Genomic DNA, 144,179 nt, shown 5'->3' on the forward strand with positions numbered 1-144,179 from the left:
AGAGTACAGGTAGAGAAGAGATGCAAGAACTAAGAACTGTGACACCCAACATTCACAGGTAAAGAAGAGGGGAGGGACAGGCAAAGAGAACTAAATGCAGTCCATCTCCAAAGGCTCCCTAATCTGCCTTTGTTTCTCCTTCCCATTGCCATTATTTCAGTTCTGGCCACCTGTGAGTGAGTTCAGTAGAACTCAGTTCACTAGAGTTCTACTGAATCAAAAAGGTGTGATTTTTCAAGGTGTGAGAAGTATCTTGAAGCTTCATTTTCTCACTTCTTCCTATTTATGTAGTTTACACAGCCTGTGAAACAATCTGAGATCGGAACTAAAAAACAGATTCCAATGTTTTGCATCAAAACAACCACTCTCTAGATGATGCACTTCTGTTACTATGTGAGTTTATTTACAAAGGTCTTGATGACTTTTTTGAAGGAATGATATCTGTTTGGTGAGTCTTTACTCAAGGTATGGCTCCACATGCAGAATAAAAGATTTAACAAACACATTAAGTGTATATGCTCCTTTTGCTGATGACATCTGTGAGGTTTTGACAGATTACAGAGCATTCCCCATTTGGACACATTTGCCAACCTGAGAAAATTACAAATTGCAGCTGACTTTCAAAATAAGTGACAAGGAAAAACTGTGGTAAACTCTTCCATCATTCTTGTTTTATGGCCTCTGCCATTTCTCTAGAAGTTAAAGAATTATAAGGGTAGGACTGAGTGGTTTTCGTTATTCTTGAGTTTAGGTTTCTCAGGAATTGGAATAGATCAGAGTGACAGGAGATTAACGTGCCAATCCAACCACCAGTGTCTGGATTTCCATTCACTCAAATACCTAAGGATATTAACACATATTTGTTTTACAGGTTGGGAATTATCTCCAGAATTATCCCATCATTTGAGATGTGCCATTAAAAATGAGCCTTTTTTCCTTTTCTTTCAGAGAAAGCAAGAAATATTTCATTCAAGGGGAATTACAACAGTGGGGTTTTGTAGTAGAGGGAAGAGATTGGATTCACATCCCTAGTCTTTTTTCTTAACATTGGGATTTAAAAGTAGGTCTGAAAAAGGTGCTCTTTTAACTTCTGCCATACTATTAATTTATGTTGAAAAAATATCTTTTACATAATACTTTCTTCATGAGGTAAATACATTGCAAAGAATTTTACTGATTTCCAAGACAAATAATTGTTGCTAGCCAAGCCAGTAATGGGATAAATTCCCCCCAATACACACAAACTCAGTTACCTGCCTTTGATTTTGCTCATTACCAGTAAACAAGGTAGGAGGATATATAAACTTGAAAAACTGAGACCCAGTTTCACCATTTGTGAATCTTTAACCAAAATTCACTAAATCTTCTCTGATAGTGTCTATTAATGTTTGAGACAGAATTTTCTAATCACCTAAAAAATGTCTGGTTGCAAAATTTTCCGAGTGTCTATCCCTTCTTAAAAACATAAAATAATTATTTTAAAAATGTGTACATGTTTGTTTATATCTTTATATCTTAACTACAGATTAAACTTCAGGTAGTGGCCACAATAACAAGAGTCAATAATATTGAGATCTGGTTTTCTTTTTAGAGGAGGCAGAGAAAGAAAAAGAATTTGTATATTCCTGGTGCCTAGCATGGTACAGATGCATTGTCAGTGCTCAATACATGATTGTATAAGGAAATGATACTAGTTGTTTTATTTGGATCTTACTTTTGTTTTGTACTGAGACAGAGTTTCACTCTTGTTGCCTAGGCTGGGGCGCAATGGCACAATCTTGGCTCACCACAACCTCCGCCTCCCCAGTTCAAGTGATTCTCCAGCCTCAGCCTCCCGAGTAGCTGGGATCACAGGCACATGCCACTAAGCCTGGCTAATTTTGTATTTTTTAGTAGAGACAGGGTTTCTCTATGTTGGTCAGGCTGGTCTCGAACTCCCGACCTCAGGTGATCCGCCCGCCTCGGCCTCCCAAAGTGCTGGGATTACAGGCGTGAGCCACCACGCCCAGCCTTACTTTTGATTTTAACTATAAGCAAGTGAAGGGACTTGCTGAGCAAATTATCCTACCTACCTGCACCTCCTCCAACATATCTGTTTTACACAGGTTGTTTTCACATTATGAAATGGATATTTTTAAAAGTATAAATTGATTTCCCAGGTCATATTCATTACTGAAAAAAAAAATTAGGGTTTGAATTATAGTAACAGATGTATTTGGTTCTTGATGCCACCTAATTTAAATTTTACTGAAATTCTGACCCCAAAAATGCTCTATCCCCTGTTCCTACCTTTTATCTCCCTCTGAAAAAAGGAATTGGTCAGAAAGGAAACAGTCCTCTGTTTTCCTATAGGTACTTCATGATCAGAGTATGGCCACTTCTCTCTGCTGCTGCTGTAGCATTGGTTGTGTTATATAGCTGCTTCAGAGTCAACCACCAACCTCCAACTGCTTAAACAAGATTCACAGTGATTTCTGTGCTGGACAGAAAAGACCTTTCCAGTCAAGAGACAACCTGGCTTCTAAAAGCTCACAAATATTTGGTACCTCTTTCAGGTTTACAGCACCCTCTGTTGGGAAAAGTTTGCCAAATCCAGAAATTGTGCAATAGCTTTAACGTTGCTCAACCAATCCTGAAATTGTGCCACATGGAAGTTCTACTGCTTTTTAATACAAACGATTCTCAGAATTTCCAAGACCCATGCCCATAGAGCTCTGGCCTGAATCAAAGTTGACAGTTCAACATCTGCAGCTCCTAAAGAACAGGGCAATTTCCCAGTCCCTGAATGAGCCTGTATGAGAGGCTTTGGAGACACTTGGCCAAAATGGTGGGAAATGTGAGTTGTTGGACAAGTTATAATGACAAAGACAGATTGAATATTTAAATATTATATACATTCCTATTAAATATGAATGGCATATAGTATATCAGGGAAATATTCTCAAAGGTTCAATTTCGGTTTACCATCTTCAACATATGTAAGTTCTCTTAAAAGTGCTAAATCACTTTCTGCCACATTTTGAAGAGCACGTCCATGCCAAGAAAGGGCGTAACTCAGATTGCATTTTAGCCTTATTTCTGAGACACTGGGCTTTTAAAATAGAACCCAGTAGGTATTCATTAATGTGCTACGTCTGCCATCCTTTAAAATAGAAAATGTAGCTCATTTCTTTCACTGTTTACTTGCATCACATTGATGTTTTTGTTAGTTCCACGATACTTAACAGTTTTAGATTAAATCATCTTGATGCATTCCCATCCTGTATGTGTCATACATGTCCTCTGTTCACAGAGTAAAATGTGTAGTTACTGTGAATTCCATGAAACACAAACTACTATGCAAAATGATATTTTCCCTAAAACAAAATCTAATTTATATCTCGAGGCTCCATTTTCTGTTGTTGAACACTTCATCTTAGGTGATTCAAGCTTAACTCAATGAATATAAGCTTTTCTCAGTCAAGTTGTGTTTCTTCCTCATACCCTGCATTTTTCCCAGCATATGAAAGCTCCAAGGGTCTAATACCACGGCATTGCTGGGAAGGGGTGTCTATTTCTTGGTCCTTGGCCAATATTCCTGTTAGCATCTGCCGAAATCCATATAATATCCCACCAAAGGTCCATCTGAGACACTCTGTATCCTCTTAATTCTGTTATCTTTTGGTCTGTCACTCTTTTCTTAGTTACCACGTTCTCTACTAATAGCAGATAGAAAATATTTAGATACCCTCCCCTCCCTGTCTTGGGCCTCAGAAAACTACTGGAACTGTATCAGGCCCTCTATCATAGACCCACCACACAACCATTTCCATGGTACTGCTGCTGAACTATGGTGGCACCAGAGACCTTTCAAGGTCTATGACCACCGTGGACTTCACCTGAAGTATAAAGCATGGGTGCTTCTCTCTTTCAGATCCCCAAACCTATTTTCAGTTTCTATTTCCCCCACCCCAACTCAGGGACACAGCTTGTGAAGAGGAATTCTCAGAATCACTTCTGAGAAGTACTAACCAGAGCTTCCTCTCTTGCTTCTTAAATATTCTCTGTTTTCCTCCAGTTCAGAGGATCTCTTATTTCCTCTGGTGTGGGAAAATTTGCTTATACATCATTATGCATTCTTCCAAATCAATTTTTTATAACTTTGGGTTCTGACTCTCAATGCCTAGGCTTCTGAAAGTTTTATCTCTAAATTGTTTCTTTACCACTAGTTCCAAAATAGACTTTAAATTGATTTTTTCTCTGCATTTCTTCCATAACCTTTATGTCCTGAGGCAGTGAATGTCAAGGTCTAGTTTGAAATGGAGAGAGCTTCGAGGTAAAAGGACATTCAAGAAAATTGGAAAACATATTGGTTAATACTTCTAAATGTTATATTGTAACAATAAAATTTCCAAATAACACTGTTATGAAAGTTTGGGGATATGCCCTGGGATTGCCAACTGGAGCATATAAGAATTAAAACATTTCTTTTCAGCATCAACAACTATTACAATTACACACATTTTCTTAAGCCATTTACCTGTCAACAACATTGTTCTTCTCTGTGCATTGAAAGTGGAAGAGACCCACTCCATAAAGAATGATGCCAAACGTTGTGAAAACCTGCCCTTCTCTACGAGTCAACAGGTTGCTTCTAGTTAATGAATGAGGAGAAAAATAGAACAAGTTTGCTCCACTCTAATCTTAGAAACTCAAACCCTTGAGCAGGGGAAGTCTTTTTCAAGCTGCTAATTTTCTGTTCTGGTTCCAATTTGTTGGTTGAGAGATAGAGGATATAGAAATCTCCTTCAGATATACAATATTTCTTTTAAAACTTCAGATTTACTGCCTTTTTTATTTCTCCTTTTCACCTGAAATCTTTTCTGTTATTTGATGTTGCCTCCACCTGCTATGTGTACTCAGATAAACATGCCTCGTCAGGATAGTATACAAGGATGTCACCAGCACCAAAATGAATCTTTCTGGTAACAAGTATCACAACAACCCATCCCCCACTTAATTAAATGTTGCTCCTCTGATGGCTATGTTGTTTCATCATGGTGATGTATCAGCTCCCAAAAGCTTTACTACCTTATTCTGGGACTCTTTGACTAATATCACTGTTGCCTCTTATGCTCATACTAGGTTGGTGCAAAAGTCATTGTAGTTTTTGCCATTCCTTTCAATAGATAAAGAATAGAGACTTTCTAGTAGAAAAAGAAATTCTGTCATTACCTACATCTTAATAGGTACACTATATTGTCTAGTATTAACTCTGTGTCAACCACCCTCATAGTCTCCTATGCAATACAGTGAAGCAGCTGAGAACCACATTTCCCAGAGTATCCTTCCTCATGTTAAAATTTGCCAATGAAAGACATACAGAATATGGGAAACAGAAGAGAAGGAGGGGTCATTACTCTCTGGAAACAACTGCAGTCAGACAAGTGGGCAGACATGAAGTTTGAAGGAACTTCTTAAGAATCACCGACATCCCTGTTTTGTATATCATACTTGTATAGTTATAGTTGGTTAGAGTCCTCCAAACATTTCTGGCATTCACAGCAGCTTCAAGGGACATTCTTGAGACCCGCTCACTTCACTGCTGCAGATTGAAATAGTTAGGGAATCTTCTAAATGTTCCTGGGATTTGCTGTGGCTTTGGGATGACCTTAGGAGAACTACCTGCTTCAATGCTGAAGGCTGAATTCACTGGCTGTGGCTTCCTTGACCTTTGCTCCACCTGTTTTTTCCTTTCAAATGTTGAATAACTTTCAATTCCCCCAACTAAAACTTTTATACTTTCCATATATAGAGTGGCTCTGATTTCTTGATCTAGCCCTAATTAATACATTAAACTTTATCCCTCTCCACTTTGTGAATTTAGTGAAACCCTTAATAAGATTTCTAAATTCCAATCTCTCCCTATTTGGGACAAATAGAAGCATCCTCTAAAGTGTTCACTCTGGTTTGAATTAGTCCAAGTAGAGGTTGTAAGTATCTTTCTTTTTCTGTAGTAACTTCATCATTTCACAAGGTAAGATGAGATCAAGGTGTTAAAACATTTACATTGAGATGATTGTTGCATCCACAGAACCTCATACTTCCTAAATTTCTGGCACATGTAGCACTAAAGTTCCCATTGTCTTTTTTATGGGTAGATCCTCTTTGAGCCTTGAAGACTAGGTTCAATGGCCTATAAGTTATTCATTTGCTTCTTACTAGTTTTAGCATTTGTGATTTCAAAGAATAATTCATTAGTTGCATAATAACTACCAAAAATAAATTATTCAATATATATACCTAGAGAAATTTTCTTCATAAAAGGTTAATTCTGTGTATCTGTTAATTCATGCCCATCTCAGAAAGTATACTCTGTCTGTTTGAAAGGACCATTTTGAAGATTTAATGAATCTTAAAATCTTCTTAAGTTCCTGAATACATTATTGACCAATCAAAACTTTGCTGAAATGTCCACTTACCCTCTGATACACTTAGGTACTTATCATACTTCAACAGATCTGATTGATCACGATTATAGCTGAGACTTGGCTAAAATATTGGCAGATGTTTCCTTATAAAAGTTCACTTCTGAAGACATTACCAGTCTTAAAAAGCTGTCATTGATATTTGAAAGACTACCTTATATAAGTGATGTGCTATTCTGATTTAATTATGAAAGCAAATGGAAAGCTAAGGGGTTTATACTCTGGAATGTGAAATAATGGTGTTAAGCCATCATGTCTCAGTTTTTTGGATATAAAGGAGTAAAAGTTTGTCTTGTTAAGCATTAAATGAATGTCAAAAATATGGAAATAGAAATTGGAATTTGGGGTTTGTTTGCTGCACCAGGTGGACTCCAGCTATCAGAACCAATAAAACACCTGTTGAATCCTTTAGAATAGGCATGTTATACATTTGTTTTGACCATTGGGACATAAGAGGCAAATACGACAATCAGCAACTTCACTGAAGGCATCACCAAGTTACACACTCCTATGAATTCTTCATGTAAATCTAGAATAAAAATGAACAAATTCATAACTTTTCAAGGTATGCAGAATTTCCAGACTTCCACATTGTCTCTTATTTGGCCTATAATCATCTTAGAAATACTCATAAAGCTCTGAACAAGTACTACAGTATAAGCTTTGGGAAGAAAGTTGAAGGTTAAAGAGTGTGTGTCAAGCGAACGTGCAAAATAGGTATTGTACAATAGACACTCTTTTTCTCCTGCTAAAAACATCCTTCTTCTCTCTAGCCATTCAGTATCCTCATGTTCCCTCAGCTACATCTGTGATAATAAATAGTCTAATAAACTCATCCATTCTAAAAAATCACTGATGTGCTGTTCAAAGGAAATTTTTAGCTAAAGAGAATTACTGGACAAGTAATGATAAAACCTAATCATTGCTAATAAATATTATTGGAGCAACTAAAATGGTACAAAAAGACATTTGAAGTCAGGGACACATTCCGAGTATCCTTTAAATCACAGCATATTTTACTTCTATGTAACACTGAGCTTGTTTATTTTTCTATTTCTTTTTATTTATTAATGTCTATGTTCTATTTATCTGAACTCAGATTTGGTATCAGCAGCCGACCTAGGCTTTCCTTACCAAAATAAGTTAACACAGGTGAGTGTCCAGATACTCAAGATTTACATACCAGGTTCACACATTGCTAAATCTAAACTAATTTTCTTTTTATTCTATTTCAAACTCCACTACTGAGCCACCCAGTGAACTCCATGTTTCCATTACAAAGCCAGTACTAGTAGAAAAGCCGTGACCTGTAAGAAGAGCTCAAAATAATGGTGGAATAAAAGGGAAAAAATGTCAAAAGAATTCATTAGGTTATAATAAATTTGTGTAATAAGGACATCACTAAAATTACACAAGAAATTCTTACATAAGAACATTCAAGGAAACACCTGTACACTACCTTCCTATACTTGTTCTTATGAGGGAAATAGTGATCCATGATTTTTAAATCCAATAGTACTTAATACAGTCAGAAAGTTGTATTTATCCCATTATTCCCTTTGTAACTTTTTAATTCTCTCACTGCCTCTATCAGCCCACAGGGGATACCAGCTGTGTTTCAGGACCCATAAAGAACCTGATTAGAGAAACAGGATATGAGAAAGCTAATTATAGATGAAGGCAATTCAAACTACAAAATAGCTACAGGAAAGAAAACATTTGGCCAAGATGAATTTGGCAAAATGAAAAAGTGCACAGCCATCTTCTGCTAGGCCTATCCCTAGGTAAGAAGAAACTAGAACCCACCCCCGACTACCTGCAAAAGGAAAATTCTTTGGGAAAATATTTTTAAATGTGTTTTCTAAGTCACACACAGAGAGATATTGTAATTACCCAGAGGAAATCTGGTCACTCAACTTCCTGTTTCTTTCTTATCTTTCACTCACAAAGTTACATAAAGGTAGGTGGAACTATCCAACAATAAACCAGACTGATAATTATTACAGTGTGCTTAATGACAAGTAAAAAGTGCACTTGCTCTAAGACAGAGCTGCCAACTTGAGAATAAAGAACAGATCTGAAGACAAACATAATAACTCAGTGATTAGACTGAGGGCAATGATGCTATTGCCATGGAAACCATTGAAAAGTACCCAAAATGTATTGTAAATACCATCTCTTTGTTGTATTCCTTATTTATTTGTCAAAAAGCTCTCTAATGTGTTCAATAATATTAATTGAGAAGAACAAATATTTTAAAGGTTATCTCTCAAAATATCTTGTAGCCAATATTCTATGAACAAAATAACATGAAAATTTGGCAACAGGATGGCAGTAAATTCCGAAGTTTGGAGGTATGCTTAATTGATTTTGGTTTTGCCTGGAATTTCTTGACAGAGATATTGTGCCCTGGCAATACAAACATGCCTTATATATAACATGAAATAGTCTCTATGATTTGCATGTGCCAACATAGTATTTTCTAATGTCATTTAATTGCTTTTTTTTTTTTGAGACGGAGTCTCTCTCTGTCCCCAGGATGGAGTGCGGTGGCACTATCTCGGCTCACTGCAAGCTTCACCTCCTGGGTTCACACCATTCTCCTGCCTCAGCCTCCTGAGTAGCTGGGACTACAGGTGCCCGCCACCACGCCTGGCTAATTTTTTGTATTTTTAGTAGAGATGGGGTTTCCCCGTGTTAGCCAGGATGGTCTCCATCTCCTGACCTCGTGATCCGCCCACCTCGGCCTCCCAAAGTGCTGGGATTACAGGCGTGAGCCACCGTGCCTGGCATTTAATTGCATTTTTAACATTTCATACCATCGGCCTCCTTTCTTCTGTTTCTAAACAGAATGAACGTCCTAAAACAAGAAAATCAAGCAAGATATCTTCTGTTGCACAACCTGTTTTTGTTCATTACCAATTTAAATTAACTTGACAATCATTGAATAATCCCAACAAAGTGGTATTAGGTGCTGAAATAGCAATGGTGCTATTCAAAATTCATAGATGATGACACACAGTAAGTACTAAATAAATATTTTGGAATGACTGAATCTATTATTAAAAGTCCCACAATTAAAACATCTTTTCACAAATTCCAAATCTGCTCTTCTAGATCCATGAACCAACCAAGATTTTTTTTTTCTTTTGGTCTATTTCACTACTCCAATTTATAAACAGACATGAAAACCCCAAACAGCTTTCCTCTCTTTCCCTAGGAGGGCACCTATCACAAATATCAAGGATTTTATTTGATTTTCACATTATGCCAAAGTAACACCAATAGCTTAGACTCAGAATTTCTACCTAACTTTAGTTGCACATAATGTCTCTTCCTGTCTTAGAGAAAAAAGATCGATGTCAGTATTGATTCACTTAACACTAAGGCCTGACAACATAACGTAATTGTAAAATAGCCTCTCCATCATTTCAACAAACTGGAGAGAAACATCTTTAAAAACACAGTTCATGAACACATTTAGGAACTCTATAAAAGAGGCACATATGTGTGGAGACAATTTTTGGAACTACAATTTTGTGATTCCATGGAAAAAACAGCTAAACTACGTTTCAACATTTGCAATTTTTAAATAATTACAGTTCCCACCTGTGTGCTAAGATTTCTGGTTGTAAAAATGTGGATGCTGGCTTATTCTGCAACAAAACTGAAACATAATAATGAGGACAATGGATTCTACTTCTAGGATTCCCCTCCCTTAGGGATTACAACTTCTTTTCAATGGTTCACTCCATTAATCCTAATACCATCCATCCAAGTTAGGCAGGAGGTAACCATATCATCCTTGTTCTATACACAGAGGAATTGATCTGCTGAAAGATTAAGTGATTTGCTTGCAATCAGACAATGAGCCAGAAATGGAGTGGGGCAAAAGAACATGGTGTGACAAAAAAGACTAAGGATAAAAAGCAATAAGGAAAGTAGGGAACCTGGTGTACTAGTCAACCCATTGCACTCAATTGGAGTTCTAAATGAATAACCAAACCACAGAAAAAAGAAAAAAAAAGTAATATTTGATGGAGAAGCAGTGCAAGAAGGTCTCATGATTATGAATTTTCAAAACTAAAGACAGCAATTTTAAACCACAATAAACATGTGGCAAGATAAGCTACCTGGCTGACACTGATCTGCAAATTCAGACTCCCAATGCTTTATGTTTATGTCTCTTGTAAAGTTACTTACTACATATTCTGGAGGACTTTATAATTCCATCATCATGTCAACAAGTGCTTTCATTTGTGAACCAAGGCACATAAGACCCCTTAATCCCCAAACTGAATGTTTCCCTGTCTCTTCCATTTTATACCTACTTAATTGTTTCACCTCTTTCTTAGTCACCTTGGCTAGGCACTATAGATCTCAAAGCATTTTGGAGTTAGATAGAATAGCTTAAAAAATCACTTAGTCCTACGTTCTGCAAAGGATTAAGTAAATCAAATATTCCTCAAAAAAAAGTGTGTGGTCAAATAAGTATGTAAAACACTTCGTTTTCAACTCCTTTTTAGAGTTTTACAGTACATGTAAATACATTAAGTGTTCTGACATGTTAACCTGTAACTAAACTGTTTCATTTGTTAAAGTCAAATTTTCAAAAATATTTACCCATCAAACCATTATTGTGCAAGTGTATCACATCTGTATAACACCTGTGGAACGTATTTGGGAACACATATAAAGTCTAACTCATTTATTTCACATTTTACAGAACACAGAGGGAGAAATAAATCATGCGCCCAAGGTCACAACAGCTAACAGGAACAGAGGCAGGATGTGCAGTGAGGTCTCCAGAATCCTAAACCTGTTTTCTTTCCATTAAGTCATTCTGTCTTTGACTCTTTCCTCACTTTTAACATATAAATCTGGCATTGTATTTTATCTATTATATCATGAATAGGTTTTCTGAAGAAAATATCCTCTTTCCATTCTCAATATCAATTAATTCTTTCTGTAGTTCTTAAACTTGGAAAATTATCAGAATCAACAGAGGAGCTTTTTATTTTTATTTTTGCCCCAGAACTGAGCAGATGGAGGAGCTTTTCAGAAGTAAAGATTCCTGGGCTTCAGATATATAGAATCAGAATCCCAAGGGTGGGAGCCAATATCACCTAGCTATGCATAAGTGATATTAGTGAGCCCTAAAGTATGAGAATTTATTCCTTTAGAGCAGAATTTAGTGGGTCTAACATCTTCCTTGGGGTATTTTTGAAAAAGTAGATTAAGCCTTGTGCCTAGAAATTCTAATTTTGTAGATCTGGGATGGACCCTGATAATTGGAAGTTAACAATAATTTTCCCCTTTCCCCCAGGTAATTCTGATATAAATGGACCTTAGATGATGACTGCATTTGCCTGGAGTTCTACATTGTTATCTTCTACATTCCATCCCATTCTACATACCATCTGGGAGTTATTTTTATCAAATATGAACATGGTGTCATGTCTCTGCTTAAAATCATTGGCGAGGCCGGGCACGGTGGCTCACACCTGTAATCCCAGCACTTTGGGAGGCCAAGGCTGGTAGATCACCTGAGGTCAGGAGTTCGAGACCAGCCTGACCAACACGGTGAAACCCTGTCTCTGTCTCTACTACAAATAAAAAATTAGTCAGGCGTGGTGGCACATGCCTGTAATCTCAACTACTCGGGAGGCTGAGGCAGGAGAATTGCTTGAACCCGTATGGCGGAGGTTGCAGTGAGCCGAGATTGCACCACTGTACTCCAGCCTGGGCAACAAGAGTGAAACTCTGTCTCAGAAAAAAAGAAAAAATCACTGGATAAATGCTGACCTACTTAATAAGGCATTCAAGTCTTATCTCTGCAGACTGATTGCAACCTCCCAAAGAGACATCTTACACTCTAACCCTAAAAAGTTTTGTGCTGTTCCTATACATGCCTTGCTTAATCAGGCATCATTTTTACTTTCTAAAGGGTTACCAGTTACTGTGTGATTATGTTCACTACCTGATACTTGAAAGTCCCTTGACTACCATTACACTGGATCCTCGGACACTCCTCCCAATGACATGAATGACGTGCTTCTAAAGATATTCCTACAGTACCTTCCTCCCTCCAGTTCTCTAAAGCTCACAGACAATCCATGGAATACTATGCAGCCATAAAAAATGATGAGTTCATGTCCTTTGTAGGGACATGGATGAAATTGGAAATCATCATTCTCAGTAAACTATCGCAAGAACAAAAAACCAAACACCGCATATTCTCACTCATAGGTGGGAATTGAACAATAAGAGCACATGGACACAGGAAGGGGAACATCACACTCTGGGGACTGTTGTGGGGTGGGGGGAGGGGGGAGGGATAGCATTGGGAGATATACCTAATGCTAGATGATGAGTTAGTGGGTGCAGCGCACCAGCATGGCACATGTATACATATGTAACTAACCTGCACAATGTGCACATGTACCCTAAAACTTAAAGTATAATAATAATAATAATAAAAGAATCTAACAATGGCAAGCATCCATTATGTTCTCAAACTTTTAAAAGTATATATTTAATATGACCTTTCTCAACCAGGTAAAGCTTTCAGATTAATTTTGAGGTAGCCAACTTATTCCCTATAGCATCAGCCTTCTCTTTTATTTTATTTTATTTTATTTCATTTTATTTTATTTGAGATGGAGTCTCACTCTGTTGCCCAGGCTGGAGTGCAGTGGGGCAATTTCAGCTCACTGCAACCTCTGCTTCCTGGGTTCAAGCAATTCTCCTGCCTTAGCCTCCCAAGTAGCTGGGATTACAGGCGCCCGCCACCATGCCTAGCTAATTTTTGTATTTTTAGTAGAGATGGAGTTTCACTATGTTGGCCAGGCTGGTCTCAAACTCCTGTCCTCAAGCAATCCACCTGCCTCAGCCTCCCAAAGTGCTGGGATTACAGGCATGAGCCATCGCACCCGACCAAGCTTTCTCTCTTCATGCTTTCCCTCTATAAACTGACACTGTCTTCTCCACAAGTATTGATTCCTTTCTCTTTTTCATTGATATGAGCTCATTCATGTAAACATGTTGCTTCTCCTGGGAGAATTTGCCTTGCACTTGGCACACATATGCCTAACAAATGCATACATAGAATCTGCAGTCAGGTTGCAGGGTCCTACTGGAATTTAAGTAGAATTTTAGGCTTCAACAGGTGGCAATGTTCTGGTGTGGGTGGTCTTTTTGGCAAACAAATTCATAGTAAAGAGGGCAGCCACTCTCTTCATCTATGCACAATGATCATTATTCCCTGATCCTCTTCTATCAAATTGAAAAATATGTGATATCATACTAGCTAATTTAACTTCAACGACAAAGTTTAAAGAGCAGAATAGAGCATTCCAGAGTTTTAGAGTTTGCTTTTACCAATATTAGGAGAAGAAAAATGCTGAGATATTTTTACATTTATTTTTTCACTCTAAGTTTTGGCTTCATACTTTGTAATAAGTGAGTTTTAATCAATTTTTCTTGATGCAACCGAAACCCTTGTTAACTGAAAGGCAACTGATCTCTCTATAGCTAAAATCTTTGATATAAGTAGAATTAGATTTGCTATAATTTGAATGTGTCTTCCAAAGTTAACGTGTTGAAAACTTAACCCCAGTGCAACAGTATTGAGAGATGGGATCTTTAAGAGGTGATTAGATCATAACGGCTCTGCCTTCATGAATGGATTAATGCAGTTATTGCAGCAGTGGGTTTGTTACCATGGGAGTGAAGTCTTTACTCACCAAAGATGAGTTTGGCCCCTTTTCTTGTTCTCTCTTGCTCATGTGATGCCTTCTGCCATGTTATGATGCAGCAAGAAGGTTCTCTCCAGATGTGTTCTCTCAATCTTAAACTTCCTAGCCTCTACAAGTGTGAGCCAAATACACTTCTGTTCATTATAAATTAATCAGTCTGTGGTATCTGTAATACCAGCATAAAGCAGACTGAGACAGGATTATTTTCTATGTGTTGTGTGAAGGAAGGGGAATTAGACTAGATGTAGCAAACTTGGGAAGCTAATTTACCCAGTTTACTTACTGTCCTCTTCCTCCATCTAGAAAGAAACCTTCCCTACATTGAGAAATGGGTTATTCTCACAGAATATATACCACATATCAAACTGTATTTACACAATAACTTTAAAACTCATTCACTGACCAATCCACAAAAGTAGTAGCCTCAACCTGCAGCTTGGTACCAGCGACTATAGCTGTAAGCAAAGCTTTGCTCATGGTTGGAAAAGGCTTCACATAGAAAATGACACTTGTTAGTGTGTTCCATGTAGTTCAGCCGATACTTGTTGTGTGCCTCTATGTGAAAGGAACCATGGTGGACATAAAGAATACAAAGATAAATAACACTTAATTCTTGACTTTGAGAATGAAGTGGAAGACAAAGTTCAATAAATAAATGAGCTCACCATATAAGAGATCTGAAAAAGGTGCTATGAGAAAATTAACAATGTATACTTAGCCTTAGCTGAGGATTTGGAGATGAGCTAAATCATGAAGGATGAGCTGGATATAATCAAGTAAAGAAAGGTGGTAATGGAATTCCAGGAAGAGAGTGGGCAAAATGTGAGCAACAGGTTAGTAGCTTGGTACAGTACCTTAAAATGTACAGAAACCTAAAAAAAAGATTCCCACTATTACTGATTATAAGGTATGAGTGAACGATAAATGAAGCAGAAGCTCATGTCAGAAGTCAAATTCTATATCATGGGAGAATGTGCCCATATGAATAAACTCACACTTATCCAACCTTATCTTCTGCTTTTCCTTGATCCAGAACCTCATGATCCAGTACCATACAGAGGTTAAGTACCCCTTACCCAAAATTTTGGGACCAGAAGTGTTTTGGATTTTACAATTTTTTGGATTTTGAAATACTTGCACTACTGGCTTAGCATCCCTAATCCAAAACTCTAAAAATCTAAAATGCTCCAGTGAGAATTTCCTTTGAGTATCATGTTGGCACTCAAAAAGTTTCATATTTTGGAGCATTTCAGAGTTTACATTTTTATATTAGGATAGTCAACATGTATATTTTCCCAGCTTCTGCTAGTAGGTATTGGCTGGGTCCCTCAGCTCCTTTTGAAATTCAGTCCCTTTTCTCCCTTAAATGGCCGGCCCAGGGACCAGGAGGGGAGGTGAGAGCATATCCTGATACAGATGCAAGTTGATTTGCAAGGCAGAAGCTTTTGCATAGTCTTCAAGCAATACTGGAGAGGCAGCCTGTAACAGGGAGAAATGAGCTACTTCAGGGGAATCTAGGCTTTCAAGGTTTTTGATGAATCAGTACAAATGTTTCCATCCCCCAGTATCAGGGTCCCACCCTTCCTAATAACCAGGCCTTGATCTTGGCAGGCAGATATTTTAGAACTGAGCATTCCTCTTTCTCAGCTCTTCGGTTACTCTTATGATAAGGTCCTGGACAAAATCCTTAGCTTTTCCTGCCCTATCACTACAGGAGATAACATTCTGTTTACATGATCCCAAACAGCTCCTATGGCTTTCACATTTGAACTTCCATTTCTGATTAATTACCCTTAGCCTTTCCTTCTTTTTCTCCAGTGAATTGATGGCATTTAACAAAAAACATTTGATTCCATTGCCCTTATTAGTAATATTCCACCCAAATATTTCAAAGGCCTATTTTACAACCTGTGAAAATGTTAATAAGTTTTTGTATGTCAGGGATTATCAGTGCTTTACCTACCCCTAGCAATGAAGACCCTAATTGCCAACTAATTAGCAGCAGAACTAGCTGCAAAATCCCATTTTAGAGCCTGCTTCTTTCTATTATTTCTGAAACCATCCCTCCTAGATTGGGTTACCTGGGAAACAGACCCTAAGGTCAAGATTTACATTCAGGAAGTTTATTAGGAAGTGACCTTGGCATCAAAACCTGCAGGGAAGTGAAAGAAGTAGGATTATAAAAGGGAAATAGTGATCTGTGAGGCAGTCTCAGCCAAGGCCTTTGCTAATCCCCCTGAGAAGATTGGAACCGGCTTGGAGATAGATCTATCTTAATGGGAATAGACTTTTCCAAAGTCAGTCATTTGGGGGAAGAAGCAAATCGTCACATAGAAAACTAAAATTTAAAAGGTAAGACTTCAAGGAAAAAAAAAATAAAGTCTTGCATCTTTCAAAAATATTTGGAAGCAAGTTTCTACCCATCTCCTCTTGCCACTCATTCAATCTTATGCATGGGAGGAGGAATAACTTGATGAGATTCAGAAAAGGGTTATAATGGATAGACAGCCTAGGCCCCTCTTGGCTCTTCAGCTTATTCCACACAGCAGGGTGTGGAAAAGACTGCAGTCCTTCACTACCTGGCCTGCCAAACATATGCTATGTAGACTCAACTCTCTCCCCTCGGAGTGTGGGATCTGAAAGTCCTTAGATTTGTGGTAGAAGTTCATTTCAGCTTCAGGTCCAAGCCACATTCCCCAATTCAGCTTATTAGCTATAAAGCTGGTATTTATTTGTATTCTTTTTAAAAATTGTAATATATAAATTGTTTTTTTAAAAATAACATATGCCCATGGTAAAAAGTCAAACAATACAAAAAGGTATACAGTAAAAAGTTTATTTTCCTCTTTCCCACTCTTGGCCTCAATCCTCCCGTCAAATTTTCCAAAAGTAGCCACTGTTACCAGTTACTTATGTATCCTTCCAGAGATACTCCATGTATTTACAAGCATATTGTATGTAGGTATGTGGGAGTATCCCATTTTTTTGCACAAATGATGGCCTACTATACATGCTGTTTCAAATATTGCTATCTTCACTGAACAATATATTAAAGTTGATATTTTAATTCCCCTCCAAGATAAAAGGTGAGTCGTAAGCAACAACAGCAAGGAAAATAGAGTCCCTCTTTAGCACCTCATTCTAGGAACCCTTACATAATTGCAAACGTTTCTAGTACTGGTTACAATGGCCACATGGAGATATTCTGGGAGCATGGTCTGAATGTATCTTTTGGGAAATGACAAGCTGAGGATGAGTATCTTGGATTTTAGAAACAAGATTATCTAGTTACATGTTTTTGAGTTTGTTTCCCTACTACTGTCTCTAAACATTTATTCATCTTGTAAAAAATAAGAGCCTGATTTCAGCTGTGCTACAGAAAATGATGATGAATACCTCATTATCTGTAATTTGTCCATGCACGGGGACAAAGGGGAAACAGCCTCTCCCCCGCTAACCATCACTACCTTGTAGCCAGCATGGAGATGGCAACATGGAATAGCAACACTCTCAAGAGGAAGGCGAGTCTAGGGGAAAAAAAAGCCAGGTCCCGGGGTTCTAGCTATCTTTTCTATATGCAGATGCTGTTTTCATTATTATCTTGGAGACTTCGATTTTTAATTTATTAAAAGACACTGCCTAATTTCCTACCCCTTCCTTGGCAGCTGAAGTACCAGTTTCTTATTATGACCACTGATAAAGGCATTGCTGTCATGAGCTTCATCATCCTCAGCATTCCTTGCAGAGCTTGAAGGAGTCATATAACAAATACCAATCATAACATTTTGCACTTGCACCTTTCCAGGTGCTTTCAGAATCTTAACAGAAAGTACTATTAGAATATAAAAGTGAAACACAGGCACGGATTTCCTATTGTGTGACTTTGGGTAATTATGAATATCAGTGATTCTCTAAAATATCGGGCTGCTTTAGATGTCTAAGTTCTCTTTGTTCAGTGACACCATTTGATGTTCTTCACTAATTTGGTAACTGCTACAAACAAGTGAAACAGGTAAGTGAGGCCTAATGAAACTGATTTGACAGTTGAGAATACTGAGGCACAAATAGGCTAAGTAATTTTCTTAAGGTTGCAAAACCAATTTGGAATAGGGTTGGAACTGGAAATTGGGATCTTTCTGCTATTTTAAGATCTCCCTTAAAAATATGGCGAAGGTGACTTTGGCCAGTAGCGGAAATGAGGGGTATAAATTTTCCTTAGAGCTCAGGAGATTAAGCCTGCCTTAATGGATGCTGCTGGCATTCTTGTAGAGTATTGGGAATTGGTAAGAAAGAGCTAGGCCATATATCCTCAAGTGCTAAAGTCAGGAAGCCTGGGAAATTTTATATGAACAAACAACTAATTGTGTGTATATCTGTGTGTGCTTCTGTGGCATTGAATAAAAAAAACAACAAACATCTATTTTATATCTTCACCTCTGATGTGAAAGCTCTGCAGAGTATACAAAAATATGACCCTTGTTTTCAAGAATCTTGAAACTTACAGAGAAATCAAATGCACAAATGTAAAAAGTTGACAACCCAGCATGGGAGCCAGAAGCTTGGCTTGGAAGGAAATATAAGAGGCAGTGTCTTTCTTCAATCCTCCACCCCATTCTAAGAGAGGAGGGCTGCAATCCAAATTGAGATCTCTCAGGACAGTGTATGTTGACATTCCCACCTTCATCCTTAAAATATTTTTATCTCTTTTTCTCTCTTTCTTTCTCTCTCCCCTCTCCTCACACAGAGAAAGAATGGGGACTTGGGGGTTCTATCCTTTAGCAAAGACATAAATACAGCCTACCTTCAAGGGAAGGAAATAACTTTTCCCTCGGCCCCAAACTAAGCCCCACTGAAATGTAGTGTTCTAGGAATTTATTCCTATGATCTACAAGATTTAGAATATTTGTGAGATTACAAGATCCTGGAGAGCACTTCCAAAGTATGAAGTGTAAGCAAATGAAAGGGATTTCAAAAATACTAATTATTATCATTATTTAAACAAATCTTTGTTGATCTGAATATAATACACTCTGCATAATGATTATCCCTGCACAAGGGCTCTCTCTGGTTTCCATCCTTGTAACAATTGTGCTCTCTATAATGAATGAACTAGACTATATTGTGCACTGAAAGGAAAGCTGAGTTAAACTAAATTATTAGCAGTTCTTTTGTTCTGCATTCAAGAAGCAATTACTCTTGAATTATGACAGCCAGCCTCCTTTCCCATCCCCTACATTTCAAAAAGCAAGCAACATCCCACCCAAAGTCCCTAGATTCAAAATACCAGTGCACAATCCCCAAAACCAACGGGACCTCAAAACATTAAATAACTAAATATAATGTACAAAATATGTATATTTTTACAAATATACATAATATATAAATTCTGTACATTATATAAAATTCAAATGTGTGTGTATTTTACAACTTTAATTCTTTACTGTCAGCCTAGCAGTTTTCTCTTTCAGACCTGCAAACTTTGATTTCTGACACGAGACTGGATCTGGTGCTGTGCACATAGTAGGAAGTCAAAATCAAATTTCTAGATGAATGAAGCAATTCATGTTAATTGAGTATTCAGAGAAACCTGAGCAAAGCCAATTGACTGAGTTAATAAATTGGTTGCTATGGCAACATTTTCCTGATTGGAAAGAAATTATAGCAGGGTCAAGAGCAGATTTTACACAACTGACAATAATGGGAGAGGAGAGAACAGCATGATCTTTTCTTCATTTTTTCCTGTTTTGGAAATGAATTAATAGATGTATAGAAAAGATAATTTGTGGTTTTCTCTGGGAGCTCTCTTTCAGGAGAGAGGCCAACTATTTTAATAACAAGCTGTTTTCTTGACTGAGTTCTGCCATTAGTAACTCTCAAAAATGCAGGTGGAAAAAAAAAGTACTATAATGAATTTTGGTAGTAAGGTTGTAAGGGGCTTGCTGAAGGCTGTGAACAGGCAAAGGACTAAAGATTTCCATTGCCTGGAACTACTCTTGGTGAGAAACAGTAATGTTGTTTTAGTTGGTTTGCTCGTTTTGCCTTTAGTTTCATTTAATTTTGCTTTGTTTGTTTCTCAGTTGGAAAAAGAACACTCAGGTCTTAGGTTAACCATATTAAAAGATAAACTTGGGCACATTAAAATTTTAAAGAGTTTATTTGAGCAGACAGCAATTCATAAATCGGGCAGCTCCACACCACAGGCACTTTGGGGCTCCACCCCAACAGATGCAAAAGGAAAACTTATAAGGTAGTCATGGAAGCATAATTTAAAAATATATATTTGATTGGTTAAAGTGAAAAGTCTCCAATTATAGGTTAGTGGGCAATTTCTGATTGGTTAAATTACTCTGAGATGAGTTTCAGTTTGGTTATTTTGGAACCCAGAATGCTGGAGCCATCTCAGCCTAATGGCCTCTCATTTAACTTTTACCTACTTACTTATTTATTTAGAGATGGGGTCTCACAATGTTGCCCAGGCTGGTCTTGAACTCCTAGGCTCAAGTAATCCTCTTCCCTGAGCCTCCCGATTAGATGGGATTACAGGCCCATTTAATTTTTTTTTTTTTAACAATACTGATTGAATAACCATTGAGTTACTGACAGAATTTCAAAGGGATACCAATTTGTGGTCATTTTTGCATGCTTATTATTTGTGTAATTGCATACTAACAAAGTGTATCTAATTAACAGGTAGTTACACTTGTGTGATGCTGTTTTCATAAAGAAGCAATGTAGTATAGTAGAAGGAGCAATGGAAGAGATGTTGGAAGGCCAGAGTTAGAACTCCATCACTGTGATGGTTAACACTGAGTATCAACTTGATTGGATTGAAGGATGCAAAGTATTTATCCTGGGTGTGTCTGTGAGGGTGTTGCCAAAGGAGATTAACATTTGAGTCAGTGGGCTGGGGAAGGCAGACCCACCCTTAATCTGGGTGGGCACCATCTAATCAGCTGCCAGTGCAGCTAGAATATAAAGCAGGCAGAAAAACGTGAAAACACTAGACTGACCTAGCCTTCCAGCCTACATCTTCTCTCATACTGGATGCTTCCTGCATCAGACTCCAAGTTCTTCAATTTTGGGACTTGGACTGGCTCTCCTTACTCCTCAACTTGCAGAAGGCCTATTGTGAGACCTTGTGATCATGTGAGTTAATACTTAATAAACTACCCTTTATCTATCTCCTATTAGTTCTCTCCTTCTAGAGAACCCTGTCTAATACAGATTTTGGTGCCAGGAGTGGTTCTAGAGGAACAGAATACTAAGGATGGAGTTCTTTAGTTTGTTTTGGGGTTTCTGGAGTTGGCTGCTTAATAAAATTAGACCCCCAAATCCTAAGGATTCTACTTCAAATAGTATGGAGAACACTGATAGTCCTTGGCATGAACTGCTTAGAGAGTTATGCAAAATAAATGCATTTGACACTCCTGATTCACCACTCATGAGAGGCAAGGAGTTTAGTGACTCTATACATAATACCTTTGACCATATGTGGAGAACCAAGGAACATAAGGAAGCTGGTTGGTTGCTTCTAAGTTCAGTGGACCAAGTGATGAAAGAAAAGGAAAACTCAGGGATTCTAACTCCCAGCTTTAGAAGCAGATACTGAGCCTCAAATCTATTAAGATTGCCCTGAGTGAGAGTCTTATCTCCTGTAGAGAAAGAACTGAAATTGTGGAAAAACAGACACAAGCTCTTATCATACAAGTGGCTGACCTGCAATGAAAGGTGCATGCACAGCCCCACCAGGTGTCTACTGTTAAAGTGAGGGAATTGATTGGAAAAGAACAGGGCCCTGAAACTTGTAATAGGGATGTGTGGGAGGACCCTGTTGAAGCTGGGGACACTGAGTTTGTAAACTCTGATGAATCTTGTTTGCCAGAAGAAACAGCTTACCCATCCCCAGTAGTGGCGACATCCCCCCAACCCCCAACCCATGCTGCCATCAGCCTTTCCACCTTTGTCTGAGGAGATAAACCCTGTGCTGCCTGAGGCAACAGTAATGGCCTCCCCTGAGGCAGTTGGCAGACAAGATAGTATTGATTATCCTCAGGAGCCACCCCCAACACCCCTGTTTGCTTTCAGACCTATAACTAGACTAAAGTCCCAGTAGACCCCTAGAGGTGAAGTTGAGAGTGTGAACCATGAGGAGGTGAGCTACACTTGAAAAGAACTGCCTGAGTTTTCTAATTTATATAAGAAGAAATCTGGAGAACAGGCATAGGAATGGATATTAAGGGTGTGGAATAATGGTGGAAGGAGCATAGAGTTGGATCAGACTGAATTTATTGATTTCGGCCCACTAAGTAGGGACTCTTCATTTAATGTTGCAGCTCGGGGAGTTAAAAAAGTTCTTGTAGTTTATTTGCTTGGTTAGCTAAAATATGGATGACCTACTGTGAGTGAGCTGCAAATGCCTGATCTCCCTTGGTTTAATGTAGAGGAAGGGATCCATAGGCTTAGAGAGATTGGGATGGTGGAGTGGATTAGTCACTTCAGACCTATTCATCCCAGCCGGGAGGGTCCAGAAGATATACCCTTGACCAATGTCTTGCGAAATAGATTTGTGGGGGTAGCACCTGCATTTTTGAAGAGTGCTGTAAGTGCTCTTCTTTGTATGTCAGATCTAACAGTGGGAACTGCAGTCATTCAACTACAATATTTAAATACAATGGGAATAATTGGATCCCAAGGTGGCAGGGGCCAAGTAGTGGCACTCAACAATCAAAGGCAAGGTAGGCAATAGCTACCATAATGGACAGCAGAGGCAAAGCAGCAATCAGAATATTCTGACTCATGTAGAGCTCTGGCATTGGCTAATTAATCACGGTGTTCCTAGGAGTGAAATTGATAGGAAGCCTACTGCATTCCTACTTAATTTATACAAGCAGAAAACTTCTAGGTTGAATAGAAAAAAGATTAATTTGAATTATAAAAACAGAGATTCACGGCCCCTCAATGAATTTCCAGACTTCAGCCAGTTTACAGACCCAGAACCTCTTGAATGAAGGGGAGGCCAGGTCCACTAGAGGAAGGACCCCACTATACTACTGACAATTTATGCTGTTAATCTTTCTCCCATCATTCTCCAAACAGACCTCTGGCCTTTGACCAGGGTAACTGTGCATTGGGGAAAAGGAAATGATCAGACATTTTGGGGACTACTGGACACTGGCTCTGAGCTGATGTTTAATCCAGTGAACCCAAAACGTCACTGTGGCCCTCCAGTTAAAGTATGGGATTATGGAGGTCAGGTAATTAATGGACTTTTAGCTCAGGTCTGACTTACAGTGGGTCCAGTGGGTCTCCGGACTCATCCTGTGGTTATTTCTCTAGTGCCAGAAGGCATAATTGGGATAGGCATACTTAGCAGCTGATAGAACCCCCACATTGGCTCCCTGACTGGTAGAATAAGGGCTATTATGGTAGGAAAGGCCAAATGGGAGCCATCAGAGCTGCCTCTACCTAGAAAAATAGTAAATCAAAAACAATATCACATCCTTGGAGGGATTGCTGAAATTAGTGCCACCATCAAGGACATGAAAGACGCAGGGGTGGTAACTCTCACCACATCCCCATTCAACTCTTCCATTTGGCTTGTGCAGAGGACAGATGGATCTTGAATGACAGTGGATTATCGTAAGCCTAACCAAGTGGTGACTCTAACTGCAGCTGCTGTACCAGATGTGGTTTTATTGCTTGAGCAAATTAACACATCTCCTGGTATCTGGTATTCTGCCATTGACTTGGCAAATGCCTTTTTCTTCATTCCTGTCCATAAGGCCCACCAGAAGCAATTTGCCTTCAGCTGGCAAGGCCAGCAATATACCTTTACTGTCCTTCTTCAGGAGTATATCAACTCTTTCGCTTCGTGTCATAATCTTATTCGGAGAGAGCTTGATCACTTTCTACTTCCACAAGATATCACACTGCTCCATTATATTGATGACATTATGTTGATTGGATCCAGTGAGCAAGAAGTAGCAAACACACTAGACTTATTGGTGAGACATCTGCCCACCAGATGATGGGAAATAAATCCAACTAGAATTCAGGGACATTCTACATCAGTAAAACTTCTAGGGATCCAGTGTTGTGGAGCCTGTCAAGATACTCCTTCTAAGGTGAAGGATAAGTTGCTGCATTTGGTCCCTCCTACAACCAAGAGGCACAACACCTAATGGGCCTATTTGGATTTCGGAGGCAACACATTTCTCATTTGGGTGTGTTACTCCAGCCCATTTATCGAGTGACCCAAAAGGCTGCCAGTTTTGAGTGGGGTCCAGAACAGGAGAAGGCTCTGCAACAGGTCCACGCTGCTCATGCTCATGGAATTCACTGCTCTTTCCATGTTCCCCACCATCCTGAAGCAGCTGGATTGACAGAACGGTGGAATGGCCTTTTGAAGTCACGATTACCATGCCAAATATGTGACAATACTTTGCAAGGCTGGGGCAAAGTTCCCCAGAAGGCCATGTATGCTCGGAATCAGCTTCCAATACATGGCACTGTTTCTCCTATAGCCAGATTCACGGGTCCAGGAATCAAGGGGTGGAAGTGGTACAACTCATCATCACCCCTAGTGATCCACTAGCAAAATTTTTGCTTCCTGTTCCCAGGACATTATGTTCTGCTGGCCTAGAGGTCTTAGTTCCAGAGGGAGGAACACTGCCACCACGAGACACAATGATTCCATTAAACTGGAAGATTGCCAGTGGACACTTTGGGCTCCTCCTACCTTTAAGTCAACAGGCTAAGAAGGGAGTCACAGTGTTGGCTGGGGTGACTGACCCAGACTATCAAGATGAAATAAGTCTATGGCTCCACAACAGAGGCAAGGAAGAATATGCATGGAATACAGGATATCCATTAGGGTGTCTCTTAGTATTACCATGCCCTGTGATTAAGGTCAATGGGAAACTACAACAGCCCAATGCAGGAGGACCTAGACCCTTCAGGAATGAAGGTTTGGGTCACTCTTCCAGGAAAAAAACCACAACCTGCTGAGGTGCTTGCTGAAGGCAAAGGGAATACAGAATGGGTAGTGGAAGAAGGTAGTCATCAATATCAGCTACAGCCATGTGGCCAGCTGTATAAATGAGGACTGTAATTGTCATGAGTATTTCATCCTTTTGTTAAAAATGTATTTGTGCATGTATACACTTGCACTAAGAAAATATCTTCATTTAATTTCCTTTCTCCTTTATCATGTAACATAAGATTTATTGACTTCATATCAATATTTAAGAATTGTTAACTTTATGTAATAGTATTTGGGTTGGGGATTGGTGCATTTTCAGTTATATGAAGGATAGATGTATTACGTTAGGCATAATTATGACCTTATTATTGTCTTTATTTGAAGATTATGTATAATCTCAGGAGATGTATATGTGTTCAAGTTGACAAGAGGTGGACTTGTGATGGTTAATACTGAGTGTCAACTTGATGATATTGAAAGATGTAAAGTATTGATCCTGGGTGTGTCTGTGAGGGTGTTGCCAAAGGAGATTAACATTTCAGTCAGTGGGCTGGGAAAGGCAGACGCACCCTTAATCTGGATGGGCACCATCTAATCAGCTGCCAGTGTGGCTACAAGCAGGCAGAAAGACATGAAAAGACAAAACTGGCCTATCCTCCCAGCCTACATCTTTCTCCCATGCTGGATGCTTCTTGCCCTCGAACATTGGACTCCAAGTTCTTCAGTTTTGGGACTTGGACTGGCTCTCCTTGCTCCTCAGCTTGCAGACGACCTATTGTGGGACCTTGTGATCATGTGAGTTAATACTTAATAAACTCTCCTTTATATATATCCTATTAGTTCTGTCCCTCTAGAAAACCTTGGCTAATACAATCACTTACAAGTTGGGTGGTCATACATGTTGTTTGAATATCAGATTCTGTACATGTCAAGAAAAAAAATAAGACTGCTGTTAGTTTCTCTGCCTACCTCACAAGTGGTTATGAGAATCAAATAAATTAGTTTATGTGTATTAACTATGAAATTAACGTATAAACATAAGTGAGGTCAGCTTCATGGGCATGCAAGCTGTGCAGCTGTACAGTGCCCTATGCTTAGAAGGGCCCCACACTTGGTTAATTGCATTGTTGTCACCATCTTGAAATTCTTAATAATTTTTTAACAAGGGGCTCACATTTTTATTTTGCACATAACTCCACAAATTTCATAGCTATTTCTGAATGCAAGATATTATTAGAAAGACATGTCTTCTTATAGAAGAAGCAATATTTGTGAGTTGCAGTTAACCCAGACTGTTTTTTGAATTGCAAATAGGACAGAATGCAAGAGATTTTTTTGTAATTCACTTTTAAGTGATATTAAGAAAACTACATAGGTCAAGGTTAAATAACAAGGTTGAGTTTAAGAATAATTAAAATCTAAATGAGAGACATAATTGCATATTTCAATCTGCATCCGTTTAAATTTGACCTTGTTTAGAGCATTTCAAAGGGAATAGTGTTATGTACATTTGTGTAAGGGTCAGGGGAAGGGAGGGTTGTCAAATTTCTTACTATGGCTAGACTCATTGGCAGCAGGTACCTGGGTGGGAATGACAATTCCTTGTCTAGTTGTTTTTATGACCCTAATCCCATGGTAAAAAATCTTTTCATTGTAATAGTTAAACGGATTGGACCACAGTATACCATGGCTTTCTTCTGTAACCCTTTAATGGCATTTATTCTTCATGGTACCACCTAAGATAGCTAAAGTCTGTGAAGAGAAAAATCTTGAAAATGCAAATAAATTAGGGTCTGAAATGTAGCTTTAATGTGTGGCATCTTCATGTGGGAACTTGAGGAAAGCCTAGGGCCTTGAATCCAACAGCTAAACTAAGAAAAGAAAGAAAAACTTTAAATTTCTGCTAGAAAATATGTGACTTGTAAAATTCACCTTATTTTCAAATGCTTTGCACATTTTCTCTAACAGACACTAATGACTTTTCTGCACTAAAATTCAGTTGCTGATAGGATTGCAAATAAGACTCTGGTGAATTAGTCTATGTATCTCCTTGGATTGCCCCAAGCTCTTCTTCAGACAAATGTAAAGAAAGGCTCGCCTCTGAATAAAGCAGGCATATTTAATTTAAAAGATAGAAAGTAATTAAACAGGGAAAACATTCTAAACCTATGGAAATTGGAATTTCTGAGATAAAATTTTGGGTAGGAATTACTAATTAATACTAAAACTCTAAAATGTTACCTGATTTCTTGGTGAGAAATGAGAGGGTGCTGAGTGCCAATTTCTGTGTGTGCATCTTCCCTGCTCCCTCTCCCTATGAAAAAATTTCTAGTTGGTATTTCAGCTAAAAACAGCCCCTCTGTGACTGTCAGATATGTGAAATCAGCCATCTGGAATTCTTTTACTTTTTTTTTTTTTTTTTTGAGATGGAGTTTTGCTCTTGTTGTTCAGGCTGGAGTGCACTGGTGCGATCTCGGCTCACCGCAACCTCTGCCTCCCGGGTTCAAGTCATTCTCCTGCCTCAGCCTTCCGAGTAGCTGTGATTACAGGCATGCGCCACCATGCCTGGCTAATTTTGTATTTTTAGTAGAGATGGGGTTTCTCCATGTTGGTCAGGCTGGTCTCGAACCCCCGACCTCAGGTGATCCACCCTCCTCGGCCTCCCAAAGTGCTGGGATTACTGGCGTGAGCCACTGCACTCGGCCGGAATTCTTTCCTTTTTACTGCATCACTGTAGCCTCACTCTAAATCATCAAGGGGGAAATGCATTTGCTATACAGGTAGTTTTTGTGGATTACACATGTGGCAAAATAAATAATAGATAAAAATAAATACAATCTAGAATGCCCAGGTAGCATATGTCATTCACCCTCAATGCCTGAACAATTTTTTTCTTCCCTGAATAATGAGCAAATTTTAAACATAAATGGATTCATTTCACACAGGACATGGTACACACCAGCCACACAAAATAAACTTCTCAAACAAAAAGTTGGGTCAAAAATTAAAACTAGTCCAGGTGTGGTGGCTCATGCCTGTAACCCCAGCACTTTGGGAGGCTGAGGCAGGAGAATCGCTTGAGCCCAGGAGTTCAAGGCTGCCGTGAGCTCTGATGGCACCACTGCACTCCAGCCTGGGCAACAGAGCGAGACCTAATCTCTTATTTAAAAAAAAAAAAAAAAAAAAAGGCATGGAAGGAAGATACTCTTGGATACTCTTGTCTCTTCAGCTACTTGTCTGTTTAAATGCTGAATGCTGACTAATTATTATTGACATTATTAATAATATCCTTCAGGGCACTTTGAAATAAACTATTTCAAATGTAATTCTAATGTAATACAGTAATTACAGAATTTACAGTTATGAACAAGGTTCAGATCTTTCATTAGGTAAAATATTAAAGGAATGTAAATTAGTTCTTGGGGGGCCCTGCTTTTGCCTTGGGTCCTCTTCCTTTTGATCCCTCTGATCCTGGCTTCAAGAACCTCTCTGCAGAAATATTCTACCTAGGTATGAACACCCTAAGCAACAATGCAGTTTCCATTTTGGTCTCTTTCTTATTTCTCATCAGATTTTGGATTTGGGTGGGTTATCTAACACCTGTGGCAGAATCTTGCTGTTTTGGGAATTTACATAAAAAGTTAAATTAAATTTGCCCACTGGATGGCTTTCTGGGATAATAAAGCTAACGTGCTACCACTCTTAAGACGTGACATGGTCCTTAAGATTGGAAATCATCCATTCTTTCCAAAGTGTTTTTTCGGATGGGAGAACATGTTTCTGAAGCTGGTTTATGGTTTAGCTCAGAACAAGAAACTCAATAGTTTATTCTCCCGAAAATGCTTCTTAAACACCAGCATGTAAGGAATTCTTTGTTGTTTTCATTTAGTTTCTGCCTAAGTTCAATCCTGCTTAGTTTTTGAGAACTAGCAAGATTACAGCCCAAAGGTGTTAGGAAATTTAATATTTCATAACAGCTGCTCAAGAGTTTTAAAGAGAAGTTATAAAATTGGATAACTAGTATTTTCTGCTTCCCACTAATTATTCTGGAACAGTTACAATGGCTATTTATGACTACCTCAAAAGTTGTTCCTAACTTTGTATCTTAGACTTGCAGAATTCTAAAAATACTGAGAGAATCTTCTTTCTGAGATCCGCTCTGTTTGTCAGTAACTTATTTGTGCCATGCTTTCCCACTTTAGGGGCTGGCCTTTCTGCTAGACTGTGAAATAGACAATGTATTTCTAATGTTCTGCCCAGGGTTCAGTGCCACTGTGACATCCTCCTTGGGCCTCTCTCTTCCCACTGGATGGGGATTAAGGCCCTAGTGGAGACCTTTGCTTTCCTGTTTCCTCGTCTTGTCAAAATATGAAACTCCCTGTTATCATCTTCATTTAGAGCAGTGTTACTCAACATATAGTCTGCAGACTAGTGTTGCTCCAGGACTGGATTAGATATGTACAGAAATTGAGAGTGTGCATTTAGAAAACTTTGTAGCGATGGATGAGATGAGCTGCAATCTTGTTCTTTTTTGAAAATAGTTTTAAAATATTGTTTTGGAGTCTACTCTGACAAACTGGATTTTGATCCCATGTGCTACAATGTACTGAGATGCATATGTTACTCCCTCAGGGTAACATATTCATTTCTGAATAGGCATGTCCGGGACGCCCAAAAGGAATAGTGATCAGAAGTGCTGATTCCAAGATTGTAATTAACTCAGAATATGGTGCAAAAGGGAGATTTGATTTTCTAAAATACAAGACAAAATATAGCATATTACCTGAGAAACTCCGCTGAGGAAGTTCCTAGGCTAAATGATATATTAGGCATTCCTAGATGACTTTTTTTCCTATTACAAACTTCATACTATGTATATGTATATCACATGTGTAATTTTTACAAAATCAAATTATACCTGAATTCCTCCCAAGATAAAAGTTATGAGTCCAGTGTTATTCAGTGGTAAAAGAGTAAAATACTCTTTCTCATCAGCGCCGAGAGCTCATCTGACTGATGTATATTGGTTCCCCGGAAAAAGAAATGCCATCTCAGGAGGAATTATATTTCACTTTGTTTACTTTAAGGCAGGATCAGGCCCACCAGTCTCTGATGTTGGTGATGAGAATAGATTGCTCCCATAAGTAGCTCTACCTCCTTTTCCTTGGCAAACTCGCCAAGAATGTATATCAAGTAACACTTCTTTCTAGTCCCACGAAGATGCCAAGGACTTGAACAATTCTCACTCTGCCTCATTGGAGTGGCAGTAAATCCCTTGATCAAATCTGACTCCAATCCTCAAGTGAAATGGAGAGAATAAGTAGCTAGAACTGAAGTGCATTTATATTAGTCAAACCATTTTAGCTCTGTGCTTGCTAAAACAGTAGCAGGGAGGAAGGAAAAGTAACTTGTTACTTAGTTAACTTGCTAGAATCATTTTAATTGGGGTTCTTCTCGTTTGGGGAAAGTAAATATTTCTTCTGTTGTTGTAAGCTTCTAAAAGGAAGGGGGTAGGGGAGTATTTTTTTTATATCATTCTCTGTTTTGTGCTTTGTTTTCTTTTGCTTCTTTGTGCCTGAAAAAAGTACAGACAGAATACACTAAAGATAAGTGAAGGCTCCCAGATGCTGGCACGGTCTTTAAGAAAAGTTCACATTATCTTCCAACGAGTCCAATTCATCTGCTCTCTTTTGAAATTATTCCTAGAAATGTTGTCTTCATGAAGGAACGAAGTCACTACAGCAACAAAACCATCTGATGTGTTATGAACATTTCAGGGCTGTGTCTCAGTGGGAATATTTCTAAATACGACAATAGCAGCATGACAATCAATGAGGTGATTAATTAACTAAATCATGTTTCAGCTGAATTCAGAAAGAAATAATCTCCAAAGCATTTGCCTAAACCACAAGCAGATTCCTTTGTCCAAACTAAAAGTTTGAAAGCATTTTGGTACCCAGGGTTATTCTGCTTTACAAATATAAAAGACATTTAAAATCCTTGTAGCTGTCTCTGGGTTTTACCCACCTTACCAAAAGTATCTTTGCATGAACCTTAAATAAGAATCAAAGTTTCTAGGTTAGAACAAAGCAAGTTAGAACAAAGGTGACCTTAAAGACTTTCTCCATTATTTTAGGTTAATTCAGTAGCAAATTAACTTTTTTAAAATAATGAATTGAGGGTTCTGAAGCCCCTAAATCATGCATCATTTTAGCAATTCTCCCTTGGAGGAATGAGATATAGGATCTTCCAGATATAGAAAGTTTTAGGACTGCAGCAGCCTTTCAGGATTCATGCCTAGGACTAGCCAGGCCTAGAAAGTCAGCCAACTAACCTTTCTTTCAGAAATCTGGCTTTCTTTTTTTCCGGATGCACTATTTCTGAATGCTCTCAATCTTCTGTTGTTCTTACTGCATTCTTGGCTTTGGACCATTGCACTGCCTTAATACCTTATTTCTATGTGATCTCTGGCCGTTGGCTACTTGTTTGGATTTTCTTACATCACTTTCCTGTCTTCTAGCTTTTAGATATAATCTATGGCTAGACTACTCTTTTTATTTATTCTTCCCATTTTCTCCTGTACCTTCTATTGTCAGTACTGGTACTGATTCATAGGTCTTCTCTTAATCATTGTTGTTCATGACCTTGCATTACAGCTGAAGAACAGGGTGTGTTGGTACCATATAGATATACTATATTCCATTTGGCAGTAGCAAGGTAGAGGAAAGCCTGTCTGTGAAAATGGCTACAATTTTCATTTGACTTTCTTTTGTTTTGGATGTTTTTGGCTTGTGTCACATTGTATCTTAACATGTATAAAGTCTTTTTATAATATCAGAGCCTTAAAACTATGAATTATTACTTTCACAGGGCTTACCACCTGCTGTATATAAAACCAGTTTTTATTTAGCTTTTGTTAACTACCTATTTTTTAAAGAAACACACTTACCTTTCCTTATTATGTGATCATGAAGGCATCTAGAAGACAAGTTGGGTAAGAATTAAATTACATGCAATATACTCAACTACAAAGACTGACCCATTTTCATCCTGATACCATTAATAGGCAGAAACATTCACCTCATCTAGAGCACTCATTGTTTATACCACTTAGTTTATGTGTTCTGGATTTAACTGTCATTTATATGGATGACTTTTCTTCCCATACACAATCTAAGATCCATACTACGTCTGTATCCCCAATATGTAGTGTATTACTTTGCATATGATAGTTTATCATCAGTCAATAAACTGACAGACAATATACAATGAACCCTGGAGGTAAAATGAAGGTTTTGGTGTGTCCCTTTCAGCAGTCATTCTGAGAATCTCTAAGAAGATACATTTATCAAGGAAACACTCTAGAGAAGTTAATAGATCAATATAAACCCTCCAGCTGGCTTTTCTTCTAACTGTAAAATGAGTTGGTTCAGCAAAGAATAACAGTTGTGATAAAAAATCCTTTTTTTCCAGAAATATAAAACCTGAAGCCTTTCTGAATAAACTAGGACAAACGTTATGACACACTTGTGCTAATTCATGGGCTTGCAAATTATTTCACATGTGCTAAACTCTCACACTTTAGCAACCAATATATCTCAGATTCAATACAAAAGCATTATGTTTATGCTTTTCAAATTTTCTCCTTTCATGTCAATAATTAGTGCAGAATATACTTTGTTGATTTAATACAAACATTATCTTGCACTCCTACTACGGAATAGATTATCAAGGGGATGCATTGACTTGTTGAAAACCTACTCATTGTACCTATTTTATTTCTACTTTATCTTTTTGGTTCATGGTAAACCAACAGAGAGTTCACATGTATAATGACATGTGTGTTTGATATAAGGTATATTCAAAAACTGCAATGTAAGTTACATTATGCAGTTTAGTTGGTACCTAAATTTTCCATATATTATAAGATAGTGCAGAAAGTATTCTGAATGTATTTTGAATTGTGATGTCAAGCTGAGGGAAATTCGGTAGTTCCTAGAGAAAAAGAGCCAGTCTTAAGACATGCACAAGAGCCGTTTGCGCACATAGTATGTGTATTAGCTCGTTTTCACACTGCTATGAAGATACTACCTGGGACTGGTTAATTTATAAAGGAAAGACGTTTAATTGGCTACCAGTTCCACATGGCTGGGGAGGCCTCAGGAAACTTACAATCATAGTGGAAGGTGAAGGGGAAGCAGGCACCTTCTTCACAAGGCGGCAGGGGAGAGCCAGAGTGCAAAAGGAACTGCCACTTTTAAACCATTAAACCTCATGAGAACTCCCTCATTATCACGAGAACAGCATGGGGGAAATCGCCCCCATGAACCAATCACCTCTCACCAAGTCCCTCCCTCAACAAGTGGGGATTACAATTGGAGATGATATTTGGGTGGGGACACAGTGCAAAACCATATTAGTATGATTTGAGGAGCACTGATTAAAGAACTCTTTATAAAAAAATACTGAGAATGGACTTTGGAGCCAAATAGGCCAGAATTTTCAAACTGCTTCTTCAACTTATTAGTTGTATGATTTTAACTATATCATCTCCTCTCTCTGAGCCTTAGTCTCCTTATCTCTGAAATGGAAGAGAATAATAAATTCCATGCTTGAGAACTAACTGAGATGTCATAACAAATATTCAAAAGTCATTGATTCCCTTTCCCCTTACTGTTGTCCTATCACAATATCTAAAATTCTGTAAGTGGATATTAATCTTATTGTTGAGGTGACAACACTACAGACAATCTTGATTAAAAGTATAATATCCTTTGAAAGGGCAACATACTGAACAAATATGCCTTAACATTTTAGATATTACTTCATGGAACCCTGAGGGAGTGGAATCAGGAAGTTCTAGTAAAGAAGAAATGGTTGGCAATTGTTTCTTCACTTTGCTTTGTTTTGTTTTTTTAGAGATGGGGTCTCGTTATGTTGCCTAGGCTGAAGTGCAGTGGCTATTCACAGGTGTGATTATAGTGCACTGAAGCCATGATCTCCTTAGCTCAAGAGATTCTCCTGTCTAAGTCTACTGATAGCTGGGATTTCAGCTGTGTACCACCACACTTGGATTTAGGTTGGCAAATTTGAACACAATTGCTTCCAGAGGTGGACAGAACCAAACAGGACATTGCAATTATGGGATATAGACAATATAGTCAGAATACTAGGTGCCCAAGGGATGCTCAGCAAGGAAGAATGAATACAGAAAAGATAAACACAGCTGCTTCCAAATTTTGCTAAGATTAGGCACTGGTAGAAGGCAATGCCCCCAACATGGGAAGATGTTCAAATTGCTGATTTAGATGATCAAAATAATATGAAAACACATGTTTCAGGCACATTTTTATGTATTTCATACTCATTAACTCATTTATTGCTCACAACAACTCCAAGAGGGAGGAGATACTATTATTTTCATTTTCCAGATGAGGAAACAAGGCACAGGGCAATTTGTTACTTGTCCAAACACAGAACTAGTAAGTGTATATGCCAGAATTTAAATCTAAGCAGTGTGGCTTCAGAGTTCATGTATTTAAACTTGGAGTAACAGTCACCCTTGTATTTCTTATACTCAAAACATGAATTAACATCCTTAATTCTGTATTCTTGAGGCACAAATAATTGGAATATTGGAAACATCAACAAACTGGGAAGCAAAAAGCCTGTATTCTAGTTTGAGATGTATTAGCCACAGGGACCATGGACAGGTAATTTCCTGTCCTTTGGACCTCATTTTCCTGATCTGTCCACTGATGGGTTTGAGCTAAATAAGATTCCTTTTAATCCTGGTTCTAGGAAACATTGTAACAAGTAATTGGTTTTAAAGGTATTCAGATTTTTATTATGTATTTATTCTGAAAACACTTCTTGTGATTTGGATAACAATCACCTTAATTCTCTCTTTTTAGCAGCTATAGAATTTCTGTGGGATTTATAACTGTATCTGAGCTTTGGAATGTATAATTATGATAGGCGTATGCTGATGATCTTGATTACCATAGAAATCATTACCACTGAAGTTTCTTTCAGAACCCTCTTAACTTTTGAATTTTTTTTCTTGCTGTTTTTCAATGATGAAAAGCAGGATGGTCTTTTAAATTTATTTTCATTTTTAAATTGTTCATTCACCAAGAGGAACTATTGCCAATAATGATGGGTAGTGTAGAGTAAACGCCTCTCTAACCCACAAAGAAAATTATGAATGGTCCACCACACATTTAATTAATTTTTTTTGTCCCAGCAGCGGCTCAACTTAAATGGTATTTTTGGCATCATAAATTTCATGAAATGGCTGTCATTTCAGCTTCATTTCCGTCCTCTTGGCAGGTTTTTTGTACACTTGGCCTGGAAAAGTTATAGCTAGGTTCTATTTAGATTGATGTAGGATTAGGTACATTTGATTGAACTGCTGAACTAATTCAGCAGCATTTTCATTTGACACAGATGTATTACTCTGCATTCATCAGCTGCAGTACTCAGCTTTAACCTTCTGGTCTCAAGGATCAGTTCTCAAAATGTGGCTGCAAAGTTTTCCCAAGTTCACCTTCTAGAATTTTAAGTAAAAGCAAAAGACCAAAAACTGATGTTAATATATATTCCTAAGAAGAAATCCAGACATGATTAATCTCTCTCTCCTCTGGGCCCCATAGCACTTTGTTTTGATCTCTATTAAAGCATTTATTGAATGATGCTTTGAATTCATGTTAGCTGTGTACATGTTTATCTTTTCCGCTAACCTAAGTTCTTTGTGAATAGGAACTACATCCCTTAGTGAATATCCTCATAGGGCCTAGCATAACACAGAACACAAAATAAGTGCCCAATGCATAATAGCTGAATAAATTAACTTGTCAAATTCAGGAAGCTGCTCAGGAAAATTCCTTCTTTGAACTCAATGTAACTCCTAAGTGAAAAACAGTATTACAAGATATTTATTTCCTGCCAAATTAGAGGGTGCTGTATACTCTGGGAAACCAAACCTAACATCAGGTCCTTTTGCATTTCTCACAGAATCTACCATTTTGCTGTGATATAGGTGTTTTCTGCTTTATGAAAATATATGGCATATAGAAGAAATGCTAACCTGGTTGTATGAAGTATACCGGCAACTTCCCAGGGTATAGTCTCCCTGTCTCTAATTCTTCACATTGTGAATGGGGAGAAACATAGATGCTTCCAATTTCAAGACTGTTAAATATATCTGGGACCTCAGTAAATGCCAAAATTGAGGGGAGAGAACTAAAAAAAAGATGGGAAAAACTTTTATGTAAAGATGAAGCATCCTTAATTGCAACAGATTACATTATTCCATCTCAGAAGCCTAGATGACTGGTGAAATGAGACTGAAGATGGAGTTGAGATTCCCCAGCAACAAGAAAATGTGCCATAATTCTATGTGTCACAATCTGTTTCATTAGACAATACTATTTAGCTGCAGCGTGATTATGTGTATGTGAGACTGCTTGTTCCGAGTTGAATTGCGTCCCTCCAAAAACGATGGGTCGGAGTCCGTACCCCCAGTACTTCAAAATGTGATCTTTTCTGGAGATAGGATCTTTATACAGGAAATCAAGTTAAAATGAAATCCTCAGGGTGGGCCCTAATCCATATGACAAGTGCATAAAAATGGCAAATTGGACACAGAGGCAGACATGCATAGAGGGAAGATGATATGAAGGGACTTAGAGAGAAAATGGACATCCTCAAGCTAAGCAGAGTGGCCTAGAACAGAACCAACCCCGCTGACACCTTGATTTCAGACTCCTAGCCTCCATACCTAGGAGCCGATACATTTCTCTGCTTTAAGCTACCCAGTCTGTTGTACTTTTTTCAGTTAGTCCTAACAAACTAATCAGCTGCTACACTACAGAAATTTAGAATTCTAGATTGGAAGAGGCTTTAAGAAATCATTGATTCTGGTTCCTTCTTTGCACCCTTGGCCAATGTCTAAGACATTCACATCAAAGAGAGGTTCGTTTGCTCAAGAAGGAAAAAAAACAATAATGTGCATTGTCTTAAGTGAATAGTCGAGAGGTTTTTCAACCTCTTAAGAAATTATTTCTTATGATTAACCATAGCCAAATATTTACTATAAATATCAGCCCATTTGTTTTTGCTTTTTTCTCTATGAGAGACGGATAACTGGTCACCAGTAGTATCACAAAATCATTCATATGTCAGAAGGCATACTGCAGTCTTCTTTAATGGAATAAAAACGAATTCCTGCATATTAATCCTCAAAAGGTCCACTTTCCATTTCTTTAACGGTTTAGTTTAGTCACTCTTATCTGAATTATCTCCATTAATTTTCTCACATAATTTTAAAAAACTATAGCGGCCAATCAAAATCTAGGTATGTGTGCCATTTACACTGTAACATATCCCAGAAACACAGTCTTTCCCTCTCCCCACAATGCTGCTACAGTATCTTATTATCTTGTAATCTTTCTTTTTCTTGTTTGAATATCCAGCTGTGTATTCTCCATCTTACATAGACATTCTTGCCCTTCGTTGTTTATCCCTATTTTTCAGGATCTTTTTTTCCTGCTTAGTAAAGATTATTTCAGATGTTACAACAGTTCTTCAAAAAATGGCATTGGCGGAATTTAATATATATAAATCTCACTGTATTCTTGTTTGTTATATCCAGTAAATCACTCATTCATTAAATATTTATTGATTGCCTATAACTCGCAAGCATATTTCCAGATACCGTTTATAAAAAAAAGCACTCTTCTTGTATTCAAGAAACCAATCATCACATATAGAACAGACACACACATACATAGTAAAAAAAAAAAAAAGTGTGATGTAAATAATAAAGTTCAGCTCTCTGCCTGAAAGTAATATGGCTAAGATTATGTAGGCAATACCTAACTTATAATTGAACTGCATTTCAGAGGTTCACTTAAAATTAAGTTAATTTGAAATCAAAGTGAATTTTCTGATAGAAACACCATCATAAATGATGATCAGGTCCCAAGTCAGACCACAGGCTCTTTAATCCACAATGTAACTACCTTATGTTATTAATTGTACTTTATTTATTTATTTTGAGACAGTCTTGCTCTGCTGCCCAGGCTGGAGTGCAGTGGAGTGATCTCAGCTCACCACAACCTCCACCTCCTGGTTCAAGTGATTCTTGTGCCTCAGCCACCTGAGTAGCTGGGATTATAGAGATGCACCAGCATGCCTGGCTAATTTTTGTATTTTTAGTAGAGATGGGTTTTCACCATATTGGCCAGGCTGGTCTCTAATTCCTGGCCTCTAGTAATCCTCCCGCCTTGGCTTCCCAAAGTGCTGGTATTACAGGCTTGAACCACTGCAATCAGCCTGTGTTACTAATTGTAGTTTAGACGTGAATCATCTTGTTAACAAAGTATATATTAGGAAAATACAGTTTGAGTTCTAAAGACACTCAGGGCACATTTCTTTTCCCATTCTACTTTAATCAATTCTAGAAGTCACTGGGAACTTGGCTTCTGCTCCTTTAAAGATGGAGGCAGCCAATCTCATTTCCCAACATGGCCTCAGCAGTGCAAGAAAAGAACCTCTCACACTTAACTGTTAGGAGGATAGGGGTAGAAGCTCTGTGGCGGGAGTTGTGGCAGCACAATAAAGATTTGATGGCATGGATTCTTACAACAGCAGCAAAAAGGATCCTGGAGGTGATCACATTGATGGCAATATTGGTAGCAGAGAGGAGATGGCAAGGTGTCTAGTCAGCATGGGAAAACTTCCGTGTGTGACTAATTCATAAAGGGTAGAAGGGAAAAGCCAAATACATAGAATCTGAAGCCAATTTCTTTAATATTTGTATGAATTTGAATGAACTACTTAAACTTTTTATGCATTTCTATATATTTGTTAGTTGTGGATAATATTTCTTTCAGAGGATTGTGTTGACATAGTTATATAATAGTACCTAGCTCATGTCTAGCACATGGGAGTTGTCCAATTAATGCCATCAAACTCAAGTCTGTGCTTTGTATCCTAATTTGAGAATGTCATGTGGGAAAGAATCAATGGCCTTGCATGAATTGAATTGATTAAATATGTTTTTCCCTTTTTCAATGAAACCCATTAAGCCATTAAGCTGACGCTGAATGAAATTAAGTTACACTGGCATGATATGCTGTTTTCTTTTCTTTTCTTTTTTTTTTTTTAAGAGACAGATGTCACCTAGGCTGGAGTGCAATGGCAGGATCTCGGCTCACTGCAACCTCCGCTTCCCGGGTTCAAGCAATTCTCCTGCCTCAGCCTCCCGAGCAGCTGGGATTACAGGCACATGTCACTGAGCCTGGCTAATGATATGCTGTTTTCAAATCCACATTAATTTATATTCATGATTCTATGCATCTATATGTTTTATAACGGCTGTTAGATCATTTTTTTCCTAGTATATATTTTAAATGACAATGCTAAAATGACCAATCTACTATTTGAAGGGACATCTTTTTTACCTTTTAAATACGTGCATATTTGTTCTTTTCCAGTCCTTAGGAATATCAACTGATCCATAATTTCTCAAATTAGAAACAGTGGATCTCTAATATTTGCCAGTGCTTTATATAACCAAGTGGCTGGCTGCAGGCTCTGCAAATTTGTTTCTATTTTCTTTTCTAAAGTCATCTCTCCCTTTATTTTCTTAAGTCATCCCTCTCTGCATTTGAAGCTTTATCTGCTTAACAAACACAATAGGCAAAGAAGAGGACTCAAGAAAATGTTAGACAATAAAGGGAAGCTCACATCAAAGGATTTGTGGGACTTTGTTATATTTTATTTTCCCTTTGTTGAAACTCATTGTCAAAAGTTTTCCAATGAAGGCCAAGTGGGAGGACTGCTTGAAGCCAGGAGTTCAAGACCAGCCTAGACAACATAGCAAGTCCCCTGTCTCTACAAAAAAAAATTTTAAATAGCCAGGCTTGGTGGTATGTACCTGTAGTCCCAGCTACTCAGGAGACTGTGGCCAGAGGATTGCTTGAGCCCAGGACTTTGAGGCTAAAGTAAGCTATGCTGGCACCATTGTACTCCAGCCTGGCAGACTGGGTGACAAAGTGAGACCCTGTCTCAAAAAAAAAAAGTTTCCAATGAACAGTATCTTCTTGTTGTTGTTGTTTTAATATGCTAAGGTGCTTTATTGCTATGATGCCGGAATTGAGAACGCCAGGCAGCAGACTTGACTTAATCACATTATTCTTCCTAAAAAAATTGGTCCAGAGAGATAAAAACAGAATAAACAAACCTTAATATCTTAATGTCTGATTCATATATAAAGCCCATCTACTTTAGCTAGTTAATTTGTTTTCAGTGTAAACTATATTACCTCTGTATTTGAAATCAAATAAGTACTAAAACCAAATTTGGGGAGAGGAACATTTTAATTTTATTTTCAATTCTTATTATAGTTTGGGGGACTTTATTTGATAAGTATTCAAGTTGCAGTAATTGTTTTAGCTGCATATTTTACCGTGATCCTTTTTGTTTCTAAGTAGTGTCTTCCATAGCTAATCATTATGACCTCGATATTATTCCAGTTTATTTTCTGCTTAACTTTCTGCTCACAATTTGTTTTAAGCTATGCTGTAAAGAATAAATTCAAGTTGGAATTGTTTGATAAAATAAAGCAAGTTTCTCACTAAAGGAAAACAATAAGTATATTTAATTTGTGTAACAGGATGCTATATATTATGTGGCCTTGGTGGACTGAATTATCTATAGGGAAAAGAGAGGAAGCCATGGAGAGACAGGACTGGGGATAGGGCCACTCGCCTGGCTGAAGGGCTGGGTTACTCTAAGTTACAGTACCTAAGGAAGGTGCCATCCTGGTTGGGTTCACCATACAAGAGTTCCAATGAAGTTGGTGGGATGAGGCAGTAGGAGCATTGAGCCCAGTGGTTCTCAACACTTGGCTACACATGAATATCATTTGCAGCCAACAGACACATGAAAAAATGCTCATCATCACTGATCATCAAAGAAATGCAAATCAAAACCACAATGACATACCATCTCATGCCAGTTAGAATGGCAATCATTAAAAAGTCAGGAAACAACAGATGCTGGAGAAGATGTAGAGAAATAGGAATGCTTTTACACTGTTGGTAGGAGTGTAAATTAGTTCAACCTCACATCCAGAGACTGTCATTCAATTCATCTGGGGAGTAGTTTTGGTGTCCAAAGCACTCCCCCAAGGAGATTCTTAACCGACAGCCATAATTGAAAACCATTAATTTTATCAGGTGTTGTGATAGAGCAAAGACATTAGACACGCTGAGTTGTATGAAAGATGACATGGGCCAGCTGCTTGGATTATGATGGTGGAAAGATACCTAGAGCTAAGGATGCTGGGTTGAGCAGTAAAGTTTTTGTTCTAGTGAAACAATCAAGAAACCAAGTGAGCAAAGTAGTTACACTGACTGAATAAATAAAACAGGAGGTGAGATAAATTATGTAATTTATAATAAGTGAGTGGTTACACACTAGACAGCTACAAAGCTCAGGGGAGTAAAAATCGTTGAGCAAGTGAAGAGGCTTTTGGACAAATTTAGCTACCATCAGAGTGCTTATTAAACTTCATTAGTCAGTGAAAACTATTCCCCGAAGATATTTTGAACTTATTCCATTGCTACTGCCCCTTAGGAAAAAATGATTATATAATTAATAAAAACAAAAGCTGGACTGTGAGAGAATAAGTGTATGTGTAAGAGAGTGTATAAATCATGATGTTGGTTTTCTTAGGATGGAGTTTAGTTTTGATTTCACAATACAAACTAATGGAAAGAAGAGCAAACAGGCAAAAATAGCCTATTTTTAGTACCTTCATTGTTTGGAGAAATCTGTTTCCTTGAGTCAGTAAATGTCAAGTGTCTACTATGTCCCAGGTATTGTTTTAGCCACTGGAGATAAAGCCGTGAGCAAAATATAAATGAGCCCTATCATCACAAAACATATATTATTATATTTTTGACATACTTTACAAAAATCAATAAAATAATTACGTTTAAACAAATAGAGAATCCGCTTCTGAACAAGACTAGGTTGGTAGGAAATGATATGTAACATACAGGTCAAGCAATATTCTTCTCTTAATGTAATCCTTTAGCTAGAGTTGGGACTGTTTTATGTGTCATTATTTGGTAGATTGCATCCCTACCCTTTCACCCAGTCATACTTATTCACCCCAACCTTCTCAGCACACACACCTTGATTTTTCTAAAATGAATAATCTTGGTCCCAATCTGGGTTTGCATACACTTTTTTTTCAGTTTTTATTATCTTGATATTTGTCATTGGATTTATTTATTCACTTATAGGAATAAATGTAATTTGAACCACTATATTATCTTCTTTATACATTGACTGATATGAGACCACTGGCCTTGACATCAAACCAACTTGGCAGATAGCAAAAATAATGTAACATGGACAAAGTTATGTCTTTCATAGTTTGCTTTAAACTAGAGTCTTGGCAACCAAATTGAAAATACTTGAATAGTTTCAGGGTATGAGATTAAAATACAGATTGCTCAAAATTGATATTATTGAAATAATACAAATATATCCCATAGCAATATTTGTAAATATTCATGATGTGTCAAAATAAAAGCAGCTACCATTCCCATAGGGACAAATTTGTTACCAAAAAGGACAGTATTTCCCTTAGAAAATGGGAAAATGGAACCACTAAATACAATTAAGCACACCTATTCTAGAAAGTTTATATTTGCTACAGTGTATTATCACATTTTTAATGCTGATTAAGTACACAAATACTAAATACTGTATTGTTTAATTGTGGTTTCCCACCAAGAACTCTAAGTCAAAATGCTAATGGTTCCAGTCTTCTAGGATCTCTGAAAAACCGGACAGCTAAGGGTACTCCCCTTTAGAAATGATTAACTATCTCTTAAGACGTTCATTTCATTAATTAAAGAGCTTCTGCATGGCAAAAGAAACTACCATCAGAGTGAACAGGCAACCTACAGAATGGGAGAAAATTTTTGCAATCTACCCATCTGACAAAGAGCTAATATCCAGAATCTACAAAGAACTGAAACAAATTTACAAGAAAAACACAAACAACCCCATCAACAAGTGGGCAAAGGATATGAACAGACACTTCTCAAAAGAAGACAACTATGCAGCCAATAGACACATGAAAAAAGGCTCATCATCACTGGTCATCAGAGAAATGCAAATCAAAACCACAATGAGATATCATCTCACACCAGTTAAAATGGCAATCATTAAAAAGTCAGGAAACAACAGGTGCTGGAGAGGATGTGGAGAAATAGGAACACTTTTACACTGTTGGTGGGAGTGTAAATTAGTTCAACCATTGTGGAAGACAGTGTGGCAATTCCTCAAGGATCTAGAAATAGAAATACCATTTGACCCAGCCATCACATTACTACTTTATGTAATTATATAAATCATGCTGCTATAAAGACACATGCACACGTATGTTTATTGTGGCACTATTCACAATAGCAAAGACTTGGAACCAACCCAAATGTCCAACAATGATAGACTGGATTAAGAAAATGTGGCACATATACACCATGGAATACTATGCAGCCATAAAAAAGGATGAGTTCATGTCCCTTGCAGAGACATGGATGAAGCTGGCAACCATCATTCTCGGTAAACTATCACAAGGACAGAAAACCAAACACCACATGTTCTCACTCATAGGTGGGAATTGAACAATGAGATCACTTGGACACAGAGCGGGGAACATCACACACTGGGGCCTGTTGGGCGGTGGAGGCCTGGGGGAGGGATAGCATTAGGAGATATACCTAATGTAAATGATGAGTTAATGGGTGCAGCAAACCAACATGACACATGTATACCTATGTAATAAACATGCACGTTGTGCACATGTACCCTAGAACTTAAAGTATAATAGTAAAAAAAATGTTCATTTTATCATATGAATTTTCTCTTTAAATTGAATCTTTAAAACCCATAATAATCAACAAATCTAAAAATAGCTCAAATAATATTTAGAAATTTATGGTAGCAAAATGTATTTATTCTTATTTATAAATGTACCATGAGTCATTTTTTAAAAGTCCACAAGAAATTTAAATATTTGACACTGAAATATTTCTTTATAATGTAACACCTGTGCATCATATAGTAAATTAGCTTCCAGATTGGTAATACTAATATTTTCACTTGTAAACCAATTTTAATTTATATTACAGATGTTTCTCCAAAGTACCACATACTCAACCACTGCCAAGACCCTCATACACTGTAACAAACAGAATCATTCTAATAATATTAGATAACGCACTCTACAAATCATGAGTTAGACTAATTCCATGGGGATATAGAGGCTGTAAATTAGAATATTTGCTTTGCATACCACACAATACATTATTATACTATGCATTATCGTACTGGATTAACTTTTAGTGAAAAACAAACAATGGTGCTTTACAAGCAAATTAATCAATTAAACACATGTTTTAACTGAGAACAGCCTTGTCTGTTCTGAAAAAGTGTTGGAAACAGATTCAAGTAAGTAAGCATAATATTTTAACGAAAGATTCAAAAGCCATGCCATTTACAGGACTAACTGCAAAACCTTAGTCAAATCACTGCATTCTTCCTTCATTCACCCATTCATAAGCCACTGATTATATACTGTGCCAGGAACTGTGCTAGTTTCTGGGAACACAAGAATGAGTGAGACAGAATTCCTTACCTTGCAGAGTTCACTGTCAAGTGGGAAAGCAGACCAGTTAAATAAAATATTTACAATATAGATATCACTCAATATTTGAAGTCCTACCCTCTAAATATTTGGTATAGTTAATTGCAAAAAAAATTGTTTACTCAAAATTCACTATGTGAATTGTAAATTTACTATAAGGACCTCAAAGGCACTCCAACTAAAATAATTACCTTGCACTAGCATCCTTTCCAGAAGCTGTAGAATATACAACAGTATCTCCACTGTTCTCCTGATAGGATTGTATCTGTGTTCCAGTTGTTTTAACCTGTTGTACATTATCAGTATCATTTTTCCCACCCTTTCTTGGAGATTTTAACAATTTGGAAAATGCAAGCAGTGGCACCGACATTCTTCATTTATATCACAGCACTTGTTTTTTTACATTGTAGAAAGAAACATAATTGGAAAAACGTGCTGTATTAGTCCGTTCTCACCCTGCTAATCAAGACATACCTGGGACTGGGTAATTTATAAAGGAAAGAAGTTTAATTGACTCACAGTTCCACATGGCTGGGGAGGCCTCACAATCATGGCAGAAGGTGAAAGAGGAACAAAGTCACGTCTCAACCGGCATCACGCAAGAGAGCTTGTGTAGGGGAACTCCTATTTATAAAATCATCAGATCTCGTGAGACTTACTCACTACCATGAGAACAGTATGGGGAAACTGCCCTCATGATTCAATAATCTCCACCTGCCCCTGCCCTTGACACGTGGGGATTATTACAATCCAAGGTGAGCTTTGGATGCGGACACAGCCAAACCATATCACCTGCTATTCAATATCATGGGATATTGCCCCACAACACACCTGAGTTAATCTAGTATTGAATTATTATGTGTTATGCTTCTGGTGTTTTAACTGCTTTATGTTATGCAGACATCTTGGTAGATTGTAATTTAGGCATTTAAACAGGTTTGTATGATATCTAGGGAAACTAGAATTTTGGATAGTAGCTAGAAGTGCATTATTATCTTTCCTACTGAAAATAATGAAATATAGACTTCTATTGTTTGTGAACTTAGACACTTACAATATATTTTGATAAAAAATTAGAATCAGATTGAGAGGCCTGAATTTGAGCCTCTATCTCTGATATTAATACTACCAGTCTTATTCTTTTATTGTTTGCATTTGCCTAGTATCTCTTTACTTATTTCTTTATTTGTCACTTTATTTTTGGAGAGTGTCTTATAAAAAGTACCTTTTACACAAACTGAGGATCTTTCTTCTTTTGCTATGGCAATTTAGTACATCAGCATCCAAGTTAACAGGTAAGATATTTCTTATACATTAATTTTATTTTTAGAATTTCTTATATTTCACAGATTCTTTTTCCTTCTCTTTCAGATTCTTTACTTTGGCTGGATTGACAAAAGTTCCTTTCAATGCAGCCCCCCACACACCAACTGCTGCAATAATTTGGAATTTCAGGGACTCTTACATGTTCACCTTTCAACTCTGAGGGCATCTATGCCTGCTTATTGAATGCTTGTAAACCCTGATATGTAAGAGAAGTTGGCTGATGTCCAAATTGCTGGATCTTTAACTGTCCATGTAGTTAAAAAGAACAATGTCCCAAATGTACACATTCTTCCTGAAGACTCACAATCTCAGCTGTATCTGAGCTCATCTGCCAGCCCCAACAATCAGGGTTATTTTAGTGGTTAGTTGTCTAAAATGTAGTAAGCAATGAGATGGGAGGAAGAGAGTACCAGAAACATATACTCAGGCTACAATTTTCTTTATTAGTTTTAGTTTGTATTGGATTGTCATGTTCTTAGCCCTCTGGCACTAAAGTTGTACATTTCAACTTTCTCAGGTCTCAGTATCACAGAAAACAAATAGCAAATTCTTCTCAATTCTAAGTGCTGTAAGGAGACAGAATGTTGAGTTAAATTTTTATTAGTTTTTGCTATTTCAAAATAAAACAAGAATAATACAGTCACTCCTATTGAGAATACATTTTTATTCAGAATGCCAAAATAATTTTAAGTCCTTATATTTATTCTTTATAGCAACATTTATATGCATTCATTATTCCAAGTATATTCCCATAGTAACTCTGTGAGAAAAGAAATAGTCATTAAGTCTACCTTACAGGTAAAGAAACTGAGGCTGAGTGATTTTAAATGACTTGTCCAGCTCATATAACCAGAAAAAGGCAGGCACTGTTTAGGTATTGTCATGCTAAATTTATAATCTTTTCCCTATATACATTGTATCCTAATACATAAAGCCACTCACATCAGATACAACTTGATCACTTTTCCCTCCGCATTTTTGGGGATCTAGAAAGAAAAATAGAATAAAGATACAGAAAAAAAAAAAGCCTAATACCTGATTGGGACCACTAAAAAGGAGCAATCAAACTTGCAATCTCCCCCAAATATGAGTGCTTCAAACAAGTCTTTTGACGTAACTTTCTGCAGGACACACATAACTTTCATACTATGAAACTAACACCCCTGTGTATTCTACTTCACTCATTTCCCAGTCATTTGTTTTATTCATGTAGACACAGTCTGAATGTCAAGCGATTATTAAAAATGCTCCAAACCCCTGAAGGCTTCCTAGACCCTTTGTTTTCAGTTGATAAAAGTGTTTCTGCACAATCTGTTGCCCCCAAGCTTATTACACGTAGAGAAAGAGCAAAGATAGGTTCACTGAAGTGAAAAAGCTAATAAAGTAGAGGATTTCAGAGCAAAAGAAAACTTCCAGAGAGGGTGTCATAGTCAAAACTGAGCATAGGTAGGCTGGGAGAAATGACCAGTTGACAGGCATTTGCTATGGTAACTCTTATCGTATATTTTTAAGTCAGGCCCAAGTCAGCTACCGCCGCCATTTACCCACAAGGTAGAACTAATGCCTCACATTTATATGGTAATAAGACTCTTCACAGCAATCCCCATGTCGTAACTAATTTGATACTCACAGCAACCCTATGAGGTAGGCTAAGTAATAATTATGCTAATTTTGAAAGGGCTCAAAGAGGTAAAGTGATTCTTTCTAAAGTTACATAGTTCCTTAATGCCAAAATTAAATGTCCAACGATTTTCCCACTATGCCACATTCTGTGATTATGAAAACTTTTTATTCAAGTACAGTTGTCACTTGATATCTGTTGGGGATTTGTTCCTGGAACCCTCTGGGATACCAAAATTTATGAATGCTCAAGTCCCTGATATAAAATGTCATACTATTTGCATAAAATCTAACCACATCTTCCTGTATACTTCAAATCATCTCTAGACTACTTATAATACCTAATACAAGTCCTACACATCTCTTCATTCATGTGGATTCAGCGTAGTACTCATCACATGGCAAATTCAAGTCTTGCTTTTTGGAACTTTGTGGATTTTTTTTTTTTTTTACTGAATATTTTTGATCCATGCTTGGTTGAATACATGGATGTGAAACCCACAGATATGGAGGGCTGTCTGTACAACCTTTTAATGTACAGTAAAGTTTTCAATATGTATGAAAATAACTAACATGAAATTTATATTGGTTTGTAGCTATTTTTGTTGCTGGAGGAGGTGGTGTCTGAAATATTCTTTTAGAATATTTGACCCTCTCAAATATACATCATTTCTATAATAATCTCAATAAGTTGAATATAAAACTTTGAATCCTACAAATAGAGAATACAAATAACCATAAAACATTTAAATAAACGCTTTTGTTCACAAAGTTGTTAATAATAATGGTAATAATAATAAATAAAAATAATAAATTACTTCAATTATTCCAAGCTATTAGAGATTATATTAGCTCATTCTCCTAAACTACAATTTAATAAATTTAAAAGTCAACAATAAGAAGACAAACCGTCAGACCTAAACACATAAAAACATTTTATTAAATAAGCACTAAATCAAAGTAAAAATAAAACATAAATGATTAATTATTTACAAAATGATAAAAATAGAGATGGCATATAGAGTCAGCTGAAGTAAGAGAGAAATATTTAGTATTACTACTTTATTGCTTAAATAAAGACTAAACACAATTAGCTAAACATTAAACTTCAGAAACTAGTGAAAGAATAACAAAATGAGCCAAACGAAAGTAGAAGGAAAAAAAATTAAAAATATAAACTTGGAAATCAAATATAAAACACAATTAAATAGTGAAAAACTGTGTAAGTAATGCCAAACTATACTCATATGAAGAGTGAATATGATGACAGGAGGAAATGACCACTTAATAAAAATACTTTCCAGTTCAAAGTAACCAAAATTTATAATGGATACAGTATTTTAAAGCTGTGAAATTTATAAATTCTTTAAGTCAGAGTACATGTACCATTTCACTTAAAACATATTTTCTTTCATTCCTATCACTAGTCAATCTGATATCCTGACCCCAGGTAGTCATTTTCCTCTTTAGGTACAGTCAAACTGGGACACAATTTTCATATCAGAAACACAAATTCAATTTCTGACAGAGCACACTATTGCAAATAGCAGCCCTCATATTACCTCAATAGCTTAAGTTTCAATGAAATAAGTTTGTTTCAGCAGCTGTTAAACTTTGACCTACTGCATCCTTCATTTTGACCTCTGCTAAGAAAAAAAAAACTGGACGAAATTAATAAGCTGAAACCTCTAAGACATGTGACACTGATAAGGTAAACTATAGAAATAAGACTATGGCTGGGCATGGTAGCTCACTCTTGTAATCCCAGCACTTTGGGAGGCTGAGGCAGGAGGATCCCTTGAGCCTAGATCAATCTGGGCACCATGGTGAGACCCTGTTTAAAAAAAAAAATTAATTAGCTGAGCATGGGGTGACTGCCTGTAGTCTCAGCTACTCCGAAGACTGAGAAAGGAGAATTGCTTCAGCCCAGGAGTTAGAAGTTATAGTGAGCTATGATCACACCACTGCACTCCAGCCTGGGATACAGAGTGAGATCCTGTCTCAAAAAAAAAAAAAAAAAAAAAAAAAAGAGAGAGAGAGAAGAAGAAGAAGTGAAAAAAAAAGATTATGTAAAAATAATTTTTAAATGCCTCATTTAGGTTTTACTCTTTCTGACTTCTTTCATGAGGAGTGCGAGGTGGGATTCTCACTCAGAATGCAACTGGGTTCAATGCACAGGAGATTTATTTCATTCTCAACAAATATTAATTCTCCATTCCCACCTAGAGGATCAAACAAATGGGAATACACTTCTTCATAATGCTATAAAACATCATTTTCCTAGAACTTGATATTCAGTTGATAATACTAATTGGCGATTATTTCATATTTTAATCTCTATATTTGAACCTCTAACACCTCCTCCACCATCTTCAAAGCTTCCCATGAAGAAGAATTTTAGTTGCTAGAACCTGCTTCATGAGACAAATGGGAGGAGAAGAAAGGAGGGCAGAAGTTCAGGGGGAACTTCTTGCTTCTAAGGAACTTTCAATCTCCTTCAGTTCAATGTATTCAGCATGTCAAAGTACCATAATTTTGGGTATTGTGTTCTGAGGCCAACATTAGAGAGGTTTAAATTCTTTAAAGAAGTTTGCTGCCTTTTAACCACAGACTCTGCCTTCTTGTTGAAACTGCTAATAAATCTACTTAAGAAAAATAATGTAATCGAGTTTTTCCTATATCTTTATGTTGCTTTCAACCCTTCCTCCAATTTCCAACTTCTGAGAGGAACATGCTAGCAACAGCATTCACATCCCATGATGCAAGCAATTTTATTCTCAGCCGTAGGTGTTTCCCACCCCTAACTCTGGTCATACATGCTTAATAACTTGGTTATCTCAAAGTTTTCAGGAAAAGCAATTCCTACCACAACTCATAAAACGTAGGGGACCACTGCCTTTTAATATTAGGTATGACTTCCTTGAAGTAAAACAGTTTCATACTCCAAAACTGATCAATCTTAGCACAGAGAAGACATGAAATGAGCCAGAAGCTTTGAGTTCTTATCTTCCCCTTCAGTATTTTGAATTATGTATTTTTCTCTCCATAAGTATCCTCCATCCACTCCCATTATGTGGGTATTTTCTCTACATTCTTTCCCATTTTAACCCGATACCAGGTTACTTAGCTTGATGACAGGAGTGGGCCTTGCCATCCTCTTGACTTGGAGAAGTTAAAGGGGAGTGAAAAATCTTATTTGCTAAAAATATAAGTCGGAATGCTTAGAGATCAATTCACAGTAGTTAAGTGTACCAAAGAAGCATCTTCCTCCTCCAGGGGGAGAAAAAACTATAGAATTAATCTCCATTGTTAATTGTGTAAGTCTTCCCACTGCTTCCACTTTAAAAGAAAAATATTGAGTCAAAAGAATGAGATATCATCTGCTCAAACTAGTGGGTCACTTGTCTTACCTAATCTGAGTTTTTATGAACATAAATATGGAAAAGATAGTTATTGAATGTATTTTTAACAGTGCCACCCAAATGTTGGGTATTCATATAATTCTAACATTGTGCCTATTGGTCCAACTGTTCAGTGGACCCTTGCCACTGCAAAAAGACATGAGAATAAATTTGCCCTTCTGATGAATCTAACCAATTACTACTATGCTTCTCTCTGGCTTGATACTACAAGAGCCCTGGAGAGATATATGATTATTGTTACAAACCTAATGCTTTCCATTTTCTGAATTGAAGCAAAACCCATTGAATTTGCAGAGAATGTCCCCAAAGCAAAAAAGTAACAGCTGGGCCCTCTTTGGTAATGGGCCTGCAGCACTGAAAACAAAATCCAGCATTTAAATGGCATAAATGAGTGACTAATAGGGCTTGATGTCTCACAGAGTACAGGAGTCATCCATCAGTAGTGATTTCTTTTTTATCATGATGAGAGTAGTATGTGAGAGGAATTCTAGGGCTCTGCTTCAGAAAATGTGCCTCTTGTGTTCATTCATATCTCTTCAAGAATCAAAGAAATAAGAATAAGAAATGAGTCAAACATCCATATTATCTACCAGAAAGAATGTCTATAATCACATTATTTAAAATGACTTCAAGGCATTTAGGCATTATTTTTAGGCGTGGGTAACCACAACTGCTGTTGCATACAAATTTTTTCCCAGTTCTTGGCAAAAAAAAAAAAAAAGCATTTTTTTTCAAACTAATATCTTTTAAATAGTTATTAAGTTCTCAAACTTGAAAATACATCAGAACTACCTGGAGGGATTATTAAAACACAAATTGCTGGGCCTAAGACTGAAAGTTTCTGATTTGATGGGTCTAAAGTGGGAACCAAGAATTTGCATTTCTAACAAGGTCTCAAGTAATACTGCTACTACTGGACCAAAGCCTTTCAAGGACCACACTTGGAAAACCACTGGATTAAAAGACGTCATTGATATTGCTGGGGTCCAGAAAACAATCCCTTAAAGTATCGTGCTTCGGCATGCTGAGTGCTTTGAACTAAAGGAGATTGGAAGGCCTCAGAAACAGCCTCAGAAACAAAATATCTCTCTGACCTTCTCTCGCCCTTCCATTTCTTCCTTTTTTTTGCCCCCCTGAAGCAAGTCATAGTAACCAGAACTCCTCCTTCCCAAGGCAGAGCATGGAAACTGCAACACCTTGTCCCCAAAAGCAAGCCAGAAAACCTAGAAAAGTGATTCTATTCTTTTTTTCTTGAAGGCTTTCATTCTAGAGAGGTCCTGCCACATATCTCGGAGGAAGAAATGCTACACAGAGAAACCAAGAAGAATGTGAACAGACAGGTCTTGCTGAATCTGCCTCCCCCTCAGTCTATTACCCTTAGAGCATACCCCCTTGTCCAGTCACATTTCTACATGGCTATCTGTACTTCATTAAATTATCAAATCAGAAACTTTAGCATAAAAAGTTTTCCCTGGGTTTTGTGGTTTTCATTTCTGAAGTCTCAGGTGTCACATAAAACTTGAATTAAATAAATTTGTATGCTTTCTTTTGTTAATCTGCCTTTTAATATAGGCGTGTCAGCTGTGCCACTTATGACACCCACTTATGGTGGGTGAAGAAAGGGATCGCACCTTTCGTCCCCTACAATATTAATGGGAATAATAATAACAACTTGTAATGATCTCACACAGCACCATACTCAAAATAACTCATAGCAAAATATGTCTTCTCGTGTGTCACCCTGAATACAGACCGTCCCTGACTTACATGGCCAGCTTTTGATTTTTTGACTTTACAATGGTACAGACTTTACAATGGTACAGAAGTGATATGCATTCAGTAAGCTCCTTGATTCACAATGGGCTTTTTGGGATGAAACTCCCATCATAAATTGAGAAACACGGGTATGTTTTTCTGGTGGAAAAAGGAAGAACTCACTATTCCCACTTTAGACATGAGAAAATTGACGCCTCGCTCATGTAATTATTTGTGGGGAAATTCTAGAATATGATAGCGTCTGCTGTCTAAGTTCTGCGCCCCCCACCCCCTACCGTAAAAACAGACATGGAAGTCTTGAAGTTAGTAAGAAAACACTTCATTAAGGGGGACTATTGTAATAGAGGCAGAGGGACTTTTGCAGTAGGGAAACACTCAAAGACCAAGCTGAGCCAAGCATATAAGCAGAAATTGCTGGATAGATAGCTGGGAAAAGGAGAAGGGGGAGCAAGGTGAGGTTCAAAATGACTAGGAGGGTATTGAAGCTTAAACTACATCAAATATTTCAATAACAGGAAGTTTGAGGCAGGAGATATTTGCACACGGGGTGGAGGTCTGGGCCAGAGATGGAGCAAACAAGTAGCAGTATGGGAGATTCATAAGTTTAGGGCCTAGACGTCCTGATCAAAACAGCCTAAACTTACATCCAGCATAAAGTTTGATCAACCTTGTCACTCTGTAGCTGACTGGGCTATCTGTGGAAGTAGAAGTCGCAATCTTCTATTTTATAAGAAGAATTACTGTTGTCTCTACTTAAGGGTAAGAACTTTATTGAATCATGGAACTTGGAGAAACCAATCTTGTACTTGGCATTCTTTTTATTTTGTCTCCTGTTGTGTAAACATAGTTTTGAGGAGAAAATAATATATCGATTGGCTATCAGCAAGTCAAGTTCCCACCTGGATTTTTCTTTAAGAACAATTTAACAAAAAACAAGAGGAGAAGTAGTAGAATAAAATAGTTTTGGTCAAACAATATATTTGAGAAAATTTTCCTATAGACCTAGATTTAACTAATTGATGATCAACAGTCACTTATGATAAAAGCTTTCAGGAAAAGCAACTCCTACATATTTGCATATAACCCTTTACAAATGTGATTCTATGGGTATTTACATGAAGTTTTGCAATCTAGAGAAGTCTCAAGTTGGAAACAATTAGAATGGTAGCTTTAAAAGTAGAGCAAAATTCTCTAAAACTACTGAAAAATGTAAACATTCATGACCTCTAAATGCCCCAAATCCTGATGATTATTTCAGCTTGGCAGTTTTCCCAACGGGTTTTACTATGGTCATCAGCATCTATCATGTCAGCAATCTAAATGAGCATGCGAGCAATGTTGCAGTCTGGTTCATATACTATCTATACACAGTCTGAATACAGACAATACAGACACACAGCATCTGCCACATTTGTTCCTCAGCCCCTTTGTGATGTTGTCAAAAAGGATAAAAAAAAAAAAAAAAAAAAACCACGGAGAAACTGGAAAGAGCCAGTACATTCTCTTAAGGTAATCATTTGATGCATTTTTGATACCTCAAGCTGTTTTCTTGTGCTTAATTATACTTTACTCATTAATCGTGTATGGCATATCATTTTCTAGAACTCTGTATACAAAGAAATAAATACTAGAACAAAAAAATTGTGTTCTCAGATGAGTTAGTTCCTGGTTCTAAAAAAGTTAAGGCCATAAGTTGGATGTTCCTGTGGCTCAATTAAATATCCTTTGATTGCCATAATCATGAGCAAACATACTGAATGTTTACTCCTGTAAATCGCTGGACTAGACATACAGAACAGAGTGTCTTATAAGGCACACAGATATAACACAAATTATACATATAACAATAAAAATGTTTTAAAACTGTGCAAATAATCTGATAAATATCTGTTCACATAATGAGTGCCAATTTAGCAGTACAGACAATAAATGCTCCCAGAATTTCAAAGGTGAAAGGCATTATTGAATCGACCTAATGCTTCTGGGAAGAGGTTGGGCACATTTAAAGAACATTTGTAACTTAAATAAATTCATTTTAGATCAGAGGCATAACAGATCAGGTCAATAAAGGGAATAAAGACTACACTAGGCAGCTTTTGAACCAGTTTGATTCAAGGGGAGCATTAACATAAAAATGCACGGAAGAAGAGCTGAAAATGCTAGCTTCTATGGCGCCAGGCTATTGTCTACACCCTGATCCTGGCCAACTTTTGGTCTTATTAGAGATTAATGGCATGATATGTCAGTGTCGGGGCTCAGGACACACCATGACAGTAGGGTCTGGCATGGTGGCTTATGCCTGTAATCCCAGCATTTTGGGAGGCCAAGGTGGTGTATCTGCTGAGCCCAGGAGTTCAAGACCAGCCTGAACAACATGGTGAAACCCCATCTCTACTAAAAATACAAAAAATTAGCCGGATGTGGTGGCATGCTCCTGTAGTCCCAGCTACTTGGAGGCTAAGGTGAAAGAATCACCTGATCCTGGGAGGTCAAGGCTGTAGTGAACTGCAATCGTGTCACTGCACTCCAGCTCGGGTGACAGAGCGAGACCTGTCTCAAAAAAAAAAAACAACAGGAGACTAAAGTATGCCACCCAAAATATATTTTGTATATTTCTAGCTGTTTATTTTGAGAAACTGCAGACGCAAGAGTAGCTCTGAAAAACTGCTCTTTTGTAAAAGAAATTTATATTTATTAAAGAAATCTGCATTTGTAAATGTATCTGTATCAGAAAGAGGGCTGCTCCCATGGCAATTTTTTTTAACCTGAAAGATTTTTTATCTGCATAACAAGGCAAACTTTATCCAGCATACATTTTCTCCCTTCACCCTCCCATAACTTCTCTTCACCCCTACCACCATAATCCCCAATCCCCTATTCCTTTCCATTGCATAGGGGGCTATATAAGCTTCAATCATCCGGCCCTTCATTAGGTCTCCTATTTTTGTAAAACCCCTGTACATATGTACATAATTAAATGTTTTTTCTCCTATTAATCTGTCTTATGTCAATTTAATTTGGAGCCCAGCTAAATAACCTATGAGAGTGGAGGGAGGCTGATATGGTTTGGCTCTGTGTCCCCACCCAAATCTCATCTTGAATTATACTCCCATAATTCCCACATGTTGTGAGAGGTACCCAGTGGGAGATGAATGAATCATGAGGGCTGTTTCCCCCATACTGTTCTCATGGTAGTGAAAAAGTCTCACGAGATCTGATGGTTTTATTAGGGGTTTCCACTTTTCCATCTTCCTTATTCTCTCTTTGCCTGCTGCCATCCGTGTAAGACAGCACTTGCTCCTCCTTGCCTTCCACCATGATTGTGAGGCTTCCCCAGCCATGTGGAACTATTAAGTCCAACTAAACCTCTTTTTTTTTTTTTTTTTTTTTTGAAATTGCCCAGTCTCAGGTATGTCTTTATCAGAAGTGTGAAAATGGACTAATACAATAAATTGGTATCAGTAGAGTGAGGTATTGCTGAAAAGATACCCAAAAATGTGGAAGCAACTTTAGAACTGGGTAACAGGCAGAGGTTGGAACAGTTTGAGGGTTCAGAAGAAGACAGAAAAATGTGGGAAAATTTGGTACGCTAGGCCTAGAGACTTGTTGAATGGCTTTGAGAAAAATGCTGATAGTGATATGAACAATAAGGTCCAGGCTGAGGTGGTTTCAGATGGAGATGAGGAAGTTGTTGGAAACTGGAGCAAAGGTGACTCTTTTTATGTTTCAGCAAACAAACTCGCAGCATTTTACCCCTGCCCTAGAGATCTGTGGAACTTTGAACTTAAGAGCAATGATTTAGGGTATCTGGTGGAAGAAATTTCTAAGCAGCAAAGCATTCAAGAGGTGACTTGCGTGCTGTTAAAGGCATTCAGTTTAATAAGGGAAGCAAAGCATAAATCTTTGGAAAACTTGCAGCCTGACAATGTGATAGAAAGGAAGATCCCATTTTCTGAGGAGAAATTCAAGCTGGCTGCAGAAATTTGCATAACTAATGAGGAGCCAAATGTTAATCCCCAAGACAATGGGAAAAATGTGTCCAGGGCAGGTCAGAGGTCTTCATGGCAGCCCCTCCCATCACAGGCCTGGGGGCCTAGGACAAAATGGTTTCCTGGGCCAGGCCCGGGGTCCCTGTGTTCTGTGCAGTCTAGGGACTTGGTGCCCTGCGTCCCAGCCACTCCAGCTGTGATTAAAAGGGGCCAAGGTACTGCTTGGGCTGTTGCTTCAGAGGGTGGAAGCCCCAGGCCTTGGCAGCGGCCACGTGGTGTTGCGTCTGTGGGTGCACAGAAGTCAAGAATTGAGGTTTGGGAACCTCCACCTAGATTTCATAATATGTATAGAAATGCCTGGATGCACAGGCAAAAGTTTGCTGCAGGGGTGGGGTCCTCATGGATAACCTATGCTAGGGCAATGTGGAAGAGAAATGTTAGGTTGGAGCCCCCACACAGAGTCCATACTGGGGCACCGCCTAGTGGAGCTGTGAGAAGAGGGCCACTGTCTTCCACACCCCAGAAAGGTAGATCCACTGACAGATTGCACCATGCACCTGGAAAAGCTGAAGACACTCAATGCCAGCCCATGAAAGCAGCAAGGAAGGAGGCTGTACCCTGCAAAGCCACACAGTACAGCCTCAGCGTGACCTGGATGTGAGACATGGAGTCAAAGGAGATCATTGTGAAGCTTTAAGATTTAACCGCCCCACCAGATTTTGGACTTGCATGGGCCCTGTAGCCCCTTTGTTTTGGCCAATTTCTCCCATTTGGAATGATTGTATTTACCCAATGTCTGTATCCCCATTGTATCTAGGAAATAACTAGCTTGCTTTTGATTTTACAGGCTCATAGACAGAATGGACTTGCCTTGTCTCAGATGACACGTTAGACTGTGGAGTTTTGAGTTAATGCTGAAATGAGTTAAGACTTTGTGGAACTGTTTAGAAGGCATGATTGGTTTTGAAATGTGATGACATGAGATTTGGCAGGGGCCAGGATGGAATAATATGGTTGGGCTCGGTGACCCCACACAAATCTCAACTCGAATTGTACTCCCATAATTCCCACGTGTTGTGGGAGTGACCCAGTGGGAGATAATTGAATCAAGAGGGCAGTTTGCCCCATACTGTTTTTGTGGTAGTGACTAAGTCTCACAAGATCTGATGGTTTTATCAGGGGTTTCCGCTTTTGCATCTTCTTCATTCTCACTTTGCCTGCTGCCATCCATGTAAGATGGGACTTGCTCCTCCTTGCCTTCCACCATGACTATGAGGCTTTCCCAGCTACGTGGAACTGTAAGTCCAATTAAACCTCTTTCTTTTGTAAATTGCCCAGTCTCAGGTATGTCTTTATCAGCAATGTGAAAACGGACAAATACAGAAGCCATCTCTCCACTTCCCCACCACTTCAATTACTAGGTAAGTGACTGAACCTCTTTCTGCCTCCATTTCCTAAAATAAAACCCACATACAACACTAATAGCAACAAGCAAATAATAGCACCAATTTCCTAAGCCTATTGTGAAGGTTGAATAAAAAGAAAGCAAACAAATAAATAGCCTAGCCTACTATATATTAAACTTAATTTATATTTTCTTATAACTATTTGTCATTGGCAACAAATGGTAGAGATAATAAATCAGTCGCATATATCTCACCAGAAGAAAAACATTTCAAAATACCTGACTTGGTTAACAGTGATACAGTAGTCATTATCTTCACTTCCAAAACATAGTCTTATTTCACTGGAGAAAGGGAAATACCAGTTTCAGTTTCAATTATGACTTAAGTTTTGCAATATAATTTTTTTTTTTTTTTTTTTTTTTGAGACGGAGTCTCGCTCAGTCACCCAGGCTGGAGTGCAGTGGCACAATCTTGGCTCACTGCAAGTTCCACCTCCCAGGTTCACACCATTCTCCTGCCTCAGCCTCCCGAGTAGCTGGGACTACAGGCGCCCGCCACTACGCCCAGCTAATTTTTTTGTATATTTTTAGTAGAGACGGGGTTTCTACTAAAACAGGATGGTCTCGATCTCCTGTACTCATGATCTACCCGTCTTGGCCTCCCAACGTGCTGGGATTACAAGTGTGAATATATATATTTTTTATATTGCTTGACCATGATTTTTTATTTTGGTTTAAATGTATGAAATTCCATTTCATAGATTCTCAGGACTGAAAGAGAACTTAAGTGTTATTTATATGCAACTCATCTTTGTATTTTTCATAAAACTAGGGAAATTCAGACCATTCTTTAATACAAATCTTGAACAGTTTTATTGACCTGAATGCATTTTGACAGATATGGCAATGCCAGTGCACCTCTGGAAAGTAAGCTTCGGTGGCCTCAGTTCTCTTAGTTCTGCAATTCATTAAAATTCCTCTTTATCCGCAGCTGGATTTCATGTGGAATGAACCTAATTTTATAAAACTAACAACCATGCCACAGTCACTCTGCATGGCTGACAATATATACATATTTGTAATTTGGCTTATCCGGTGAGAACATAAACTATATAATGCTATGGGAATAGCAAACTAGATGCAGTTTTATGAACACACCTTCCCTTGAGCCTCCCTGGTCCTACACATTTTGTTTTATCTCTGCTAAAATGATCTACAGCCCTACCCCGTCCCAACTATTCCCCTGACAATTCTCTAAAGTCTTTCAAGCCCCACCAGACTCTCTCAGGCCAAGTGAAGTGTGCTCCTTCTGAACATTCATTGTACTTTCTATATCTTTAGATATACTGCTAGTGGTGTATAGACTAAATAGACTGTGTCGTTAACTGATTACATGTCTATATCCTCCTTAAGAAGTGATCTCTTGGGGTATCAAGTTATCTTTGTGTCTTAACACCTAGTACAATGTGAAGGAAACCAGTGTATGCCACCCCAAAATATACTTCTTTGGCATATTTCAAGATGGCTGTTTAGAGGGGCTGCAGACAGGAAATAGTTTTGAAGAGCTATCCTTTGTGGAGGAAATTTGCATCTGCAGAACCATTTCTACATTATCAAAGTGGATGCAAACAGGCTTTCTCTGAGATTCCCTTATTTGCTGATATAGATTGGATACTTGTCCCCCACCCAAAATCTCATGTTGATTGGATACTTGTCCCCCACCTCAAATCTCATGTTGAAATGTAATACCTAATGTTGGAGGTGGGGCCTGGTGGGAGGTGTTGGGGTCACGGGGGCAGATCCCTCATGACTTGGTGCTGTCCTCGTGGTAGTGAATTCTTGAGAGATCTGGTTGTTTAAAGTGTATGGCACCTCCCCTACCCACTCTCTCTTGCTCCTGCTCCCACCGTGTGATATGCAAGCTCCCTCTTTGCCTTCAGCCATGAGTAAAAGCTCACTGCGGACTCCCCAGAAGCTGAGCAGATGTCAGCACCATGCTTCCTGTACAGCCTGAGGAACCATAAGCCAATCAAACCTCTTTTCTTTATAAATTACCCAGTCTTGGGTATTTCTTTACAGCAAAGCAAGAACAGCCTAATACATTTGCCTTTTCCAGATCTAGGAAACATTTACTCACAGGAAAATGACATTAAAAGCCTGACACTTTTAAAGTTCTGACAGAGAAACTTTTACTACAGGCTACCATCTATTCTTTCTAAGGGCTGTTTCCTGTGAAGTTTCATTTGGATAATATGACATCTTTTGCTCACCACGCCTTTCCTCCCTTCTCCCTCCCATATCCTGTCGCTATACTTCAAGCCTGTATTCCTTTCTATATAGTATAAAAACCTCACTCATCTGGCTCTTCCTTGAGTCTCATATTTGCAGAACTCTCATGTCCATATACATGTTAATGAATTTGTATGCCTTTTCTCCTGTCCATCTACTGTCAGCTTATTTCTCAGACTCAAACGTCAAACCTCAGCAGGGAGGGAAAATGCCTTTTGCCCCTACAAATGCATGGCATATTGTAAGTGCTTAATGTAGGTTTTATGAGTGAGGGAAAGAATGAATGAATTGATAGAATCAAAGTCACTTTCCATTTCAGTTGTTGTCACTTTGTTCTCTGCCATTGCCTTCACCCAAAATTCTGGGCTCTGACAGTAAGGAAACTGGGAATAGGGAAGGTGTATGTCTAAAAAACTACCCAATGCTACAAGTAAACATAGAGCTCAGGCCGGCAAGGTGGCTCACACCTGTAATCCCAGCTATTTGGGTGGCTGAGGCACGAGAATCGCTTGAAACTGGAAGGCAGAGGTTGCAGTGAGCTGAGGTCATACCACTGTACTCCAGCCTGGGCAACAAAGCCAGACCCTGACTCAAAATAAATACATAAATAAATAAAAAAAGAAAATAGAGCTCAAACTGCACACCCTGCTGTCACTAAGTGAGTAAGAGCGTCTCCACATACAGCCCTAATATTTAAAGTGTGTGAAGAGATCCCCTGGCACTTTCCATGACAGATCTCTTTAGAAATAAAGATGTTTATCATTGACATGGGAATTATTTATATTTGCATACTCCATCAGAATAGGAACCAAAAATTCACTGTCCCCTTGCTGTAGTCGTGTCACAACATATGCAGGAAAACAAAAAGGACAAAGAAATAACTACTGTTTTCTTCTTGGTTAAATATATTTTCACTCTTGGTTTATCTTACCAAAATCAGAATTCTCTCTGTGTAATGACGAACATGCCATTAAGTTCCTGTAAAGCTGAGGAAGGGTTTCATGCTACAATGACTTCTTCAGTCATCACTAGCTGCTGACAGTGAATACCAACAGATTCAGAGGCACAATGGAAGGGACATTGATGTAGCAAGCGAGAAAGATAACTTTAATTGCTGTGAGGTTTCCTACTGATTGTCAGAAAAATCAAGATTCCCAGCTGATCGAAGAGCAGATTCTTCAATTTCAATAATAAAACTTCTCTACCACTGGAAGTTATTCACAGTGTCACCTTTATTAACTTTTTGATAAAAATAAAATCATCACGGCTGCTTTGTAAGGTAGGAAGGATAGGTAGCATTATCCCTTGGGAGAACATACTCCTCTTCCCCAAGAAACTGATGTTCGATCTTTGTAGAGGAGTTCTGGAATGTTTGTTTCAAATGTTAAAATACTCCCAAGGATTTGAAGAGGGAAATAGAAATCCACAGGACTGCTTTTAAAAATGTGATTATGTATTAAAGTCCTGGATAGTCTAGGACTGCAGGTGAAAGTGGTCTAGAGGAGGCTCATGGTAAGGCTTAAAACGTATTTAAGAGGAACTTGAGATGGAAGACAAGGCCCTAGAGGAATCAAGAGAAATAGAAGATCTAAGGGCCTGAAAATAAGACAGAGAAATGGAAGTAGCACTTGAGAAGGGCCTATCAAGTACCCTGGCCTGTGCTAGGTACTTTCCATACCTGTGAAAGTCTTATATACATATAAGCACTCATATATATAAAGACGCCAGTCTTTATATACAAGCACTCATGTGTATACAGACACCCGTCCATATACCCTCCTAAACTTCTCTTTCTCAGGTTAATCTCTCACAGTCCACAGTTCTTTCTCAAGTGATATGATTTCTTTATCATTCTCGGTTCTGTTTATCCTTCAATAAATACAGCTCTATTAAGCCAAGAGTTTTGTTAAAATACATAGCTCAGAACTACCAACAATGTTTCTGACCCATTCTCATCAGTTAAAGGAGGCTCATCCCCTCATCTTACAGAGAAGAAAACTGAGTGCCAGAGAAACAAAACAACTTATCAAAGCTTACACAGCTAATAGGTGATTGATCCAGGACCCAAGATCTGAATGAAATTAAGAAGGTCTTATAATGAGCCAATGAGAATCCCTAGGACTCCAGGAAAGTGAGCCAAAGGATTTAATAATGATTATTCTTATTGATGAGTATGTTTTATTGCTGAAGAGCACATGGTTAGAGCAAGGATTTAGACCTCCATGATTAAATAGTTTGGTTGCCAGTGTTCCTTAGCTTTTAATTGAGTTTAATTATTTGCCCAGTTGGTGTACAGTGGAATATAATACAGCATGGTGTCTTATAGTGAACAAGAACAGAGAAACAGAATACGGATTTAAAAAAAAAAGAGTGGGTGGGTGCCTAGTAGTGGCACCAGGGTTTCTCTCTTTTTACGGGGAAACCTTCTCTTTTTATATTTAACGGCTCATGGCAGCGAGGAATCTACCAGTGTGTGAGATCAGGCGTCAGAGGGCCATTAGGTAAGAAATGAAGAAACAGGCACAAAGAGTTGATTTGCCTGAGATTACACCTTTAGTTTAAAATCTTTGCTGAGATTAAATTCAGAGTCTCTTGATTCCCAGTCCTGTGTTTATTTCAGGATTTGGTTTCCTACCCTCTCATTCACCTCTATGTATAGAGGTATTAAAGAGAAATATATTTTTCACTCATAGGCAGGGACCTAGCTTTGCATCTGAGCCTGTCTAACATAAGTTTGATCATTGTATTATTTTCCATTAAAGTTTTTGAAAAGGGCAGTTCCCGACCTCCTGCTCCTGCCAGAGGAATGTCTGATGATATATTATGAAAACAACATTCCATTGATTGGGAAACAGGCTCTCGGTGAATTTCTTTGGAGAAGAAGCCAGAATGATAAGAAATCCTCAAGGAATGTAGGATAGAAGTAATCCAGTTTTTGAAAAGAACAGATATCACTATTTGCTGTTCACTGGCATTTTATATATTTGTTTGACAGAGTAGAGAGGAAAGAGAGGGCATACAAACGAAAGGTCATTTTAAAACAATGAATAGTTTTGCAAGAATTACATTCAGAATTTGGATACTTTTAAAAACACAGTAAAGGCCAAGTTATTGCCCTCAAGGAGATAAGCATCTAGGAGGAGAGAAAAATGCTTCCAAGAGTAATATTTACTTAAATCAGAAATTCAGGGCTAGAAGGAAATTTCAGTTACAAATATCCTAGATTGATCTTTATGCAGCCCCTCTTGGGATTTGTGACTTGGGCTTGTTCTTACGTCACAAGTTATCACAGTCCCATTTTTGAGCAGTTCTTGTTATTAAGTATTCATTCTACTGATGTGAAATCTATACATAATTTGGATCTATAACTGACTTCTTTTCTCTGGATGTATGCGAAATATTTTATCCTCATTTGCATTTACAGCACTCATATATATAAACACACCAGTCCATATACTCTCCTAAATTTCTCTTTCTCAGGCTAATCTCTCTTAGTTCTACAGTTCTTTCTCGAGTGATATGATTTCTTTATCATTCTTGGTTCTGTTTATCCTTCAATAAATAACAGCTCTATTAAGCCAAGAGTTTTGTTAAAAATATATAACTCAGAACTACAAACAATGTTTCTGACCCATTCTGACCCGTTACAGGAGGCTCATCACCTCCATGGGTTTAATAGCTTTTTCTTTCTTTTTTCTTTCTTTCTTTTTTTTTTGAGAGTCTTGCTCCGTCGCCCAGGCTGGAGTGCAATGGTGCAATCTCGGCTCACTGCAACCTCTGCCTCCCAGGTTCAAGTGATTCTCCTGCCTCAGCCTCCCAAGTAGCTGGGATTACAGGTGCCCTCCACCACGCCTGGTTAATTTTTGCATTTTTAGTAGAGATGGGGTTTCACCATGTTGGCCAGGCTGGTCTTGAACTCCTGACCTCAAGTAATCTGCCCACCTCAGCCTCCCAAAATGCTGAGAATACAGGCGTGAGCTACCGTGCCTGGCCAGCTTTTTCTTCTTTTGCATGCCACTTCCCACTGCTACTTTAAATGAGCTTAGAGTAATTCTAATATTCAATTTTTTCCACATATACTGGTAAAAGAATATGTACATTTCATTATTTAAACCTAAGGGCAGGACTTTATATTTATCTCTATAGCATTTAATTTTCTTGATCTCACAAAGTGTTAGTTAAGCTTAAGGGAAATCAAAATATTTTACCCCAAAATATACTTCTTTGACATATTTTGAGATGGCTGTTCAGAGAGCACCAAAAAAAAATACCCCTGCAAAGCTGCAAAGCTGTCTTTTGTTGAGATTTGTATCTGTATAGAATCTGCATTGAGGCAGCCAGGGTTTCTCTGAGGCCTTCCCTTGTCCAGATCTAGGAAAGATGAGAGTCTGATACTTTTAAAGGCTTGAAAGAAAAACTTACCTCCTATTCTCTCTGAGGGCTGCTACCTGTGAGGTTTCATCTACATAACAAGACCACCTTTGCTAGCCTGGCCTCCTCTTCTTTCCTTCTCATAACCTGTCTTGACGCTATAACCTGTTTTGGGCCATGCTCTGGGCCTCTATTCTTTCCGTAACCTCAAGATGGTAAGTATATAAGCTTCTGCACCCCATTGAGGGGTTAGGGTAAAAAACTCTGGTTCTCTTCCACATGTATGGTAGTAATTTTGTATGCCATTTCTCCTATGAATCTTTTGTGAGTCGATTTTTCAGTAAACCTTCAGAGGGTGAAGGGGATGCATTCCCTTGGCCCTTACAGCTCTTTATGGATGCAAAGAGATGGCCAAACTAAAATAATAGAGACAGATGTAGGTTACCTTAATAATTGGTGGTATTTTATAAAGGCGCGTGAGCAAGTAAGGGAGAAAAGAAACTGGCTAGTTGCTGCAGTGGCATTAGTGACTGAAGTCCAGTGAACATCTCACGAGTGAATGTCTACTGTTCTCTATAATAGTGCTTCAATGTAATAGTGACTCAGCTCTTCTCTGCCTCTGCTTCCACTGCTCCTGAGGCTCCTGCTTTCCCTCTACTCCCACATTTAGACTAGTTACAAACAATGGAGAATCCTATTGGTTCAGCAAATCAAATACTTTAGAGAATCTTTATTAGTTCATATTATGATCCAGCCTCCCTCACAGATTGCTGTCCAATTTTTAGATTGCTGCCTTTGTTTCAGATGTCAGTATCAGGTCAAACCTGCTGCGGTTTAGTGTAGCAAGCCCATGAGTTACAAATTATGGCAATGTAATTTCACAGGGAAAGGCTCAGAAAGAAGCTACTGGCCTGGCAGGCTTCAATACTTTGACTCATTTTTGTCTAATTAAACAACCCAGCACACATAAAAGCTGAAATCTCTGTTAATTTTAATGGTTCTCTATTTTGCTTTTCTGTCATTCAAAATCATCTTTTTTTGTTATTTTAGTCAGGGATCATTTGGTAACAAGGAACAAAAACACAACCAAACTAATTTAAGTGAGTTTAATCAAAAGGGAAAATTTATGGAAAGGATATAGGATTATCTCACAGAGAATTAAGAATAGAAAGTGAACCTATACTTTATGACTTTCCCAAACTGGAAAGCTACCAGAAACCATCTCTCATCTGTTTTTATTTTCTCTCTCTCTCTTTTCAGACTGACTCCATTTATACATGGACCCTAATAACAGACCAAAAATAATGTGTTCAGTACCATTCCAAATTAATATCTATAGCTAAATGATGCAGCTGCTTCAGACTTCTGATTTATCCAGCCCAGTCATTGGATTGATTTCTCCTGAATCAGGTCCAGTTATCTGTGGTAGGAAAGTGGTGAGGTCTCAGAATATAAACATGGCGGCCAGGAGCCATCCTTGGGGGGAGAGTAGTTCTCAGAGAACAGGGAGAATTCCAAGATCCACCAAATACATCTTGCCCTTTTCAGCTTAAAGAATATTTTTCTTGACATTTCACCACTGCAGATTTACAAATGGTAATTAAGCACATGAAAAGATGATAAACATCATTAGTGATTCAGGAAATGCAAATTAAAACCCACAAACTCACACCTATCAGAATAAGGGACGTCTTGGTGAGTATGTAGAGCAAAATAATACAGCTGCTTTAGAAAACAGTTTAATAGTTTCTGATAAAGTTAAATATACGCTTCATAAATACATATGAAGACATGTCCTCAGGAAAAAACCTATACATGAATATATATAGCACCTTAATTCATAATCACCAAAGTAGAAATAACCCCAAATATACACTAATTGGTGACTGGCTGAGCAACATGTGGCATGTTTAAAAAATGGAATGCTATTCAGCAATAAAAAGGAAGAACCTACTGTAATAAGAAAACCATGGATCAATCTCAAAAGCATTACACTAAGTGCAACAAGCCAGATTAAAAAGGCTACATGTTATAATTCATTTTTACAATGATCTGAAGAAAGCAAAACCATAGGGATAGAGAACAGATCACTGTTTGCTAAGAGCTTGGGATAGTGGATGGAACTGACTACAAACACGCAAAAGAAAATCTTTTGAAGTGATAGAAATATCCTATATCTTGATTGTAGTGATGGTCATTTAACTTTACCCATTTTTCACAGTTCACAGAACTGTACACCGAAAAAGTTTGAATCTTATTCCATGTAAATTTTGCCTTGATAAACCTGATATAAGAAAAATATGATTTTCCTTGACAAGGAAGTCAGAAAGAAAGAAAAATACAGTGTTTATTCTTGCAGATTAATAGAATGTCAGTTCGTTTAATATCATTATGCAAAGGGGATTGTAATCAGGCTTCACAGTTTCAGCTGCGATCTCTCTGCTGGCCTCAAACATGTAAACAACCCACTAGATACCCAAACTTTCAGATTTCTACCACAACTATTTCTTTGTTCATTCAACACTTAAGCACATACTAGAAATATCATGAGTATTAGATTGTTCACTAGCTCTAACTTGGACAAGGGCTGTACCTGTGTCTTCTGTTTCTTCTTTTTTTTTTAAGAGATGAGGGTCTCGTTGCAGTGGCGTGCATGATCATAGCTCACTGCAGCCTTGAATTCCTGGGTGATCAACAGTATTCCTGCTTCAGTCTCCCAAGTAGCTGGGACTGCAGGCACACCCCACCACACCCAGGTAACTTTGTTTTGGTTTGTAGAGACGGGGGTCTCACTTTGTTGCCCAGGCTGGTCTTTCCTGGCTTCAAACAATTCACTCACTTTGGCCTCCCAAACTGCTGGGATTACAGGAATGAGCCACTGTGCCTGGCTCTTCTGTTTCTTCTAATGCTGACCTTCTACTTACCTACTCTCATATCCAATCTCAGCAACTCATTCTTCCTTTAGCCATTTTATCTCCCATGAACAGGATATAGAAAGAACCCTACTTTAAGATTAGAGCAAAAGTGCAAAGTAAATATAAGGGTTAGAGAAATAATAAATAAAGGTTTTTCCCAGCACCTCATTTACCTAATAAAATAAGGGTAATTGATGGTGATTTTTTTGGTAAAATATGTTTTCATATCTAATTATATCATATTCACTTCTGAAGGAGATTTTTTAATTTTACTGTCTATGGAATCCAATACAAACAATATTGCCCTGAGTTCTAGAACCAAGCACTACTAATGCATTTGCTGTTTTTAATGTTTGCTTTCTTTTTAGTCCTTATTCTTGTGGGAGGCAGTATGTACTAAAATGTATTTACTTTTTTTGAATAACTGCTTCTACTCTCTTGAAATTTTCAATTTCACAATTTACAATAAATGTAAGCAGCTCCTTGTAACAAATTCCTTCTTTTGGAAAACAAACCCATATGTGCAAAAGCTATTTTAAAAAGACATTAAAATGTTATTAGGTGAACATTTTATGTTTATGAACTGAAATGATAATTATCTATACTCTATTTCCTGCACTGACATTTAGCATTGTTGAGCTTGATGGTATTGAGTTTATTTACTTTCAAAACTCTATAACAGAGAAGGCTTTAGCAACATTTTAAAAAAGAAGAAAATGAAATAGCAAATATAATGTAATTTATAGGTACTATTCTATTGGCAATAACCTGTTTGTCTTTTGATATATTTTCTCATACAAAAGCAAACATCTGGATATTCAGCTAAGCAGAAGATAATAACTAGTTAAATAATGAATTAGAATCTATTTATACTTCAAATAAATAACTTGATTATTTAGCTAGCAGATTATGCCTTTACTAGCTCTATTAGGAGCCATTGATAATGATTTTTTAAGTGCATTTTCACAAATGAGATGTAATTTCGTTCATAAGAAAAGTGCACACTTTAAAAGGAACCCGTTTGCAAAAGTTGAGTGCCAAACCTGCTATCACTTACTTAGAGAATAGGAATTTGCTAAATATGATATTATGATGGTGATGAATAAAGTATGACAACTAGATCATGGCCTTGGAAAATGAAAAATAAATCAAAAGTTAATTTGTGAATTAACTAGTTGTTCTCTGCATGTTGCAGATATTCCTATTTCTCCCATTAAAATAAGATCATCTGTAGTTTCAGCATACCCCATAGCAATGCCTACTAGCTGGAGGCTGAACACAGAATGTGTGCTTAGTTCATTCATTCATTCTCTCAAAATATTTATTGAACACTCACTATGTGCTAGATGCTAGAGATAAAGCACTGAAGAAACAGTCCATGTTTTGATGCGGCTTACATTTAGCAAATGCACTTAACTGAACCACTGTTTTTCTCCTTAATTATTATAAAGTGAACACGAGTAACCAGCACTCAAATCAAAAATAAAATATTGCCAGAACTCTGAACATCTTCTCAGTCACAAACCCTTCTATGTCCAGCTCCAAAGATAGCCACAAAGTTGACTTTTATAGAAGTCATGATCTTGCCTTTCTTTATACCTTGATTATAAAGTTATATACAGTTAAGCATCATGGTTTATGTTTGCTTACTTGTGAAATTTATATAAATTGAATCATTCACTATTAGATTTTGTGCCTGGCCTCCTTCATTCAATTTTATGTTTGTTACGTGTGTGAATATAGATTATTTTTGTTGCTATTGAGTATGATTCAGTATTTTTAAATGACTATGCCTTTCTTGGCTTAACTTTTGTCAATATAAAATTAATCCATGTATATTTCTTATTTTTTCCATGATAGGTGCATTTTACCTACTCTAGAACTTCACATAAATATAATCATAGAGCTATATTCTGGCTAATTTCTAGAATAGGTAAAATGCACCCTTTCGTATCCGGTTTTTCCCCTCAAAATAATTCTTTTTGAAATTTATTCATGATCTGGTATGTGTTAGTAGTTCACACTTTTTAGAAAAAACTTGATTTCTGAAAGTACCTAATAGTAGCTCATAGGCCACTGGGGCTCTGTTCATTATTTTTCAATTTTTATTTTCCCTCTGTACTTCGGATTGGATAATTTTTATTGATGCATCTTCAGTTTGAACAACATTCTTATCTGTTTGACTAACTTAATAATTCAAATTAGAAACATTAGAAGTGAATTTACACACATTGGTTTAATATGAGAAAATTTACATGTTTTAGAAGGTAATCATTTTGATATTGTAGGAAAGTTTAAACTTTCCCTCTAAAGATTTGATCATTCAGTCTGCTAAAATAAACTGACAATAAACAGATTAACAGGATAAAAACCATTTTAATTATGTGCATGCAGAAATGAACCTAATAAAAAGATATGAGTCTTAAAGAAGGGGCAGATGGTGAAGTTTTTATAACATAAAAGAATAAAGTCTTGAAGCTTTGTGGGAAAGTGATCACAAATAATGGAAGGGAAAGGAGAGAAATTGCATGGTGAATGAAGGTTGTCTTATTTTGCAGATAAAATCTCTCAGGTAACAAGAGTTGTTCCAGAGAAGCCTCCAGAAGAATAGGCAATAGCCTGTCTGGATGTGGTAATGACTTTTAATCTCCTCTTTGGTAATTAATACCCCTGGTTGTTTGAGATTCCTAGGGAGGGAGTTCAAGACAATTGCATTCCTTTTGAATAAGGGAAGAGAAGACAATTTCAGAGAGATCCCCTCCCTGCACTTGCGGGCAGAAACAAAAGAAGATAAGAGAGACCTTGAGGCCGGGCCCGGTGGCTCACGCCTGTAATCCCAGCACTTTGGGAGGCCGAGGTGGGTCGATCACCAGGTCAAGAGATGGAGACCATCCTGGCCAACATGACGAAACCCCGTCTCTACTAAAAATGCAAAAAATTAGCAGGGCGTGATGGCGGACGCCTGTACTCCCAGCTACTCGGGAGGCTGAGGCAGGAGAATGGCGTGAACTCGGGAGGTGGAGCTTGCAGTGAGCCGTGTAAGTGAGCTTGGAGTAAGAATGGAAGCCAGGTAAATGATCAGGATTAGGTTCCAATGAAAGATGATATTGGCCTAAGTTAAGTTCGTTTCAATGGAAATTGAAAAAAGTTCACAGTTTATGAGTGATTAAGGAGATAAAATGAAATGATTTGGCAATGACTAGATGCTGGTAATCAAGGATGAAACCCAGGTTTCTTTTTCTGTGTTAGTCTCTGTCCTTTAAGAGGCAAGTTGCCAGACTAAGAAAGGATGCTCGGTTTTTATCTAGATTTTAAGTAAAGAGATCTGGCCTGGAGTTACAGATGTCAAAGTCATCAACATATGAATAATAAATGAAGTCAGAGAATTATATAAAAGAATCCAAGAAGAGTGTGTGAAGTCGGAAGCAGGGCTAACACAAGATTCCTAATATAAAAGACTGAACGAAGGAAAAAGCTTATACTGAGAAGATTGAAAACAAGTTGCTAGAGACGTAGAAATTATTTAAATCGGAAACAAAGGTGTATTAAATGCTATCAACAGTGTTAAAAATGGCATGAGGTCAAACAAGACAGTAAGTAAAAAAATGTCATTGTATAATGGGAAAATAGTAGTATTCTGCTGGGCATGGTGTTAGAAATTGCAATGAAGAGATATGGGAATCTCAGCAGATGTTAGGAAGGTAAAATAGATTAGAATTTATTGAGAGATGAATATGAGAAGATGTGCAAACAAAACTTCAATTTTTAAGAAAACTTTGATGAAGAGGAGGAAACAAGTAGCTGCAAGGACTTTTTTATTCTTATTTTTTACTTCTATTCTTAAAATGGGAAAGGTATCATATCATAATAAAATTAATAAGTGAATTTAGCAGTATCTTCCAAATTAGATATATGTATTTTAATATTTTAAAGTCCACTGTATTCGTATATGCTAGCAGTAAAATATCTATTTATGGTAACAAAATATAAAATATTTAGAAATTAACCTAACAAATGATGTCCAAGATTTCTACCCTACAAACTACAAAATATTGCTAAAGAAATTTGAAAAGGCTTAAGTAAATGGAGAAATATAATATGTCCATGAATAAAAAGATATTATTTTAAGATGGGAATTTTTCCTTGATTAATCTATACATTAAATGCAATCACAATCAAACTTCCAGAAGGCTTAAAAGAAAAAAAAAACTATAAATTGTCAAGCTGATTCTAAAATTTATATGGAAATGCAAAGTACCTAGTGTGAGAGAAGAGAATATATCACCCGAAAATATGAAGGATTGTTGAGCTGAAGACAATCAAGAAGAAACAGATGCAGGAAAGCTCATGGCCCGGTGCAGTGGCTCACTCTTGCTATCCCAGCACTTTGGGAGGCCGAGGCGGGCGCATCACGAGGTCAGGAGATCGAGATCACGGTGAAACCCGGTCTCTACTAAAAATACAAAAAAATTAGCCGGGCGTGGTGGAGGGCGCCTGTAGTCCCAGCAACTGGGAGAGGCTGAGGCAGGAGAACGGTGTGAACCCAGGAGGCGGAGTTTGCAGTGAGCCGAGATCGCGCCACTGCACTCCAGCCTGGGCGACAGAGCAAGACTCTGTCAAAAAAAAAAAAGAAAAGAAAGCTCCCTTTCCTCCCTCTGTTTGCCTAAAAGCAGGACATAGATTTACAAAGACAAATGGCCACCCCCAAACAGGGAGAACAAAGGTTAACCACCAAAAACAAACTTTAGACCCTTATCATCTAGAGATAGTACTGAGACTGTCCCTATAAACTGTATAGAATGAATCAGAGAAGGGAGGGGGAGAAAAAAAATTAACCAAGCTTGCAGCACATTTAACATTAGTCCTGAGGTCAGCTTGCTCCCCAGCCTGCTTCCTCCTAGTCCTTTGCTGTCTATTGCCTCAGAATCACTGAGACCCTGTTATAAGATTATAGTTCCTCTTAAATACCCTAGATAATAACTTGAACATTATGAGGCATTGTTTCTGCTTTCAAATAATTTTTTAGGTTCTGCATACCAGTGACACTACTGATGTCAGCTGGTCTGAGGGACCCCAGGAGAGGCTGACTCACAAAAGAATGCAGTTTCCACATCCTCTTTAACCCAACCAATCAATAGCCCCGATTTTCCAGCCCCTTGCCCTCCATGATCCCTTTAAAAATCTCAGCCCAGAACTCCTTGGAGAGATGAATTTCATGGCCTTGCTTGATGCCCTACAATCGTCAAACTTCCTCTGCTGCAAACCCTACTGTTTTGATGTAATTGGTCTGTTACTCTGCAGTGGGCATATAAACTTGTTGGTCCTGTAACAGTAACAGAGGAATCTACATTAACAAGCTTTACTAACTAGCCTTTATCTGCCATTTATTTGGTTTCCCGCAAGTTATTACCCCTAGAGAATCACACTCCTTTTCCTTTGTCTTGTCACTTCTCTAAAAACTTACTGTTTTTTTTTGTTGAAGATGATATATGTGCTGAAATTCAAAGCTACTTCTTTGAGAACAACCGCATTCCCTGGTGTTGCCATGTATATACAAAATATACCTGCTAATAAACATCTGTTTTTCTCTTGTTAATTTGTTTTTTGTTACAATGGCATGTTCCATCTAGGAACCTATGGAGATTATTCTTCCTCTACACTAGAAAAATAAAAAATTTTTGAAAAACAGAAGTTGGAGAACTTACACTACCTTATTATAAGACTTATTGTAAACTTATATTAATTCAGATTAGCATTGTTGAAATGATACACATATAGGTAAACGGTACAGGATGGAAGTACAGAAATAAATCCCACCCACACCCACACATACTATCAATTTTCATAAAGGTGCCAAAGACATTAAGTGATGAAAGAGAAGTTCTTCACAAGTGGTTCTGATTCAACTGGACATCATGTAGAATAAATAAACATGGCCATTTACCTTATACCACATGCAACAATAAAATCTAAATGAATCATGTAACACCTAAAACTACAAAATGTCTAGAGAAAAACATAGGAGAAAATCTCTGTGACCTTGTTGTAGGCAAAGGTTCCTGTGCCAGAACACAAAAAACACAAAGCACAAAGAAAAAGATAAAACACATATTTTAAAAATATTGCTATACAAGAGAAACCCTTAAGAAAAGCAAAAAGCCCCGTCTTCCACAATGGTTGAACTAGTTTACAGTCCCACCAACAGTGTAAAAGTGTTCCTATTTCTCCACATCCTCTCCAGCACCTGTTGTTTCCTGACTTTTTAATGATCGCCATTCTAACTGGTGTGAGATGGTATCTCATTGTGGTTTTGATTTGCATTTCTCTGATGGCCAGTGATGATGAGCATTTTTTCATGTGTCTTTTGGCTGCATAAATGTCTTCTTTTTGAAAAGTGTCTGTTCATGTCCTTCGCCCACTTTTTGATGGGGTTGTTTGTTTTTTTCTTGTAAATTTGTTTGAGTTCTTTGTAGATTCTGGATATTAGCCCTTTGTCAGATGAGTAGATTGCAAAAAGACACTGTGGTGATTCCTCAGGGATCTAGAACTAGAAATACCATATGACCCAGCCATCCCATTACTGGGTATATACCCAAAGGATTAAAAATAATGCTGCTATACAGACATGTGCACACGTATGTTTATTGCGGCACTATTCACAATACCAAAGACTTGGAACCAACCCAAATGTCCAACAATGATAGACTGGATTAAGAAAAAGTGGCACATATACACCATGGAGTACTATGCAGCCATAAAAAATGATGAGTTCATGTCCTTTGTAGGGACATGGATGAAGCTGGAAACCATCATTCTCAGCAAACTATTGCAAGGAGAAAAAAACAAACACCACATATTCCCACGCATAGTTGGGAATTGAACAATGAGAACACTTGGACACAGGAAGGGGAACATCACACACCGGGGCCTGTTGTGTGGTGGGGGGAGTGGGGAGGGATAGCATTAGGAGATATACCTAATGCTAAAGGACGAGTTAATGGGTGCAGCACACCAACATGGCACATGTATACATATGTAACAAACCTGCATGTTGTGCACATGTACCCTAGAACTGAAATTATAATAAATATATATATATATATAAAGAAAAGCAAAAAGCAAACCACAGAGTGGAAGAAAAATTTTGTGACACATATAACAAAAAAAGAACTTATATCCAGAATATTTAAAGAACTCTTACAACTCAATCCAGAATATTTAAAGAAGTCTTATAACTCATTAGCAAAGAAAAATAACCCAATAAAAATGGATAAAAGGTATGAACAGACACTTCACAAAAGAAGATCTATGAACATCTAACATCTAATAAGTAGGTTAAAAATGTCCAACATCAAAGCTGGGAGCGGTTGCTCATGCCTGTAATCCCAGCACTTAGGAAGGCCGAGGCAGGCAGATAACAAGGTCAGGAGTTTGAGACCAGCCTGACCAACATGGTGAAACCCCATCTCTACTAAAAGATACAAAAATTAGCCGAATGTGATGGTGGGTGCCTGTAATCCCAGCTACTCAACAGGCTGAGGCAGGAGAATCGCTTCAACCTGGGAGATGGAGGTTGCAGTGAGCTGAGATCTCACCACTGCACTCCAGCCTGACTGACAGAGTGAGCTGTCTCAAAAAAAAAAAAAAGTTCAACATCATTAGTTACCAGAGAAATTTAAGTTAAAACTACAAAATTATCCCAAAATAAACAAACAAACAAACAAAAACCCACCAACTGGAATGGCTAAATTGAAAACACTGTACAAACTGTTGGTAAGGATGAGGAGCAACTGAAATCTTTTACATTAGTGGTGTTAATATAAAATAGTACAACCGCTTTTAAAAAGAGTCTTGGAGTTTCCTAAATAGTTAATTATACACCAACTATTTCCTCCAAAACATTTATCTAAGATATACACACAAAGACTTGCATCCAAATGTCCATAGTTGTTTTTATTTGTAAATAGCCTCAAACTGGAAACAATCTAAATATTCATCAATAGATCATGGATGGTGGTATGTTCATATGACCAAATACACCTTGGCAATCAAATGGAATGAACTACTGACACAAGAAACAACTTGGATAAATCTCAAATTATAATGTTTTTCTAAGAAGCCAGGCCCTCACCCCCTACTTTAAAAAAGTGTGTAATTGTGATCTCATTTATATAAACTTTCAGGAAATGCTAACTAATCTACACTGAAAGAAAGAAGCTCAGTGGTTTCCTGAGGACACTGGTAAAGGGAGGCGATAATGCAGGAAGTGATAGATTTTTTTAAAAGCAAGCGGAAATTTTAGGAGTTGTTTAAAATGTTATCTTGATTGTGGTGATGATTTCACAGGTGTATACATATCTTAAAACTAATCAAATTGTGTCTTTTAAATATATGAAGTTAATTGATGTTAATTATATTTCAATAAAATTGTTTAAAGAAATATAGATATGCCTATATAAACATTGGAAAAGACTGGTACTTCTAAGAAGGGGGTAAAAACATTTTTATATGTAGCCGTTGATCATAAAAAGCAATTTCTACAAAGCGTGATCCAAAGATGATTTTCATTTTAATTTTCTGAATCCCTCCATGGTCAGTATTATGTCTCACTAGAATAAAACACATAATACCAGAAACAAATACTGGAATATAATATTGTTAAGAGCTTTATCTCAGTCCGGGTGCGGTGGCTCACACCTGTAATCCCAGGACTTTGGAAGGCTGAGGTGGGCGGATCACTTGATGTCAGGAGTTCGAGACCAACCTGGCCAACATGGTGAAATCCCATCTCTACTAAAAACACAAAAATTAGCCAGGTGTGGTGGTGCGCACCTGTAATCCCAGCTACTCAGGAGGCTGAGGCATGAGAATCGCTTGAGCCCAGAAGGCGGAGGTTGCAGTGACCCAAGGTTGTGCCACTGCACTCCAGCCTTCCAGCCTGGGCGACAGAGCAAGAACCTGTTCCCCTCCACCCAAATAAACAGCCTAATCTCTGTTGTCACAGACCATTGTCTATATGCACCATTTACTAGCTACACGATATTAGGCAAGTTACTTCATCACCCTAAACTCTCAAGTCTGAAAAATGGGACACATTAACAGTACCTACCTCACAGGATTGTTAGAAGGAGTAAATTAGGAAATATAGAATACTTTATGCAGGATAAATTGCAGTCTGTCTACATAAAGTGCTCAATAAATGCTAGTATTTAAAAAAAAAAAAAGCAGTCATGTGGTTGATACTTTCATTCCATGTGCTTATGGCATATTTCCTCAAAGGCAAACAAGGTACACTATTTAGTTGTTAGTAGGCAACAGTCTTTGTGTTTTTCTGAGTGGAAGTAGTCTTATTTGGAATCCAGTTATCTCCCCTTCCCCTCTACAAAATAGCAGCATTGTTGTAAAGGTCTTTGTCTAATGGCAAAATTTTCCTACTGAAACTTTTCTGTAAAACCCCATTTTGAAGTGTTCAACAGTGCCTTTTTTACAATATTTTCAACTATTTGTAGCTACTGATGGATAGAGATTACCCTTTAACTATCAGGACCCTCTACAGGTGTTTTCTCTAGTAGTAATGTAAAAAGACAACAAATATCACTATAGACTTATAACATTTTGAGATATATATAATATTAATTATATTATAAATAATATGATTATAAATAACATATAATTATATGATTATGTGATATATTAATTATAATTATGTTATAATTATAATATATAATTTTATATATATATATTTTTAGAGACAGCATCTCTCTCTGTCACCTAGACTAGAGTGCAGTGGCATGATCATGGCTCACTGCAGCCTCAAAGTTCTAGGCTCCAGTGATCCTCCTACCTCAGCCTCCTCAGCCTCTCAAGTAGTTAGGACTACAGGCCTGTGCCACCATGCCTGACTAATTTTAAAACTTTTTTTAGAGATGGGGTCTTACTATGTTGCCCAGGCTCAAGTGATCCTCCTGCCTCAGCCTCCGGAATAGGTGGGATTACAGGTGCAAGCCACAGCTCCTGGCTCAATTTTGGTAATATTTTATATCTGTTTCTTAAGATCTAATACACCCAGAGGCTGAGATTCCTAGTGTTGTTAGGCAACATTTAATATAGCTTACAGCCCCAGGCATTGCCTCCAATTTTTATTTACGTTCCAACCCTTAAGTTTGCCACTTACTGTGAAAAACAGTGTTCACATCAGTGAACCAAGTTTTCATACTTCATTTTAATTCGCACCTTTCACTTGCAATTTTATTTTGAATCACATTACCTTCAGGTCATGTAATGTATTATCCAATATGTTTCACTTAAGTAACCCAAAGTTCAACATATATTCCTGTTATAGGCCATGAAGTTAAAATAAAAAGAATTGCTGACTGAATGAGACCCACAAAACTTCTTGTTACCTGAGATTATGTCAAGTTTAATGGACAAAGCTGGCTGTCTTTCTCTAAGCTGGTTAAGATCAATCAAGCAAAAGGTGTATTTGACTTCAATTTAATTCCAATTAGCCTTGTAATCACATTTTCGAGTTATAGTGCATAAATGAGCAGGGTAGGTTGGCATAACATTAAAAGCCTCTGTTTTGTATAATTCATTTTTAAGTATTAAATATGCACTTATTCTGCAGGAATTCTGCTTGTGTTTTCAAGATCCTATTTAAAAAATATAGATTTTTTTTGGGAAATAGGAAAATAAGAGGGGAAAGCCCATATTTCATAGTTTTCTGTATATTTATATGGCTATAATAAATATGTATTAAATGTTTCCTAATGTGAGCATTTCCTAGCCCCATCCCAGAACCTCTGGAATCTCTCACTCACCTTATCTATGGCAGATGGATCCTCACTCTTCATAGGTCTGTGATGACCCGTAGGAAATAGAGGAGGAAGGGATTGTATATACTAAGAACTCTCCATCCCCGCATTTGGCCCATACTCAATCATGCTACCAATTCTGTCAAGCTTTTACAGATATGAATAAGAGCCAAGGTTACTTTCCTGATATAAAGGGAAAAAGAAAATAGCCATTGTATAAATTTTAAAAATGAATCTTTTCTTAAAGACAGGCCAGAAGCCAAAGAAAATCACTGGTAGTTGATTTGGACTTGGCATGATCTCTACTGCTCATCTAAATACCCAGTAGAGAGACTCAACTTTATAAGAAATAATAAATATTTACATATGTCTAGATAAGATTTACAGTTTATAAGGCCCTGGCAATTAGGCAAGAAAAATAAAAGGCATTGAGATTGGAAAAGAAGTAAAACTATCTCTATTTACAGATGATGCCATCTTATATAGAAAATCCTACAGAATCCACTAAAAAACTATCAGTACTAATAAACAAGGACCAAGCACAGTGGCTCATGGCTATAACCCCAGCAACTTGGGAGGCCAAGGCAGGAGGATCGCTTGAGCCCAGGAGTTCAAGACCACCCTGGGCCACATAGGGACACCCTGTCTCTACAGAAAAATAAAAGAAAATTAGCTGGGTATAGTGGTTCATACCTGTAGTCCCTGTTACTCAGGAGGCTGAGGTGGGAGAATCCCTTGAGACCAGGAGTTCAAGGTGACAGTGAGCTATGATCATGCCACTGTACTCCAGCCTAGCTGACAGAGACCTTATCTCTTATAAATAAATAAATAAGTTCAGCGAGGTCAGAAGGTAAAAGCCAACATACAAAAATCAAAGGTATTATTATTACTGAGACACAGTCTCTCTTTGTTGCCCAGGCTGGTGTACAACGACACAAGCTCTGCTCACTGCAACCTCTGCCTCCTGGGTTCAAGTGATTCTCCTGCCTCAGCCTCCTGAGGAGCTGGGATTACAGGTGCCTGGCACCACACCCAACTAATTTTTATATATTTTTTTGGCTTATTATTTTTTTATTTTTATTATACTTTAAGTTCAGGGATACATGTGCAGAACGTGCAGGTTTGTTACATAGGTATACACACGCCATGGTGGCTTGCTGCATCCACCAACCCATATTTCTCCTAATGCTATCCCTCCCCTAGCCCCCAACCCCCTGACAGGCCCCGGTGTGTGATGTTTCCCTCCCTGTGTCAATGTGTTCTCATTGTTCAACTCCCACTTATGAGTGAGAACATGTGGTGTTCGGTTTTCTGTTCCTGTGTTAGTTTGCTGAGAATGATGGTTTCCAGCTTCATCCATGTCCCTGCAAAGAACATAAACTCATCCGTTTTTATGGCTGCATAGTATTCCATGGTGTATGTGTGCCACATTTTCTTTATCTAGTCTATACTTGATAGACATTTGAGTTGGTTCCAAGTCTTTGCTCTTGTGAATAGTGCTTGAATAAACATGTGTGTGCATGTGTCTTTATAGCAGAATGATTTATAATCCTTTAGGTATATACTCAGTAATAGGGATTACTGGGTCAAATGGTACTTCTGTTTCTAGATCCCTGAAAAATTGCCACACTGTCTTCCACAATAGTTTAACTAACTTACACTCCCACCAACACTGTAAAAGTGTTCCTATTTCTCCACATCCTCTCCAGCATCTGTTCCTTCCTGACTTTTTAATGATCGCCACTCTAACTGGCATGAGATGGTATCTCATGGTTGTTTTGATTTGCATTTCTCTAATGACCAGTGAGGATGAGCTTTTTTTCATATGTTTGTTGGCCACATAAATGTCTTCTTCTGAGAAATGTCTGTTCATATCCTTCACACACTTTTTGATGGGGTTGTTTGTTTTTTTTCTTGTACATTTGTTTAAATTCTTAGTAGATTCTGGATATTAGCCCTTTGTCAGATGGATAGATGGCAAAAATGTTCTCCCATTCTGTAGGTTGCCTGTCCATTCTGATGATAGTTTCTTTTGCTGTGCAGAAACTCTTTAGTTTAATTAGATCCCATTTGTCAATTTTGTCTTTTGTTGCCATTGCTTTTGGTGTTTTAGACATGAAGTCCTTGCCCATGCCTATGTCCTGAATGGTAATGCCTAGGTTTTCTTCTAGGGTTTTTATGGTTTTAGGTCTTATGTTTAAGTCTTTAATCTATCTCAAGTTAATTTTTGTATAAGGTGTAAGGAAGGGGTCCAGTTTCAGTTTTCTACATATGGCTAGCCAGTTTGCCTAACACCAATGATTAAATAGGGAATGCTTTCTCCATTGCTTGTTTCTGTCAGGTTTGTCAAAGATCAAATGGTTGTAGATGTGTGGCATTCTTCCTGAGACCTCTGTTCTGTTCCTTTGGTCTACATATCTATTTTTGGTACCAGTACCATGCTGTTTTGGTTACTATAACCTTGTAGTATAGTGTGAAGTCAGGTAGCATGATGCTTCCAGCTTTGTTCTTTTTGCTTGGATTGTCTTGGCTATACGGGCTCTTTTTTGGTTCCATATGACATATAAAGTAGTTTTCTCTAATTCTGTGAAGAAAGTCAATGGTAGCTTGATGGGAATAGCATAGAATCTATAAATGACTTTGGGTAGATTGGCCATTTTCACGATATTGATTCTTCCTATCCATGAGCATGGAATGGTTTTCCATTTGTTTGTGTCCTCTCTTATTTCCTTCACCTGTGGTTTGTAGTTCTCCTTGAAGAGGTCCTTCACATCCCTTGTAAGTTGTATTCCTAGGTATTTTATTCTTTTTCTAGCAATTGTGAATGGGAGTTCACTCATGATTTGGCTCTCTGTTTGACTATTATTGGTGTATAGAAATGCCTGTGACGTTTGCATATTGATTTTGTATCCTGAGACTTTGCCAAAGTTGCTTATCAGCTTAAGGAGATTTTGGGCTGAGACGATGGGGTTTTCTAAATATACAATCATCTCATCTGCAAACAGAGACAATTTGACTTCCTCTCTTCCTATTTGAATACCCTTTATTTCTTTCTCTTGCCTGACTGCCCTGGCAAGAAATTCCAACACTATGTTGAATAGGAGTGGTGAGAAAGGGCATCCTTGTCTTGTGCAGGTTTACAAAGGGAATGCTTCCAGCTTTTGCCCATTCAGTATGATATTGTCTGTGGGTTTGTCATAAATAGCTCTTATTATTTTGAGACACATTCCATCAATACCTAGTTTATTGAGAGTTTTTAGCATGAAGCGGCGTTGAATTTTATTGAAGGCCTTTGCTGCATCTATTGAGATAATCATGTGGTTTTTGTCATTGGTTCTGTTTATGTGATGGATTACATTTATTGATTTGCATATGTTGAACCAGTCTTGCATCCCAGGGATGAAGCCGACTTGATCATGGTGGATAAGCTTTCTGATGTGTCACTGGATTCGGTTTGCCAGTATTTTATTGAGGATTTTCACATCGATGTTCATCAGGGATATTGGCCTGAAATTTTATTTTTTGTTGTGTCTCTGCTAGGTTTTGGTGTCAGGATGATGCTGACCTCATTAAATGAGTTAGGGAGAAGTCCCTCTTTTTCTATTGTTTGGAATAGTTTCAGAAGGAATGGTACCAGCTCCTCTTTGTACCTCTGGTAGAACTCGGCTGTGAGTCTGTCTCGTCCTGGACTTTTTTTGGTTGGTAGGCTATTAATTACTGCCTCAATTTCAGAACTTGTTATTGGTCTACTCAGGGATTCAACTTCTTCCTGGTTTAGTCTTGGGAGGGTGTATGTGGGGTCAAGAATTCATCCATTTCTTCTAGATTTTCCTTTTATTTATTTATTTATTATTTTTGAGACAGAGTCTCACTCTGTCGCCCAGACTGGAGTGCAGTGGCGCAATCTCCGCTCACTGCAAGCTCCGCCTCCCGGGCTCATGCCATTCTCCTGCCTCAGCCTCCCGAGTAGCTGGGACTACAGGCGCCCACCACCACGCCCGGAGAATTTCTTGTATTTTTAGTGGAGACAGGGCTTCACCATGTTAGCCAGAATGGTCTCGATCTCCTGACCTCGTGATCCACCTGCCTCGGCCTCCCAAAGTGCTGGGATTATAGGTGTGAGCCACCGCGCCCGGCCATTTCTTCTAGATTTTCTAGTTTGAGTAGAGGTGTTTATAGTATTCTCTGATGGGAGTTTGTATTTCTATGGGATCAGTGGTGATATCCCCTTTATCATTTTTTATAGTGTTTATTTGATTCTTCTCTCTTTTCTTCTTTATTAGTCTAGCTAACATTCTATCTATTTTGTTGATCTTTTCAAAAAACCAGATCCTAGATTCATCAGTTTTTTCATCTCCTTCAGTTCTGCTCTGATCTTGGTTATTTCTTGTCTTCTGCTAGCTTTTGAATTTGTTTGCTCTTGCTTCTCTCGTTCTTTTAATTGTGATGTTAGGGTGTTGATTTTAGATCTTCTCCACTTTCTCCTGTGTGCATTTAGTGCTATGAATTTCCCTCTAAACACAGCTTTAGCTGTGTCCCAGAGATTCTGGTAAGTTGTGTCTTTGTTCTCATTGGTTTCAAAGAACTTGTTTATTTCTGCCTTAATTTCCTTATTTACCAAGTAGTCATTCAGGAACAGGTTGTTCAGTTTCCATGTAGTTGTGCAGTTTTGAGTGAGTTTCCTAATCCTGAGTTCTAGTTTGATTGCACTTTGGTCTCAGAGACTGTTTGTTATGATTTCCGTTCTTTTGCATTTGCTTAGGAATGTTTTACTTCCAATTATGTGGTTGATTTTAGAATAAGTGTGATGTGGTGCTAAGAAGAATACATACTCTGTTCATTTGGGGTGGAGAGTTCTGTAGATGTCTAGTAGGTCTGCTTGATCCAGAGCTGAGTTCAAATAGTGAATATCCTTGTTAATTTTCTGTCGTAATGATCTGTCTAATATTGTCAGTGGGGTGTTAAAGTCTCCAACTATTATTGTGTGGGAGTGTAAGTCTCTTTGTAGGTCTCTAAGAACTTGCTTTATGAATCTGGGTACTCCTGTATTGGGGCCTATACATTTAGGATAGTTAGCTCTTTTTGTTGCATTGGTCCCTTTAACATTATGGAATGCCCTTGTCTCTATTGATCTTTGTTGGTTTAAAGTCTGTTTTATCAGAGACTAGGATTGCAGCCCCTGCTTTTTTTGTTTTGTTTTGTTGTTTTGTTTTGTTTTTTGTTTTTGTTTTTTTGGCTTTCCATTTACTTGGTAAATCTTCCTCCATTCCTTTATTTTGAGCCTATGTGTGTCTTTGCACGTGAGATGGGTCTCCTGAATACAGCACACCGACGGGTCTTGACTTTATCCAATTTGCCAGTCTGTGTCTTTTAGTTGGGGCATTTAGTCCATTTACATTTAAGGTTAATATTGTTATGTGTGAATTTGATCCTGTCTTTGTGATGCTAGCTGGTTATTTTGCCCATTAGTTGATGCAGTTTTTCATAGCATCGATGGAGTTTCTTCATAGTGTCAATGGTCTTTACAATTTGGTATGTTTTTGCAGTGGCTGGTACCAGTTTTTCCTTTCCATATTTAGTGTTTCCCTCAGCAGCTCATGTAAGGCAGGCCTGATAGTGACAAAATCTCTCAGCATTTGCTTGTCTGTAAAGGATTTTTATTTCTCCTTCATTTATGAGCTTAGTTTGGCTGGATATGAAATTCTGGGTTTGAAATTATTTTCTTTAAGAATGTTGAATTTTGGCGCCCACTGTCTTCTGCCTTGTAGCGTTTCTGCAGAGAGATCTGCTGTTAGTCTGATGGGCTTCCCTTTGTGCATAACCCAAACTTTCTCTCTAGCTGCCCTTAACATTTTTTCCTTCATTTCAACCTTGGTGAATCTGACGATTATGTGTCTTAGGGTTGCTCTTTTTGAGGAGTATCTTTGTGGTGTTCTCTGTATTTCCTGAATTTGAATGTTGGCCTGTCTTGCTATGTTGGGGAAGTTCTCTTGGATAATAACCTGAAGACTGCTTTCCAACTTGGTTCTATTCTCCCCATCACTTTCAGGTACACCAATCAAACGTAGATTTGGTCTTTTCACATAGTCCCACATTTCTTGGAGGCTTTATTCATTCCTTTTCATTCTTTTTTCTCTAATCTTGTCTTCACACTTTATTTCATTAAGTTGATCTTCAGTCTCTGATATCCTTTCTTCCACCTGATCTATTTGGCTATTGATACTTGTGTATGCTTCACGAAGTTCTCGTGCTATGTTTTTCAGCTCCATCTGGTCACTTATGTCCTTCTCTAAACTGATTATTCTTGTTAGCAATTCCTCTAACCCTTTTTCAAGGTTCTTTGCTTCCTTGCATTGGGTTAAAACATGCTCCTTTAGCTCAGAGGAGTTTGTTATTACTCACCTTCTGAAGCCTACTTCTGTCAATTCATCAAACTCATTCTCCATCCAGTTTTGTTCCCTTTCTGGCAAGGAGTTGTGATCCTTTGGAGGAAAGAGGCACTCTGGTTTTTGGAATTTTCAGCCTTATCTACCTTTGGTCTTTGATGTTGGTGACCTTCCGATGGGGTTTTTGAATGGACATCTTTTTCGTTGATTTTGATGCTATTCTTTTCTGTCTGTTAGTTTTCCTTCTAACCGTCAGGCCCCTCTGTTGCATGTCTACTGGAGTTTGCTGGAGGTCCACTCCAGACCCTATTTGCCTCGGTATCACTGGCAAAGTCTGCAGAACAACAAAGATTGCTGCCTGTTCCTACCTCTGGAAGCTTCGTCCCAGAGGGACACCTGCCAGATGCCAGCCAGAGCTCTCCTGTATGAGGTCTCTGTTGATGCCTGCTGGGAGGTGTCTCCCAGTCAGGAGGCACGGGGCTCAGGGACCCACTTGAGAAGGTAGTCTGTCCCTTAGCAGAGCTCAAATGCTATGCTGGGAGATCCACTGCTCTCTTCAGAGCTGGCAGGCAGGAACACTTAAGTCTGCTGAAGCTGTGCCCACAGCTGCCCCTTCCCCCAGGTGCTCTGTCCCAGAGAGATGGGAGTTTTATCTATAAGCCCCTGACTGGTGCTGCTGCCTTTCTTTCAGAGATGCCCTGCCCAGGGAGGAGGAATCTAGAGAGGCAGCCTGGCTACAGTGGCTTTGCGGAGCTGCAGTGGGCTCCACCCAGTTGGAACTTCCCAAGGGCTTTGTTTACACTATGAGGGGAAAGCTGCCTAATCAAGCCTCAGTAATGGCAGATGGCGCTCTCCCCACCAAGCTCAAGCTTCCCAGGTTGGCTTCAGATGGCTGTGCTGGCAGTGAGAATTTCAAGCCAGTGGATCTTAGTTTGCTGGGTTCTGTGGGGGTGGGATACACTGAGCTAGACTACTTGGCTCCCTGGCTTCAGCCCCCTTTCCAGGGGAGTGAACAGTTCTGTCTCACTGGTGTTCCGAGTGCCACTGGGGTATGAAAAAAAGCTCCTGCACCTTGCTTGGTGTCTTCCCAAATGGCTGTCCAGTTTTGTGTTTGAAACCCAGGGCCCTGGTGGTATAGGCACCCGAGTGAATCTCCTGGTCTGTGGGTTGCGAAGACCATGGGAAGGGCGTACCATCTGGGCTGGAATGCACTGTTCCTCACAAAACGGTCCCTCATGGCTTTTCTTGGCTAGGGGAGGGAGTTCCCCAACCCCTTGCACTTCCTGGGTGAGGCAACGCCCCACCCTGCTTCGGCTTGCCCTCCGTGGGCAGCACTTACTGTCTAACCAGTCCCAGTGAGATGAATCGGGTACCTCAGTTGGAAATGCAGAAATCACCCACCTTCTGTGTTGATTTCACCGGGAGCTGCAGACAAGAGCTGTTCCTTTTCAGCCATCTTGTCAGTCACCTAATTTTTGTATTTTTTGTAGAGAGGTTTCATCATGTTGGCCAGGCTGGTCTCAAACTCCTGACCTCAGGTGATACACCTGCCTGGGCCTGCCAAAATGCTAGGATTACAAGCGTGAGCCACCATACCTGGCCGATAAAATCAATTGAACTTTTTATATACTTGCAATGAGTAATTTGATGTTAAGAGAAGAAAACAATAGCATCAAAAATATGAAATATTTAAGAATAAATTTATCAAAAAAGTACAAAACTTATTCTCTAAAACTACAAAACTGTTTTTTAACTTTTCGGTTCAGGGGCACACCCACAGGTTTGTTATATAGGTAAATTGCATGTCACGGGGTTTGGTGTATAGATTTTTTTTCATCACTTGGATAGTAATCATAGTATCTAATAGGCAATTTTTCAATCCTCGCCCTCCTCCTACCCTCCAGCTTCAAGTAGGCCCCAGTGTCTGTTGTTTCCTTCTTTGTGTCCATGCGTACTCCATGAAAAACTGCAAAATATTGGCAAAAAATTTTTAAATAGAAACACATTGCATGTTCATTGATTAGAATACTTAATATTGTTCAGATGGCAATACTTCCCAATCAATCCACAGATTCAACAGAATCCCCATAAAATCATAGCTGGATTTTTGCATAAATTGATAAACTGATCCTAAGATTCATATGGATATTTAAAGGATCAAGAAAATCCAAGCTAATATTGGAAAGAAAGAATAAAGTTGAAGAATTCTTGCTTCTGAATTTCAAAATTTGCCACAAAACTACAGTAATAAAGAAAATGTAGTGCTGGCATCAGTTTAGACATATAATTCAATGGAATAAAATTGAGCATACAGAAATAATGGTGCATTTATGCACAACTGATGTTTGACAAAGGTGCCAAGAAAATTCAATGGGAAAAGAATAGTCTTTTCAACAATTGGTGCTGGGACAATTGGATATTCATATGTGAAAGAATGAAATTAAACCTCTTTACCACACCACACACTAAAATTTACTCAAAATGGATCACTGATCTAAACGTAGTAGCTAAAAATAATTTTTAAAAAAACTTTTAAAAGAAAACATAGGCATAAATGTTTGTGACCTCGAGTTAGGCAAAGCACAAGTGACATCTAGATATGACAACAAAACTTCAAATGACAAAAAAAAAGATAAATTGAACTTCATCAAAAACTTTTGTGCTTCAAAGGATACTATCAAGAATGTGAAAAGTCCACCCCAAAATGGAAGCAAATATTTGTAAATTACATATCTGATAAGGGACTTGTATGTAGAATATAAGAGAAACTCATGTCTCAATATTGTAAAGACAAATAAGCCAACTTTAAAAATGGCAAGAAATCAGAATAGATATTTATCTGAAGAAAATATACAAATTGCCAATAAGCACATGCAAAGATGTTCAACACCATTAGTCATTAGTAAAATGTAAATCAAAACCACAATGAGATAACACATCCAGTAGGACAGTCATGATTTAGAAAAAAATAAAAGGAAAATAGCAAGTGTTGACAAGGATATTGGGAAATTGGAACCTTCATATATTGCTGGTGGGAATATATATACTAGTGAAGCTGCTATGGAAGATAGTTTGGTGGTTATTGAAAAACTTGAACACAGAATTAACATATTCTGTTAATGTTTTAACATATTCTCTTAAGCTATTTTACTTTTTGATATATATCCAAAGGAAATAAAAACAGATGTTCAAGCAAATATGTTTACCAGAATGCTCATAGTAGCAGTATTCATAATACACAAAAACTGGAAAGAACCCAAATGTTCATCAACTAATGACTGGATAACCAAATATGGTATATCCATACAATAAAATATTATTCAGCCATAAAAAGAAATGAACTACGGATTTGTGCTATAACGTGGATGAACCTTTAAAACATTATGCTATGTGAAAGAAGCCAAAGATAAAAGGCCAAATATTTTATGATTACATTTATAAGAAATGTCTGGAATAAGCAACTCTATAGAGACAGAAATTGGATTACTGGTGCCAGGGATTGGATGGAGGGGGCAGTGAGGAGTGACTACTTATGGAGGACAGGTTTTCTTTTGGGGGCTATGAAAATGTTCTAAAATTGATTTTGGTGATGGTTGTGATACGGGAGCGGGGCAGGGAAGTGCTGGGTGGAGAAGGATGGGTCCCTGACGAGGGCTCTACCCTCAAGCCTGTGTCCACGGACCTCGGTGAGGACAGGCATTTCTGTTTTTTTGCCCAAATGTTGCATTTCGCAAGATCACCCTGGTCCGCCATGCCCCCATCCGGTGCCTATAAAAACCCCGAGACCCTAGCGAGCACACACACAAGTGGCTGGATGTCGAGAGGAATGCACTGATGTCAGAGCACACCAACAGGCACCAGCAGATGCCGGAACAATGTGGAGTTTGGCCAGAGTGCTCAAAGGAGAGCCCGGCCGCTGAGCAGCCCCACTCCAGGGAAAAAACCACCTCCCACTCCATCTCCCTTCTGTCTCCTGCTGAGAGCTACTTACATTCAATAAAACCTTGCACTCATTCTCCAAGCCCACGTGTGATCCAATTCTTCTCGTACACCAAGGCAAGAAATCCCGGGATACAGAAAGCACCCTGCCCTTGTGGTAAGGCAGGGAGTCTAATAGAGCTGATTAACACAAGCCACCTACAGGCGGCAAAACTAAAAGAGCAACCTGTAACACACGCTCACTGGGGCTTCAGCAGCTGTAAACACTCACCCCTAGACACTGCCGTGGTGTCAGAGCTCATGCTCCCCGCAACCTGCCCATCTGCCTGCACCCTCTAAGGGTTTTGAACAGCTGGGCACCAAAGAAAAGAGCCACACCCCCATTGCATGCCCTGGGAGCAGGACAAGGGAACTTTTCCCACTTCAGTTGCACTACTCTGAATATGCTAAAAACCACTGTACTGTTCACTCTGATTGGGTGAATTGTAATGGTATGTGTATTTTATCTCAATAAAGCTGTTACTCTCCCCTCCAAAAAAGAAGGGAGGGAGGGAGGGAGAGGGAGAAAAAGGAAAAGAAAGAAGGAATGAAGAGAAAAGAGTTATTACAAGTTTTTCTTTTGGCTGGTGTCTGAGACTTGACTGGTAAAAAGTTTCTTACACTGATTTTTTTCTTTTTTAAAATCCTCAAATGAGAAGCATGGCTCACTATGCCTAGACTGTTAGTGCAAATGCTAGGAGTTCCTTTTGATGGTCTGGAATTTTAGCACATGCTAGGCAGAAACTACCTAAATGATGAGACTCCAGTAAAAATCTGGGCACCAAGTCTGTAGTCAATTTTTCCTTGGGCAGAAACATCCCACACAAGTTACTACATTTCCATTGCTGGTGGAAGTGCTCTCTGTGAGTGTTCGTGGGAGAAAGAATAAGGAAACCTGCACCCTTCTTCCTCCAGACTCCTCTTCTGCCTATTTTCCTTATGATCTGGCTGTGTAACTATAACACATCACTTTCAAAATTTTTAGCTGTGAGGAAAACAATATGCTAAGTTCCACGAGTCCTTCTTGTGATTCAGGGAACATGGAAGTGGTCTTGGGGACCCTGGACACAGCAGTGACTGTGGTGGGATTCACTAGAGCGACCCCTAACTTACTGAAATATAACTACAGAGCTATTTGAAAAAAAGTGTGGGAGGGTGATGACAAAACGTTTGTTCCTGGGTGGCTATGGAGTCATGCAAGGTATGAAATAGCAGCTAAGTTGCTGTCTTTGCTGAGAGGCAAAAGTTACCTGTGAAATTTCAAAATGATAGATCCAACCTCAGGCAAACTGGCTCCCCTGGATCCCCTACCTGCTTTTGGCCTTGCTAGATAAAGTGATGACAAAAACACAGATGGGGTGATGCATTTGGTTTTTGTTCTTTCTTCCAGGTGGGAGTTTAAAACACCCAAACATTCCCCAAAATGGGCTTTTTTGGGGGAGAAAAGTTAATAAACATTAGTTTGTAGTTTTCTTCTCCAGGTGGCAGGAGAAATGATCTGAAAACTCCTATAGGTGGGCATTGAGTAGACCAAGAATGTTAAAGATCTTCATTGCCCTTTTCTCCAAGTGGTATGAAAAAAGGTTAAGTTAGTTCACACGGCTGGAGCAATGCACTGGAGAAATCAGGAGAAAAAAAAAAAAAACGATCAAAAAAGAAACCACTCCAGCCTAGCTGCTACCACAGCTGCTGCACCCCTTCTCTCCTTCCCCATAACCTTCATCTTTTAATTGCTAAATTTACTGCTAGCTGTTTGAATAAACATGCAGTGAGATAAAAGGCAGGTAATGATTTTTAAGAATGGCTTTGTATTTTGTGGCTATGATTCTGGATGCATGAGAAAAACTGATGTAACATGTTATATGACTGCAATTTCATAAATGCTAACGGGAAAGCTGTACACACAAAAATTTAGTGGGATACAACGTCCTTGCTTTCTACTGCTGGCAGGTGCAATGGAATTTAAATTATTTGAGTATTGAAAAGAAAACAGTTCTCCATAAGTGATGATTTGTACTACGATTTTTTGTATATTGGAGCATCTGCAAAAAGGGAGAAAAGATAAGAGAGATAATCTTCACATGAAGATACATATTTGGAACTTTAAAAAGTACTTTTTGGTTTGCTAATGTGCTCTTATTAAACAGGAGGTCTGACCCCTGTGGCTGATGATTTTCCAGCCTGTTGTGCATATTTTAAAGGGAGTCAATTGGCCTATAAGACTGATAATAGCAGGGCGCGGTGGTGCACGCCTGTAATCCCAGCACTTTGGGAGGCCAAGGAGGGCGGATCACTAGGTCAGGAGTTCGAGACAAGCCTGGCCAATATGGTAAAATCCTGTTTCTACTAAAAATACAAAAATTAGCCGGGTGTGGTGGCAGGCGCCTGCAGTCTCAGCTACTTGGGAGGCTGAGGCAGAAGAATTGCTTGAACCCGGGAGGCAGAGGTTGCAGTGAGCTGAGATCGCACCACTACACTCCAGCCTGGGTGACAGAGTGAGACTCCATCTCAAAAAAAAAAAAAAAGACTGATAAGATAAAGTCGTCTTAGGAAAGACTTGCTTTGTTTCTTGCACTTGGAACACAGCTGTCTGGCCCTACAGTGTCTAGGCTCTGCTGTTGCTGAAGAAAACCACTGGCTTTTTGGAATCCTGGGTTCTCAGATCTTAATTTCCTGAATCTGACTCAAAACTGCAACCTCTTACTGTCGGCTGGAGGGTGTTTCAAACTCAGAGCTTTGCTAAGCTGAAAGCAGAGACTCAATGAACAGAACTCAGACGCTTGGACTTTTACAGATTTAGGACCCTCACGCCCTGTGAGACCATAAACTATGACAACATCATGGGTGGTGGCTGGACCCTCTGGGTCATGTGCAGGTGCCCTATCGAAAGGTCTTGTTCTCTGATGTGACCACCTATTAACAAAACTGAGCTGCTCATAGGCTCTGACACAGACTAACTGCATTTCTAAGTTGTGATTTTTGAAAAGCTGTAATTTGGGGGAGGACACATTACCAACATGGTGGCCGCTCCATCCACTCCTAACAGATTGGACTTTTAGCCCATCTCAGGATGCCTTACTGCTATTGACAAGTGTTCTTCAACTTTCTGAATTTGTTGCAGTTTGCATCACGGACCAAGAGCCTGATGCTACTTCTCCCACCTTTCTCCTGATATACATAACCTAGTAAGACAGTTTGATTTTTTTTTTTTTTTTTTTTTTGAGATGGAGTCTTGCTCTGTCACCCAGGCTGGAGTGCAGTGGTGCGATCTCAGCTCACTGCAACCTCCGCCTCCCAGATTCAAGTAATTCTCCTGTCTCAGCCTCCTGAGTAGCTGGAACTACGGGTGCCTGCCACCACACCCAGCTAATTTTTTGTATTTTTAATAGAGAGGGGTTTCACCATATTGGTCAGGCTGGTCTCAAACTCCTGACCTCAGGTGATCCACCTGCCTCGGCATCCCAAAGTGCTGGGATTACAGATGTGAGCCACCGCACCCGGCTGACAGTTTGATAATTAACTGCAGTTATCCCCCAAAATTAACTGATCTTTTATCAGCTACTCACTGAACAGATGATCAGAACAAACTAGATTGGGTGGGAAAAGGATTAGATACACTCATTTTGAAAGACAAAATTAGAAATTCAAAATTGAATCCTATTTCCTAACAGGATGTGTCATTTTAGTTAGGTTGTATAAAATGCTTTTCTATAAAAGTGGTTTTGTCTTTCTTGCATACAACCTTTCCAGATGAAATGTGAGATTTTTGCAAGGTTTTTTAGAAATGTAAGCTATGAATATGGAATGGAACACAGTGATTTTATCACAACAGAGGCAAAATAAAAACCCAGCATCTAGGGAGTTATGGGGAAGTGGTAAGGGCATTAATGATATTTGTTTTTCAAAACTGCTCCTAAAGGCTTTCCCCTACTCCCAAAGAAAAACTTCTTGCTTCCCTTCCAAACTGCTCCAAGCGCTTTGAATTCAAAATGACTGCTGAACCAACGATTGTCACATCTGCCAGTGCCCACTGAGACAACAGACAGTGGCTACAGCTCCTGAACTTTCCACATAGAAAACCTCCAGCTGTAGGCCACACCCATTAGTGCAGTAGACTGGTGTCATGAACAAGGAAAACTATTTGAAACTGACCGCCTCAGTCCATTTTTTACTGCTAGAACAAAAACTCCTGAGACTGGGTAATTAATTAATATAAAGAAGAGACATTTATTTTCTCACATTTCTGGAGGCTAGAAAGTCCAAGATCAAGGCATCAGCACTTTCGTTTGTCTGGTAAGGACTGTTCTCTGCTTCTAAGATGGTGCCTTGTTGATGCCCCCTCCAGAGAGGAGGAATGCTGTGTCCTCCCAGGGCAGAAGGCAGAAGGACAGCCTAGTTTAATACTGCATGAAGCCTCTTTTATAAGGGCCTTAACCTCGGGGAGAGGAGGAGCCTTCATGACCTAACCACCTCTGAAAAGCCTGACTTATTAATATTATCACATCAGAAGCACCTGAATTTGGGAAGGGGACACATTCAAACCATAGCACTGCCTTTTAGGCAGTCTTTATGAAACTAAGGTCTGAAGTGTTTTGGACTGAATTACAAACCTTAGAGCAGAAGGCCCCATAGTAAAGGGGCCACAGGGGGACCCTGTTAACCTGTGCTGCCTGACTAATGTATGTCCTGCTTGGGGTGATCAACCAGTGCAATCTCTTTGTTTCCAGGAGTATCACGTGTGTCCTCTGGGACTGTACTTTTGTGTGCACACTGACTATCATGACACTGCCTCAGCGCTGGATACCTACCAGACTTGTGCTATGCCAGAATGGATGACTCAGGCCAAGTAAAAAAGGTTCATATAGAAACGTAAGGATGAAGCCACTTGGCTTTCTAAGATAAATCTTTATGGTGAATGGGATTTGTTTTAACTAGCTAAATTTAGGACACCTGGAAGAAATAACTGGGGCCAACAGGGCAGATTGAATTCATCCTGCTACGTGGAGGGTTATTGATAGTAATTTTGCTGTAAAGATGGACTTGGCCAGGGGCCAAAGGGATAGACTGTGCGAAGAAATGATAACACAGCAGACCTGAAACTGCTTATTGTTAGAAAGGTCTGCTTACAAGATTGGTTCTTGGCTGATGTCTGGAAATTTGGCTTGTGAACAATCCCCTACACTGATAGAAGGCCTTCCCTAAGTGAGAAGAGTGGCTCATTGTGCATAAACTGTTTGTACAAACAATGTGGTTTATGCTAAACACCCACTCTCATTCTGGAAGTCAAGAATTTTTGTACGTGCTAAGCAGAGTGTGCTTGTGTAACCAGCCCCCAGTTAAAACCTTGGGCACTGAGCCTGTAATGAGCTTTCCTGGTAGACAACACTTCATGCATGTTATTCCAACTCACTCATTTCTGGAGGAATTATATGGGTCTTGTGCAACTCCACTGGGAAAAGACTCTTGTGAGCTTGGGTCTGCTTTTCTTTGGACTTCACCCTTTGTGTCTTTTTTCTTTGCTGAATTTGCTTTATATCCTTTCACTGTAATACACCATAACCATAGATATGAAGACTTCTGAGTCCTGTGAGTCTATGTAGGGGCTCACTGAGCCTGGGAGTAGTTTTGGGGAGCACTGCCAAAATAAGCAAATACAATTATTCTTCCCACTTTTATAGATGAAAAAATGAAGGCTCAGCTTTACTTCCATTGTCAAGAGATCAGAGGTTTGGAGTTGGTACATGAACTCACATCTGACTCAATAAAGCCTGTGTAGTTTTCACTACACCCAAATGCCTTATTGTTCCTAGAGATGTCAAACCCTTCATATCAAGTTACCTTTAACAACATAATGACAATTGGACATTATTGTACATCTTTTCTCTTGCCCTATTTCTACTATTTAAATGCTAAACCTTTCTATATTCATCTTTCTCTTTCTGGAGGTAAGAAAAGCAATTATGAAGACCTACAGAAGTAGGCTTATGATTAGACAAACAAACAAAAAAAAAGGAAAAGATGTTCTCTGAGTACCATATGCCAAGACACTAATCACAGTAAGTGTCTTTACAGTGTAAACTATGTTTTCTGTTTTACAACTTGACAAACTGAGATTAAGAAAAAATAATTAAACTACCTGAGGTCATTACAGGCTGGTAAGTAGTGGAACCAGAACTTACGTCTAAATCTGTGTGACTTCAATGCCCGTGCTCTTCACCACTATGCTCAGTTGCTACTTTGGACCCAATAGCTAAATGTAAACTACAATGACACGCTACTTTTGGCCTACCAAATTTGCAAATTTATGATCCCAGTAGCTGTCAGTCGTGGCCAGGGAGCAGTGAAAGGGCCATATTCACCAACCACTCGAAGAAAATGCTATTGCTACAAGTGTTCTGGAAGACAATTTATCGATATGGTAATCCTGTTTAATCAAGTAATTCTACACATGAGAAAATATCAGACATGTGCACATGGATTTGTAGACAGGATTATTGATCAAAATATTTGTCTCAATGAAAATCAGAAAATGTTTAAAGGGCAATCAATAATGGGTTGGTTAAAATAAATTGTAGCGAGCCAGGCGCGGTGGCTCACGCCTGTAATCGCAGCACTTTGGGTGGCTGAGGCAGGTGGATTGCCTGAGGTCAGGAGTGCAAGACCAGCCTGGCCAACATAGTGAAACCCCTTCTCTACTAAAAATACAAAAAATTAGCTGGGCATGGTGGCGGGTGCCTGTAATCCCAGCTACTAGAGAGGCAGAGGCAGGAGAATCACTTGAACCCGGGAGGCAGGGGTTGCAGTGAGCCGAGATCGCACCATTGCACTCCCGCCTGGGCAACAAAAGCAAAAGTCTGTCTCTAAATAAATAAATAAATAAATAAATGCACATACACACAATGTAATGATCTGCAGCCATTAAAAATAACAATTGTTATCAGGTATTTATTTTTAATTTTTATATTATTAATATATACGCTTTAAAAATCAAAATGATGTGGAAAGGCACACATTGGAAAGTCTTATACTCATCCTCTTCCATTTTATATGTATATATGTAATCTATCTTAATGTAACCACTCCCATGCAAATAACCCCTTCTAAGTTTCTTTTGAATCTTTTTTCATGTTTGTTTATACAAATTAATCCAAATATATATGTACATTATATTTTATATTTCCTTCTTTCTTACACAAAAATATCTATATTGTTTTGTCCTTGCTTCATTTTGCTTTGTTTTTACTTGACAAAAATATCCAGGAGATTTTTCTGGTAAATAGAGAGCTTCCTCAGTTTCTCAAAGCTTCATAGTATTCATTGATAGTTACTTGTGTTGTTTTCAGTCTTTTACTATTGTAAAAATGTTTCAAGGAATAATCTTGAATATACTTCATTTTGTATGTGTGCAAGTGAAGTAGCCAGATAAATTCCCAGAAGTGAGATAATTGCTCAAAAGCTAGATATATTTGTAACTTTCATAGACATGACTAAATTTTCCCCCATAGGGATTCTACCATTTTGTCATCCCATTAATAATTTATGAGAATGCCTGTTGTAATTTATTTCTACTTTTTTTTTTTTTGCCAAACTACCTTAGGTAGTTTTATTTTGCATTCCTCTTACTGAGTGTGGTTTGGCATATTTTCATATGTTTAAGAGTCATTTGTGGAGTTCTAGTTGTGTGTGTGCCCTTCGTATTAGTCAAGGCGCTCCAGAGAAACAGAACCAATAGGGTGTGTGTGTGTGTGTGTGTGTGTGTGTGTGTGTGTGTGTGTGTAGATAGAAATTTATTTTAATGAATTGTTTTACTTGATTTGTGGGGTCTGGCAACTCCGAAATCTTCAGAGCAGGCCAATGGAGTGGAGACTCAGAGAAGAGCTGATGTTGCACCTCAAGTCAGAAGTTATTCTGGAGTCAGAGTTTCTCTTCCTCAGGGGTCCTCAGACTTTTTTTCTATTAAGGCCTTCAACTGACTGGATGAGGGCCACCCATCTTATGGAGGGTAATCTGCTTACTCAAAGTCTACTGATTTAAATGTTAATATCTTCTAAAAAGTACCTTCAGAGAGACATCTAGACTGGATGTTTGACCAAATAGCTGAGTACCATGGCCTAGCCAAGTTGACATATAAAAGTAATCACCATATTTTTGTCTATTTTTTTTGAAAACTGGGTTGCTGGTATTGTTTTATTAATTTAAAGGTGCTTTAGATATATCCAGAAAAGTAGAATTCTAACTCTAGAATTTCTTTCAGTCTTATCTGAATTACACATTTTCACCAGTTCTTCATGTTTTTGTGTATTGTGTCTTAGGCCATGCAGATATTTTTGTGGTTTTCTTTTGTTTTTCATTGTATGTGCATGCATTTTGAGTCATAGAATGAAAAGACCTTCGCTAAACCGAGGTTACAAAATAATTTCACTATGTTTTCTTCTAATATTTTATAATTCAAGAAAATAATTTTTAAATGTATTTAAATATTTTAAAAATGTTTTATAACTTTATATATAGTATCATATATATCTCTTAGAAGACATAAGATACATCCACATATATGTCTACATATATATCATAATATATATGATATATTTATGTATCATATACTATCTTAAATAATATAATGCATGCACATACATTTTATTATGTATGTGCATGCATGCATGTATGTGTGTTGGTATAATTTTCACCCATTGTTAGTTTATCCTGGCGTAACATATGAGGTGTGTGCCTGCCTGATGGTTGCTTTCACATGTCAACCTGACTGGGCCCCAGAGCACCCAGATATTTGATTAACTGTTTTTCTGGGTGTGTCTGTGAGCATGTTTGGGGATGATTTTAACGTTTAAATCGGTAAACTGAGGAAAGTAAATTGCTCTCCCTTTTATTTCCCTCAGCTTTTGGAGGAACTTAAGATTGCTCTCCCTAATGTAGGTAGCCCACATCCAGTCCACCAAAGGTCTGAATGGAACAAAATGGCTAGGAGGGACTCTACCTGCCTGACAACCTTGAGCCAGGACTTTGGTCTTTTTTCCTGCCCTCAGACTCAAACTGAACATTGAATCTTCTTGCATCTCTAGTCTGCCAATTTTTGGACTGGAACTATACCATAGGTGTTACTGGGTTTCCAGCTTGTCAATTGCAAATCTTGGGTCTTAGCTTCCATAATTGCATGTCTCCCTCTCTCTCTCTCTCTTTCTCTTTCTCTCTCTCTCTCTCTCTATATATATATGCTAATTGTTCTGTTTTTCTGGATAATCTTGACTAATGCAGCATGGATTCAACTTTCATTTTCCAGTGACTACACAATCATTCCTCATCATGTACTGAAAAGTTCAATCTTATTACCACTAATTTAAGAAGCTGCCTGTATCATATGCTGAATTTCCACACATATATAAATGTAAATCTAGAATTTCTACTTCTTTTCCATTGAGGTATATATCTATTCATGAACCTGTGTCATGCTGTTCAAGTTATTAAGGCTTTAAAATAAGATTTTATATTTGAAAAGGATTGTTCTCCAAACTGCCTTTCTTTTTCAGAGTTTTTCTCTCTATTCTTGGTTTCATTTTTCATTTGAACTTTAGAATCACCTCTCTAACTCCAAGGTGGAAGAAAATAACTTGCTATTTTTATTACGATTGTAATAGTGACTTATGAAAATTAAAATGTTGAATTTTTTTACTTCTATGACATTTCTTTCAATTTTGTTCATGTCTGCTTTTATATCCTTTGGGGGTGTTTTACAGTGAATTTTCTTCAAAAACTTTTAGTCTCTCTCATTTTCTTAGGTAAAATATCTTCTTTGTAATTGTAAACTAGTCTATTCTTCTGTTTATATATTCTAAGTGAAGGCTTTTGATTTATTTACTTTAATTTTATTTATTTATATTACTGTTTATAGTAGTTATTCAATAGGTTATCTTTGGTTTTTCAAGTATAAACATTGTATGTAAACATACAATTGTATGTAAACATACAATTTTATAATGGTGATAATTTCACCTTTTCGTTTCTGTGTCTTATAGTTCTGATTATCTTTACCAGTTGGATTTAGCTGCATTGGGTAATGACTTCTGTATAATGTTCAATAGTGATTGTACTAGTGGACATCCTGGCCGTATTTTTTAGTGAGAATTCCTTCAGCGTGTTCTCATTAAAAATGAAGCTTGCTTTTTCAACTCTGATTATATAAAATAACAGTAAGGAAGTAACCATCAATTCCTATTTTATAGAGCTTTATTTTTTAATCAAGAATTGTATTGGCCGAGCGCGGTGGCTCACACCGGTAATCCCAGCACTTTGGGAAGCAGAGGCAGGTGGATTGCCTGAGGTCAGGAGTTCAAGACCAGCCTGGCCAATGTGGTGAAACCCCGTCTCTACTACAAATACAAAAATTAGCTGGTTGTGGTGGGCGCCTGTAATCCCAGCTGCTTGGGAGGCTGAGGCAGAAGAATTGCTTGAACCCGGGAGGCAAAGGTTGCAGTGAGCCGAGATCACGCCACTGCACTCCAGCCTGGGCGACAAGAGTGAAACTCCGTCTCAAAAAAAAAAAAAAAGAATTGTATTGAATTTTGTTAAGTGCTTTTTCGTCTTTTATGGAAATGACTACATAATCTTTTCTCTGTTTAAACTTATTGATATGATTAAATATATTAACATATTTATTAATATAAAATGTTATTTCCATTCCTGGAATAAACCAAACTTGGTCATAATATAGTATTTTTTAAATGTGCTGCTGGATTCTGTTTGCTAACAGTTTATTTAGGATTTTACATGAATATTTGGTCTGTAGTTTTAGTGTTCAATCTTGGTCCTGTTCTGGAATCAATTTCATAGTAAATTCATTAAAAAGTAGAAATGTAACTTAGTTTGTTACATTCTGGATGAGTTACAGATATCTGGTTGAATTTTCCTGTGAAACCCTCTAGGTCTGGTACTTTTATTAGAGAGGATTTCTTTAAGAACCTTCTCTGTCTTTTATTTTTTGTTGTTGTTTGTTTGTTTTAAATGAAACTATTCTGAGATTACTTTGGGTACATTTTATTTTGGGGGGAGAATTTATCCATTTCATCCAAGTTTTCAATTGTATTTGCATGTATTTGTGGAAAGAAACCTATTCATGATTTTCTTTAATTTCCTCTTTTTCTATTATTGTTACCCCCTTATTATTCCTTATTTCTGCATTTTTGTTTTTTCCTTTTTTCTTATTGAGGCAAGCTTGTCTAGTGGTAATTGGTCATTGATTTTTTTCCAAGAACCAGGTTTTGTTTTTTCATGGATTAATTCTATTGTTTTTCCTGTTTTAGCATTTATTAATTACCTCTTCTGATATTTTTCTTTCTTTTTTCTTTGACTTTATTTTGTTGATTTTATTTTAATTTTTAGAACTATCTTTTCATTCTTTCTCCTTTATTGTTATATAGTATTTAAACCACTGAATTTTTTTCCAATCATTATTTGAGCTGTATTGCATAGATTCTTAAATATAGTGTTTCTGTTTCACTCTTTTTTCAAAATGCGATACTTTTTGTTTGTACTTCTGTTGAAAAATTAATTTTATGAGAGGAGGTGTGTGTGTTTTAATTTATAGATGAAAAGGTCTTTTATTTTCTGACTTTGTTTTTAATTTCTAACTTTATGGTGTCATAAGAGAATATCTGTATCATTTATATCCTTTAAGAATGTATTTATGATATCTTAGTGAGCAAATAGGGGGTCCATGTGAATTGCCCATTTGGGGGTGATTAAAAATATGAGACTGGGCGCAGTGGCTCACACCTATAATTCCAGCACTTTGGGAGACCAAGGCAGGAGTATCACTTGAGGTCAGGAGTTGGAGACCAGCCTGGCCAACATGGTGAAACCCCGTCTCTACTAAAAATACAAAAATTAGCCAGGGATGGTAGCTCACGCCAGTAATCCCATCACTTTGGGAGGGCTAGGTGGGCGGATCATGAGGTCAGGAGATTGAGACCATCCTGGCTAACACGATGAAACCCCATCTCTACTAAAAATACAAAAAATTAGCCAGGTGTGGTGGCACGTGCCTGTAGTCCCAGCTACTCCGGAGGCTGAGGCAGGAGAATCGGTTGAATCTGGGAGGTGCAGGTTGCAGTGAGCCGAGATCGAGTCACTGCACTCCAGCCTGGGCTACAGAGCGAGACTATGTCTCAAAAAAAAGAGTCATTCTATATTGTAGAACCACTGAGTTAAGTACATGTCTATCACATCTACTTCATTAATTACGTCGTTTGAGTCTCTTATATCCTTACTTGTCTACTCACCCTGTCTTGGAATTTGACAAATTAATGTCTTTTATTATTAGTGTATTTCTTGTCATCGCCTCTTTCTTTTAAAATGTATTTTTACTGATAAGTTTTCAGATCTGCCACCATGAAAACCCCCTTACGCTTCTTTCTTCCCTGCAACTCCTGTTTTGGCTTCTTATGGGCTCCCAATATAACCCTGCTGGTTTCGGCTGCTTTTTGCAGAATTTACATGTACTTTAGACTTCACAATTTTTTTCTTCTCTTTCCCAGTTTCATGAAAATATGGTTTAGAAGTTTTTCTTTCGTTCTCCTTGTTGCTTTGTCTTGTTTCAAGGACAAGAATTGCGGAGACATTAGCATATTTTAAGAATAAGAATCCTATATCTGATCATTATCATTTAACAGATTGGAAAACTAAGGCTCAGAGAAATTAACAATTTGCCCAACACTATGTAGCCATATTGCACCTGTGGATTAGGACTTTGGCTAATATGTAGTCTATATATTTCTTTTTACCTTATAGCTTCCGATACAGACCACTCTTACGACCACCCAAGTTTTGAGTTATACCTAAAATACGCCTTATTGATTTTTTTTTTCTTTTGGTCCAGTGGGTGACATTGGAACACTTCCTTCATTTTGATTCAAGATTTGAGCCTGTTTTAATCTACATGCCCTTTGGCAGTCACTAGGAAGTCTCCTTCAGGCACTTCGTACTTCATATTTTCTCTTGAGTTTTCAGTATTACCTGACTTGGGCTAAATAAATCTTGCAGTTACTTTGTGAATTTCAGATGTTTTTCCATGTTTCTTTCTGATGAATTGCACAACTCAGCATCCCCAAAGTGCCTGATTATAAAGCTAGTTTTCTGTTTAGATGGTGCTGAGATAGAAGCCAGGAAATAAAGAATGATAGGAACTTGTTTGTCAATACAGCTGGAGATTCTGGAAAAGAATCTAAAGCTAAAGCTGAGGTCCTCTTTGAAAACTTTGTCCCACACTCAGAAAATGAACTGGGCCGTATTTTGAAACATTGAAATATGGTTATATCAGTAATGAAGTTAGTATCTTCTCATCAGAAGTACCATGAGAATTCTTCCTTAATTTCAATTGATGGGTGTTAGTTTCACAATATAATTTTAAAGTGACAAATTTTTAAGAGCAATAATCTCATTTTGGGGAGATACAAATGCTTATCTAATCTAATTCTGCTGCCTTGTGAACTTTCTTAATGAAATTGCATATGTCTAATCAGAGAGAAAATGTAAGAGTGAAAATATCAGTATATAAAGTTAATTAATATCACATAATTTCACCTAGAAATGGTGACAGTAAACTCTGAATATCAAAGAAACTAAAGACCATTTATGTTATTCATGAAAAAGATAATCTTTTTTCCTAACTTGGTAAGTAAGAGTAACAAATGACTACTTAAGGCAGGCTATGTATTGGGAGGAAAATGGTTTTCTTGGCCTTTCAATGTTTATTGTGGAAAATTTCTTTGATCTAGATTCCATTCCAGAGCTAATAACACAGATTGCAGGGTTTCTGTGTCATGCATTGGCACAGAATGACTAAGTCTTCTTAGTCTCAATAACTTTTTAGGCTTACCATTGGAAGCCAGCTCCCTGGTTTCATATATCTTAATTCTAGAAAATTCTACAGTAAGTTAAATTTTCCACTTTCAGTCTTAAACCTATGAATCACTTGGGTAAAAAATAAGGAATTACATGTGCAGGAGAACAGAAATTGAATCTTTTCTGGCAGCTGTTGATTGTCTTCATTGTCAAGCTGAGAACTTTAGAAAATATATTCCTTCAACACATTTTAGGAGGAATATATACTTTCAAATCCCAGCTCTGCCACTTACTGGCTATGATCTTGAACAACTTATTTCACCTCTCTGTACTTCATTTTCCTCCTCTGTATACTTGTGACTGGTGATAACTGTATTTTTCTAGAGTTATTTTGAGGACTAAATAACCTAGTATTTAGAAAGCATTGGCAATTAAGAGCCTAACGACTAATTTATCTTCTTTTCATTCTCTTTTAATTTCTTCTCTCCTTCATTACCTTGTGCCCAATACTGACTCTGTTGCTGCACATAATATTCATTCATTATCATACACCAACACCACCATGTTACCATCTCCTCTGCTCTTGGCCTCTCATGTCTGTCCCTTCTCAATAGATTGTATATCTTATGTATCACTCCCATATATCACTGCAGGGGGCTGAAAATTAGATGAAAAAACAAATTCAAAACAAGTAGTTAATGAAGATTAACAACTTGGTATATGACATCATGCAGCTATGATTTACATTTCAGCAGATGCCTTCAAGAAATTCACCAAGGAAAAGACTAATGATGAGTCTTTTCAAGCATTATGGCTAGCTGCTTAGGAAAATCTTTTGGGCCAAAGCATTTTTTAAACCCATTTTAATGAGGTATAATTTACATACAATAAAATTCACCAGTTTTAAGTACATAATACAATGAGTAATAACAAGCATATAGTCATATAGCCATCACCGCAATCAAGATGTAGAACATTCCATCACCACAAAATGTTTCTTCTGTCTTCTTTTCAATCAACCCCTTCCTTCCATACCTAGACGCTAGTAACCAATGATCTGCTTTCTGTCACTACAGTTTTGCCTTTTCTAGAATTTCTTCTAATGGGTATCATACATTATGCAGTGTTTTGTGTCCAATTTACTTGACTTAGCATAATGTGTTTAAGATTTCATCTGTGTTGCTGAATATATCAGCAGTTCATTTGTTTTTACTGTGAAATAGTATCTAGTATTGCATTGAATACATATGTCACAATTTGTTTATTTAATCACTACTTGATGGGTATTTGGGTTTCTTCCAGTTTGGGGCTATTATGATTAATGTGTGTATGAACATTCATGCATAAGCCTTTTGTAGAAAAATTTGTCATTTTTCTTGGACAAATTTTTAGGTGTGGAATTGCTGTTTTGTATGGCAAGTTTATATTTAACTTTATAAGAAACTGCCAAATTATTTTCTAAAGTGGCTGTATAATTTTGTATTCCCACCAGCAATGTATGACACTTCTAATTGCTCTGTATCTTCATCAGTACTTACTTTGGTCACCTTTTTAATTTTAGATATTCTGATAGGTGTATAGTTCTATCTCATTGTGATTTTTATTTGCATTGCCCATTTGACTAATGATATCAAACATATTTCCCATGAGTTTATTTTCCATCTGAATATCTCTTTTGGTAAAGTGTCTGTTCAAATCTTTGAAGTAAAGGCATTTTTTAATATTTGCTAACTCTGCATATAGGCTATGTTTAACCAGTCCTTGATACCACATGTATTATCCCAGTTCTTTGAACTCTTCCTCAATATTTAGTATAATGTGAGTTTTCTGGGGAAATGAACAATTTAAATCATAAATTTGGGCAAAACCAAATAAATTGGAATTATATACCAAATCTTAGAGAGATAATACAAAAAATAAATAAATAATTGTATAGAGAAAAAAAACAAAAATAAACTCTAGATTTCCATCTTAATATTAAATTTACATTGCTATCAAGTTCTTATAATGGTATCCTTTCCAAACAAATGTTCTAGGAAAGAATGGCTGTACAAATAGGTGCATTAGACAGCAATCCTCTTGACGTATATTTGAGGGACTGTGAAAAGTCCTCAACATCAGCTATCTTACCTATTGTTCTCATATTCCACAAATGAGAGATTAATTTGCTGTCGTTGTTGTTGTTATACAAAGTACTCTAATCAATAGCAATATTTTCTGGGAGGAAAAGATGGGCTCTACTATTTGATAAGCTTCCATTCAAAATTCATCAGATATTTATCGAACATTTAGTATGTACAGAGCACTGCACTATGTGCTGGAGATTCAACGATGAAAAAGAGACCAGGTCCATGCTCTCCTATACGATTCCAATCCATCATTTGTTACTAGCTAATTTCTAAGTAAGGGAAGTGATGAGGAGTGAAATAGATGAATGGTGATGTAAAGAAAATGAAATTTCAGGACCCTTTACATTTCTTATGCCAAGGGAGGCATTAACCCTGGAGGCTGAGTCACATGTTTGCAACTTTTGTTTTATAGATTTTAGATTAATTCGCTTCTTCATTGTTCTTGTTCTGTAAATGACTAGGAAAGACCAGAGACCAAACCTTCTCCCCTTCCAATCCCTGATTTTTGTTATAGATTAACTCCCTCCTTAATTGTCCTATACCTAACTCAGACTAGATGATGCAAAAGGCCCTAAAATGATTACATCTTCAGTGTGGAATGCTAACTATACCTTTCTAGAAAGAAAAGGACCACCTCAAATAGTCAAATATTCTAGCTAGGCCTTAGATAGAAAGATACTGAAATTCTGTTAAGCTTCTCTCAACTTTGTCTATATAAATGTTCGCAAACTTCTACATTCCAGGACACTGACTTCCATTCCTTGGAATCTGTGCTTTCTAAGTGGTTATCTCCAAACTTTGCACTTGAATAAACTCTCTTTAAAGTGGATTCTGACCCTTTTGATTAATTTAGGCTGACAGTGATATATGTAGAATAGAGATTCAATAGTACATGTCCAAGGGTGTCAAAGGTAAGCGCTCATCCATTCATTCATTCATTGAAGATTAACTGATTTTGAAGCATTCATTTTGAAGCATCTCCTAATTATAAAGCAACATGAAGGGAAGCTTATTGAAGATTTGATTTGTGATGACAACACATAAGAGCTAGGTAAATGCATCATATAGTCAGCGCACTGAAGATCAATTACGGAATGTTCAGGACCACAGCACTGCACTCACTTTTCCCTTCAAATATATCTTCTACACTGTAGAAGAATGTCACTGCTTCTCTCTAGAAACTTCTATTACTGTTCTATTTTCTTTGAACTGCTTTACAAGGAAAAGGCTATAACTTAAGGAAAGGAGGGTGGCACAAAGGTAAGAAATACCTTAATGTGGCCCCACCAAATTTCACAATGCTCAGTCCACAGCACCTTTAACTACTTCCCATGAAGAGATCAGTTGTGAAATTTATCATGCTCCTTAAAATAATAAAAGGTACCCTTTCCTTCAACTTTTCCACTAAGTTTTCTTTCAGAAAGATTTCTTGTTTTACATAGAGGACCACTTGGCCTTTCCTCTAAGGGAAAAAATCCCTGTAGTTGAAAGAGCAGTGGGATTCTGGATGGGGGATCTGAATGCCAGTCCTAGCACTTTGATGAAACAGTCAGATGATCTTGGGAAAATTCATTTTCTTCTCTAGTTTTCAGGTTCCAGATCTTTAAAATGAGGACATTGAACTGAACAGCCTCTTTTGTCACTGAAGGCACACATCCTGAATGCTCACATTTAAAAAAAAAAAAATCTGTACTTTAATCGTCCCCACTTAAAATCAATCCATCATCAGCCGGGTGTGGTGCTCATGCCTGTAATACCAGCATTTTGGGAGGCCAAGGAGAGTGGATCACCTGAGGTCAGGAGTTTGAGACCAGCCTGGCCAACATGGTGAAACTGAGTCTCTACTAAAAATTCAAAAATTAGTTGGGCGTGGTGGCACGTGCCTGTAGTCCCAGCTAGTTCGGGGGCTGAGGCAGGAGAATAGCTTGAACCTGGGAGGTGGGGGTTGCAGTGAGCCGAGATGGCGCCACTGCACTCCAGCCTGGGCAACAGAGTGAGACTCCATCTCAAAAAAAAAAAAAAAAAAAAAAAAAATCAATCCATCGTCAATGACCTCCTTGTATAGTACCATTTTTAAGGTCTTGAAGAAGATATAAGTAAATCTAAGACTTAGATATTTGTCGAAAGGAAATTATAGTTTATTTGCTATTCAAAGAGATAAACAAGTAGGAAATGAGAAAGAGGGAGGAAGATAGCTGAATTACCCAATTTCCTAAGAGCTACTGTCCTAGACATATGCATACTCCCTTAACTTCACCGTCTCATATGGACCTACCCTCTTTCTCTAAAAATTGCAATTTTTATATCTTGGATTCCTTTTATTTTTCTGTTTCCCACAACAGTCTGTGAATACTGGAACTGTGAAAGTAGCCAGATAAAGGTCTAAAGGCAAAACTTCTTATAATTCAAGAACATTAATTATTTCATGAGATTTTATTGAGGAAGCATCAGAAATAAACCAACAGAAGCCTATTCTTAACCAGGTAACCAGGATGCCCATGCGCTTGTGTCCCAACATCCAACTCTGCTTTTTTTTTTTTTTAAGTTAGGAATTCAGTCAACCACTTTGGTAGCTCCAGCCTGCTAATCTGTCACATCAAAATTACAAGGTGGTAATTACTATAAGACATATATCCTAGTTATGATGAGGGTACAAAGAAGGGATGGCTTTGTATTCAACTGACTTTTTCAACCATTCTTATCAACTTCTATTGCTTTTTGCAATCCTTTTGCATAGCATCCAGCTTCAGCGGGTCAGTTACAAAACAAAACAGTTTAAATTTTTAAGAGAACACAAAGGAACTTCATATCCACAGGAGAAGGCAATGAATAATAAAGTCAGTTTCAAATGTCAGGCTTACCATCTATTGGCATTGCATATTGTTTTCTAAATGTACTTTGTATTCAATCTTAAACTGTCTAAATAGGTTAAGAAATGTGCTTTTCATTACATTTTAAAGTACCCTGCTTCTCAGGCAATCTAATTTCTACTTATGATAGAATATCAATTTTCATCTTGAAATTGGAATCTGAAGATTGGTCAACAAATTAAAATGGTTTGTCTTAATTGGCAGTGATGTTTTTAAAGCATTTTTTAATTCCATATTTTTATGAAAGACCCATGGGTAAAAATTTTCTGGCAATAGTAGATAAAGTCATCTTTTTGCTTTAACATAGGTTTTTCTATTAATTTTATTTAATTCATCAAATATTTTTGAGAATGTACTATATGAAAAATTCTGTGCTAAATATGCTATTTCACAGAAGGCTTGTTCTTAAGGAGCTTATACACAATCAAAGAAATAGAATTGTAGAACTGGATGACTCTAAAAATCTTATCTGGTCAAATAGCCTAATTTTCCAGATGAGCACATCTAATATTTGGTGAGTACTTTGCCTGTGCCAAGTCATGTTTAAATTTGCCTTAATAAACTCACTTAATCCTCCCAACAACCCTATAAGGTAGGATTATTATCACCATTGTGGCACATGTAAGTAACTTACCTAAGGCCGCTTATGTGGTAAGAGGCAAAGCCAGGATTTCTATCCAGGGAGGATGGACTCATATCCCATACTTCTTAATAAATTGCACTAAAAACTGAATTGAGGAAAACAAAGCCTAAAGAATAGAAAAGACTTACCCAAGATCATGAGCTCTTTAGGGTCAGAGGTAAGATTGAAATTCAAATTTCAAATCTTTCAGTAATCTACCAAGTGTGGTCCATTATTCCATGCTAAATTAATAATTCATGTTCATGCAAAATGGAAAAAGAGCAAACTTAATTTACATGATTGTATTTATTCACTGGAGAAACCAAACATACATAAAAACAGAACTAATGGACAGCATAGGAAATATACTGAGTTGTGTAGTTAGTAGTAGGCTTCTTCTTTTTTACTTTTTCTATCAGTATAACTCATTGGTATCTTTTTTTTATATACTTTAAGTTTTAGGGTACATGTGCACAACGTGCAGGATAGTTACATATGTATACATGTGCCATGTTGCTGTGCTGCACCCATTAACCCGTCATTTAGCATTGGGTATATCTCCTAATGCTATCCCTCCCCCTTCCCCCCACCCCACAACAGTCCCCGGTGTGTGATGTTCCCCTTCCTGTGTCCATGTGTTCTCCTTGTTCAATTCCCACCTATGAGTGAGAACATGCGGTGTTTGGTTTTTGTCCTTGCGTTAGATTGCTGAGAATGATGGTTTCCAGTTTCATCCATGTCTCTACAAAGGACATGAACTCATCATTTTTATGGCTGCATAGTATTCCATGGTGTATATGTGCCACGTTTTCTTAATCCAGTCTATCATTATTGGACATTTGGGTTGGTTCCAAGTCTTTGCTATTGTGAATAGTGCTGCAATAAACATACGTGTGCATGTGTCTTTATAGCAGCATGATTTATAGTCCTTTGGGTATATACCCAGTAATGGGATGGCTGGGTCAAATGGTATTTCTAGTTCTAGATCCCTAATAGTTTGTTACTCATTGGTATCTTTTTAAAGGGGATGAGCATGGCTTCTTAAAGTAACAGCATTCCTGAGTTGGACAAATATAAATGCTGACCATAGCATGATTTTGACAGCAAGGTCTGCAGTGCACAGAGAATGCACTTTGCAGAAGATCCACAAACCAATTCAGACATTAAAAAGCTATGATTGATATGAAAAAAGTTGCACAAATTCTGTACTTACAAATTCAAGTACATCTATAAAATGCAAAATAGAAAGCCATCTTAAGGGGAATGTTTTTAGAAATGTATTTGAATGAAATCAAGAAACTGTCAGAGCACTTCACATCACTTGGTATCTAGATAACTCTTTGGACAATGAAGTATATAAAATCTTTCCTGTTTTAAGAGTCCAAGCCAAAGTAGTTCCAGCTATTGCTCTCTTATGTAGCCAACAGCATAATATGAAGGTTTACTCATTTCAATATATCAGGGATTGACATGCATATTCCATAAATATTTTTTAATGACCCTCATCAAAAAATGGGAAGACCATGTGTTTTTCAAGATCACAACAAATAAAAAGTTGGTGCAGCTAATGCCTTTGGTGTTAAATTACAATATGGTAATGTATGTAGCATTCACAGAGATATAGTCACTTCTTGCTGCAAAGACATGATACAAATGCATTTTGGGAGAGGAGCAATTCACACAAACCAGGAATTAGCATCTACAGCATATGTAATTTTAGGACAAGCTATTAAAAGGAAAGAGTTGTCAGCAGATTCCTCAGGGTATGTTCCAGGAAGATAAAAGCAGGTAGAGGAAAGTTGGAGTAATTTTATCTTAAAATTTAGGAAGATATTTTTCTCATTTTGGAGGCATGGGGCAAGCATGAGATGGAAAAGAAAATAAAGAGTTGATAACCTAAGGTGTCCTTAGTCAACTTCCATATGTTCATTAAGCCACTCCAGTAAACTAAATCCTATCAAGTACTAAAACATAAAAGTAAAGTGTTGGCGCTATGGAAAACATGAGTACTTTGTAAATATTGCAATGACAAAATAGTGCTGCCAATCTGATGAATTTTTGGTGCTCTTGCTGAGGGGAAGGTTTTTGTAGAGTCACTGTTGAAATGCGGTGGCGGATGCTCAAGTGATAATCATTACTTATTAAGGTGTATTCCAAGTAAGAGTCTTCAGTTCAGCATTTTTGTTGGCTCTAGGAGATGCTGCTTTTTTCTGTGATGGTATACTTCAATATTAGCATGATTATGGACTTAGTAGAGAATGGATTTGCCAAAAGACTTTAAGATGTCCTTCATCATTTCAGTGTATTAGGTAGCAGAAGGAACAAATAGAAATAAAGCAGCAGTACATATAAATATTTCCTTCTTATATAACTCTTCAATTCTTGGGGAATTCACCCCACCTTATACAAGATGTTTGAAGCCTGACATCCTATTTCCTATCCAAAGTCAGGTCTCCCTGGGTTTGTTCACCAAGTTCCTCTTAGAATGTCAAGGAGCTGTTTACTTCCAGTTACATGCTATTTTTCTCAGAGGTGCACGTAGAGCACTGTATCTTATAATTAACACTTCTTCATATATTGAATCGCCAGACGTGCAGTGTTCAATTCCATTTACTCAGGCTTATGACTAGTCACTCAACAATAAATATGGAACAGCTATAGTCAATGTTGATGTCCTGCTTTGTCTGCCACTACACATACCAGATTATGTTGTGCTACCAGCCTTGAAGAGCAGCAGATGAACAAGGATTCAAGTCTTGGGAAACACCAAATGTAAGAAGTAAATTGAGCTAGAAAGGGAATCTGAGGAGAAGCACTCAGAGATAGAAGAAGGACCAGAAGAGTAGAGTAAAAAATAGAAGTCAACAATGACAGCATTAGTCAGAGTGATTTAGAGCAGCCATCTGCAATTATGACAGTTCTTTGAAGTCTCCTGTTGCACTATATATTTTTGCAATCAGTTGATTGTTTTTTCTGTCCAAAACTCGTGTGGAATGTTAATCCCCAATGTGGCAGTATTGAGAGATTGAGCCTTTGAGAGGTGATTGTGTCATAAGGGCTATGCCCTCATGGATGGATTAATCCATTCATGGATTAATGAATTAATAGTCTATCATGAGAGTGGAACTGGTAGCTTTATAAGAAGAGGAAGACAGGCCTGAACTAGCATGCTCAGCCTCCTCACCATTTGATGCCTTGCACCGCCTTGGAGCTCTGCAGAGTCCCCACCAGAAAAAGGCCCTCACCAGATCTGGCTTCTTGACCTTGGACATACCAGTTTTCAGAACTGTAAGAAATATGTTTATATTCTTTAAAAATTACCCAGTTTCTGGTATTCTGTTATAAGCAAACTAAAATGGACTAAGACAAATTTCATACAAATTTTGTGTTTGACTGCATAATTATTTGTTTTGATAGAAAATTAAGTTTCTTGAGTCTGTGCAAAATTGATGAATCTGGAAGATGCATCATGCTTATCCAAGTTTTTACACATCCTCTGGCACACTGACAGGATGAGAACATGAAAGCCACCATTAAACTTGACAATTGAGATGATTTTTAAGAGAATGATGTCAGTAACATGGAGGGACAGACCTAGAATCTAGGGACATTGGCAAAAAAAAAATTGTAAAAATCCAGGACATACTGGTTGTTTAAAGAAACTTGTTAGTAAAGTGAAGAAGGAAGTGAGGATGGTGTTTTGAATACGGATCAAAAAAAGATATTCCTAAGAAAGGGAAGGCTTAATCAGGGAGCCTTAACTAAGAATTCATAGTCATTTCACAATTTCTTATTTATAAAACACTTCTCAGTATGGTTTAAAGTATTTCTTAGCTCTACCTCAAAATCCTAAGACAATAATCACAACTCTTGATTAGTTATTTCTAATATAAAGAATGCCAAACACAATCATTTTTAACAATGTGCATATGCTTATCTTCAATGAGTTTAAACATTTTGAAAACAAGAACCTTATCTGAGTTCATGGACCTTGAGATGGAATGAGTTAAGTTAGTATTTTTGGGTGTCTACTATGTTACAAAACCTCTGCTGTGTATTTTACACATATTGTTGGATTGAATATTCAAAATTAACCTATAATATAGACATTCCTGTACCCATTTTATTTACTTTTAATTTTTACAAATACATTATATGTATATATATTTATGGAGTATATGTTATGTTTTGACACAGGCATACAATATGTAATAATCAGGGTAACTGGCGTATCCATCACTTCAAGAATTTATCATTTATTTGCGTTAGGCATATTCCAATTCCACTCATTTAGTTATTTCAAAATATAAAATAAATATTGTTCACTATAGTCACCATGTTGTGCTATCAAATACTACATCTTATTCATTCTATCTAAATATATTTCTGCACACATTAACCATCCCCACTTCCCCTGGCCCTCCCCACTACCCTTCCTGGTCTCTGGTAACTGTCATTCTACTGTCCTTTTCCATGAGTTTAATTGTTTTAATTTTTGCCTCTTACATATGAATGAGAACAGGTGAAATTTATCTTTCTGTGCCTGGCTTATTTCATTTAACATAATGACCTCCAGTTTCATCCATGCTAAGAAAATGGATGCTTAGAGAGATGAGGCAACAGCATCTGCAAATCCTGACACTGGCTAAGTAAAAAATGTGGCAAAATGTGACACTTCATGCCAGTACCATCTGTCTCCAAAACTTACGTTTTTCCCATGACACCGAGAAAAGATGGTGAAAATCACTCAAGATTCTCTGGAGCCTAATGTGGGAAATGGTTGGATATTTCTTAGCATGTCACTCTATTTAGCAGTAGGAATCTTCTAAGCTATCTTCATACTCTTTTGAAATTTAATTTTAGTATGATATTTGTTGAAATGATTGATTCTCAACTTCTATTTGATCATCAGTTGATATGAGGAAATAGTGTAAAAAAAAAGAGCTACAGTTGATATTAATGGAAGATATGGTTTTGCTCTGTGTCCCCACCCACATTTCACCTTGAATCGTAATAGTCCCCATGTGTCAAGGGCGTGACCAGGTGGAGGTAATAGAAATACGGGGATGGCTTACCCCGTACTGTTCTCGTAATAGTGAGTGAGTTCTCACGAGATCTGATGGTTTTATAAGGGGCTTCCCCCTTCTCTTGGCTCTCATTCTCTCTCCTGCTGCCTTGTGAAGAGGTGCCTTCTGCCATGATTCTAAGTTTCCTGAGGCCTCCCCAGCCATGTGGAACTGTGAGTCAATTAAACCTCTTTTCTTTATAAATTACCCAGTCTTGGGTATTTCTTCATAGCAGTGTGAGAACAGACTAATACAATGGAGTATAAACTGCATTAGCATCCCTTTCCCATCTCCAGCGAGCACTCTTTTTATATCTGTGAGTCCTATATGTAATTTACCACTCCCAGTTTAGTCTTTGCCAGACCCTAAGACTGTGAAATACCTCTAAGGTATCAGATATAGGGAAAATATATAAAACCATACAGTTTATATTGGTGGTATGAAAATTATGATAACAATGTTAATATCAGTAAAATTGTTATTAAGTACCGTGAAGGAAAATAGTTTGTTATAAAACTGTGTAACATGGGACTCTGCCATAGTTTAGGGGTAGGAGATTCTGAAAAGACTTCCTAGAGGAAGTAATATTTAAGCTATATCTAAAAAATGGAAACTGAGAAGTGAAGTAGGCAGAAAAGTGTGGGTCCATGTTCTGAACAAATGAAATAGTTTAATTTACGGTTCCAAGAAAGCGAAAATTATCACATCAATATATTCTCAACTTACTATAGCACATTGTTACTAAGTATGTTGCATAGGACAGAAGCAACATAAGACCACTTCAGTATCATCTACAGAAATCTTTCTCAGGCTGGCACCTGTACATGAATCCATACCCATCTTTGTACATCCTAGTTACATCCCACATTATACTCTCATATTTATTTTTATCTTTACAGATAGTCCATCCCCAGTTGGAAACAGTGTCATGAGAAAAATGATCTATGTGCATTCTGAAAACCCAGATAGTCTAGAATATGACATCTCTCCAACTGCCTAGTTAGCAATAGACTAAAAGAAGGTTAGTGGATTTGGCATTGCACATGCCCAAGCTAGAGCCTTAGTGGACTATTAAGAGCATTACCACCCGGACAGATCATATGACATTAATTTCTCTTTCCTCATGTTTAAAGACCAAAACAATAATACTTGCCTAATGGAGTGTGTAATGAGATTAAATGACATAAATTATTTAGGGAAATAAACGATATTAATATTAGAACAAACCCTAAAGCCTGTCACAGGGTTTTGTCAGCAAACCAGCCTGATTACTAGTATCACGTTATTCAGTAAATCACTAAACTTTCCTAATGATCCCAGATATGTCAACTATTTTTTATTAATATGAGTTACAAACTTTTTTTTTTTTTAATCCTGGGATAATTTATCATAAGAAATAGAAAACAGGAGGCCACTGTGCTCAGGAACTGAAAGTTCTGCCTGAATTATCTTAAGTAATGTATCATTGAAAAGTAGAATATTCTATCAGTAGATATAAGTTGGAAACTATTTCCAAAGTCTTGATATAGAGATTTTTCATTTCTTCTTTATTTTTTCTTATTTTCTTTTGTCTTTAGTCATATTCCTTATTCAGATTTCCAGCTTATAGAAGCCAAAGCCAACTTTTCTAATCTCATTAAAGAAGAATAATGAATAAAAATTGAACTGTAAGCTAATGCATGTAGAAGAGATGTGGCCAGGTCATTTGCAAATGGGTAAAGGCTAAGTATGTTCAGGGTCATTGAGACTTTTAAAAATCCATTAAGAAATATTGAAAATGTTCTTTTCAGAGTCAGTTTCATGGGATTTTTTAAATTACCATATTTATCATATATATCATGGTTAATCTTTTATTTAAACTGGAAACAAAAAGAATTTTAGGCTATTAATAATCACCAGAAGCAAATCTTATAGTAAAAGCATCTCTTTGGCTCCACAAACTATTCTAGGTGACTGACTTCAGGGGTTTAGACAGCTAATGAGTTAACTTTGTGAATCCTAAGAAATAAAGTGGTGTTAAGTTTCTGTTATACAGGCAGAAATTGTTTCCTTTCTAGCCTCCTGAATTAAAGTCAGAGGAAAAGTGGTATGTTCTAGGTGACTATGTAACTTAATGGATTTTTTTTTTCAAATCTAAAAAATGTTTACTGAAATGACAAAGAAATAGACTAAGAGCAAGAAGCCTGGTGGCTACTCATAGAATCATTATTTTCTTACACTTCATGTATCCATTTTAAATTCATTAATTAATATTAACAATTAATAACTCTCCCTACAAAACACTGAAATTTTTTCTAGATTTCTCAATGCTAGAAAGAAAAACAAGAATGTCAAAATAGCTACCAACAAATCATTGAAATAGACGTGCCCACTAGCACTAAATATTACTGGACACCAGCTAGATAATAGCTCTTATCCTGTAAAGCTTGGGAATACAAGCGTGATTCAAAAAATCCTGCATCCTTAAATGTAGATCATGAACATATTGGATAAAGACTTTCTATAGACTATTTGGCATTATGCTAATGGCCTTAGCAATATTTACTAACTAAAAAGTATTTTACAGCAAAGCTTTTAGAACAAAGTTCCCTTCTACTCATATCCCTTTTAAATTATTTTTCCAAAATTCATGTTAAAATATAGAACCAGGCTGGGCATGGTGGCCCATACCTGTGGTCCCAGCACTTTGGGAGGCCAAGAGTAGGGGAATGGCTAGAGCCCAGGATTTCAAGACCAGCCTGGGCAACAGAGACCTTGGTCCCTACAAAAAATTAAAAAATTAGCTGGGCATGGAGGCTGAGGCAGGAGGATCACTTGAGCCCAGGAGTTTGATTCTGCAGTGAGCTGTGATTGCACCATTGCATTCCAGCCTGGGTGACAAGGTAAAACCCTGTCTTGAAAAGAAAGAAGAAAAAAAGAAAAAAAAGAAAAGAAAGAAAGGAAAGGAAGAGAGAGAGAAAGCAAGAAAGAAAGAAAGAAAAGAACCGTAATAAGTAGTCTAAATAAAGGCTTACCAGGGTCTGAATTTGTCATTGATAGAGATTTCTGAGATAGAGAAACAAAGATCTAGGAGCTTTTTAAAAAGATATCGAAGGCACGTGTAGAACAATACAGTTGGTGACCAAGAATCTTATACTCAACTGTTGTTCTGTGCTAACATATATTCAGGAAGGATTCACTTGTTTTTTATTGCGTTTTATTTATCAGGCTTTCCACATGGTTATAATTAGATTTTTAGATTTCTATCTTTTTAAATTAAAAAAAATTAATTATCATAGAAAAACACCACAAATTGTGTGTAATTGGCTAGAGGATTTTGGTATAGTGTTTTATGAAGGTAGCAGAATAATCATGTGTTATGAATGATGTCATTGTTCATTAATCAGTGAAAATTTTGCCCATTAGAGGCATAGTTCCATCCCAGCCTCAGAATAGAGTTCTTAAATGGAGGTAAAACATTATAAACCAAAGAAAAAAGAGTTGAAAATAATTTTTGCTGACACCTCTGTCAACTAAAACTTGATTCTTCCATATGTGATTTTTGTTCCTCTTAGCATTTTCTCTCAATGCAAACTTAAAAGCTGAGTCTCCAAAGACAAAAATGAATGGAATAACTTACTTTAGGAATATTGATTAATTTTAATTCTTTAATCCAGCCAACTTGACTGGATTAAGGAAATAAAATTAATCAATATTCCTAAAGTAAATTCTTCCACATGCTAAGTTCTCATTAGCATGTGACTCTGAGTGGACTAGGTGGGAAAGATCTACCCTTTTCAATCCAGTGGGGACCAGGAGAGAAAAAAAACAGAAGAAACATAGAGTGTAATCTATCTGCTAGAGCTGGAATACACTCTTCCTTTCCTGTCCTTGGACAACACAACTCCAGGCTTTCTGGTCTTTGGACTCCAGGACTTCCACTTGTGCCCCCCGCCCCCCCCAGGTTCTCGGGCCTTCAGCCTCACACTGAGTGTTACACCATCTGCTTCCTTGGTTCTGAGGTTTTTGGGCTTGTACTGGGCCATGCTACCGGCATCGCACGGTCTCCATTTTGCAGATGACCTGACATGGTACTTTTCAACCTCCATAATTGCATGAGTCAATTTCCCTAATAAATCCCCTGTCATATATCTACATATATATTCTATTAGTTCTGTCTCTCTGGAGAACCTTGACTAATACAAATATGGTCAACATAAGTGATAATGGTGGCAAATGAAAAACACATATAATCCTTTGATTTTAAACTTTATGTAGAGTTGCCTTAAATAGCCATTACTTTTGCTTCTGTAGATATTTCTTCATATGATTATAAGGTATAAGTGGAATCATCTAGTACAAGACGATTTAAAGTGCTTCATCATATGTAAATCACTTTAAAGGCATTAGTGAGCATGGCTAAATTAAGTTTAATTATCTCCAAGTTTATGTCATACTTGTTCTACATAAATCATTTTATTAATACAATATTTGGGTGCTTTCAAATAATCACCCCTTTGGTTGTATTGACTCTATCAAGATTTTTACCTTCTTCTTACAGCAGAAGTCAAATTATTCAGTTGGTTGAAGAGCATAGGTGCAGGGGATGTAGCATATTTTAGGTTCCACTCCTTCCCGATGTATGTTTTGGCTGTCTTTTAGTCTAGCATTCTCAGCTTAACCACTTTGACATTTCTGTGATGCACTATCCATGAATTATTTATTTTTTATTTTATTTTATTTTATTTTACATTCCAGGATACACATGCAGGATGTGCAGGTTTGTTACATACATAAAAGTGTTTCATGGTGGTTTGCTGCACCTATCAACCCACCACCTAGGTATTAAGTCCAGTATGCATTAGCTATTTATCCTGATGCTCTCCCTCCCCCTGCCACTCCAACAGGTCCCAGTGTGTGTTGTTCCCTCCCTGTGTCCATGTGTTCCCACTGTTCAGGTCCCATTTATAAGAGAGAAAATGCAGTGTTTGGCTTTCTGTTACTGCGTTAGTTTGCTGAGGATAATGGCTTCCAGCTCCATCCATGTCCCTGCAAAGGACATGATCTCATTCCTTTTTATGGCTGCATAGTATTCCATGGCATATATGTAACACATTTTCTTTATCCAGTTTATCATTGATGGGCATTTGGGTTGATTTCATGTCTTTGCTATTTTGAATACTGCTGCAATGAACATACATGTGCGTGTATCTTTATAACAGAATGATTTCTATTTCTTTGGGTATATACCAAGTAATGGAATTGCTGAGTCAAATGGTTTTTCTGTCTCTAGGTCTTTGAGGAATTGCCACAGTCTTCCAGAATGCTTGAACTAATTTACATTCCCACCAAAAGTGTAAAAGCTTTCCTATTTCTCCACGGCCCCTTCAGCATCTGTTGTTTCTTATCTTTTTAATAATTGCCATTCTGACTGGCATGAGATGGTATCTCATTGTGGTTATGATTTGCATTTCTCTAATGATAAGTGATGTTGAGCTTTGTTTTCATATGCTTGTTTGCTGTATAAATGTCTTCTTTTGAGAAGTTCTCTTCATGTCTTTTGGCCACTTTTTAACGGGGTTGTTTGTTTTTGTTTCCTGTAAATTTGTTTAAGTTCCTTGTAGATGATGGATAGTAAACCTCTGTCAGATGTATAGATTGCAAAAATTTCCTCCAATTCTGTAAGTTGTCTGTTCGCTCTGATGATGGTTCCTTTTGCTGTGCAGAGGCTCTTTAGCTTAATTAGATCCCATTTGCAAACTTTTGCCTTTGTTGCAATTGCTTTTGATGTTTTTATCATGAAATCTTCGCTCATGCCTATGTCCTGAATGGTATTGCCAACATTTTCTTCTAGGATTTTTATAGTTTTAGGTTTTACATTTAAGTCTTTAATCCATCTTGAGTTAATTTTTGTATAAGATGTACAGAAGGGGCCCAGTTTCAATTTGCTGCATATGGCTAGCCAGTTTTCCCAGCACTATTTATTAAATAGAGAATCCTTTCCCCATTGCTTGTTTTTGTCAGGTTTGAAGATCAGATGGTTGTAGGTGTGCAGTCTTATTTCTGAGATCTCTATTCTGTTCCATTGGTCTATGTGTCTGTTTTTGTACCAGTACCATGTTGTTTTGGTTACAGTAGTCTTGTAGTATAGCTTTAAGCCAGGTAGTGTGATGCCTCCAGCTTTTTTTTTTTTTTTTTTTTTTTCCCTTAGGATCGTCTTGGCTATATGGGCTCTTTTTTAGTTCCATATGAATTTTAAAGTAGTTATTTTTCTAATTCTGTCAGGGGTAGTTTAATGGAAATAGCATTGAATCTATAAATTACTTTGGGCAATATAATCTTTTTCACGATATCCATTCTTCCTATCCATGAACATGGAAGGTTTTTCTATTTGTTTGTGTCCTCTCTTATTTCCTTGAGCAGCAGGTTGCAGTTCTTCTTGAAGAGGTTCTTCACTTCCCTTGTTAGCTGTATTCTTACGTATTTTATTCTTGTTGTAGTAACTATGAATGGGAGTTCATTCATGATTTGACTGTCTGTTTTTCATGTATAGGAATACTTGTGATTTTTGCACATTGATTTTCTATCTTGGGATTTTTGCTGAAGTTGCTTATCAGCTTAAGAAGCCTTTGGGCTGAGATGATGGGTTTTCTAGATATAGTATTATGTCATCTGCAAACAGAGACAGTTTGACTTCCTCTCTTCCTATATGAATACCTTGTATTTCTTTCTCTTGCCTGATTGTTCTGGTCAGAACTTCCAATACTGTGTTGAATAGGAGTGGTGAGAGAGGGCATCCTTTTTTTGTGTTGATTTTCAAGGAAAATGCTTCTAGCTTTTACCCATTTGATATAATATTAGCTATGGGTTTGTCATAAATGGCTCTTTTTATTTTGAAGTAGGTTCCATCAATACTTAGATTATTGAGATTTTTTTAACATGAAGGGATATTGTATTTTATCAAAGACCTTTTCTGCATCTATTAAGATAATCATGTGGTTTTTGTCTTTAGTTCTGTTTATATGATTAATTATGTTTATTGGTTTGCATATGTTGAACCAGTCTTGCATGCTGGGGACAAAGCCAACTTAATTTTGCTGGATAAGCTTTTTGATGTGGTGCTGGATTTGGTTTGAAAGTATTTTATTGAAGATTTTTGCATTGATGTTCATCAAGGATATTGGCCTGAAGTTTTCTTTTTTTGTTGTATCTCTGCCAGGTTTAGGTGTCAGGATAATTGTACCCTCATAAAATGAGTTTAAATCCCCACCTTTTTAATTGTTTGGAATAGTTTCAGAAGAAATGGTACCAGCTCCTCTTTGTACCTGTGATAGAATTCAGCTGTAAATCCATCTGGTCCTGGACTATTTTTTTTTTTTCTTTTTGCTTGCTAGGCTATTGATTACTGTCTCAATTTCAGAACTTATTAATGGTCTATTCAGGGATTCAACTTCTTCATGGTTCAGTCTTGGGAGGGTGTATGTGTCCAGGAATTTATCCATTTCTTCTAGGTTTTTTAGTTTATATGTGTAGAGATGTTTGTAGTATTCTCTGATGGTTGTTTGTATTTCTGTGGGGTCAGCGGTGATATCCCCTTTATCATTTTTTATTGTGTCTGTTTGATTTTTCTCTCTTTTCTTCTTTTTTAGTCTAGCTAGTGATCTATCTCTTCTCTTAATTTAAAAAACAAGCCTCTGGATGCATTGATTTTTTTGAAGGTTCTTTCATGTTTCTATCTCCAGTTCTACTCTGATCTTGGTTATTTCTTTTCTTCTGCTAGCTTTTGGGTTTGTTTGCTGCTGGTTATCTAGCTCTTTTAGTTGTGATGTTAGGTTGTCAACTTGAGATGTTTCTAGCTTTTTGATGTGGACATTTAGTGCTATAAATTTCTCACTTAACACTGCTTTAGCTGTGCCCCAGAGATTCTGGTACAGTGTCCCTTTGTTCTCATTGTTTTCAAAGAACTTGATTTTGGCCTTAATTTCATTATTTATCCAGGAGTCATTCAGGAGCAAGTTGTTCAATTTCTGTGTAGTTTTATGGTTTTGAGTGAGCTTCTTAATCTTGAGTTCTAATGTGATTGTGCTGTGGTCTGAGATACTGTTTGTTATGATTTCAGTTCTTTTGCATTTGCTGAAGAGTGTTTTACTTCCAGTTATGTGATCAATTTTAGAGTAAGTGTCATGTGGCACCGAGAAGAATGTGTAGTCTGTTGTTTTTGGGAGGAAGTCTGTAGATATCTATCAGTTCCACTTGATCCAGAGTTTGAGTTTATGTCCTGAATATCCTTGTTAATTTTCTGTTTTGATGATGTGTCTAATATTGACAGTGGAGTGTTAAAGTCTCCCACTATTACTTTGTGGGAGTCTAAGTCTCTTTGAAGGTCTCTAAGAACTTGTTTTATGAATCTAGGTGCTCCTGGATTGGCCAAATGTATATTTAGGATAGTTAGCTCTTCTTGTTGAATTGATCCCTTTACCATTATGTAATGCTTTTCTTCCTCTTTTTTGATCTTTGTTGGTTTGAAGTCTGTTTTGTCACACACTAGGATTGCAACCCCTGCTTTTTTCTGCTTTCCATTTGCTTGATAACTTTCCTTCCATCCCTTTATTATGTGTGTCTGCATGTGAGATGCGTCTCTTGAATACAGCAAACCAATGGGTTTTGACTCTACCCAATCTCCCATTCTGTGTCTTTTAATTAGGGCACTTATCCCATTTACATGTTTTTTTCTTATTTTATTTTATTTTTTTCAGATGGAGTCTCACTCTGTCACCCAGGCTGGAGTGCAGCGGCACCATCTCGGCTGACTACAACTTCTGCCTCCTGAGTTCAAGCAATTCTCCTGCCTCAGCCTCCCAAGTAGCTGGAATTACAGGCGCCCACTACCACACTTGGCTAGTTTTTGTGCTTTTAGTAGAGACCGGGTTTTGCCATATTGGCCAGGCTGGTCCCAAACTCCTGACTTCAAGTGATCTGCCTGCTTCTGTCCCAAAGTCCTGGGATTACAGGCATGAGCCACCACACCCAGCCAAGCCCATTTACATTTAAGGTTAAAATTGTTATGTGTGAATTTGATCTTGTCATCATGATGCTAGCTGGTTGTTTTGCAGACTTGTTGATGTAGTTGCTTTATAGTATCATTGGTGTTTGTACTTCAGTGTGTTTTTACAAGGTCTGGTAATGGTTTTTCCTTTCCATATTTAGTACTTCCTGAAGGAATTCTTTCAAGGAAGGCCTGGTGGTGTCAAACTCCCTCAGCATTTGCTTGTCTGTAAAGGATTTTATTTCCCCTTCCCTTATGAAACTTACTTTGGCCAGGTATGAAATTCTAGTTTAGAAATTATTTTAAGAATGTTGACTATTACCCCCAAATCTCTTCTGGTTTGTAGGGTTTCTGCTGAGAGGTCCACTGTTAATCTGATGGGTTTTCATTTGTAGGTGACCTGGCCTTTCTCTCTGGCTTCCCTTAACATTTTTTCCTTCATTTCGACTTTGGAGTATCTGATGATTATATGTCTTCGGGTTGATCTTCATGTGGAGTATCTTACTGGGGTTCTCTGCAGTTCTTGATTTTGAAAGTTGGACTTTCTTTTTAGGTTGGGGAAGTTCTCCTGGATGATATGCTGAAGTATGTTTTCCAACTTGGTTCCATTCTCCATCATTTTCAGGTACCCCAATCAGCCCTAGGTTCAGTCTTTTTACATAATTCCATAGTTCTCAGAGGTTTTGTTCATTCCTTTTCATTCTTTCTTCTCTAATCTTGTCTGCCTATCTTATTTCAGCAAGATAGTCTTCAGGGTCTGAAATTCTTTCCTTTACTTGGTCTATTCAGCTATTGATACTTGTGGTTGCATTGTGAAGTTCTCATGTTGTGTTTTTCAGCTCCATCAGGTCATTTATGTATGTTCCTCTCTAAACTGGTTATTCTGATTAGCAACTTCTGTAATGCTTTATCATGGTTCTTAGCTTCTTTGAATTGGCTTAGAACATGTTCCTTTAGCTCACCAAAGTTTGTTATTACCCACTTTCTGAAGTCTACTTCTGTCCATTCATCTCTCTCAGCTTCTGCCCAGTTCTGTGCCCTTGCTGTAAAGGTGTTGCTATCATTTGATGGTGAGAAAGCACTCTGGCTTTTTGAGCTTTTAGCACTTTTTCATTGGTTCTTTCCCATCTTCATGAGTTTATCTAGCTGCAAAATTTGAGGCTGCTCACCTTTGGATAGGGTTTTTGTGGAGACTTTTGTTGTTGATGCTGCTGTTGTTGTTTCTTTCATTTGTTTCTCTTTCAACAGTCAGGTCCCTTTCCCATAGGGCTCCTGGGCTTTGCTGGGGGTCCACTCCAGACCCGATTCACCCAGGCCCCTCCCACGCCTGGAGATATAACCAGTGGAGGCTGCAGAACAGCAAAAATGGCCACCTGCTTCTTCCTCTCGGAGCTCCATCCCAGAGGGGTACCAACTTGATGACAGCAGGAATGCTCTTGTATAAGGTATCTAGTGATCTCTGTTTTGGGGTCTCGCCTGGTCAGGAGGCATAGGATCTGGGACCTGCTTAATGAAGCACTCTGTCTGCCCCTTGGAAGAGGGGGTGCACTGTGCTGGAGGCAATCCCACTTGTCTGGACTGCCCAGATCCCTCAAAGCCAGCTGGAGAAAACAGTATGTCTGTTGATCCATGGAGACCATGGCCACTCCTCCCCACAGAGGCTCAGTCCCAGCGAGATCAGAGTTCTGTCCCTAAACTCCTGGCTGAAGTTGCTGAAATTTCTGCAGGGAGGCCCAGCGTAGTGAGGAGGGATGGGTCAGAGTCCACCCTAAAGAGGCAGTCTGGCCACTGTCTGCCACAGCCACTGTGCTGTGCTGTGGGGAATTCCTCCTGGGTCCAAAGTGTCTAGTCTCCCCAGCACTGGCAGGGGAAAGATGGCAGACTGGAGCTGCAGTGATGGCTGTCACCCCTCCCCTGGGGAGCTCAGCTGTCTTAGGCAAAAGACAGGCACAGTGATGATGGCTGCCCCTCCTCTGCGGAACTTGGTAGTCCTAGAAAGTCTCCAGCCAGGTGGTCTCTGAGAATCTGCACAGCTCTGTGCTTGGGACCCAAGGCCTTAGTGGCGTGGGCTCACGAGGGGGGATCTCCTCTGTGCAATCCATTGGTTGGGTTGCACAGATTCATGGAAAAAGCATTTTTTTCCTGGGGATGGGGGGTAGCATGATCACTCACCTCCTCCCTTGTCTGGGAGTGAGAGCTTCCCTTGCCCCATGTGGCTCTCAGGTGGGTCATCACACCACCCTGCTTTTTCTTGCTCTCTGTGGGTTGCGACAACCACCTAGTCAGTCCTAATGAGAGAACCTGGATACCTCAGTTGCCAGTGCAGGATTCACTCATCGTTTTGGTTCTTCTTTGTGGGAGCCACCAACCACAGCTGTTTCTAGTTGGCCATCTTGGCCCTTCTCCCTAAAATTTGACCACGATTTATTAATATGGTCTTACATCAATAGCCTTGAAAATAATAATTATTGGGAACCAATTAACTTTTCTTTTTTGAAAACTTGTCCCTGTAGAAAAAAAATGTCCTTTATTGTTTTTTACAGCCAAACTAGGTATTGTCTTTGAAAGATTTACTTTAGCTATTAGGAAATGAATAATCTTTTGCACTGCAATTTTTCCTTCAATAGATACTGTGATGGTTTGTTTTATGTGTCAACTTGGCGAGACTACAATACCCAATTATTCAAACACTAGGTGTTGTTGTGAAGGTATTTTAAAGATGTGGTTAACCTTCATAATTGGTTGACCTTAAGAAATATTATCCTCAATAATGTGGGTGGGCCTCACCCAGTCACTTGAAAAGCCTTAAGAGAACAACTGAGGTTCCCTGAGAAAGAAGAAATTATTCTACAAGTATTCTATCAGCTTCTATCTTAAAGTTTCCAGCCTGCCAAGTTTCCAACCCACACGACCCGTTTTTTATTTTCCAGACTCCACAATTGTGTAAACCAATTCCTTGAAATAAACTATTGAAATAAATTACACACACACACATGCGCATGCACACACACACAAAATCCACTGGTTTTGATTCTCTGGAGAACACTGACTGATACAGATTTATTGTAGCAAAACACTTTAGTATGTATAGGACTAGCCAAATTCCTGGCAATGGTGAAATAGAATATGGTTGCCTATATGTAGCTATGTTCTTTGAGTGTTGTAATGACGATGTAAATACCTATAAACCTGTTAAGATTATATCCTGCATATACCACTGGGACACCAAGTTTCAAATTCCAAAAGGAAACGCATTAAAGCTACAAGACACTTGTAGAATTACTATAATAAAAAAGACACACAAAACCAAGTGCTGGTGAGGATGCGAAGGAACTGGAACCCTTATGTATTGCTAGGAAGAATGTAAAATGGTGCAGCCACTTTGAAAAACAGTTTCAGTTTCTAAAATCTTAAACATCCGGTTAGCATTAGACCCAGCAATTCTACTCCCAGGTCTCTACCTAAAATAAATGAAATCTTTTATTTACACATTTACACGAGGCTTGTATAAAAATGTTCATAACACCTTTATTTTCAACAACCCCAATCTGTAGCCAATCCAAATGTCCATCAACTGGTGAATAGGTAAACTGTGGTACATCCAAATAAGCAGTAGAAAAGAATCAACTGCTGACATCCACATGCAGGAGTGTGGGTGAACTTCCAAAACATTATTTTAAGTGAAAGAAGACAGATGTAAGACAACATATTATATGATTTCATTTATAATGCAGTTTTAGAAAAGGCAAAATTATAGAGAGAAAGCACATCAGTGGTTGCTTGGGACTGGAGATGGGAGCAGGAATGGACTGCATATAGGTACAAGTGAACATTTTTGCATGATAGAAACATTTTAAAACTGAATTGTGGTGATGATTGCACAGCTGTAAAAGTTTACTAAAAATTATTGAATTGTGCACTTACAATGGGTGGATTTTATGCTATGTAAGTTATACCTCAATATAATATCAATATACATCTTAAACAATTTTGTTAGAAAATAGGAATTAAATACTATAAAGATCCCAAACTAACTGCAAATATGAATTCTCTGAATTTCAGCATTTGCAAGCTTGTCATTTTCACTAGTTAAAATAATGTATAAAAGTGATCTCTATAGAGCTCATTAACCACATTTCCTCTTCTTTCTGAGTACATAACTGGACTGCATTTCCCAGCCTCCTTTGCAGTAAAGTGTGGCCATACAAATGATTTATAACCAGAGGTGTGCAAAGGAAAATAATGTATGGTCTTTCAAGCTTGACCCATTAAAATACTGTGCTTGCCATCTTCCATTCTATTTTCTAGTATGCTGTCTGTACATTGACTCCCAGGGTGACCTTGGGAATCATCTACTGAAGATTCAGAGTTGCTAGCAGCCTGTGCACCTGAATAACTGTGTAGAGCAGAAGTCCTCCTACCCCATCACCCTCCACAACAGGAATTCAGTAAACGAATACCCTTTTGTGTGAAGCCACTGAAATTTTGGGGTTGGCTTGAAACAGAAGTTAGCCTATTTGAACTAAAAATTATCACATTGATGTCGTTCTCACAAACATCTTACTAGTTCATTAAATGGAGAGACCAGGGATTAGCCCTCCTATTCCATCTTCCCATTAGAAATTTGATCTAAGATTTCCAATGCCATTTAAAATAAGAGTAGAAGGCTTTGGAACTACGGTTTTTAGCCTATTTATCTTTACCTCCATCTTCTAACATAACTAAAAAATTTTAAATAAGAGTTATTAAATTGCTTCCAAAGGCAGTTCAGCTTTCAAAAGAGTTCTCTGGTTAGAGAGCAACTCTTTAACAATAGTGTAGAACTCATTGTTCAGGAAGCATCCTCTTTGTTGAAAATATAGCAATAAGACCAATAACAATAATTTAGTTGTATAAAAGACGAATTGAATTTTAAATTCAAAACATTCAAAGTTTGGCTTTCAAGATCTTACAAAATCCCATTAAAGATTCATAGAATCTCCTATCAAAACAGCACTTCATAAAGTGGATAAAATGGCTAGGATGCCAAGGATATTTCATTTGAATATTTAAGATGATTGATTCATAGAAAACCAGAGCTATTGTGAACATTAAATATCATCTAGATCACTCCCTTTAGCTTAGAGATTGGGAATCTGAGCTGCAGAGAGACTGAGTGATTGGCCTGAAGTCACACAGAAAGTGGCACATCCAGGACAAGAGCTCAGATCTCTTGATTCTATGCGCTAGCCTTAGAATAGGAGGCCAACTTCTGAAGATTCTACATGAGTGAGAGAAAGACAGAAAGTGAGTGTGTGTGTGTGTGTGTGTGTTGTGTGTGTGTGTGTGTGTTGTGTGTGTAGCCTGCACATGGAATTTAAATTAGAAAGAAAAAATGATAGCTTGTTAGTTATTTCATACAGTAAGAGAAACTAACCAGACTGAGCCCCTTAAAATACCTTATCAAGTGGGAAGGCATTCATGACATCCTGGCTGATTTCAGATAATTTTCCTAGTCAATATTTTGTCCTATCAGAAAACATAATATCTTATTATAAGAAAATGAAGTTTCCTTTACCGACTAGTTTTATGTAATTAGAATTGTGAGCTTCTGACAAAAAAAAAGGGCAGATCTCTTTCCCGAGAGCAAGACATTATTTAGAAGCCCCTAGATCCTCGGAATTATTTTTTCCCCATAACAGCTCGGCAGAGTAATTTCTTGGAATTCTTAATAAAAGTTCCTAATCTTTACATTTTCAACAACATTTCTTATTCTCAAGATATAATATTTACCACCCAGTACAGTAATGGTGATTTAGTGGTCCTTTGTTAACCAATCTGGAAAGAAAATGACTGACAGTATAGCAAAATATAGTGGAAAGTGCTATAGATAAGAGAGAAGAGCCCAAGATTTTAATAAACTACTACACTGTTTATTGGCTGTTTTGTCTTGGGTAGGTTATGATGAGAGACCAAGTACACCCTCTCCAAAAATATCTATGCCTGAATCTCAGAATTTGTGAATATGTTATCTTACATAGCAAAAGGGAATCTGTTTTGGTAATTAAGGGTACAAATCTTAAAATAAGGAGATTTTCCTGGATTATCTGGATGGGCTCAATCTAATCACATGAGCCCTTAAAAGCAGAAAATCTTCTCAGTCTAAAAACAGGAAATATAAAGCAGAAGGAGAAATCAGAGAGATTTGAAGCTTTAGAAGGACTCAACCCACCATGCTGACACTGAAGATGAAAGGAGTCACGATTCAGGAAATGTGGATGGTCTCTGAAAGATAAAAGCAACGTCTCACCAGCAGCCAGCAAGGAAACGGTGACCTCAGTCCTATAGTTATATGGAATCCTGCCAACAGCTGAAATTAGCATGAAAGAGAATTTTCCCCTAGAACCGTCAGATAAGAACACAGACCAGCTTACACTTTTGATTTCAGCCTTTTGAAACCTGGAGCAGAGAAGCCAGTCAAGACTACCAGGACTTCTGACTCACAGAACTGTGCGATAATAAATTTATTTCATTTTGAGCCACTGAGATTTTGGTAATTTGTTACCCAGCAATAGAAAACTAATGCAGTTTTTTAACATTTCCTTCCTTATTTTCTTTTTGATTAAATGCCTTAACTTCCAGTTTTATTTGAGTTATGACACAGGTGGAATTTTCTTTAAAATAGTCTTATGATATAATAGAAGAAGAAAAGGTTTGTGAGATAAAATCAGCATGTACAGTCATGAGCCCCATAAAGATGTTTTGGTAAATGATAGACTGCGTATGGATAGTGGTCCCATAGGATTATAATGGAGCTGAAAAATTCCTATCACCTAGTGATGTCATAGCTGTTGTAATGTCATAGCACATTGCATTACTCACATGTGTTGTGGTGATGCTGTTATAAACAAAACTACCGCACTGCTGGTCACATAAAAGCATAGCACATTCAATGATGTACAATACTTACAACTTGATAATGAGAATAAATGGCTTTGTTACTGGTTTATGTATTTACTATACTTACAGTTTTTTTTAAATTATACTTTAAGTTCTAGGGTACATGTGCCCAACGTGCAGGTTTGATACACAGGTATGTGCCATGTTGGTTTGCTGCACCCATCAACTCATCATTATTTTGGAGTATACTACTTCTACTTATATTTTCAAAAGTTAGCTGTAAAACAGCTTTAGGCACATCCTTCAGGAAGTATTCCAAAAAAGGCATCATTATCATTGCAGATGACAGCACCATGCATGCTTTTGCCCCTGAAGATCTTCGAGTGGGACAAGATATGAGGGTGGAAGACAGTGTTACTGACTATCCTTATCCTGTATAGACCTGGCTAATATGTGTATGTTTGTATCTTCATTTTTAACAAAAGAGTTTATTTATTTATAATTTTTTTTTATTTCTATGGATTTAGGGATGGAAGTGCAGTTGTGTTACATGGATATATTGCATAGTGGTGAAATCTGAGCTGTTAGTGTACACATCACCTGAATAGTGTACATTGTACCCAATAGGTAGAGATTCATCCCTCATTCCCCACCCTCTCTCCCACCTTTGAGAGTCACCAGTGTCTATTATTACACTTCGTATGTCCATGTGTACCCATTGTTTAGCTCCCACTTATAAGTGAGAACATGTATTTGACTTTCTGTTTCTGAGTTATTGCACTTAGGATAATGGCCACCAGTTCCATCCATGTTGCTGCAAAGGATATGATTTCATTCTTTGTTATGGCTAAGTAACACTCCATTATATATATATATGACATTTTAATCCAATTATCTATTAATGGACACTTAAATTAATTCCATAACTTTGACATTGTGAATAGTGCTGCAATAAACATTTGAGTGCAATGTCTTTTTTAATATAATAATTTATTTTCCTTTGGATATATACCCAATAGTGGGATTGTTGGATTGAAAGATAGTTCTATTTTTAGTTCTTTGAGAAATCTCTATAATGTTTTCCATAGAGATTATTTAAAAAGTAAAAGTAAATAAGTAAATAAATTTTAAAATAAAAAATTATAGAATAAGAATATAAAGAAAGAAAATATTTTTTGTACAGCTGTAAAATGGTGCTTGTGTTTTGTGCTAAATGTTACAAAAGAGTCAAAAAGTTTTTAAAAATTTAAAGTTTATAAAGTAAAAACATTACAGTGTGCTAAGATTAATTTTTTTTGAAGAAATAATAATTTGTAAAATAAATTTAGTACAGCCTAGGTATACAGTGTTTATAAAGTATAGTAGTGTACAATAATGTCCTAGGCCTTCACATTCACTCACCACTCACTCACTGACAGCCAGAGCAACTTCTAGTCCTGTAGGCTCCAGTCATGGTAAGTGCCCTACAGAGGTGTACCATTTTTTTAAATCTTTTAAACCATATGATATAGTTTGGCTCTGTGTCCCCATTCAAATCTCATCTCGAATTGTAATCCCCATAATTCTCACATGTCCAGGGAGAGACCTGGTACAAGGTGAATGGATCATGGGAGGCGGTTTCCCTCGTGCTGTTCTCATGACAGTGAGTGAGTTCTCATGAGATCCAATGGTTTTATAAGTGTTTGGCAAATTCCTCCTTTGCTCTTCTCTGTCTCACCTGCCACCATGTAAGAGGTGCCTCTTCTTATTCTGCAATGATTGTAAGTTTCCTGAGGCCTCCCCAGCCATGCAGAACTGGGAGTCAATAAAGCTTCCTGTCTTTATAAATTATCCAGTCTCAGATATGTCTTTATAGCAGTGTGAAAACGGACTAATGCAGTGAATTAGTACTATGGAAAGTGGGATATTGCTATAAAGATACTTGAAAATGTGGAAGTGACTTTGGAACTGGGTAACAGGTAGAGGTTGGAACAATTTGGAAGGCTCAGAAGAAGACAGGAAGATGTGGGAAAATTTGGAACTTCCTGGAGACTTGTTGAATGGTTTTGACCTAAATGCTGATAGTGATATGGACAATGAAGCCCAGGCTGAGGTGGTCTCAGATGGAGATGAGGAACTTCTTGGAAACTTGAGCAAAGGTAACCCTTACTATGCTTTAGCAGAGAGACTGGCAGCATTTTGCCCCTGCCCTAAAGATCTGTGAAACTTTGAACTTGAGAGAGAATATCTAAAATTGGAACTTATGTTTAAAAGGGAAGCAGAACATAAAAGTTTGGAAAATTTGCAGCCTGACGATGAGATAAAAAAGAAAAACCCATTTTCTAGGGAGAAATTCAAGCAATCTGCAGAAATTTGCATAAATAATGAGGAGTCAAATGTTAATAGCCAAGACATTGGGGAAAATGTCTCCAGGGCATGTCAGAGGTCTTCACAGCAGCCCCTCCCATTACAAGCCAAGAGGCCTAGAAGGGAAAAATGGTTTCATGGGCCTGGCCCAGGGCCTTATTGCTTTGTTCAGTCTCTGGGCTTGGTGCCCTGCATCATAGCTCTGGCTAAAATGGGCCAAAGTACAGCTCATGCCATTGCTTTAGAGGGTACAAGCCCAAAGCCTTGGCAGCTTACACATGGTAGTGGGCCTGTGGGTGCACAGAAATTAAGAATTGAGGTTTGCGAACATCCTCCTAGATTTCAGAGGATGTATGGGAATGCCTGAACATCCAGGCACAGGTGTGCTGCAGGGGTGGGGCCCTCATGGAGAACCTCTTCTAGGGCAGTATGGAAGAGAAATGTGGGGTTGGAGCCCCCACACGGAGTCTCCACTGGAGCACTGCCTAGTGGAGCTGTAAGAAGACAGCCACCATCCTCCAGACCCCAGAATGGTAGATCCACTAACAGCTTGCACCGTGCCTCTGGAAAAGCCACAGACACTCAATGCCAGCTCTGACAGCAGCCAGGAGGGGGGTTGTACCCTGCAAAGCCACAGGAAGCTGTCCAAGATTGTGGGAGCCCACTTCTTGCATCAGCATGCCCCGGATGTGAGACATGAAATCAAAGGAGATCATTTTGGAGCCTTAAGATTTAATAACTGCCCCCATGGATTTTGGACTTACATTGGACGTGTATCCCCTTTGTTTTGGCCACTTTCTCCCATTTGGAATGGGAGCATTTATCCAGTGCCTGTGCCTGTACCCCCATTTTATCTTTGCAGCAACTAACTTGCTTTTGGTTTTACAGGCTCCTAGGTAGAAGGGACTTGCCTTATCTCAGAAGAGCCTTTGGACTTGGACTTTTGAGTTAATGCTGAAATGAGTTAAGACTTTAAGGGACTGTTGGGAAGACATGATTGTTTTTTGTTGGTTTTTTTTTTGTTTTTTTTTTTTTTGAGATGGAGTCTCACTTTGTCACCCAGGCTGGAGTGCAGTGGCACCATCGTGGCTCACTGCAATGTCTGCCTCCTGGATTCAAGTGATTCTCCTGCCTCAGCCTCCTGAGTAGCTGGGATTACAGGTGCCAACCACCACACCAAGCTAATTTTTGTATTTTTAAGTGGAGATTGGGTTTTCTCATGTTGGCCAGGCTGGTCTCGAACTCCTGACCTCAGGTGATCTGCCCACCTTGGCCTCCCAAAGTGCTGGGATTACAGATGTGAGCCACCATGCCCGGCTGACATGATTGGTTTTGAAATGTGAAAAGACATGAGATTTGCAAGAGGCCAGGGTCAGAATGACATGGTTTGGCTCTGTGTCCCCATCCAAATCTCATCTTGAATTGTAATCCTCATGTATCTAGGGAGAGACCTGGTGGGAGGTGATCGGATCATGGGGGTGGTTTCCCCCATACTGTTCTCATGGTAGTGAGTGAGTGAGTGAGTTCTCACAAGATCTGATGGTTTTATAAGGGGCTCTTACCCCTTCACTCCTCAGTCTTCTCTCTCCTGCCACCATGTGAGAAGGTCCAAGCTTGTTTCCCCTTAGCCTTCTGTCATGATTGTAAGTATCCTGAGGCCTCCCCAGTCATGTGGAACTGCAAGTCAATTAAACCTCCTTCCTGTATAAATTACCCTGTCTCAGGTATTTCTTAATAACAGTGTGAGAATACACTAATACAGCATATTGTTACTGTAACTTTTCTATGTTTAGATGCACAAATACTTACCCTTATGTTACAATTGTCTAAGGATGCAATACAGACAGTAACATGTTCTATAGATTTGTAGCCTAGGAGTGATAGGCTGTACTACACAGCCTACGTGTGTAGTAGGTTATACCACCTATGGTTGTGTAAGCACATTCTATGCTGTTTGCACAATGACGAACTTGCCTAACAGCACATTTCTCAGAAAGTTTTCCTATAGTTAAGTTACGTATAACCATATCCTATTTAACAAGAGAAAATATCTCAAGTATCTATGCCATCCTTTTCTCCTCTCTCTATTTTATGCTTTTCTTACATAGGCATAGGAAGAAATGATCAGGGCTAGTTTGTAAGAAAGATTTTTCTACTGATATTCTAGAATTTGGAAAATAAATTATATCATCAGGACTGTGGTCCAATTATACCCAAGACTAAATATTCACTGTTCTTATAAAATTTAAGGAAAATTATATTTTCACATCTGTGGGTACTATTTAGCCCTTATATGCTTTGAACTTATTGTATTAATTTTCTTCCACTTGTGGTAAGAATAAATTGGGTAGTCATAGGGCTGGTTAAAAGAAGATCCCCATAGAAGGAAACTGAGGAGTGCAAAGGAAATTGATTGTATCTTTCACTTCCTGGGAATTAGAATAGCAAAGTAAGCTTCATAGAACAATAAGACTGAGAAAACATGAAGACTGCTTCCAGCCAGCTTAGGTAGGTCAGAATATACAGATATCATCTTACCTTGGGGCTAACCATATCTCCTGTTAATTTAGGAAAAAGAGAACTTTCCCTATTCGTAAATCTCCATAGAATAAAACTATCTTTGCTAACCATAAGTTCCAATTCCAATGAATCTTGATCTTATCTGTTGCTTCTTGTGACATTATTATGCAGCATCATGTCTCTTTGTTGGAACTTCTCTTTTATTATCTGTCACAGCTGTCACACAGATCACACAGCCTAATTCCCAGCTTGAAGTAATCAGGAGGTTCATTTTGGAGTTGTGACTATCTGGATCACCTTCGGTGACCATTATAGAAGCTTGGATTTACACACACGGTCTTGTCTGTTTGGTTTTCATCCAATTAAGTGTGCTATTTTTCATATTGTTATGATTCTGTCAATTGTATAAAATATTCTTATGTGCAGTGGTTGATATTATACAGAATATTGCTTTTCTCGTCTGTGAATGAATTTCATGACAAACCTGATTTTGTCACTTTTGTAATTGCTGTGGTTGCTTTCAGCAACATCTGCCTTCAAAACTGCAACCCACAGAAGAGCATCTTTCTATGATAAAAATTTGAACAGAATATTCTGCATCACGCCATTTGATTTTTTTTTTTTTTTTTTAGTGTTCTAGTAACCTGTATTTATGTTAGCTAGGTTACTGATGAACTTTATAGTTTTTGTAAATTACTGCATCAAGAGACCTAGACTGCTCTTGGAACCACTATTAATTGGCTTTGTGATTAAATAGTATTCACTTAGCCTCTCTGTGTTTGTTTTCTCATCTGAACTATAGAGATAAAAGTGTCTCACACATTTGTTGGTCTTAAAACTATAATTGATTTTCTTCGGCAGGGTAAAAGTGTCTCATGCAATCTATTTCCCTGAAAGAGAGAGAATGAAGAAAAAAATAGACTGACTTGCACCTTGTTCAGTAGCTCTTCCTTTGTCTCTCAAGACTGTGATGGATGATAATGTATTGTTCAGTAGTAACATTAGGGATTTTGAGAGGAACAAGAACAGAGCTCATAACCCAATTTTATTCATGCTTGACTGTCACCATATAACAAGCTGAGAAAATCCCCATGATTCCAGGTATTTGAGCAAAGTTTCCATGGGCAACTGGCTTCTTCCTTATGGATTTGAAAAGTACTAAATTTCTATAAGTAATAATTCGAGGCTACTAGGCAAATAACCAAACAATATTTTGTGCATAGTATAACACTGACTGATACTGAAAGTCAAGGAAAAAGTGAAGTTGTATATCTAGTGAACTTAGAAATGCAAATACTAGAATGAAAATGTTCACTTATGTGGCCCTGAAAATTAAGAATATTTTTCCATTCATTTTGTCTTAAAATGAGCAAGGATGCCTGGCATAAATAAACAATGGTAAGCTAAGCAAAAAGTTTGCAAGAACTGTTACTTATTGAACCTATTACTCTGCTATGTAATTTTGGGATCCAGGAATGGAAGACTTGGTTTGCAACCCAGGTAGAAAAGCAGAATTTGTTAAAGACTCTTTCATACAAAAACAACTACTAGAGAACAGTGTGAAATGATACAGAATGCTATGTTTGATGACTTAGCATTTCAGCAAATGGATTACTTACAGCTTCCATGAAGAAAACAAAATTTCTTAACCAAGAATCCAAGACCTTTCACAATCTGACCTTAACTTTCACTAGTCTCATTTGCCTCTATCTATCAAAAGAACCATCCACTCTAGTCATTGATCCCTACACATGTATTTTATGACTTCCTGAGTTCATAATTGTTTCTCTTTGAATGAAATACCCTTCTCTGCTTGGTAAACACTGACTTACATTCAAGACTCAGCTCTCCCATTCCCTCCTCTGTGAGTTATTTATCCATCTCTTATCTTTTCCATCCTACACTTTAGCACTTAGAACATTTAGATCTCTTTGTTTATGTTTTTGTTTGCAAGTGCAGAGCAGGTACAACATCTTAAATCTCTCTATCCTGCTAAGCTATCAGCAGAATGTTTGACTCATAGTTGGTGATTAATAAACATTTGTTATTTGTTCACCTATTCAATTAAACCATACGAAAGTTTGGAAAGATAAGGTAATGATAAGTTGATGAAGAAAACTTGCATATCTACCTGAGGAGTTTGGGATTTCTCCTACAGAAACAGGGAGCCACAATAGATTTTTTGAGTGGAAAAGTGGAATAATGGAAGCATTTCTGTAGGGAGATGATTCTAGATGTGGTGCAAAATGACAGAAGGATGGAGAGGGTTTCTAAGAAGGTAAAGACATAGCAGTAAAATAGATCTTAGCAAGATCTTCAAATTGTTTAATGGATTTATATGTCTCTATTTGTATACTTTAAAATATTTTAAAATCACAGAGCCATTCAAGTAAGTATTTGAATCACTTATTGCATTTCATAAACTTTGTATATAAAATTATTTAGAAATAATTTTAGTTTCACAGAAAAGTTGCAAAGATAATAAGACTTTACACTCCTCAGCTAATTTTCCCCATGGTTAACATTTTACATTTCTGCAGCGTATTTGTCAACACTATGGAACCAATATTCATACATTGCCACCAACTAAATTCCAGACTTTATTTGGATTTCACCAGTTTTTCCATTAAGGTCCTCCTTCTGTTCCAGGGTCCAATGCAGGGTGCCACCATGCATTTAGATATGATGTCTTCCCAGTTTCCTTTGCTTTCTGATATTTTCTTAGTCTTTCTGTGTTTTTCATGGCCTTGAAAGTCTGGAGGGATATTGTAGGTGTCTTGTAGAATGTTTCACAATCTGAATTTGTCTGCTGTTTTTCACATGATTAGACCAAAGTCATGGATTTAAGGGAAGAATATCACAGAGATGAAGTGCCTTGCTCATCATATCTATGAGAGTTTACATATCCATATGACACCACTGATGTTAACCTTCACCACTTGGTTAATGTACTGTTTGCCACATTTTATTATATTATATTTATTACTTTTATTATAAAGTTCTTATTTTTCCCTTTCCCTACTCTAATCTCTGGAAGCAAGTCACTAAATCTGGCACATGCTAAGTGGAGATGGGGCGGGCAGTTAGTGGGAGGATGAGGGATGATTAAACTCTACCTCCTTGAAGGGGGAAGTATCTGCATATATTATTTGGAGTTTCTTTGTTAAAAAGGATGTTTCTCCTTACCTCTACTTATTTATTTATTTAATAATTTATTAATATCACTATAGGCTAATGTATATTTATTTTACACTTTGGGTTTTAATTCAGAACTACTTTACTGATTTTGTTGCTCAGATTTTTCCAGTTTGGGCCTATAGTTGGCTCCAGTGTCCCTCTAGCATAGTCTTATCATTGCTAGTTTTTCTTTGTCAAGGAGGGCACTTCTTTACTTTCTGCCATTACAAGATGCTCCAGGCTCATGTCATATATTCCCCACTCCAGCCCTACAATCAGCCATTTCTCCATGGAGCCCTCTTTCCTTTTATTGAAAAATGGTGTTTAGAGACCACGATCTATGTGCTGGCTGTGTGCTTATTGCTACCGAACTGTCATTGTTTTTAGGCCCTTTTGGTGGACACAGCAAGAAAATACATCTGTGTATACTAAACCATCTATATAAACATATCAATAAATATTTCTGTGTATTGATTAATACCTATATTAAGCTAAGCATGATTTCATACGGATGTCTCCAACTCCAATCCAGTATCACATGGTATATTCTTGCTTTCCCCCCAAACTTGCTTATTTGTAACTTACCACTCCAACATTAAGAAACCTGGCTACCACTGCGCAGCATCCATTTACTTATTTATTTAACCCAGGATACATAGACAACAGGGTTAGAATTATTAACTTGTACCTCCATGAGAAATAAATTTACCAACTAGAGTACTGTGCTTACATAATATCTTTTGTTTTTAGTTTTACAGTTTTCAGTCAAAACATTATTTTCCAATGTTACTTAGGTCAGACCACTTTCCCCACTCCCTTTAGTGAGGCCATATTATACATTTGTAAAAGAGATAGATTCATTTTTCACAGTCTGTATTCCATTGTGAGATACCCTACATCCTGATTGATTTTATTTTTTAGTTTGCATGCATTAAAATTCACTCTTTGTAATGTACAATTCTATTGGTTTGGACAAATGCATGTAAATAGTTTTTGACCACCCCAATACAGCACAGGTATTTCACTCTAAAAGTAAGGAAACAATTGTTTCACCCTAAAAGTTCCCCCGTGCATCCTCTTTGTAGTCAATCACTCTTACAACCACTGACAACTACTACTCTGTTTTTCTCCCACATATGATATTTTAATAAAGTAATTTGTTAATCAATTGCTGTTATTTGTCTCTCCTATGTGAATATAAGCTCCATGAAGGTAGGAACCATGTATCTTGTACATCACGATATGCCTTCTAACTAGGAGAGTGCTTTGCACATTATAGGTGTTTAAATATTTGTTGAGCAAGTGAATTAATGATGAACTAATGAATAAAAGTAGATTTTTTTTTAGACTTGATAATGCCTTTTAATCAACTATATTCCAATGGGCACTGGAGATTCAAAGACAGAACATGAACTCTTTCTTCAAGGAATTCACACTTTAGTCAAAGGACAAAACATGCATACAAACTACTGCAATGCATATTAGACTGTGCTAAATGTTCCAGAAGAGTAGTAGAAAAAGAGTTCAGGGAGGGAAGAACTTACTTCTAGATACAGCTGTCTGGTAAAGGTTTCATAGAGAATGTAGCAATTAACTCACTTTAAAGGATTCTATTATAATTTGTTTGGATTTAATGTGAATTTGTTACTAAGGTGTATTTGCTGCAAACAGAACCCTGGTTCTACCATCTTTATGAAGAGTATTGAGAGGGCTTAGAGTCTGACATGAAGGCCAGAGGGTATGAGTAGAGGACATGGTGATGTTTTGCGTATTTTTAAGCTGCTAAAGTTGTTAATGGCTTCAAGACATTTTTGTTCTAATTTTCCAGGTTGCTTTATGGTCTATGTTAGTTTAGCTTTGATGAAGACTTACTTTTTTTACTCCCTATCTGTAATAAGGTCCTCAATCCTCTTTATCTTTTTGTTCAATTTCATATTGCATTGATTTCCTTTCAAAATATAAGAAGTTTCCATCTTTGGGGAATATACTATATTCAAATGTGATTATTGCATTTGGGAAATATAACTGAACTGTACAGAGAAAATTATATCCAATATATGTTCAATGTCAAATATAAATCATATTCCTAGAAAAAGAGTAAATGCATGTCAGAGTATTTAACTGTATAAAAACACATTCTCAGGAGATAATTCTTCAGAAACAATACAGAAATGTGATGGCTGCTGCAGACTGTGTATTAACTACACAATCTGTTTTGAAGAGTGTTTCAGAAATAATCCCAACCCTCAGTGTAGCTCCATTGCCAGCTACATTTATTTGCAGTTAAAGCATAATAAGCCAAGGGAAAGTAAAACTTGATTTCTTAGTAGGAATTGTATGTAAGCTTACAATCAATCATTAATATCTAAACCAGGTTTAATTTTTTGGATTAACCTTAGTTCTTTTTTGCTGCTATAACACAAAGATTAACCTTAGTTCATTTGTGCTGCTATAACAAATTACCTTAGACTCTGTAATTTGTAAACAACAGAAATTTATTGCTCACAGTTCTGGAAACTGGGAAATCCAAGATCAAGAGACTAGAAGATTTCATGTCTGGTAAGAGTTCACGCTCTGCTTCCTTGTTGCTCTGCTTCCTTGATGCTTTGTTGCTGCATCATCACATAGCAGAAGGGTAGAACACTGTCTTCACATGACAGAAGGGGCAAGGGAATCCACTTAAGTGTCTTTTATAAAAGCATTAATCTCATTTATGAGAGTGAAGCTCACATGATTTTATCACTTCCCAAAGGCACTACCTCTTAATACTATCACTTTAAGTATTAGGTTCCAACATATAAATTTTGGGAGGACCACCAACTTTCAGACCATAGCACCTTACTAGAGGTCTGGGTCCTGAGAAAATGGATTGAAGTACAGATAAGTTTTGATGGAGGCAGATAACAAGAAATGTCTGCAGGTCATGACACAAGATTTTGGGGCTAAGTGGAATATGCTATGAGTTTGGGAAGGAGATCTAAGGAATTTAGATATTTTGTGTATAAAGAATGCTAAAAAAGAGACAGTGGATTGCTATATATATATATATATTCATGTGAAAGCATCTGTGGATATCTGATAACAAAATTCACAACATTGGGCTAGGACTTGTGTGGCAGGAAAAGAGGAAAAGTCTAAAATAAGGTGAATACTACTACAACTTTGACTTCAAAGGAGATGCCACCAAAGTAAGAATCAGGCAAAAAGATAAATGACAAGTCCAGGTAAGTGAATTAAAGCAGGAAGGAACAAACAAACATTCTATAATTCAAATTTCAGGTACCACAATGATGTATGAAGAAAATACAGGCAGATAATTTCAATAGGAAATAACCTAAAACTCAGGGAACACTAAGGCACAACAGTAACAAATGTTCTGTTTCTGGATTGTTCTACTCAATGCCGATGCTGGTGCCAGATTTCAGGTAGGCAAGAATTCAGATAGGTAGAGAAAATCACACCTGGCTACAAGGAAGGATGGACATCATAACCAGAGAAAATACAGCTCCTGATAATACGTTTGGATCCTTTTTAGTTGAACTAGTTTTATTTTTGTATATGCTATCATTCTGATTCACAAAACAAAGTACACTTAAAAATTTATGAAAGTTCAAATATACTTGAGCCCTAGCTCTGGTATTGCCTGAGCCTCTGATACTCCAATACACTTTAGTAAAAGGACAAAACATTTATACAAACTACTGCAATACATATTAGTAGCATTATTAGCAATACATTGCTAATTTTGTAACTTCCTTTATATTTACTTTCCAGATCTTTCAATTTACAAAGAAGTTTTGGAATTGTATCCAATTGTATATGATGAATTTGTACTTATTTAGTATATGGAAAGAGATGGGTGGATAGAACTTCTTATGGTAGCATATATCCTAACTTATAGAAATTTAGAAATTGTTAGGAAAAGTTTTTCAACTGGTCAGGAGCATAAATTTTTCTCTGACCTCTTCTATTAATCTCCTCTTTGATAACCTTATCTAGTATCCCGACTTCAACCAGTACATCTAGGAAAGACTCTTAATTATCTTCCTCACTCAAAGTACCCCGTTTCCTGATTCTTTATCTTTGTTAATTGGGCCACTATCGTAGCATTGTCCATTTCTCAAAGCCACGTGTGCAAGGACTTTCATAATCTGACACCAATCTATTCTACCAGCATTATCTTCCACTCTGCCCTTAAAAATCCTGTCCACTTCAGTTAAATTCTTCCATTTACTGCTTCCCAAGCAGTCTTTAAAAATTCTGTATCTCCATGCATTTGTTCATTCTTCCATTGTCTCCTTCCTCGTCTCTATCCATTAGACTTTTTCATTCTTTATGACCCAAATCAAATACTTCACATGAAGCTGTGCCTGCCACTGCTCCCTCCTTAATGAAATGCATTTAATGCACTTCTCACTTGGAATATCAAATTTGATGCTTTTTCAAGCATCAAATTAAAATAAGTCTTCATTAAAATAATTTTTTACATGCAAAAATAATAACCACTCTCCCTTTGCCATAGAACTATCCAAGCCACAACTACTTTATGCCTAGATTCCTGTAATATCCTCTGAAGAAGAAAATTCTTTCTCTGTACACAACACTTTTGACACCAAATGTGTGGATTTTCCACACCAAGCAATTCTCCAACTCCCTGCAGACACCAACTGAGTGTCCTACCATTTAATTAAATCTGATACTAACTAACTAATCTGGACGTAGCTCAGACCCCATGGGTTAAGGGTTCAGTCCCGCAAGACTGCTCTCTCACTTCAGAAGTCAATTGCAAGTAGTGGATCCCCAGATTACCCACACTCCTGTCCAACCTGGCTACAAATCAGGGGCTCCCATGCCTCCCTCCTCATGTTCAATAATTTGTTGAAATAGCTCACAGAACTTAGGGGAATGCTTTAATTTCTATTACCAGTTTATTATAAAGGATATATAGCTGAGGAACAGTCAAATAGAAGAGATGCATAAGGCAAGGCATGGGGGAAGGGCACAGAGCTTCCGTGCTCTCTCCAAGCATGCCACCCTTCTGGCACCTCAGTGTGTTCACCAACCGGGAAGCTCTCTGAACCCCCTAGTTTAGGGTTTTTATGAAGGCTCTATTATGTAGGCATGATTGATTAAATCATTGGCCATTGGTGATTCAGCCAATTTCCAGCGCCTTTCCCTTCTCAAAGGTCATGGGGTGGGGCTGAAAGTTTCAACCTTCTAATCACGTGGTTGGTTCCTCTGGCAATCAGCCCTCATCCTCCAAGAGTTACTTTATTAGTATAAACTAACATATGGTTGCAAGGGGCATATTATGTATAACAAGAGTTGTTCCTCTCATCATTATTACTCAGGAAATTCCAAGTGTTTTAGGAACTCCCTGCCAAGAACAGGAACAAAAACTAAATATATATTTCTTGTTATATCACAATATCACATCCTTCTAATTGGTTTTGCTTCTCCCAGGCTCTCCTGCTTCCATTCACAATGCACACAGTGATCTTTATCCCCTTTTTAAAAAAACAAGTTGGATAATGGAATAGCCCTGTTTTAAAATCATTGAGCGTTACTAGCCATGTGACCCACATGGTAATGTCCAAGGTTTTCTTTGACCACATATTTTCTGGAAGTCAGGATGACCTTCACCACTATCACTATAGGAGTGGCTAGATCAGCATCCTGAGGCTGGTAGCTGAGTGCAGCCATTCCAGAGTCTAGATGAGCTTCAGCTGTTACTTTGGCCCTGTGGTCACATTTTTCTTCATACTCAGTTCACATCTATCATGAGTGGTATAATGGCAGAGCAGCTGGACACATTGTGTTGCTTCATTTGCTTAGACAATACCATCTGGGCTTGAGACTCGGCCCAGCGTTGATTCAAAAAACCCACAGTCCCCACGGCTTCATAAATTGGATGCATGATCTGCTGAGAGAAAGTGGTAGCGTCTAGCACCTATTTTGTTATCAAAATCTTCTTGAATTCAGAGAAGGCAGTGTGAATTCATTATGCACTGGGCTAATGTATCTTCATATATATGAATGAAATTGTCAGCACCATGGTGACGGGACCACATATTTTAGGAGGACATGTACAGGTAGAGCCATTGACTAACTGGTGCAATGCAGCCATTTGGCAATCAGACAAAAGTAACCTTTTTATCATTATCTATGAAGGACCAGACAGGGATCTGTAGACCCTGGAAGGGATGATCAAGAAGGCTGTGTCAGCCTTAATCATTGGAAGCTTGAGCAAAAACAAGATCAAGAACCACTTCTAGAAGATAATGGTTTTGAGCACATTCAAGTTGCTCAAAGATAAGCTGTGATACCTGATGTGGTGGATGATATCTTTGCCCAAGAAGACTGTGTATTTTAGCTTGTACCTGGTCTCCAACAGTAACCTCTAACTGAAGAAAAAGCAATAGAAAGATATTGATCTGATCAACCTAGAGTATATTTATCCCAT

Source organism: Pan troglodytes, chromosome X, assembly GCF_028858775.2.
Source record: "Pan troglodytes isolate AG18354 chromosome X, NHGRI_mPanTro3-v2.0_pri, whole genome shotgun sequence".
In the NCBI taxonomy this organism is placed as follows: domain Eukaryota; kingdom Metazoa; phylum Chordata; class Mammalia; order Primates; family Hominidae; genus Pan; species Pan troglodytes.